Source organism: Diadema antillarum, unplaced genomic scaffold (assembly GCF_040938485.1).
Source record: "Diadema antillarum isolate AM-2024a unplaced genomic scaffold, OU_Dant_1.0 seq00000923_RagTag, whole genome shotgun sequence".
In the NCBI taxonomy this organism is placed as follows: domain Eukaryota; kingdom Metazoa; phylum Echinodermata; class Echinoidea; order Diadematoida; family Diadematidae; genus Diadema; species Diadema antillarum.
In genome coordinates this window covers 612,667-756,845 of record NW_027271774.1, presented here as the reverse complement: position 1 = coordinate 756,845, position 144,179 = coordinate 612,667, and the positions used below count along the sequence as shown (strand labels likewise).

Below are 144,179 nucleotides of genomic sequence, written 5' to 3'. Positions count from 1 at the left end.
ATAGATCTAGAGAGGTGCAGTTGACAGCATCCAGAGGAAGGCTGTTCCACAATCGGATGGCATCTGGGAAGAATGATGATTGGTAACATAATGTTCTTGTGTGAGGGACAACAAGTTTCAGGGTATGTCCACGATGCAAGTACGGAGATGGTGCAAGAACTGCATAAGACCGTGGAATGTCCACTAGGGAGTTCATGAACCTGTACATCATTACTGCCTTCAGCTTGACTCTGCGTTCTTGGAGTGTTTGCCAATGCAGCTGGTGAATCATTGGCGTAACACTTCTTGTCCATCGATAGTCGCTAAGGACAAAACGTGCGAAACGTCGCTGGACTTTCTCTAGTTTGGTGATGTTCTCCTGTGTAGAGGGGTCCCAGACAGTAGGCCTACAGGCATATTCCAGGATAGGACGCAACAGAGTTGTGTAACACAGGATTTTTGCTTTCCTTGGGCAGGCGTTGATGTTCCTTCTGAGGAAAGCTGATATTGAGTTGGCTTTCTTGCATAAGGTATCAACATAATGGTTCCTGCTGAGGTTTTTGGTTAGATGGACTCCAAGGTACTTTGCAGTATCTCCCCTCAAAAGTGTCTGCCCATGAAGGCAGTAGGGCTGAGTGATAGGCTTCTGTTTCTTGGTTACAGTGAGAACCTGACACTTTGGGGGATTGAACTTCATAATCCAGTCCTGTCCCCATTGCTGCAAAGCATTTAGGTCTTGCTGCAGTGCAGAAGAATCCTGTTCTGAGGTGATTTTGCGATACAGCATGCAGTCATCCGCGAACAGACGTACTCTCGTATCAGAAGTCAAGTACTCTGGCAAATCATTGATGTAAAGAAGGAACATCAGTGGTCCAAGGACACTGCCTTGTGGCACCCCAGATGTAACGTCAACGATTTTCGAGGATGTCCCCTCAAAGATAACCTGCTGAGTGCGGTCCTGCAGGAAGGCGGCTATCCAGTCTTTCAACAAGCCCCGGATTCCATAAAACTGTAATTTATATAGCAGTCATTGGTGTGGGACTTTGTCAAATGCTTTGGAGAGATCAAGTAGGATGACATCGTGTTGTTCACGAACATCAATTCCTTTGGACAGATCTTGAACAGCAAGGATCAGCTGGATTTCACATGATCGTTTCTTGCGAAAGCCATGTTGTGCATCATGCAGAACATTGTGGCTGTCTAGGTGGTCCATGATGGAGCTGCATATGATGTGTTTCAGTACTTTACAAGAGGTAGATGTTAGGAAAATTTGGTCTGTAGTTACCTAGGTGGTTTCTTTCACCTTTCTTATAGATAGGCCCTATATCATTACAAACCATCTACACTCATCCAAAATAAAGGTAAGTGAATGCTACGTATACAGGAATCGCATAATCATTTTGATTGCCGAGTTTATTCATATTACTTATCAGTTATTACTCGCTCGTTCTCTTCTCCCCATATGCAACTGCCGTATGCGAATGCACGTACGCTAGGCGTACGCATGTCATCTGCTGTAATCACTAAGTAGCCAGCCATGCAACTCTGATATGAGTCGCCAAGTGTCGCATGGTCGAAATCGGTCATTTCGTCGACGAAGTGTTCATTTCATTACGAAATGTCTGTATTTCGTAATTAAATGTTCATTCTTTTACGAATTGAAATATAATACTGAGTTTTGACTTAAAGAGAAGAAGTTAATAACTGGTTTAAAAGTAGAAAGATACCGGTAATTGTTATTTTTGATAAAATTAGTTTTGTAATGTTTTAGAATAAATGTGGTAATTGATTCAATAGAGAATATTGAAATCACAATTGATTAACATTGTATAGAAAGGTTAGACAGTGTTAAATTCCTTGGTATTTATATTGATAAACATTTACAATGGAATACACAAGCAGATTGTGTTATTAGTAAAATTTCGCGGTGTGTCAGTAGGCCCTACAATATGTATATTGCATAAAGTAAAGTATCATTTCCCATTACGTGCTCTTACTATTTTGTATAAATTATTCATATTACCTTGTGTTGTTGTTTGTGGAATTTGCAGTCAGTCTAAACATTGATAAAACTACAAAAGAGAACAGTACGTATTTGCACTGAGTAGTGATAATATTGCTCATACAGCCCCTTTAAACTATGCATTTCATAATTCATTTTTGTATCAATAATTATAGCAATAATGTTTTTTTTTTGTATTTCCAGAATCTGTTACCTCTTGATATTTCCTTTGTTGTTGTTTCTGTTGTTAACAAGAACGTCATCATTGTGCTACAGTAGTTTATTTCATTCTATCATGTTTAAAGTTAATACAACTTTTGCTTAAAAAGACTCATGAGGCAAATCTCTCGTTTGAAGAAGCTACACCTCTGTAGACAATGCCAGTGTATATCTTGGCAATCAAGGACTTAAAAACCAAAGATATAAAACACCTGTTTCTTGACCCTGGCCTTAACTAAGCATCAGTCACCGCCACAGGGGGGGGGGGGGGCACCCGCGAGAGGAGGAGATTGTTTTGGTTTTGACATGGGCTATGTATATAGCTCCATGGTGCGTGTGTGTGTCGACAAACTTCTACAATGCTCTCCTTCTTATTCCTGTATTTTCGTTACTTATGGGTCAAATTTTTTCGTTTAAAATTAAAAACGGATGACTATAGAATTTCTCAATAGAATATAAAATCTACAACTTTAGAAAGAATAGAGAAAATTGAGTGCACTTTGAATGGTCTGCCAAAGGCAGATATCCTTATCATGCTCTTACGTAATATGACAGCTGTTGGCGTCATTAAACCCTGGCTTGGCCTCCAGGTTTGCCACGCCTGAGTAGAAAGTTATTTTGCAGTGGACAAATACATCTACTCCCATTCTCAAATGAGGAATCGTTAGGAGGGTATTGCACCCCATCAGCTTCGTTTGGGGATGGGGTCTCGCTTCAAACGGGGGTTTGACGGCATCTGGATCTGTTCGTTTTCGTCTTCCTGTTGTTTGGAATTCCTTATCTGATGATATACAGTCTCGTATGTTTAAAAAATCTCTTGAAAATATTTTCTTGTTGATTGCTGAACATAATTGGCTTTTCTCTGCACATTTCTATATGATTGTTAAAATTTTATTTTGTTTTTGATGATGATGTTTGAAGTTGAAAAACACTATAAAATGGGCCTCTATTTATAAGCACTCATACATGAAAACCTGAGAGAACTTATTTCTCTATTTCTCTTTTTCACTTCCATGTATTTGTATTGCTTCATATGGCCCTTCATTTTCTAATCACTAATTGTATACAGTCTAATAAGTATTCAAAGATGTCTAAAAATATCTTAGAAAGTAATTTTTTGTTAGATATTGAACATGATTGTTTTTTTTTCTGCACACGTTTAAATGTTTGTTAAATTTTCGTTTTGTTGTTGTTCATATTTACAATTGTAAAACGCTAAATGTGTCTCTAAATGACATTTATACCTGAAAAACACTAAATGTGTCTCTAAATGATATCTAAGCCTGTAAAATACGAAACGTTTCGCTATATATAAGCACTCATATCCCACCTGAAATAACTCATTTCATACAGGGCCTCAACATTGCTTGAGGCTTTTCTCTTCTCTTTGTCATTCGATGTACTGCATTACATGCCAAATATATAAACTCTATACTTATGTTTGCTTGGATTATGTGATCAATTTAATTTTTATTCTTCTTCCTTTCATTTTTGCTTTCTGTCAAATATATATTTTGTAAATACCGTATTTGATATTCCTTTAACGCTATGTGTTTTTATTTCTGACCATAGACCTTAACACCATGGCGACGAATCATCAAATCAGCAGCCAGAATCTGGAGTGTTCTATCTGCCTAACACTTCTCAACCAACCAAAATTACTGGCGTGTTCTCACACCTTCTGCAAAGTCTGCGTAGAACGTATTATGCAAACTCGAATCAACCAGGATACAATTTCATGCCCAGTGTGCAGGGAACGAACTTCCGTTCCGAATGGAGATGTGGATAACTTACGAACAAACGTGCCCCTGAGTTCTCTAGTGGAAGAAGTGAAAACCAACAATCCCACATGCACACATTGTGACACAGACGAAACACCGCCAGCTGTGTCCTATTGCCAGGACTGTGTGGAATATATGTGTTCATCGTGTGATAGGCACCATTCTGGCTGGTTCTCCAAACATGGAGTGGTGGTCATGACTGAGGTTATCTCTGGGAAAGTTCCGCTTAAGAGACAACGAAAGTGTAAGGAACACATTAACGATGTTGAAGACTTTTTCTGTACCGGTTGTCGGGAGTACGTCTGCTTTAAATGTGGGATCATGGAGCACTCCCAAGAAGGACATGACATGGTAAAGGCATCCAAACATGAGGCAGAATTACTAGAAAATATCAAGCACTTACAGAAAAGAGCAAACTCGAAGAAAACAATAGTTGAAGAACACATCGAGTTCATGGAGGCGCAACGCGAGGAAATATAAGATATGATGGAAACGCTCAACGATGACATAGACAAGTCATACGAGGAAAATATGCAACTATTGCCAGAGAGGAGAGAGTCACTTAAATGTAAAGTGCGACTACTGTCTGAAAAGTTCAATAAGGGACTGCATAAGATGGCGGAAAAGAGTCGCCGAAGAATCACACTGATGAGCGCTGCCGAAGAGCTGGTAGCTAATGGTATGAAGGCACCGCATGCACGGCGAGAGAAAGATGCCTTGGATGCACACGACTCGCTGTGCGAGACGTTGGAGACGATTCTGGAATGGGGCGATCCTAGCTACCAATCACCAAGAAGAATCAGACAACGAGCTGAGAAGATTTCATTCCGAAAATTCAAGAAGGTCAAAGAACTTTGTCTTGGAGAATTGGAGGGGTATTTCAAGGAGGAATTAGAAAGTATACTGCACTCTTAAAAACAAAATTTGTACAATGTATTGTATCCAAATGAAGAGGGGGATGGTGTGACCTATCAGATATACCAATTTAATGTGTATATTGTGCAGTTACAGATTCTAGATTATATCTACATGTACAACTCACACTGATCTATTCTATATATGAGTACAATGTTATTGTGTATGCATGTTATCATGATTGTCCAAGCAGGGCCACCATGAACAACAGTGTTTAACTCAGTGAAAGAAACAAGACAAATAAATACTATACCAGTAAATAAACAAACATGCGGGCAGTTATGTATCAGGTCAACTTTGGGGTTATGTTCAAGGGATGGTATAGTATTATTATTAGTGGGTTGGGCCTTTAACTTTCGCAAAGTACCAGGAAATATCAGGAACTGAAAGTTTGTTACATGAAAATCGGTTTTAGAATGGCTGAGGCATCCAAAAACAAATTAAACTTAATAAACGATGGGTCCCATCTTTTATTAGGATTGCTCTGTTTTGCATATTTCAGGCATTTCCAGTCAAAACCAATTTTCATCAAATAAACGTCCAATCCCTCTTATCATTTACTCAACTAGTTGACAAGGGATGTCTCCCAATTAGCACCCGCCTGGAAATTAAAAATGACCAGACTTACAAAGTTGTTGGTTATTATTCATTTAGACATTCGCAATTCATTTTCCAAACATTTTGTTTTACCGACCTTTTACTGAGCAGGTTTGAATATAAGGTATAAATGTCCCTAATGGGAGGTATATATGCACATAATTATTATATAATATATACATATACGGGTAAAATATCAAAAGAAATTATTAGGCCATCTTATCTTCCCCATTTTGTCCTTTTTACCAACTTTAAGGTACATTTTACTGAACATTGTACATAATTACAACGAAATGCATGGCTGTGGTATATCTGACTGTAAATAGGAAATACTTATTATTGTTCTGTTCAAAGACAATCCTCTGCAAGGGCAAAATATGTATCAGGACAGGATCGAAATAAAGAAAGATAAGAATTTTCAATGCATTTTTGAATAGTGTATATGGTTCAACAAAACAAAAGATATTACACACCGAAATTGAGAAATAATATTGAAGGGGTCGGTGCAATATAGTGCTAACCCACACAATAGTCATTTTGAGATAATCGCTGTTGAATCTTTGGAAAGTCCATACATTGTACATTAATAAAACATGAATGCATGCATTTTTTACCATCTTATTGGTTGAATTCAAATATGATATTTTCACGGAGGTTAGAGTGAAGGATAAGGATTATGAAAATGCATGTAACTCAATTTTGACCAAATTTTGTATTAGCACTATATTGCACCGACCCCTTCAATTAAAAAACTAATGTATCAAAGCCATTGTTTCTTTTCAAGTAATTAATGCACTGCTTTGGTCTTCTCGTTTTTGGCAACACATCAGTGTTCGCACAGAAGTGAGTGACGACCACAATGCACAACCCTTCCAACCACTGGCAGAGTTAGGAAGAACGTCAAATCGAAATTGGAACTCAATCAATGTTGCTTTGACAGAATTAAGAATAGAAAAACTCCGAACGTTCAAAGAAGTGAGAAAGTGAAGATGTGTATGCCAACCAAACTTTGGAAAGATGCAAAGGTGATTAAAAAGAGTATCCATTTCCCAGAAGTTATGTGGGGACTTGATATAGAAAACGGTATACAGTTTAGGAGCAGAATGGATTTGACAAATTATAGCCTACTGATCTCAATACACCGAACAACATGTACCAAAATGACAATGCATTGTTTGTGACACAACCTAATGGACGATATGTGCCAGAGAGGTATTTTCACAAGCTGTCACAGTACGGTGCACTCCCGTTATAACGAAGTCTTCGGGACCGGTGGTTTTCTTTCGTTATATCGAAATTTCGTAATAGCCGATCAATAACTACTTAAAGGTTTATGAATTATATTTTTGACCGTTAATTTTACTCCGTTTTAACGAGTATTTCGTCATAAATACGTTCATTATAACGGGGGTTCACTGTAGTAGTGATTTGGATTTAGAAACGACCATGATTTTGCGGGGAGGTTGTTAGACATTACTGCCCGATTGTCAATCCTTTACGTAATATGTCAACATTCAGTTTTGGAGATTATCATAAATCTGACTTGTGAGTGAGGTCTTACTATTCAGTCAGTTGTCAGTATTGTTAGTTCATAACTATCCCTCAAAGCAGAGGTTGGTAAACGTTGCGTAATATTTTTGTCTTTTTTTCTACCTAGTGTCAAACGTCACATTACCCCGTATATTTACGTCTTTCAGACGACAGTTTGTACCACATGAATTTTTATGTCGTAATCATGTCGTAATCAAAACATGACGTCTTGATAAGACATAAATAACATTCTTTTTCTGGTCTTGATTAGACGCAATTGATTGGTTGAAGGTTATGAAAATAACGATATACATTGGTCATAAAAAGACGTCATACGCGATAAAGTTGTCACGTATATAACGTATGATGATTTTACCAGTGATGACTATCTTTTGACGTCTTTACCTGCTATATGGAAACTTACGTAAAAGACACGTCATATTACAGACTTAAAAACATATACATGGAAAAGATGGGACGTAAAGACGTCCATTCTGATCTTAAGTACACATTATTGCTTAGATATTTCATGTAAATCTTAACGTCATATCATGGTTATGACATAAAGAAATATCATTGGTCATAAAAAGGTGTCATGTTGTAACCTTTAGGACGTATGACGATTTTACCAGTTAATGACCGTCATTCGACGTCTTAAAAAAATGTGTGTCTACTTTATGAAAACTGACGTAAAAATTGTTTGATATTATGGACATATAATCGTATATATGAAGAGGACAAAATGATAGGGCGTAAAAATTCGTCTTATTCTGGCCTTAAGTAGGCATAATTGTTATGTAAATTGTAATGTAAATCTTAAGTTAGAATTATTATGGTCATAAGAATAACGAGATTGGTCATGTAAAGACGTCATATAAACGAAAATTGTCATCTGTATGACGTATTACCAGTTGACCAGTTTATGACCAGCTCATCACGTCTTTAAGACGTGAGGCTACTATCAGTGTAAAACTTCAATAGTATCCAGCTTATCCATTTAGTCAATCAAAAAGCCTCATAAACCACATTCGTGAATCATTATTCCAATATCAACTGAAGTCATTGTCAGATTCACTAGAACACAATATTAATCAAGTTAAATCATTGAAATAAGGGTTATTCCATATCTACCATATCAAAACATGGAAATAATTGCATTCCATCTCTGATACATACATACATATGTCATGAAAGACAGAACAGAAACATACAAAGTGAGTTGAAAATATCATAATGCAATTATGTAAATATATTATACGATTTAGCATGTGATAGATTGTGCAGTCAAATACACTAATACAGTGTTTATCATTTATTGTGAAAGTACCTTGTTGCATTCTTGGATGTTGGTGTGGGTTTTCTTTTTTTGTATACTCTATAGGAAAATAACTGACACACGCAACACTTTTTAACTTATCACTTTCGAAATTGGAAGCAAAGGAATTAAGACAAGAAAAAGAACTCGCTTAAATAATAATATCTAAAGAAAGGCAGATGTAACGTATGTGCTGTGTAGTCAGAAACCAAGCCTAGTATACTTGCTCAGGACTGAGACAACCCACTACCATGACATAATATCACCCAATCATAGTATTATACCAGTATCAGCTAAGATGCCGTTTTTCTGAACCTATCATGACTGTAATAGTGCACCCCTGTGAGGAACCAAGAGAACCTCCTGACGAGTGGCACATCAGTATCCAACTTTACTTGCACTTCAGAAACTCATGGGCAAATAAAGATGCACGATGGAAGCTACGGTAGCTCCATGGATGTACTGAATAGTACGTATCTTTGTCATCTTGTCTTCATTAATCATTTATTGCACGACTGTCTGAAACCCATTTAAAACATACCACACAGTAAATAGAATGGAACCTGTCTCAAAGCAAAAGAAACAAATATTAAATCTTTCAAAGGACGATTTATTATACATAACATGTGCAGTGTGATCCGAAGCCAATAAGGCTAACACTTTCCCAGCAACATCGCAACCCATTACCGTCAGAATGATACCAAATTATGATATGCAGTACACCAGTGCCATAGCATAGACGCAGTTGCTCTTCACCTATTGTAAAAAGTTATTTATATTTACTGTTTATGAGTGCGGTGGTTCTGAATTTTACATGAGCGTGCAAGATTAACTGTTCTATTCAACGATGCGAAGCGGAGTTAATGGAACGGTTAAACTTTCACCGAATGTAATAATCATTCGAACCGTGACGGTCGTACGAAGGATAAAACATTGAATATCAAACACACAATATAGGCCTGGTCTATATAGAGCAACATAGATCTTTATAGGAGGACACCTAATATAAATACTAGGCTTAGATCTAAATCTGGATCTAAGCCTTGCTGGCAGCGCAAACGGGTGCGCGTATAAATCAATGCTTTACGACACACAAGTTTAGTGTGTCCTAGGATCTATTACACGGCTGTTAGAAGGAAGACGCATTTTTTGTTTTATTTTCTTTCTTGTGCGCAATTATACGTCATTTATCTATACTTTATCAACTATACATTGACTCCAAACTTAATTTTCCCTTTTTTTTTTCTTTTCGTGAAAACCACCACGGGTTAACAACCTCAAGCCTGCCCTCTATTGCCCAGACATCGTTTCGCTCTCTCATCCAAATATGAACTCTGACTACGTGCATCTGACGTGTCCTATGTAGCAGTTCAGGACTTGACATCATGTAAGCATGTTCAGTTTTGTTCGTTTGTTTGTTTGTTTGTTTGTTTGTTTTTTCAGACCACCTTCCACCTTATTTAAGGATCACCTAGGGAGGGTTTTGCTTTTCTTGATAATTGATTCACTGGTACGTCTGCTGTGAGAATTCCTCACAGGTAACACAATTTATCCACATGTTTCATCTCGTCTCCATGTACCAAAGATTTTTTTTTTTTTTTTGTAACAACAAGCCATGCACTCTGTGTTTGTTTTCTTATAATCAGTGTGTTGACCGGCTTCTTGCCTTCCTCACTTATTTTCCCTCGATGATGTTTCTAGAGCTTCAAGTAAATTTGCTATTTAAAAAAAGAGAAAATGTTATAATCATATCTCAATATTTTGATCTGTCTTCCGACAGAATATGCTTTCATCACTTTGAAGTTGAACCACAGACCGTTGCAGTCTGGTTTCATCAAGCGTTTTCTTAGGTATTAGGGAGCTTTGGATTTTAGACGCGCGGACGTTCAGAGGAAAAAAACATGTTCTGAGCGTACGCAGAAGCGCGCGTCAAGTCAATCTACACGTATTTTAGCTTGCGTCGCCTGAGTTTTTCACTGCGCGTACGGGGCTATTCTTACGTCCGCACAGTTTGCGACGTAGAGCGCTTCTTCATACACTGATCATATGGGGGCGCGATTTTATTTTTCATACGTTGCGTCCCAGCGTAATCTAAAGCTACATTTCCACACGACGCAGGGAGAGGAGAACGTCCAGTGCAAGCGTAGTCTCAAACGTCCGCGCGTCAAAATCTAAAGCTCCCTATTATTGCGAGCAACACAGCGTCAAGTTTGATGATCGACTCGGATTTTTACACATCACTATCCTGAATGTGTAGTCATGGACGCAAACAAAGTGTAGTGCATGTAAAGAAAGAGGTGCCCTTTGCAGTAAGAAGCACATGTGAAAAAAAAATATATTATTCCAGAAAACCGATGTGTATCGCTAGGGATGTGGAAAATGGATGCACCACACAGTGACATATCATCATACTTACCTGTATCCTGTATTGCCTAAATGACTTAACAAAAAAGTGGCAATGATTCCTCAGAATATAAAAAAAAAACAGCAGATAAGACAAGATCTGAGTGAATCATTACATACAAATCATTTGTTGAAGCAGAAATTTTCACTCTGTTGATATGAAAATTAAAATAGGGGGGAAATCGCAGCGCGGATGAATGATATTGCCTTTCCTGTCTTGGAAATCAAGAGAGGGATATCTTTTTTGTCAGAGAACAATATTGGGCCGACAAATTATTTTCAAGAAAATATTCCCTTATTCCCTTCGTGTACACACACACACACACACACACACACACACACACACACACACATACACTCATATACACACTTTACACACACACTGGTTGCCTAAGCACACACAGGCAGTCAGGATATACACGAGACAAACAGAAATTTCTAGGCCATGTGACTGGCATATCTTCGTAAGGGCCTACCTTTCTCACTATAAAACATTTCTCTGTTGCTTCAGTTTCGCTGCGACCAAGGGTCATGCACACAATACTTTATAGTATGCACATTAGCGTGGGTCATTGAGATCCGGTAGGCGAGCGAACCGCGCCCTGCCACTATTCCCACCGAGCGTGTAATCCCCGTGAAGCGGAACACAATGACACGCATATTATTCCCCGGAGCAGAAAGACCACTTCCACTGTTTGTTTGCGCAAGGTGACAAACCAATATTAGGGAAGTGTCTCGTCGCTTTCAGTGAAATGGTAGAAAGGGGAACAATTAAGAGATTGGGTATAGTCCTTGGTCAATGGCACGTCATTTCCACGAGGGTATATGAAAGGGGAAAACCCTTTCTCCCAAATTGTGGTTCTCTTGATGGCAGTAAGTATCATTTCCAGATGAAACAAAAACTTAGGTTTAGTGGTTCAAAATGGTATCAAATTGTGAGTTAAGTATAGAAATAACAGATGTAAAAATGTTGATCAGTAAAATCAATGTTCAGTATTGTTAAATTTACAAAATGTAAGCAATAGTTAAGAAAAACAATTCTAGAATAAACCGTCTATAGTTAAGGTTTAATGGGGAAAAATAGTAATATCTCCCTATATTTTAAGTTTTATGGCAAAATGTTTGTATGGTAGGATGTTTTGTAATACAACTGACCAACAAATAATGCATAAGATGTGATAACTCGAACATCTGTTGTTTTTTTTAATCATTGCTCTAAATGGTAAACAATACCTTTATAACCAGGATATACAGCGAGAGAGAGAGAGAGAGAGAGAGAGAGAGAGAGAGGGAGAGAGAGAGGGGGGGGGGGAGGGAGAGAGAAAGCGAGAGATTGATAATGATGGCAGTTGTGATGATAGTAATAGAAGCTGCAGCAGCAGTAGAAGCAGTAGAAGTAGTAGTAGCAACAGCAGCAGTAGTAGTAGTAGTAGTAGAAGTAGTAGTAAAGTAGTAGTAGTAGTAGTAGAAGTAGTAGTAGTAGAAGTAGTAGTAGTAGAAGTAGTAGTAGTAGTAGTAGTAGTAGTAGTAATAGCAGTACACGTGTAGTAGTAGTAGTAGTGGTAGTAATAGTAGAAGCAGCAGCAGCAGCAGCAGCAGTAGTAGTAGTAGTAATAGTAGTAGCAGCCGCAGTAGTAGAAGTAGCAGAAGTAGAAGTAGTAGTAGTGGCAGCCGCAGTAGTAGTTGTCAGAGCTACCAAGTCTCACGCATTTTGCGTGAGACTCAAGCATTTAGAGTCTGTCTCACGATCTCACGCATGGCACCCATTTTTCTCACGCATAGTGTGAAGTCTGCAATTTGGGCCAAAAATAAGAAGCATAGCTCAAAGGATTAGAGTGATAGTTGCAATTAAAGGTATATTTCCCTTTTGCCTTTCAAAATTAGTAAAAAATAGTCACTTAAGTATGCACCAGATCGCATCATTAAGAGCTAATAATTAAAAAAAAGCTCCCTACCATGGGAGGGGGGACACCCTCCTCGTTCGCGTGCGCATGCGCGCGAGCGCCGAGACGCCGAGTCATAAAAATCTCACTCATAAAAGTTTTTTGAACTTGGCATCTCTGAGTTGTAGCAGCAGTAAGATAAAAAATCTGTAGCGTCTATTATTAAATGCTTCTAAGAGAAGGAGAAATGAGTGGGAGAATCTATTTTCTAAGTTTACTGTTTCAAGCATGAAATACGGGCCTTGCTACATGACCCATTGTTAATCAATTAGCACAACTCTCTTGAGATTCTAAAGTGTTCTACTATCTGTATCATCACGCTGTAGTACACACTGCATTTCCACAATAGTATGCACATGTATATGGATCATGTATGTAATATAAACCTATATGTTATAATACATTTATATGTGAGTTCGTGGATGTTAGTGTTTGTGCATACTTTCTTTATAAAGAGGTGTACTGTGCAATGCTCATAACTCTCTCCGTGTATTATATGGAAAAGAAGAAGTCAATTATATATATTATAAATATATATATATTTGCAGAAATATGTATGTTTAAAGAGATATCTATCTATTGAACGATTGGGAGATTCATACAATATATACGGAGAGAAAAGGGGGCAATATGGTGACATTCAAACTACATTATTGTCGATTAATGTACCCTCAACCACCAGTTGGGAGTGTAGCCTACAATGCCTACAGTGAATGCGCTACAGCACAATTATAAACGTTTCCTAATATGGGCATATCTGGATAAATTGGTTGAGGGGTCGTGTAATATGGCACACATTATCCCATAATTTGATACCACCTGAATCTTACAATAGTTGTGCATTGCAGCGCATCATGTCGAGCATAATCGGTGAGCGTGCGCGTAGGTTAACGTCATACAACAAAGATGTAGTTTTCTGTCACTGATTCTACTTGAATTGAACGTGAATATGTCTGTGATACATCATCCCACACAGATCAAAGGGCATAATTGTGATCATATATACCATTACGTACATGGGCAAAGGAGATACATTAGACAGCAAATGAGAAGATTCGAAGATTGATCGAGACTTGATATGCCTCCCCCCCCCCCCTTTGCAGGAAATCTATGATGAATTACATATTTGCAGAGTAATTGACTTAGTTCAGGGAAGAAAAACGATGAAAAAAAGTACCAGATTTACTGCGAGATGTGAACACATGGAGTGCATAAAGCCGTATGGATTGAAATTCTATGAAAAGCCCCCAATTCTAATGCGCAGGAGTGGCGTGACATACCCAACTGAAAGAACACGTTTGTTGTTTATCTTTCACGGCAGACAGTATACACCGTACATGAAAAGAGAGGATTCTACTGATGTGAAAATCCCCTCTTTTTGCCTGTTGACTTTGATGAATAATGGAAAGAAGGAAAGGAAGAAAAATACATAGCGCACATCAAGGAAAATATCAAAAGGTGTGTCTGCCAGCATTTACCCTTCTTCAGTTAACTTTTTGCATTGACATTGCTTTTCGAAATCATTATTTGATTTTTTGATTTCACTCAGTCTGCTAAACGCTGTTTTTTTTTTCTTGCTATGCCACGTTTACGTGCACACCACGAATCCAATCTCCCTACTTATCTTGTCCCTCAGCACAAAACGAAACAAAACAAAACAATTAAACAAAAAAGAAAACAGAACAAGAAACTCACAAAGTGATTGTCATCAGATATCGAGTTACAGAATAAAACGAAGTGTGTAGTTTTATATATTCGTTAACCATCTAACAACATTGATTAACAAATAAACAAAACTTTATTTGTTAACCATTCTTAATCCTGTAAAGTTGAATGTATGCCTATGTTATAATTCCTGATTGTTTTGCTGGATAAAAGAATGACAATAAATGAATTGAAATAAAATAGAATATATGTGACCCGCTACAACAAAAAGGTCCTAAAGTCGCGCACGGTCGAAGCCGTGAAAATCGAGTTTGAAGTCAGAGCATTAAAATTGGTCAAAACTTACGATTTTCTGATTTTGACATATTATTGGAGTCTGACATGTCTTCTATCATTTGTCGAAATTTTGACGCAAAATGATGAAAATAAAGACCCAAAAATAGCGTTTTTCTGAGCCATGTTTTTTGGCGTTTCAGCGAAGCAGAAACTGGTTTGAAAATTTGGATTGAGCGCCACAGATAGGCTCCGCCCCTAACACCGACCAGAGTGATCTCATTGGTCAGTTTGCTGCTTGCTGCTAACCGAAGCATGAAGCTCGCACACTGCCCAGTCGACTAGTGCGTGCAGGCGGGGTACTCTATGCTCAGCCGCTTCTCACATCCTGGTCACTGATTGGTCGGTGAGGAGATCGCCGACGCTGTGCTTGAATGAACTTTTCGGGGGTTGCTAGGGCTTACCTTCTATTGTCCGGAGCTGAAAACTGACTTGCGTGTCCCTTGATCGCGATAGCGTCGAAAGGAAAACTTTTAGGGCGTTTTTCTCGAAACAGTAATTTCCCAGACGTCTCGATATGCTCTCTTTTAAACATCGATATCTCCGCAGCCGATTATTTTTATAAATATTGTTATATATCAATTTAAAGCAGAACGATTAGGGAGTTGTGTCATGCACTTTTCAAATAATCGACCTCGCCCGACTTTAGGATCATTTTGTTGTAGCGGGTCACATATGATATCAAACTAAATAGAACGAAATGAAACGAAATGAAATTAGAGGGGATAGATATATAGAATTAATACACGTAAGGAGTTTTTTCTATCAGAAAAAGAACGTGACGGAAGGCAAAGAAATTCAGAAGACAGTGATTCTAATGATTGTGGTGATGATATTGGTGGTGGTGATGATGTTGTTGATGATGATGATGATGATGATGAAGATGAAGATTACGATATGATGGGGATGATGATGATGATGATGGTGATGATAATGGTGATGATGATGATGATGATGACGATATGATGGTGATGATGATGATGATGATGATATTCATGATGATGATGATGATGATGATATTCATGATGATGATGATGATGATTACGATATGATGGGGATGATGATGAAGAAAATGAGAAGAGCAACACGTCTACGCGGAGTGTAATTGGGACAATTAATTGTAATTGGACTGCCTGAAATTGTACAACATCAGGAAGAAGAGGAGACCGTGCCAGGTATCATTTCTGTAATCATTTTGTAATATATAAGAGACCGAGACTAATGACTGACGTTTAATATCCAGCCGCTACTCGATTCTTTGAGAGCTGTGTTCACATGCAATGTATTGACTTTGTATCTTCACCATGGGAAAAGTACTTCTCATGCAACGCTGTTTTGTTGGTGGCGAACGTGTGTTGAACATGTGAGACAGCTTTGTTTACACTCCGCGCAGATATTGTGCAAACTCACTTTGTGTCGATGCTTTGTTAAAGTGAGTTGTGTGTGTGCGTCTGTGTGTATATTATAATTATATGTGTAGCATGTCCGTGAACAGGCATAGAAATGCAAAAGTTTATGTGAACCCATGCCCTGGCTTAAACAATTCATAACAAAGACATACATGTATTCCAGTTGAATCATAGTAGCTTGTGCTCTATACACCCGTGTGTTCCAGTTAGGGCGAAGTTTGTGTGTGGTTTCTGTATGTGTCTCGTCTGTGATGCATTGAATACCCGAAGTTCATGGTTCTATCGTCCGATGCTGTCTGATTGTGTCTTTGAAGTTCATTCAATAGTTGAATGAACATATATCGGCAAAATATAGTATACGAATAATTTATGAGTTGTGAGTGCATAGGGCACGAATATCGCACGAGGCGCGAGATGAGCCACTGGTCTATTCAACAAGGCGCGTAGCGCCGCGTTGAATAGACCAGTGGCGAATCTCGCGCCGAGTGCGGTATTACGTGCCCCAATGATCGAACAAAGTCATAAATTATTCGTTTTATACAACACCTTGTCCACAATCACAATACAAAATTAGTGACCGCCAACTCAGGAAGGCCCAAAAATAAATGTAACAATTAGGCAGAGAATTGTAAACCACCCTGTGTACTGCTTTCAAACACTCGTCATGATTCGACCACACAGTCACAGGAATCACAAACTCCGCAGGGTCTATACCCATTCTACGCTAACGTTAGATCGAGTTAGGCCCGACTGTTAGGCCGATCTGAGATGTCGGTAGATCTAGTAGTAGGTCTAGACTTTGTCTATTTCCGAAAATGATTTTGTATAAAAACACAGAAAAATAATCAAATTACGGCTTCTCAACTTGAAATGAAGTCTTGATTTTGGGATCACTGTGGTCCACGTAGCAGATCAGAGTCAAAAGTAAAAACACAGCAGTAGGTGTAAAGGCCGCGATACATGCAACTAGCTAGGTAAAGTAACTGCGCGTACACGTTAACGTTGCAGTACTCCGCCGCGCCTGGTCTGTGAGCTCTTACCGGCAGCGCAGCGCAGCCGGCCAGCACGTACACTGTATGTAGTTTGCTGGCGCTTTGCTACGGGTGTGAGCCACAGAACTCTGTGAGCGGCCATGCATTAGTAGCCCCCCGCGAAGCCGTGCTATAGTACCTTCGAGCCGTGCAATAGGCCCATGCCAGGGGCCTATTGTATGGCTGTCACTCTCAATGAGTTTGATAGGTATTTTCTATTGAATGTCATGTGACATGTTCTTGGCCAATCAGAATTCGACATCATTCTGAGGTGTTGTCTATTATACAAATGATGCACAGGATAGAGTGCGTTAGTGTAGGCGTATAGTGCACTCGAGGGTATTTACAATTGTGAAACATGCACGAGGCGAAGCCGAGTGCATGTTGCACTACATTGTAAATACCCGAGAGTGAGCTACGCCTCCACTAATGCCACGAAATAATCCTGGGCATCATTTGTTTTATAAAATGGGTCGAAAATTCGAAAACTAATAGCATTTTCAGCGTTTTTCACGTACCTTTGTGGGTCAAGACGTCCGAAGATGTTCGTCCCAAACATTTACGCACGTCGCACTCGGAAATCCCGCACATACAGTATAAGTATGATGGGGGGTTGGGTTTCCGGACACTTAAGTTCCCGCATGAAAACTTACTTATTTTACATAGAATATGCACCCCTTACCTTAAAGACTTGATATAGACTCCTCATATAGGCCTACTAGACAACATACTCTGAAAACGGTGTGAAAATTAACCTGCTAAATCGTTGGATTTGCCCTTCAAAGTGACTCCATGTACGCGTCCGGTCCCACAACGCTTGGTCTACTGGTACTGTACAAAGTGTACGTATATAAGAGTATACGTATGCCACACATGTTATGCACAAGGGAAGAAAGGCCGGCCGGCCGGCAGCCCGAACTAGAAGTTGTTTACAGGATTGACAGCGCGTATGCATGCAATTCAAAGGAGCCGCCGCGCGCACAGACGATCGGCAATAGGATTTAACACGCAGTGCAATGGGACCAGAATAAAGGAAGCACATGTAACTCATTTCAGCGCTTCCTATTGGCTACATTCTTGAACCCATTTTATAACAATGAGTATTGTATCATCCAATGTTTCTTGAATATTGCCAACCTTGTAGACGAATTACGATAATCAGGACAATTTTTAATGACGGTTTTCTACTAATGTCGTTTATCTACCTAGCTCGTTCTAGGTGAAAGCTCATGAAAATCTCGGATTTCAATTACAAAGCCTTGTCGATCATGTTTTTAGAGCACATCACATTGTGTCATTGCTATATGTTAGGGGGCGGGGCGGATTCTCATGTCACTGACGTCACAATGTTTGCAATACCTGGAAGTCACAGTATCGTGTTTTACATGTAGTTGTGAAAACCAAACGAACAAACCAACACTATCTATCTATCTGTCCATCTACCTATCTATCTATTTATCTATTTTAATATCTATTAACAAACGACCTATCTATCTATATCTAAAATGTATTTACCAAATGATCTCTATATATCTATATGTCTGTCTGTCTATCTATCTATCTATCTATTAACAAACGACCTATCTATCTATATCTAAAATGTATTTACCAAATGATCTCTATATATCTATATGTCTGTCTGTCTATCTATCTATCTATCTATCTATCTATCTATCTATCTATCTAACAAACTACCTATCTATCTATATCTAAAATGTATTTACCAATGATCTCTATCTATCTATCTATCTATCTGTCTGTCTATCTATCCATCTATCCATCTATCTATCTATCTATCTACAAACGACCTATCTATCTATATTTATATTTATATATTTATTACAAACTATCTACATCTATCTATCTATCTGTATCTCTCTAATGATATTGCAAAAAGCTCTTCGATGTGTTAATCCGTGAGAATCTGGTGTGAAGTCAATTATTATGGTCACAGTTTCACTCATTTTCACCAAACTCCCGCAGATACCATTGAGTATGTAACAGGGTGTATACAATGCAGACCCCTGCCTAACTTTGTCGTGGAAATTGCCACGTCTCGTATAGCGAAGGGGTTAAGCCTCATAACTCTATGGTTAATGCCTAATACCCGTGCCGTGAGTAAACTCCAGCGCTCAGTTCACATACTCGCAGTCGAATACAAAAGGAGTTCACCGACTTTTTCATTCTATTGGAGTCATGCCGAACAAAAGGACTACGTATTGCGTAGCGGATCCACCCATGTCCGATTATTTCCCAGTACGCTGCCGAGCAGTGCGCTACATCCCGTCAGCGCGGTCGTGCAGACAGTATAGAAGCATGTATACCGTACACCGTACGCACTCCGTGAGTCGAAGCTTGTTGAGAGCGTTTGACATGCGGCGGCTTCTAGTGTTACTCAGTGGCGAAGTTTCGCATAGACAAGTACGCTTTTCTCTCGTAAGAACTAGAGATGGAAATAACACCTGTTCAAGTTGAGCCATAATGTAACACCTTTCAAAGTGGTAAGTATCCACCTGTTAACACGCAGGATATTGACTTGGGTTCTATATTTGCATTGTTTCTCTAATACATAAGTGAACAAATTGTCATCGGTGTACTTATTCGGTTGTACGTGGCGCGCAGTTTTTACTGTGTAATGAAGTTTATCATTGTTAGACAGCAAACCCCTTTCAGTATCAATTAGGTGGACCTACAATGTATGACAATGCACCCATTTATCGCGTTGCGGGCGAGTTATTTGCAAGCCATATGTTTGTACTATAGTACTAAAATTAAGATATATCAGGGAGTTCCCACCTCCCTGGATATATCAACGACTCTTACTGGAACATATGCAGGCTATCTACCACGATCCTGAATGTAGTTTCCAGAAGTCTACTCACTACAGGTTTGAGTGGAATTCTCTCTCACCCATGCACTTTCAGTCTCACTTCTCGTTGAATTAAGTAGCCTGTAGAGTACCAGCTATTTCCGCCGTGTGCCCGGCAGAAGGGCCTAAGCATAGTGTTAATTTCACCATGCTAGAGTCGTTCTCCCGGGCACATGTCAAGCAAGATGAGAGGTAGCCCGCATAAACAGTGTACTAGTAAGCCTATGCAAAATATTGACTGTTCATGAGGATGGTGGTAGAAATTCTTACTCGATCCTGAGTTTACATACCGACCCTTCTATCACCCCGAGGCATCAGATATGATAACTTATACATGTACATCTCAAAGGCGCGTATTCGGGCATGATGTTGTAGTATTTCATTGTCACATAAACACACGCTTCACTGATGGCCTCGATCCAACTTTTAAATTCTCAAGCACACATATTGTGTGGTTTTGTGGTGTATTATAATTTGTATGTACTGCATATCAAATCAACACAATATACCTGTATATACATGTTTTAATTATGTATCATACAGTGTATATTGTATATCTCATACCTACAAGATAGAAAGATAATTATTATGAACATGATTATAATACAAGTACATGAGAGTGGGGGAGATATTTTATGAATTATATGAGAATGATACAATTATTCAAGTGGTACAGTACATGTACAATGTAGAAGATATGAGCATTTGTTTGATTTGGGTGTGAATTTTCTTCATTTTTTTTTTACAGCTGGTGTATTAGTTGTTCCATTAACGATTGATGCAGCACTTACATTTATACAGTTGTATACCTGAGAGAAAAAAACGTCATTTTACATTCACGTAGACTGTCACACAATGTACAAAATGTAATTTTACGTACAATGTACACGTACCTACATTGTATGATGCACATTATTGCGTAGTAAAAGTTCCATCAACATGTGTGGACATAGAAATAATTATTTCGTAGTGAATAATTCTCCCGTGTTTTCGAGCAAAAGTAACATCAAACCCAACGGCGCGTGTGTATATTAGAGTTCATTTTTGACATTCATCGCCGCACAGCTCTTACTTTCTTAAATTTACAGATCTTTAATTCATTCTCAGTGGATGTTATATAAATGTCAATACCCCAATGCTACTCCTTATACACTGTAGGAACCGTTCGTTGCTGAACATTTTTTCTTCTCATTCTTCCAAATCACTTCCTCGAATTTGATTTTTCTCTTGCTATTGTACACAGAGTGCGATTGTCAGATTGTCACCGATAGAACTGGTTTGTGAAGCTTGTGAAATTTTGAATCGGTTTATTGTCTCTTTTGTTTAATTGTTATTATTATCATTAGTATTGTTCTTGTTATTGTTACTTTTTATGTTATTATTATTGTTATTGCTATATTTACTAGTATTAGCATTACTGTACTAGCATTATCATTACGCTTTAATTATTACTCTCATTTTTCCATCTGTGTTTTTGTTTGTTTTTGTTTAGTTTTATTTCTGCATTTTTCTTCATTTCGATTCAAAATAACATAATGATAATATTAAACATCTTCAATACAAAATTAAATCATCAAAAATATTTTTCAACATTACGGACGAAAGAATATACAGTCGCAAACATAACTTACAAATCTACTATCAACAATGATAAACGACGCCAGATAAAAGGAGACGTTTATAAGGTGAAAAATGCATCCAACAATTTTTATCGTAAGCGTGTGCTTGAAATGATAGTAGAGTGAGGAAGTATTAGTGGAAAAAAAAGATCGAAAAAGAAAGGGAGTGTTAAGCCTGATATTGTGCAAGGTGCATCGTGCTACACGTAAGTGCAGAAGAGCATGGACCTCAAAATAATAGATAACTAGGAATAAAGAAAAACGATTCAGAAATAATTTTTGAGGCATACCGTTTCGTAAAGCCAGCGTAAACTTGCATGGAGTGGCAATTTCGCAAAAGATTTTCTCTTTCAAAATCTACAGCGTAAAATTCAGACGAGACGTATTATTATCTGTTAGCTCTGCACTTGTGTAATAATATCTGACAGAGACGCTGTAATGAGTATTCGGCTAATCTCTCCCATTCAATATGCGGAAAATCTCTCGTAGTGTCTCAATTTTGTACTCTTCGTACCCAAATGTTTTACGTGATTGATTTGCTGGCCTCACAGGAAGTAGCGCTGTGTGAAGTGTTTCTAACTATCCCAAAGATTGTGAAAAGCTAGTGCATAAAGAAATGGCTCTCATTTGTCTATGATATAAATAAATATATATACATAAACACTATGAATAATAATATATCCAAATTGTATAATATATTTGTTAATTGTTTTTCTGATTACTATGTTGAGACCATTCTAAAGTCATATTCTTTCAGATCATAACATGATTGTTTTTTTTTTCCTGTCCTACCTCTCTCTCACCCAATCTACCGATTTATAGACTTATGTCAAGGCCTTCTCGCTGTATTGGGTGAGCGAAGCGAGCCCAGCCGAGCGCGACAGTCCATGCAACTCAGCCCGAGCTCACTTCGTTCGCCCCATTCGCTCACCACGATACAGCGAGAGGGCCTTGGCATAAGGCTAACCGATGTATTGTTCAGGCATGGTCTTGACAATGCCATTGTAGTCAATATGGGACGGAAGGTGTCAACATTGAATGAGACCGTGTAGGTTTGGTGGAGGTCAGGGCCATGTGTGCATGTTCAACACTTTTGAGGCACGTTGGTTCACGCGTGACAAAGAAAGTAAGGGTTCCGAGAGAAGAAATCAAGAAATACAGAAGGAATAAAGAAACAAAATAATAAGTGGCTCATACTATTGCTCCATCTCCATACAGTCGTTTCGAAACATAGTACATGGAGTTTACATCATGAATGCGACACTGTACAAATACACACCCACTATGATGTAACGCGTCATTTTCTCTTTATGTACCCACAGCTCGAATACTCTTCCAGACTTTCGTATAACTAGTAATTCTCAGTGGAGCTGAGTATACAGAGAGGTCATCGAGGCTACTCACGCACTTTGGCTTGCACTCGTCTGTTCATCGTGATTCCCAAGCAGGCTACAAACAGTGCATGTCGTTAAGATCATTGTCCAGTTTTCGAATTGCATCAAACATCTGGAATATGAGACTAGCTGGGGTAATGTTGACATCGAGGTGACGTTGCAGACCCGTCTCTGGTGCAAGGCTGTGAACTTTTGCCGTTGTTTGGGGTCGGAACGCTCTTTTCTTTCTTGGAAAGCAACTGAAAGACAGCGCAGCATCATGATGGACAAACTCAGCATTCACGAAAGATTCAAGTTTGCTCGACAGCCGATCAAGCTCGATCAGATTCCACGCGATCAATTCCCGCTGATCGTGCGAATCGTCGAGTGCACGGTGGAAGGAAGTGGTCTATCTAATAAAGAGGTAAACGCTCTTTAAAGACTGAATACTTTGACGAAAATTTGTTTGTTTGTTTGCTCTTTAAAGACTGAATACTTTGACGAAAATTTGTTTGTATATGTATGTATATAAAGGACTGGATATATTTACCTTCGTTTATTTTGTCTGTGATATTCCAAACCTCAGGTTTACAGGGGTAATTGAGTTTTGAATTATTGTTTGTGGCTACAAGGAAAGCAATGAAATGTTTTTACACAAGCAGCCGCTGGACCAACAGCTGAAAGTGCCGATCGAGTGACTACACAGAGAGCGCTTTATTGTGACCTTATTATTGGTATACAAATACTAAATTTTATACCGTATAAGTATTTGTCTTTAACTCTTTAACCAACTAAAGATAAAAAGAGATCACATTGGAATGCGCCTGAGCACAGGGAAAAACCTGAAGAAACGTTCTAATGAAGTAATTCTACAGTGTTTCATAAAGCTCTTAATAGTGAGAGGATGTATTAAAGTTATCCCAATCCTTTTCTATGTGAGATCACGGGTATATACATGTAGTGTTTGGGGACCCTTTGGAATGACCAAGGAAAAAACATACAGTATATCCAAATATTGATTCAAATCGGCAGGCTGTCCTCATCATGACGATAGTGGGAACTGCATCTAGAAAATGTGACTACGCGTTGATGATGAGTTTCGCAGGTGCCAAAGGTTTCTGATAGACAAATAGGAGTGACGTCATTATTGCCATCCCCAGAAACGCTGTCCATCAAAATTGATAGTCGGCACCACAGTTACAGTGGACTCTTCTTTAACGAAGACCTCGGGACCGTTTTTGTTTTTCTTTCGTTATATCGAAATTTCGTTATAACCGAGCAAATAAACAATAAAGAATATAGAGCGGATAATGCTGCGACCTGCAGTGAATTTCAAATTCGTTGATACCGGAATGTCGTTGTACATAACCGTGTTCGTTATAACGGGAGTGCAATGTATTGGCATCAGTGTCTAATCTTTGATAATCGTTAGTTGAATACCGTCTGCTGTTGTGCAGATCAGAGCAAGTAAACATCCCACTACCTCGTTCACCTACTCCCCCACCTCCTCCTCAGATCCTCCGGCTAAATGGAGACGGCTTCGAGAGACGAGTTCTGGCGGTGGACTCCTCCAAACGAACGTGGAGCTTTCCAGTCCACACCGGCGCCAAGTTTGATATCGTTGGCAAAAAGAATGGTAGGCTTCTTTTTCAATTTTACTCCTTCAGTTTACTAATTTCTGCTTAAAGGACAAGTTCACCTTCATAAACATAAGGATTGAGAGAATGTAGCAATATTAGTAGAACACATCATTGAAAGTTTGAGGAAAATCGGACAATCCGTTCAAAAGTTATGAATTTTTGAAGTTTTTGTGCAGTAACCGCTGGATGAGAAGACTACTGCAGTGTATGAATAACTTAGATGTCACATGCGTACAACAATATAAGGAAAACCTAAAGAGATTTTCACAAAATTTCATCTTTTGAAAAAAGTACACTTTCCCTTGACTCGTTTCCGACATATGTTATGGGTAATATTATTCCCCCTGCCCTATGAAAGATGCAAGTCAAGTGCTCTTTTATTATGCGAAAAAAATGAAAATATGTTAAATTTTCTTTACATTTTCTCTATACTGTTGTACGCATATGACTCATAAGCTATAGTAGTCTCCTCATACAGCTGTTCCAACACAAAAATTTGAAAAATTCATAACTTTTGCATCGATTGTCCAATTTTCCTCAAACTTTCACTGATGCGTTCTAGTAATATTGCAGCATTCTCTCAATCCTTATGTTTATGAAGGTGAACTTGTCCTTTTTAAATGTGATGCTCGAGATGGTGGTATCGGTTTTGGTTTCGAGATTTGCAGTGTGCAATTCCGACTTTGGTCATAGTCTTCAGGCCTTCTATCACAAGGTCGCTTACTTACAAGCACGAATTGCCTTCTTGTTGGCTAGGTACAGCGACGTACAGCTAAATCGCAGTGCAAAATGTAGCGTATTTAAGTTTGTGTTTACATTGTAATATGTCATTATCATGATAATGCTTCATGCGTGTACGTTTACACTGTCTGTGAATGGCTTTGCGTGTACGTTCACACTGTCTGTGAATGGCTTACTTACAATAATTTGATATTCTGCCATTACATCATCTTTAGCTCGTTGCCTGTCTGCAAGATAATGCGATACCATGTAACGACCAGAAAGCATTGTGTTAACCACACAGCCTATCAACATTTTGCCCTGGCATGCCAAACAAATTGGAAACTAGAACCACTAGGAAGTGATAACATGATTAAAAGGAAAGATAGCGCCCCATCCTTTGCCTAAACCCGTAAAAGACTAGTCTCGAGAATACTCGGGCAGGTGTCTATAATAATTATGGGAAACGTGTGATATACAACATGAAGTTTGTACCTCAAAAGACTGTCCCGCCTTGTCAATTCAAGATCATAAAGAATCTCTCCCTACTCTTATTACCTCCGCCAAGGGAGGAGGTTATGTTTTTGTAACCGTCGGTTTGTGTGTTTGTGTGTTTGTTAGTTAGTTAGTTAGTATGTCCGTGTGCAAAATAACTCAAAAAGTGGTTAACGGATTGGGATGAAACTTGCAGGAAAGGTTTAGAATGATACAAGTAACAAATGATTAAATATTGGTAGTGATCCGACAATTTTGGGGGGAATTTATGAAGGATTTTTGATATTTTGGAAGGTAGGGTCAATAAACTTGGGAGTTCAGGCTGCGCGTATTTGAGGTTTGCATGGGCGCACTAAAGTGCGTGCTATACTAGTTTCAACTTGCGATCTCAGAGTGCTTTTCTAGTGTTTTTAATGTAAAGATTTTGATCTGTATTTATATTTTCTCACGTTCGTCTTGTACTTTCGTTTGCGTTTACCGTACTATGCATATAGATGCCCATGGTTCCACTTATATACGGGAGATTATCGAGAATTCAAGCAACAAGAGGCCGAAGAAAATTCGATTCTCGCAGATCGACACTTCGCAGATTCGCGTCGCCGGCCAGGATCCAGACCCGATACCGTCCGATCTGATTCTGAAAATCAAACAAGTCAGCCAGGTCCGATACTTTACCGCAAATCGCCTCGTGGCCGGTAAGTCGGAATCTTCCGTAGACTTTATGGGTAGAGAAGATGAATGATCATGGTTTGGTAGATATATGACATGGTGATGGGGGCGCGGTGGCATAGTGAATAAGATTCCCGACTCCCAATCGGAGGACCCGAGGTCGGACCTCACCCAGTGCTAGAGTCCTTGCATACGATTTTTTTGTTTGTTTGTTTGTTTGTTTTTTACCTGCCATGTCCTGGACCCAGGTGTATAAATGCGTATCCGGCAATTACCCCCTGCTAAATACTGGTTAGTGGTAAGTTGAGAGTAAAGATTAAGGTAAGGATTAAGTTTAGGGTTAGGAGTTTCGGTTAGGGTTAGAATTAGGTTCAGGATTATAGGATTGGGGTCAGGGGAAGGGTCCGGGGTAATTGCCCAGGGGGTAATTGCCCTAGACCCGCTAAAATGGGTACCTGACAAGGCCAGGGTAATAATAATGGGAGGGTCCATTTGTAGAGCAGTGGCGACACTGAAGAGGCTACCCTGGACAAAGACATTTTCATGGTTCATCTTGAGCGGTGGAACACGAACGTCGTATAATTTGTCCAACTTTCTCGTCTCGCTATTACTATCCCAAACAGGCTTGCAAATATCAGCTTGCACAATCTAACCTAACAGTGTTCGAATCTTCTTTTGTTTTTGTCTTTATTTGAAAACTCTGTTAACAGTATAAAAAGAATAACAAAACCCCTGCAATGTGTATTGGGTATATCTGTGTCAGTTTTGATTACTTCAGGAAATAGCATGAAATAAAGCAACTGTAGTTTTCATTCCAATCAACTCCACGTATACACACGAGGAAGTGACTCAATGACTAACTTTAATGAAACTTGCCAACGAAGAGTTCGAGTGCTTGTCTCTGTTGACAAGTTCTGAAACATTGAATGTTGCTGCTATTGAAAAGGACGATTTTGCAAGGAGGATATCGAGTCTTTTTTTTTCTATAACAATGACTTCTTTGATTGGTACTACAGAGTTTTTTTTTGTGTGTTCAGTTAACTTTTCGTTTTGGTCCTTTTTTGTTTTTGTTTTTTCTCTCAGTTCTGTAAAAAGAGAACTTTGAGTGCAGCACACTTTAAAGATTTTTTTTTTTAAGGGAAACATCGCAGCATGTACAACTCGAGTAACACCAAAACAGAAGAATTGGCATGACTGATGAATTAAAAAAAAAAAAAATCATTACATGCATGCATACATGCGGGCGGTGAGCTGGCTCAGTCGGTAGCGCGTCTGCCTCACGATCCTAAGGGCACGGGTTCGAACCCTGCAAAGAGCTTGGGTGTTTAACACGGTGAAGTGGTCCCACATCACATCCAACTGGACCCCATGGAAGACCAGCTAAGTGTAGCTAAATATGGGCTATCCAGCCATCTTCTCAGATGGAAATGAACAAACAAAGAAACAAACAAACAAAAATACCAGATAATATATATATATATATATATATATATATATGATTATCATTATCAATATTAGTATTTTTATTATTACTACTACTACTATTGTCATCATTACTTACAACTTTTTAATAGAATAAAAACTTCATCACGTTTTCAAGTTTTCATAAGTGAGCCACATTCGTGATGATAAATGCAAGGTAGATTAGTGGATGACGTCAAAATCCTCGCTTTTACGCGGACTTTACCTTTGAAAATATCCCCCCCCCCCCCAAAAAAAAAAAAGTTTTTTTTTGTTTGGTCATCAGTTATTATCATGTGCTACATTATAACATTTTTTTTCTCTAAAATGTTATCACTAAGTTGCCACTACTCTGGAATTAAATGCATGTGGAGGAGTTAATGTCTTCTATTTCCACTAATTATTCTATGGAGAGAATTGGGTGATGATTTGTGTACAAGCCCATTTCAAGACTAGGGGAGTCGTAGCCTATCTGAATTCATAATGATGACGTCTTGGTTGCTCTTTAGAGAAATAGTTGCTCTGTGAAAAGCAAGCTAAACATTGATAGTCCATAAGTTCCCCTCTCCATTTTAGACCATGTCAATAAACATTTAACGCCCTGTGTTCTTTTATTCTAATTCTTCTCTTCTTCCTGTCAACTCTCTCACACAAAGTTGATTTTCGGTTTTTACGTTGTTTGTTGAATTTAATTATGGATAAACATTCAATGAGATGATTCAAGTCGGAAAAGCTGATTCGACTGTTCTGTCCTGTCTATCTTCCCCACTGTCCCTATTTGCTCTAGGTGAGATCGATCCAAAAGTTATCATACTGCCTTCCAGCATCGATGTGACGATTACAGTAGCAACCGGATTAATCGGTTCACCCCAGTCTGCGATGACGTCATACATGGATGACTTGACGCAGGGACTGAAGGCTTGGGTGAACTTTGACATGTGTCGCGGAAGCTCAGGTAAATCGAATACCAGAGTGAGAGAGGTACTGTACTTACACAGGGTAGTGTAATTAACCCCTCCCCTCCCCCCCCCCCCCCATTAGACCTGGGTTCCATGACATTTGCTCCTGCGACAATTGCTCCTTGAAATGTATGAACTTTAAGCCGAACATAAATTCTACCCACGAACATACTGTATTATAACCTTACTCCAATCCTAACCCTCACATCACACACAACCTAAAACCTCATCGAAGCCCTAACCCGAAGTTCTTGGGGAAAAAATGAGACCGGTGCAAGTGTCGTAGGAGTAATGGTGGCGTCTAGACCTCACGTTTAGAATGGACGTCTTTTCTAATTGGTTGTCTTCATGTGTTGTTGTTTTGGTCCATGTTCCACAACTGGATTTGCAGGTGCATCATGTAATCTTCCCGCCAAATTTTGTAATGATATCAATGTGAATTTACCGTCTTATGTGGTGATTATCAAAACTCAAATACTATTTCGTAACACGTGTTCGCATTCCTTTTATCTTTCTGTGTACATAATGATTATGGGGATGTGACTTACTATATCGATGTCCGCAAACTAATCCTTTTAGGGGATTATATTATTTAAGAAGCAAAAACCCCATCCGCCCCCCATATATATATATATATATATATATATATATATATAATTGTCTATCACTGATATGATTGTCTGTCATCAATTTAATATTTAGTTTTGCAAAGGAGTTGGTTTTTACTATCGGAGATGATTCTTGAAGATGAAACCAAACAAAGTCATATGATTGGAATAAAACGATAAAATCGAGAAAATTTCCGAGGATTTGTAAATCCGATCATTTACGTTCATTTGAATCATACGAAGTTCATGCATTTCAATCTCATTGAGGATTTAAGACTGATGCATGTGTACTGGCATAACTCTTACTTAGTTCAAACTCATATGTTTATTATAATTCATTGTGCATCCTCATTGGGTATATGCGTATCATTTTTCGTTGTTATATAATATATTTGATGTATTTTCAGTGATAGATATGAAAATAGATTGAAATTTGAAATTGAAATTATTCAAACTTATTAGCATGGACTTGACTTTTTTTTTTCGAGAATTATCTCCGATCGTTAAAAAAGACTCCTATCCCAACCTAAATTTCAAAATGACGACGAAACAAAATGTATCCGAAATGGTTACTGTTCCGTATTGAGAAACGGACTTGCTATACATGGGTACAAGAATATAATTTGAATGAAAAATAAATCCAAATCGCTACATCGTTTCATTTCAGTTTCCTTATTTCATATGTATGGAAACCAATTGTCGTTACAGATATCCTTTTATACGAGGAAGGGTCTAAATCGTCGTTGGGTAGGAAAACACTGCCGTCAAAATCCGCTCCTACCAGACCCACGGGGAAAATCGTTCGCGTCAGCACAGTCTTCCAAGCCCAGCGCGCGCGACGCGAACAGCAGCAGGCGACTATCCGGCGTCCCTCTGATTTCGGCGGGAGTACCACGGCGAACGGGTGTTTAAATGGCAATCAGCCCGTGAAGGGCTCGACCATGGCGTCCATGATGGCTGCTTCCCGGGGCGAGAGTATCCGGCGTAACGACCAGCGAAACCAGAGCACGCTGGAGTGGCTGAAAGTGGCGGAGACCGGCAAAACGAACGCCGTGGTGGCGGGGGATGAGCAGCTCAACGAAGAAGAACAGCGCGCCCTCATGCGGCACCGCATGCGTCTACTGGCAAGCTTGGATGACTACGGGTACGGCGGCGAAGAGAGCAGCACGAATGAAATATCAGACAGTGACGTATCGAGGAATAATAATGAAGAAGGAGAGAGGGAGGGAGTTGTCGCAGCCAATGACGTGGAAAGCGACACCAGTCATGCTTCTGAGAATGCGATCAGCAAGGTCGATGACAATGCCACCGCTTCCACAAAAACTAAAGAGACCAGCGAGCGTGGCATCGCAATACCCATCACCATCGAGGAGACCGATGGAAGTCATTACGTGCGGAGGACAGATGGCCGTACAAGAGGAACGGGAACGCACCCCAGGTATGGCGCCTTCCTGGAGGACTCCTTGTCTACTCTCAGCTGTAGTGATCGCGATGAGCCCCCAGTGCTCGGTCAAAGCCGTCTCGTACCAATCGAGTTCTCCGGCTCGAATTTCGTCTCTGTCACCAAGAAGTGGGGGTATCATGACGACTCGTCGTCGGCGGTTACGACATCCAAGGAGGTGACGAAAAGGAAGTCGGTGCTGCAGTTCTTCACTGCGCAGTCAAGCTAGACGGAAACCTCATCTGTCGGCAAACATCAGTCTAGATATCGTGATTCATTAGGGCATTAACATCGCGCAGTACTGCCATCGTATTATTGCAATTGCAGGATTGTTGCTAAATCAGGAGTGTTTGCTAAATCAGGATTTTTTTGTGTGTGTTAAATCATGGGTCACAACCCCACCTACACAAGCAAGGAGATGCCTGAAGGCTGCATTACGTAGACAGTACAATAATTGTAGCATGCCTTTCGCCCCCTTGTGTTGAATGATAACAAGCGGACTCTTTGAAAAGAGGATGCACTTTGTTCAGAAATATGAGCGCGCATCTAACGGGCATCAATCTAATTTTATAGACCAGAGGCGCTCTACTGTTGTGTGACGTAATGGCAATTATAACTATGTCCTAGGTCATCAGTCTCTTATGCTTATCTTGTGACGCTGAAAAAAATCAAACGTGAAATACAGCAGAAGAACGATAGGTGGAAGGGCATTATGATTTATGACAGTAATAGACAAGATTTTGTAAAATCTTTTCAAAATATTTGCTATGTGTGAGTAGTACAATCATTTTCCGATGTCTTTCTGAACGATACTTCCTGAGTGAGAAATACCTATGATAGTTCTGCACTATTTATTGTGATTGTATCATATGCCAAGTGATTCTGTAGTGAAACATGTTTCTTTCATTCAATGATGGTTTACATTGTCTTATTCCAGTTGACAATCCGTTCTTGATGTTCGAATTGGCCTACAATATTGAAGGTATGTTTTATGGAATGCAATCTTGTAGATATATTTCAAAGGGATGGTACAGTTTGGTTGAGATGGGGCTACAGGTTTCCACCTGTTTTTGGTGAGATGATGAGAAACCTCTTATGAAATGTTAAAGAACATACATTCTAAAAGGAGTTCAAAGTTAATGAATATCCGTTTGAATTGGCTGAGATATCCGAAGTCAAAGAGCTTTTCATTAAAGGCGGGATCCACTTTTTATTATGACCACTTGCTTTACTTTTTTTTAAATATTTCAGCCATTACAAAACCGATTTTCCGGAAATTAACTTTGAATTCATCTTGAAATTGTATGCCATTCAGTATTTCATAAGGGGTTTCTAATCATCTTGCAAAAATTAATATCTTAATCCCCCATCTCAACAGAAACAATACCATCACTTTAAAGAATACAATATTGTAGGTACGTTTTACGGTATAAAATATCCTATTCATGCATGTTTCTCCCGCATTTGTCTATTTTGTCTAAACACTTTAGCTTGACGGCTGGACCGATTTTTCTGTAATATGTTTCTGCCACTATAAGTGGTAACAAAGGGAAGTGGTTTTGCATTTACAATCCAAACATTATTGCGAACAGCTGGCCTGTTTGTGCTTATATATGAAAAGGTAGAGATTATGTTGAAAGCATACGATCATAATAAAAATAATCATAAGAATCTTGCATCTTGTTCTGAAGAGTCTTTGCCTCTAAGTTTTCATGGAAGAGTGCTCTCTCTCTCTCTCTCTCTCTCTCTCTCTCTATATATATATATATATATATATATATATATATATGTATACATATATATAAAGTCACAACAGAGGAATGCAGGGAATGCATTAATAGCCAATCTTGATTTAATGAATAATCCGAATTTTCGAGGAACCTTCCTCTTCTTCAGGGATGACAGTGCGATGACAGGGATTTCTAGTACTGCCAATACGCGGAACAACTACAATGTTTTATACATATATATATATATATATATATATATATATATATATATATATATTCACTATCATCGACCGGAAGGATGACACAGCAAAGCAACCATCATTTTCTTTACAACGATTCTTTCATTATCAGTAATTTCTCACTAAACACAAAACAACTATTGTAAACATGATGATCAAAGTTGTTACTTTACGATGTATAAGTGTGCGTAAGACCACGGAGGTGAGTCAAGTAATACCACTGCATATACGGTATACTTTAGCTAATAAACTTATGATATACATTTGTAGTATCATACATGTGTACCTAGGGGGAAGAAGGAGGGGGGTGGGGGAGAGAGAGACAGCGTACTAGCTAGGAATTCAGAAGCTTATCAAAAATTTCCCTGGTGATCAAATGGTTAGGTAATTGACTTGATGATTAAATGATAAGATGCAAAAAACAAAAACAAAAAACAAACAAACAAACAAACAAACAAAACATCGGGGGAAAAAAAGAAGCAAAACCGAAAGGAATCTAGCCGTTTTTTCTTCCCAAAAAGGATGAGGGAAAAATATAGTTGGGCAATATGAAGCAAGCTACAGGCAAGCAGAATTCAGCTGAATTTCGTGCAGTGAAAGTTTGTTTGTTTGGTGTTTTTTTATTCCTATAAATGAAAGAGCAATTAAATGTTACTCAAAAAAATATGTAAAATAAAAGTAGAGTCAGTGTCACAAATAAAGAAAATTTCCTCCATCAAAAAGTACACGAAAATGAAAGAAGAATTATATATATAAAAAAAGCTTGAGGCCTTGTTTAAGTTCTTTCAGGTGTCAGAAGTGGTTGTAGAGGCATAGGCCTACATCATACAATCTCAAGCACGAACAAAAATGCAAGTACAGATGTACATTGAAAAGTATAACACGCAGACAAAGTAATGTTCATATGTTGATGTCGGAAAAAAAATCCTGACGAGATGTTTGATACATCTTTAAACACAAGAAAGTTAAATGGGGCAGATCTCTTATTTGATTGATTGACTTATTATCATTTTTATTATTTTGCAAAGGCTATGCTAACTTTCAACATAAAATTACTTTTACAAAAATAATTGTAGATTCTATTGCTTATGTCAAGCATCTGAGACACATTATGGGGCAAGAGATTCTGGAAAAGAAAAATCCACTATTCAAACTGGCTGTAAAGAATGGCTCAATTGCATTTCAGACGTAGGTGGAGCTGTTAACATTATACACTTTCATCAAAGCCGGGACGTTTGTGCAGAGAATGACTTAAAATGAAATATATATACAGAGTAATGTAACAGAATCCAATATCAGTGATCCTCTAACAATACATTTCTATCACGGTCATATAGTAATTACGTGGTCTCGAGTAATTTTTCTATGAATAGAATTTCCCGTGTATACACATCTGCGCATTGTACACCTGCGATGCAATATCCACTCAACAACAGAAAGGATGAGAAAAAATAAGTTTAAGTACGATATTCAAATTCACCGGACTCTTGTGAGCAGATCATACGTAATGACCCACACATTTACATAAGAAATAAAGTTATATAGTGTTACGATGTCACTGCTTTACAAGTCCCCTAATGGACAGCACGCAATTCTTTGATAACATCAATTTCAAGAAATTACTTTCAATTAAATCATACCCTTCATCCTTGCCTAAAATCATATCGATTACACTTGACAGGTAGATTGTTTCTATACGGAGAGTTGCACTATATTAGGGATCTACATCGTTACCCCTCGTCTAAGGTACATACTTATACTACAAGTTATTCAACCAAGACACTTTCGTAGAGACAGTAGAAAAAAAAATCACAAGATTCCGAAAATTTTTGTCCGACCTCAATGACCTTATCATCGTTCTACATGAATGACTTCACCCTTTTTTGTTGTTGAATGCAAACTATACCATGCTTTTTTTTCACTACACTTATCTCTTAAAAATGCTTGTAATATTGATAATCATTCACATAATATTTCTATACATTTTTGATATCTGTTTTCAGAGTTGCAACTTACGAGGAATGCGCTGCTTCTAATAGCGAAGTGTACAATACTAAACATTATTACTTCAAGACGTTGAGATCTAACATTGACATTTATTTATCAATTTGATATTCATTACGTATACTTATGCAAACCGACATGTACTTCTTGTAACTCATTATTTACATTATACGTGTACATGTCTGCCTTCTTTCTTTTGCTTATATCGAATTCCCAAGAAAGTAATCGACTTAAATACACACTTAAGTAGAGCGTCCGTAGAGTTCTAGACGAAAGACGGTGTTTGTTTGTGTGTTCCAAGAAATGGGTTCAAGTCGGACGTAACGGCAATACATCGGGTTGGGGAGACGATTAAACAGTACCGTTTGACTGTCCCAGTTGGCTGTAAAAATCTGAAAGAAGGTGACAGAGGGGGAGTTTTTATATATATTTGTCTTTACAATCACTACACATACATATCCACATATATATAATATTTTGTAACTACTTGATCACATAGAAATCCCTTTCAGAGAAAGAGACAGTAACTTATGTATATTGAATACATATTAAATTATATATAAATATATATATATATATATATATATATATATATATCATAAGGGCGCTAAATCCATCATTTTTCAGTGGATTTAACGCCTTTTGGAAGCAAGCTCTTCTATGTGTGTGCGTATGTACTTAGCATCAGATATGTGTGTGCGCACCCATGTGTGTGTGTGTGTGTGTGTGTGTGTGTGTATCGCTGTGTGTAAAGTTCACATTTACGTGTACTTTATCTTTAAATTGAATCAAGTCGGCGTAACGATTTACATTCACAATTAATGAAGGTGATTCCTTCTACACAGTAAAGTGAGCAGTAAAGTAATATGTCATAGTAACACTGTGGGAACAGAACCATTCGGATAGGGATGTCCAGGTTTGTTGTTGTTGTTGTTGTTGTTGTTGTTGTTTTGTTGTTGTTGTATGAAGGGCAGAATAAAAACACCCTTCAAGAAAATAATCATTTTCATCGATATTTTGTGAGCACTGAAGCTTAACGTACTTGCATAATCGAGAGATTGAGTAAAGACTTTTTTATTTTCATTTCTGCTACATTGTTTAATCTGTTAACAGTTTTCCTAGCCAATCACGTGATTTTAGGATTATTATCACTTTTTTTAGCTGCTTGTACATCATAGAATCATCATTTTTCGGAGACTAACATATTTCACACTAGTACAGACTCTTGGAAATGTGCAGCAATAAGTGGACTTCGCAATACTCGGCAAGGTGCCTTGTCTGAAAACGAAACATTGGAGAGTTGAGGAAGTCCGGTGCAGGAGTCCTGGCCCTAATAAAAAGGGCCTTGGCGATGTCCATAAGTTGCCTTCATTCAACAAGTGGTTTCAATTTTCTCCCTTCCGATCCCATAGAGAATGTACCGAGGCGATTAACATGTCGCCATATTTGCCTCAGGTCCGATCAATCCGTATTTCACAAAATCGCCTTCTCCAAGCTCGTCTAGCTTCTTGATGAAATAATCCCTATAGCAGCTGCAACACAGCTAGACTGGGATGAGTTGGTGCAGTGGCAGTATGTGATGGTGCACGTGATTATACCAAAATATGTACAATTCAAAACGTGATGCACTTGCAAGTAGAAGATGCTCTTGAATTACAGCATCATGTCACCGATGGGAGGCTTCATTCTTCCAATAGCTGGAAGGGCAGCCTCCTGGAAAGCAGCAAAGGGTTTTCGCTGTTACTGCTTGAGGTGGTAGACAGTTCCATATACAGATGGCTCGAGGATAAAAAGAAAACTTATAGGGATCTATGGTGGCCACAGGTACTGTAAACTTGAGGCTGTGGTCGTTTCTGCTGATGTATGGGGCTGGTGTTATGAAAGCTGGGAAGGAGATATTTACAAGTTGTTGCCGTATTTTAAAGAACATTGTGGATTGTACAAGGAGGCGACGTGTGTGTGCAAAGGATCCAATCTAAGCTGTCTCACGAGACTCGAAGATGATGTGGTTGTTCGGTAGTCCTGGGTTACAAAACGTGCAGCTGCTCTCTGGATTAGTTTTTCTACACACTGTGATATGTTTAGGGATTCCACGCTTCTGAGCTGCATTCAAGTTTTGGAAGAACCAGTGTTTTGTATGCATTTTCTTTTACCGTCTTTGGACATGGTACAAGAGTTCAGCGCAGCAGGTCAAGCGTCTTGCTGGCATTATTGGCCTTTAGCTGGCAATGTTCATTCCATCGGAGGTCTTTAGTAACTGTAATTCCCAGATATTTGTAGCTGTCAACTCTAGGGATGGATTCATTGCATAGTGTATAGTTGTACAAGTCGGGTCTACGTTTACTTGTAATGGTAAGCACTGCGCATTTCTTCACATTTGAAAGACATTAGCAAGACTTTGGACCAGGTGGATATAAGACCTCAAGATCACGTTCCATAGGGAGATGTTGTCATCTTCTGAGTGGATGTCCCTATAGATAACACTATCATCAGCAAAAAAAAAAAAGGCGCATAGTAGACTGGATGTTATGGTAATGTCATTAATGTAGAGCTGGTCCTATTACGGATCCCTGGGGCACTCATGATGTCACCGGCAGCCATGATGACATGGAGCCGTTGACAATTACTGCATGTTGCCTATCAGATAACAGTGCCATTGTCCAACGGAGTGTATTCCCTGTGATTCCAGTAGAATTAATTTCAGTTTGGTTTCCAACTGGCATTGGAGGACACGATCAAATGCCTCCTGGAAGTCCAGAAAAGCCACACCTCTCTGTCCCCTGCGTTGGAGTGTATGTGCCCAATCGTGTGTTGCTGGGATAAGTTGAGTGTTGGTTGATAGTTTCTGGCGAAATCCATGTTGCTCATTCACGAAGATGTTGTACCTAGAAACATGCTTGGAGATGTGACTAAGCACCACATGCACAATGACCTTGCAACAGATACACACATCATGCATGCACAATTATGTATATCATTATCATTATCATCATCATCATTATCATTATCATAATTATTACTACCAACTTTATGATAGAATATAATCCGTACCATATCTCCACAGGATCCCTGTACGAAAATGAAATTTACTCCATCCGTCCCGTAGGATACTTTGTAGGACATCACCCATGATCCGATGTCAGGTGTACTTCCTTGGGTTGCTATTCCGACGACTTTGAGCTGGGTCAGTAGATCCACCTATGGACAGGATTGACATCATGAGAACGTCGTCAAAGCAAAGCTGGATTTGAAGATTGAACCCTCAAATAGGTGGAGCCTCTCTCCTAGAAAGACCCACATCAGACCCACATCAATGACTTTCATGGATGGGCCAATAAAAAAAAGAACATTTGTTTCAGTGTGTGTGTGTGTGTGTGTGTGTGTGTGTGAGTGTGCGTGTAACCAGAATATGTGCTTCGTTTTTGATGAATAAGTCGTGTTCATACCTGAATCCACTGATATACCCCAGCCTGTCCAAGCACCGCAGTTAATAGCACATCGCTACGGTTCAGTCTCCAGATGGTGCCAGGAAGTTCGCCGGTGGAGCCGGATACATCGAGACTGGAGTCTGGTATTGCACCACTCTCCATGCCCAACGGCACGACGTCGTCAGGAACTCCTAGAGTTAGGCAAAAAAAAAGTCTGTCGTCACACCACGCGATTGTGACACCGAAAACGTGTATAGTGATGGCGTGCAATTTACTTGCGCAGAGCCGAGTTTTCCACCTGAAGGCTTTTTAAGTAATATTGGTATAGAGAAACGGTTCAAAACAAAGTCCACTGGCAAGGTTGTATACGCTTTTGTGTGTTTTTTTTCTTTTTTTTTCACAGTAATATCGCCTCCTTTGCTCTAAGACTGGATCATTCTGTTCATTTCCAACGACTAAACTCACCATACCCTACATGAGTTAGATTATCAAGAAACACAAAGCTCACCTCCAAACTGTAATGAAATCTCTGTTCAGCTTAATGGTAAAGATCAGCTATTATCATAGACTTGAGAATAATGATACGGCGTGGTTTCACATTTTTACCGTTTCGGTAATCATCGTTGTTACAATAGAATTTGGACATTCATTCAAAACACCAATCCTATAAAAAGTAATCCGTTCGTCCATGGATGTTAGGCATTAGTGTACGCGAACACAAATACAAGGAAATGTAATAGGTCTCTTTTAACACGTAATCATGCAAATCCTATCACTGACTGGGTATATGAACAACTTATTCCATTATCTCATGTGATTGGTTTAAGTGAGCGATGAATTAATGTTGGTACATAAGAAAACGGATGGACGGGCTTGCCCCTTATATTCGCCATCCGTTCGTGGATATCGTCGAAAACTGACCTGGGGTTTGTTCGTATACTTCCAGTCGCAAACAAGTATATTGATGGTATGTGAGCGGAGCAACTCTCACCGACTGGCAGTTTTGTGGGCGTGGCAGGGCGTTGTAGACTACCGTGTTGCGATCCACGTTACCCTGGAATATCTGAAGGAGACACGGTCAAATGCTGAGAGGTACGAAAACTTAGAGGTCCTGTTTACCTTTGGGAGCAGTGATTTAAAACAATGTTCAAGATATCACATTTGATGCATATGTGTAGGTCAGTTGTATCACAAAACATCCTACCATTGAAGAATTTTGCAATAGAACCTGTTCAAGATATCACATTTGATGTATATGTGTAGGTCAGTTGTATCACAAAACATCCTACCATTGATGAATTTTGCAATAGAACCTAAAGTGTAAGGAGATATCACTACTTTATTCAATAAATCGCAACTGTAGGCGGTTTAGTCTGAAAACATTTTTATCATAACCATTGTTCATATTTTATGTTTTTAACAACACTTGATATTGATTACACTAATTCATTTTTTTTTTTTACATTGGTTGCCTCTATCCCTAACTCACATTTTGGAGTTATTTTGAAGCATTAATGCTGGGTTTTTATTTCATCTGCAAATGGTAAATTATGCCTTAATTCAAATGAGAAGCTGAGCAACAAAGTGAATTACTAAACCCCAACAAGGCACCTTGCCTAGGACGACGAAGTGACAGTAAATGGTTCAAGTGTAAATTGTTCAGTTTTTGACGCTTTGATAGAGTGAATGAATTGGATGATAGTAAGATATGACGCGACATCTTGAAACATTTTACCAATTATGGCTTTTCTCACAAAGAGTGTCAGGGCCGTCAATGTATATTACTAATCAAGGGACTTTCATTACGACAGAGTGAATTAAATACTAAAGAGGAAACAAATCTTTGAATGGTGCATGTATTTTGCACCTCTTTTTTCCCCCTATGATTATCACAGTCAATTGATAGTATTCAGTAACAAATTGAAGTCCTAGGGTTCTTTCATAATGGGAATCAGCATGTACATGCATTCTTATGTAGAGTATAGAGTTTCCTTCCAAAGTAAGTCAAATATAGCTGTATAGGGTAATCTTTCAAAGTAGTGTTCAAAGTGTACATTTTGAATACTATGCATAACATTGCCATAATTGAAGAATTAAAATATTAGGATGTTATTTGTAGGTTTCTTTCTTTCTTAAAGGACAAGTCCACCTTCATATACACGTGGATTGAGTCAATGCAACAATATTAGTAGAACACATCAGTGAAAGTTTGGGGAAAATCTGACAATCCATTCAAAAGTTAATGAATTTTTAAAATATCTGCGTAATCACTGCTGGAGGCGAAAACTACTACAGTGCATGATGTCACATACGTACAACGATATACGCAAAATAAATAGAATTTCACAAAACTTGACTTTTTGAATGAGGTACACCTTTCTTCGACTTGTTACTGACGTATGTTAGGGGTAATACTATTCCCCCTGACTTCTGAAAGAGAGAAGTCGAGTGTTATTTTGTTATATGAGAAAAGTGAGAATATCTTGAATTTTCCTTATACTTTCGTTTAATATACGCAAACTGTCTCTAATGGACTTGATAATGGGTCTTTCGTATATTCAGATCATTGCAAGTATTTATTTATTATTATATATAGTGATGTATGGCAATTTGTCAATCAGTTACAATGGATAATTCCTTTGTTTATGATCAAGACTTTTGCAGATGTCAATATTTGATGAAAACATGTTTTCATGAAATTAACTGACGTATTCATGATTTTTTTTCTTCTTTATTAATCGAAGACAAATATTTCTGAGCATAAAGTGGTATTGGACCTCAAGACTTTCCTTGTTCAAATTTAATCTTTTTTTCATTTGAATGTGGTGGAAATTAGATTATTACCGTATCATTTCCGGAAGTGTTGCAGATTTCCTCTACGGGGTTGAAGGTCGTTCCGTCGGCACTACACATGACCTTGTAGGAAGTTACCCACTGATCAAGCTCTGATCGACCCTGCGTTGCTATGCCAACGATGCGATGGGAAGACTGCAAATCCACCTTTTGGTACGGATTAATCAAGATTATGAGTGCCTTACCCTTTATGGTCAAAATGGTTTTACTTTATGAACACAGGATTTTTTTTAAAGTTGTAAAGCACGCCCTCCACCTCCCCCCCCCCCCAAAAAAAAAAAAAAAAAAAAAAAAAAACTGAAAAAAAAATCGGGGTCATCCCACGACACCGACACCTACGAGTCATACGGTCCACGAGACCGACATCAAAAGTAGGTCCATGAGTCATACAGCCCATGAGTTATACGGCTCACGAGTCACACAGCCAATGAGTTCGACACTACGCACAAAAGGCTCACGAGACCGATACTGAGCAAAGAAAGCCCACGAGACCGACACTACACAATAAAGGCTTACGAGACCGACACTAGGCAAAAAATGTTCACGAGATCGACACTAGGCAAAGAAGGCTCACGACACCGACAGGATGAACAACGCTATCTGTGGCGCAGCATGATGAACAGCAAGCAGGTGTATACCGGTGTGTGTTTCGCGGAAAGAGAAACGAGGGTGTCTTGATAGTTTCGAAATTATATGTTGAAACATCTCATGCACTTTTACTGAATTTTGTTTATTTTTTTCACAAACGCTCAAACGCGCAAACACAATTGAAAATCAGTTCAGGGGGCGAGGGAGAGCAACATTGATGGGGTAATCCCCTCGCAACTCTCCTTCTCCATCTCTCATATCTTCCTCATGCCATTATCTGGACACCCTATAAAATGTCTTGGTCTACAAAGTGGCGCTGTTCATCCTGTCGTTCCCATGGGCCTTCTTTGCCTAGTGTCGGTTTCGTGAGCCTTTTGAGCGTAGTGTCGGTCTCGTGGGCTTTGTTTGCATGGTGTCGGTCTTGTGAGCCTTTTGTGTGTAGTGTCGAACCCACGGGCTGTATAACTCGTGGGCTTATTTTACTTGATGTCGAACTCGTGGGCTTTATTTATTAAGTGTCGGACACGTGGGCTGTATAACTAGTGGGCTGTATGACTTGTGAGCTGTATGACTCGTGGGCTGTATGACTTTTGAGCTGTATAACTTGTGGGCTGCATGACTCGTGGGTGTCGGTCTCGTGACGTGCACCCAAAAAATCTCCACAAAACGAATTATTATCAAAACAGTACATTTTACATCTCTTCATTGAAATGGACAAAAAAAAAGTAATACCGCATTTTGTTTGTTGTTCATTCTGAGACCTTCCAATCGGTTGCCATCCTTGTTTGGCAAATCAATCCAGTGAATACCTTTATCATCAGTGGGGACATTGCGAAATAGTTTGTGTGGGTGGGAGTATAGTGTTCATGGTTTAACATTTGGGTTAAAGTCACTGCTTACCATTGGAAGCAGTGATTACAAAATGTTCGAGTTACCACTTTTGGTGCATATTTATGTATAGTTGAGTTATGCATAGTTGATCACAAACATACATTTTGTTTTGTCAATACAGCCGCGAATTAAAGGAAATATCACTAATTTTCTCAATAAACCATAACTGTAGATGCTTTATTCCAGAAACAATTTTGATAAAGCTATTGTTTACATAATTTTTTTTCTTCATAAAACAATAGTCAACCTTGATTATACGCATTTAACACTTTGCACATTCGTTATTTCCATTCGTAACTCAGAACTAGAACTATTTTGAAGTCCTAAAGCTTTTTTTTTTCTTTTTTACCTGCACTGGGTAAATAGCGACTTTAAGGGCCAATGTAACCCCTTTAGTTAATAGGTAAAATAGCTTCCGTGTGTTTATTTTTCGGGGTTTTTTTCACTTTTAATTTAGACGTTTAACAGCAATTTAAAAGTAGTTTGCTGTTCAAACGTATGTATAGATAAAGCGTTAGCCGTAGCCCTATGGCTGGGGTCACCCAAATTGATGTCACGCCACTACATTTCTTTTCCTGGCCATCAAAATTTCACGAATTTCCGAACGTTCCACTGGAGAAAAAAAAGAAGCTTTGTATGTAGGTGGATGCTTGTGTGTGTACAATTATGTGTATTTGTGTTTAGATTGATACGTAAGTGCGTAGAGGGAGAGAAAGAGAGAGAGAGAGAGAGAGAGCAGAATGGGGTTTGTGACACAAGAAAAATGAAATGGAACACACAAAATGTGAAAAAAAGGCCTAACCTCCATCTTCCATTTTCTTCATTAAAAAGAAAAATGACAGCATTAAATTCACGTTCTACCTGGAACCACTGGTTGGGTAATCCTCTCTGAGCGGCACACCAGGCTCCCGCTAAATTAATGTCTCCACGAACGTGAGTCAGGTGCAGTCGCCCCCTGCCAGGTCCGTGGGATTCACCATGTCCATACTTCGTGGATGCGCTGAGGCTGATGTCGGGAATGGCGCAGCTCTGGAGGCCGAGAGGTACGGCATCCCTTGGTATGACTACCGGATGGGCGAAAAGGATATAGGGATGAATAAACATACGGGTGATACTGGGGTGACAGAACCTTGCATCTCAAATTTTATTGAAAATCACTTTTACTGGATTAATTGTCAGATAATCACTTGAGTGATGAGACGATCATATTTGTTATATTGCTTTGGCTGTCATTTTTTCTTTTTTTTTTTCTCTCCTGGATATTTATCATTTCTGCAGCAGGTATTATTTCTTGGTGTAGATTAAAAAAAAAAAACATTTCAGTTTATTGCAAACATCAAAACACTGCAATTCTGACAATAACCTTTGATAAGGTTCTCCTGGTATTCATTCCACTAGAAGCTATGCCACGTCTTTTTCAAGTCAATAATGTCCTCCAAAATCATTAAGTGATGCGAACTTTTCATTGTATTTTTTGTTTGGTCGCTAGAAACAGTTATGAGTGGAAGATATATCGACCTCTGTCTATCCTAAATTTTGTTATCTCTGATAAGCCATTTCATTGTACTAAGGTGTTTCGTTAAAAAAAAAAAAATCACTGTCGTATCTGTACAGTCCATTACTGTTGTTAAAATGCATCTAATCATTAGCCTTCGCCAGCACCTTTTATGGCCACAGTTTGTTAATGCGATCATTCACGATCATATCTTTCATCATGAACCATTAGAATATTCAAATTCATGAAATTCTTCCGTCGAAATGTGTTTAATTGCAACTGATTGACCAATTGCCCTACATCGACGTAAATAAGCACTGAATTGATCAGTGTTTTAGCAGTAGCCATGATAAAAAAAAAATCATGGGCGTACATACTCGAGCAGGATTCCAACCTACGACCCTCTGATTGTGTTCATTATCTGTTGTATAAACAAATACTGTTATTTACGTAGAGTAAGAAAGTGTTTTATTGTTATGTTGTTGTTGTTTCATCAGTAACCCTAGTCGGCAAACTCTGTGGCCACAGCTTCATTCTTGTAGTCGATCAAGGATCATACCAGAATCTGTAACGATGGTCGTTGGTATGCAGCCGGTTATTGTTGTTGTCGTTTCCTGTGTGGTAGTTTCCCCTGTAGTGTAAGATACAACAAGAAGAAAGAAACAAAGAGAAAGAAAAGAGAGGCGAATCCCGACCGTCTCCATGACTAATCTATTTCCGAGCAAGCTGCTAAACAAAAAAGAATTTCATGTTAGATTCCGATTTCCGATTTCATTTTATTGTCTATAATTATAGGACATTTTTCAACTTTCTGTTGGCATTTATTACGAATATCCACACACATACACATACATACACACACACACACACACACACTTATCCATCATTTTTTCAATGGATTTAGCGCCTTTTTGAAGCAAGCTCTTCATATACACAACATAATGAAAAATACAGTTTTAGATATACGATTTTACAATCATAATAATTAACTACTCAAAATAAAGTGAACAGATAAATAATTACCAGTTTATTATTTATTACATAATTTATAGTATTTGCAGATCAACAACAGAACAAAAGTGGTAAGAAAACGTTGAGTCCGTACTTTCATTGACCTGTACTAACCTGTACGGAGGTGGGATCTCCTCCCACTCCCATGCCTGTAATATACTCACTAGCATCTGTTTATATTCGTTCAGAATGCTAACAGTATTTTGCACACGAAGAAGGGAATGTGCCACCAAAAGAAACCAAAAAAAAAAAACAAACAACAACAACAAATGTTGCTCACCAAAACGTGGTAGCAACATAGCCGTGAAGACCTACGCCTGCAGTGATTACAAAACAATGATGTGGAAGGAATCCTTCTCCTTGTTACCAAGGATTCTATCTGTAATTTTCAATTCAATTCAATTCAATTCAATTTATTTTCATATTTCTCAATGAAGGAATGTACATCAAATATAACAAAAAACATAGTGAATCATGATATCCAGCTTGGATGTACAGTAAATTAATGTAAGCATGTAAAACATAGCGGTCAATCATCGTACGTTTGGTTCTATGTATAACGCTAAAAGAAATATGATGGAACCTACTTAAAAGCGAGCTTGTTAAGCGTAGGTCCCAAATTCTGAACAGAGTGTAAAGATGAGGAGCACGGATGCAACGTAGGACCAAAATAAAGAAAAACAAAAATGAAAGGCGAAAATATCTGGAACACTAACAGAATCTTCTCAATACAAATAGTGATATACAGACAACTACATTCTGCAGATGTAAGAACAGTTGATTTAACAATGTTGACAATAGTGTAATAATATGATTTGAATAATGGTGAAAAGAGAACAACTCGACATGCGAGTCCTCGGAAGAGATACGGGAAACCTAAAGAGTGAACATACAAGTACTAACATTCAAAGAAGAATTAGAATTACCAGCCAGTATAGCACTGAGGGGAATACAACAAGCCAGCTGTTCACACGTTCCGAAGTCTTAGGGTACGAAAAGGGGTACTGGTGTGAAGGAATTTAAGAGCGCAAACAGAGAGGCTAACTGATTTGAATGACAACAACGAACACAGTAGGAAAAGGCACGTAAACAAGAAAGAAGGAAATTTCAATGGACTTACGCAATGTAATTATTCAATAGATTCTGTCTTAATTTGTATTTGAAGGTCGACAAAGACAAACAACCTGCGAGTTCTATGGGGAGATCGTTCCAGTATTTCGGCCCTGTATACATAATTGTGTTTTTTTTTTTTCGCAAAAATTGTTCGGGTACATGGTAGGTGATAATCGTCACGTTGGCGGGTGGGATAATTATGAATAGAATAATTTCTTTTAAACATATGCAAAAAAAAAATATCAGGAAGATCATTTTTGGATAATTCATACATAATATATTGGAAGTCATTAGCAAAGAAGACCATAGCTTCCACTCATGCGATCTTAAAAAAGTAGGAGTTTGTCACTGTTTGAACATATTATCAGTCTCTATAAACCTTGAAATACACCGCCGCCGAGAGTGCTCCAGTGAAAACAGTAATGCAAGTTAAGTGCCATGGCAGTACGGTAGATGACTATAGGTTTATGTATTAGTTACTGGTAAATGGATGTGTCTTGTTATGCCGCGTAACGTGAGAAAAGCAAAATGACAGCCTATTGTTCACGTTTACGTCATATCCGAACCACTATCTTTTGGGGGCGATGAATAAGTAATAGAATATGACATGTCCCTGAGTTGCAGCTGAAGCGATCTAACATATCTAATCACAATTATGTGGACAGCAAAGATAAAATGTAGAAAGCATATTTGTGGGGGCGCTGTGGCATAGTGGATAAGACTACCAACTCCCGATCGGAGGACTCGAATTCCGCCAGGTGCTTACATCCTTGGACAAGATATTTTTTACCCACTATGTCCCTCTCGACCCAGGTATATGAATGGGTACCTGGCAATGCTAGGGTGATAATAATAGCAGGGCCCTCTGGTAGAACAGTGGCAACACTGGGGAGGCTGCCCTGGGTAAATAAGACCTAATCATTGCATTATCATTATTATTATAATATTGACAAAACAAAAATGTTTTAATGGTATATTTATATACAGTATCTCTCTCTCTCTCTCTCCCTCCCTCTCTCTTTCTCTCTCTCTCTCTCTCTCTCTCTCTCTCTCTCTATATATATATATATATATATATATACACATGTATATATATATATATATATATATATATATATATATATGTATATATAATTTTGTTCCTTTAATACAATCTACCTGGGTCAATGCAACTCGATACTGTTGATATGTGTGGTGCCCATTGTGACATCATCATGGCTAGCTTTGAAGCTGGCGGTACCGAGACCAATTCCTGCTGAACGAAGGACCCGCTACGCCGGTCCCACTTCTTGCCACACGTGATCTTTTCTAGCCCTAGACCGAGTATCATCGGGATTGTAACTATTGGACAAGAAAGAATTATTCCTTTCATCAATGTATTATATACTGGTAATGAATATAATACCAATATTTATCATATCAATCATAATGATGAAAATAATCACACACACACACACACACACACACACACACACAGCCATACATAAAAAAATATGTACATACATGTATACACTCATATGTGTGAGTAGGCCTACATATAGCGTGTGTGTATATACATATATATATATGTATATACATATATATATATATATATATATATATATACATGATAAAGCTAACGTTGATGAATTAATATGTAAGAAAGAACAAGCGCATACAATTTTCAGATTCATTATTACTGTCAAATATGTTTTACGTTTCCTTCAGTTTCACATTAAATAAAAAACAAAACTCTCCACAGGAGAAAATGATCTGTAAACTGTTAACGTGAAAAAAGAAATGTAGCCATATCGAGGATGGAAACTATGAAACATCAACAAACATAATCTGAAATGTCATCGTGGCAGCAAACAATTAGTCTATCGTTTGGACCACCAGAGCCAATTGGTCCATCACAGGCTATGATCACAGTCATGGGCAGGCCCTGCATTGCATATAAAAGAACGGATTTGAAAGAAATCCAAGACGACTTCGTTAAGATACTTACAAATCAGAGTAAGAACCCTGGTCACACCGGATTTTACAGCCATTTTGCCAATCATGTCGTTTACAGGCAAGCTAGAAGGAAAATCAGAAAGTTAAGGTAGAAACCAATCAAAGCCTTAACACATACATGACATATAGTCACTGATAGTATTATATAGTATATAGCCGTTTCAAAGTTGGTGGCACCATCGACCTGTTCTTTTTCTTTAGAGGTTCATTTTAGAATAGCCATCAAAGTAATCGTTATTACTCCCGAGTAGTTCCGCTGGAAAATGAAATCAAATTGACTTGAACTCATGGTCTAAAATATTCCCTTTAAAAGAGCCGTTTCAAAGTTGGTGGCACCATCGACCTGTTCTTTTTCTTTAGAGGTTCATTTTAGAATAGCCATCAAAGTAATCGTTATTACTCCCGAGTAGTTCCGCTGGAAAATGAAATCAAATTGACTTGAACTCATGGTCTAAAATATTCCCTTTAAAAGATCTGCCGGTGAAAGGTAAACAAAGGCTGTCTTGCTCAAATTGTGGGAACAAATGCCATATAAACATATACATACAAATATATATATATATATATATATATATATATATATATATATATATAATTTTTATATGTTAATTACTTTAATGTAATGTTAATTTCTAAATGTTAATTTTAAATGGATAGCATATAAAGCGGACTGTACTTTCACTGATAAGAAAAAAAAAATAAGGAGCGCATAAACAGATTGAGAAGGAGGAGGAAGAGGGGGAGGAGTAGAAAGAAGTCAGGTAAATGGTAAATTGGCACCTCGTCTACAACCACCCTGTCCACTGTCCACCTAGTCTAATGCCATCTCGTCTAAACTCACTTCGTCTACTACCAACTCGTCTACCAACCATTTTGTCTATATGCCAATTAGTCTAATTGTCATTTCGTCTACTAGCCATTTTATCTAATGTCCAATTTGTCTAAGTCACATTTCGTCTAACACCCATTATGTCTATTGACCATTTCGTCTATTAATCATAAGGTCTATGAATAAAATAGTCTACAGCTCATTTTGTCTAATAGCCAATTGGTCTACAACTCATTGTCTAATAGTCAATTAGTCTAATAACCAGTTAGTCTACTCCCAACTGGTCTACTGCCAACTGGTCTACTCCCAATTGGTCTAATCCCAACTGGTCTATACCCAATTGGTCTACTCCCAACTCGTCTACTCCCAATTGGTCTACTCCCAACTCGTCTACACCCAAGTGGTCTACTCCTAACTCGTCTACTCCCAACTAGTCTACACCCAACTGGTCTACACCCAACTCGTCTACTGGTCTACACCCAACTCATCTACTGCCAACTCGTCTACTGCCAACTCGTCTACTGCCAACTAGTCTACTGCCAACTGGTCTACTACTAGTTATAGTTTTTTTTTTTGGTTATTTAAGTCTACTTCATCCAGTTTCTTTTTTCCCAGTGAAATAGGTTGAACACTCTTGGTGCCCCATTTGGTTTAAATTTTTATGTTCTAATTATGACAATTTTTTAGGAAAAAAAGATAATGTCACAGTGTGAAAAACTTGCTGTGTTATTTTTGTGGTGGACGTGTAATTTATATCAGAAGCAATCATGCAGCATTTATATGTCCAAACTTCAACACTCCATCCATTCAACTTTGATACACAATCATAAGTATGGCAAAAATGAAAAGGAACACATTAGAAGTACATTATCAGTATTCTTTACTCTGTCTGCCACGTACTGATGTATGTAAACGGTTAAATGCACAAAAAAAGGTTGAAACGTATACACAAAAATATGATTTGCGATGATGGAAAGAAATTAAATATTGATCTAAAATATGGTAACGTAAGTTTCACTATATACAATTGGTGACACATTTCATTTCATCCCTTCTTGAAAACAAAACATTTATATAAAAAACTTTGACTATTATATAATGAAGGGATCATGTATGTTTACATTAATTAAGTCTTGGGGCAGTGGCTCTTCTCTAAATTTTGGCAAGATACGGAAATTTAGAAAATATTTGACCGGCGACACGTGGCATTTCATTACTACATCGGATGCCTTTCCTGACTTCTCATTTTTTTGGCAGAAGAAGGTCATTGATATGGATTTTATCTTCAAGAGTGAACCTTGTATAATAAATAAAACATCCTAGCGTGATCATTCAATGTCCATAAAGCAAAAACACGGGCGACACATATTTCACCCAATTGCGCCGAGATAGTGGGTTTGACCCAAGTGTGACTGAGGTATAAGGGATCACTTTGGGGTCGTTCTGTCCGAGACTCTGTCCGTCCGTCCGTCTGTCCGTCTGTCTGTTACGCGTTAAAATCTTGAATTTCTAGGTGCCATTAAGTGTTCCAATTTCAATCAAACTTGGATGGAAGATTGGTAATACAGACTTAAAAATTTTGAGGTATGCAATGGTCAACACAAGGTCCAAGGTCACCGGCAGGGGTCAATATCCTTTTTGAGGTCAACGTTAATTTTTTTGAGCAAGTTTCTATTATGGCCCATAACTTTGCATCCATTTACCCAATAATTGGGACTTTTCATGTTTACGTTTAAAGTTGTTATTTATTCAAAAATAAATCAAATGTTACATCACACAACAGTTCAGTTTCTCTCCATTTTGTGTCAATCTTCTTCCTTACAAAGCAGATTTCCAAAACTCCATTCAAACCATACACACTTCATACTTCATGTATAACTCAGCACAAACACACACACACACACACACACACACACACACAAAAGACCTGTTATTTCAAATTATAGTCAACATTCACGAGAACAACAACTAAAAACAATACGAAATTTCCATGACATTCATTTATTCATGTCAAATTCTAAAAGTACATTTAATATCGGTTATTATATGCACAACTATACCACCATACGTCTACGAGTATGTCTGCTAGTAATTATAATCAAGCAATTACAACTCAGCATTCAAATACCGCACCTTGCCATCGTGTGATAACAGTCTTTCGCTAAAGGATATTGGTAAATTGCTAATTTTGTGAATCAGTAGAATGATCTGAACACTGCGTCTTTTGGGCCACACTCTCTCGAAGGTTACCGAAACAAAGAGGTCACCCCGGCCACTTGACAACAACCTACTGCATCTCTCTCACAGTTACTGTAACCACATCCCAGCACTACATACATGTAAACGTAAACACACACACAAACGGAACACAGTACTAGTATACGCGAGCATCCGGTGTCAATCCATCCAACTACACGCCCACATCGCGAGGATCGTTAGTACCTTTACTAGTGTACCAAACCAAGGAGGTACTAGGCAACCTTGCCTAGTACCTCCTTGACCAAACGCAATGAAAATCAAATTACACTCGTACTCGATAATTCCTCATTCGGGATCCCGCCAAGATCGCTGCATGCATGCGCACGGAGGTACGGGTGGACTAGGGTGGTCGGTCGAAATGTAATTCTGTTTCGTATGACTGACAATTCGTTTGTGATGGAGGATTGTAACTGAGCTAGTTTATCATTATTTAGTTATTTTACGGCCAGAATGTAGACTGGATAGTCATGTCTCACCATTGATTAGTATGTCTTTATATTCAGCATGTGCGGAATAATTAACAACTAGAATAGTCTAATATTGATTTTTGTGCTAATCAAGGGCTATTAGTTCATGACAGTGAGACGGACTGGACACTAGACAAAGTGGTATATTCATTATTAGCATGACCAGATGGAAATGATCAGTTTGGGTAAATTGTTGAGAGTAAACTATATCAGTTGGGAGTACACCAATTGGGTATAGACGAGTATAGACCAATTGGGAGTAGACAAGTTGCGAGTAGACCAATTGGGAGTAGACCAATTGGGAGTAGACCAATTGGGAGTAGACCAATTGGGAGTAGACCAGTTGGGAGTAGACCAGTTGGTAGTAGACCAGTTGGGAGTAGACCAAGTGGGAGTAGACCAGATGGGTATAGACCATATTGGGTATGGACAAACTAAGGGTTGGACGATATAACTAGACAAAGTGAATGTAGACTAAATGACTTGTAGACGAGGTGGGAGTAGACTAACTAGTAGTAGACAAAATAGATATTAGACGACATGGCAAATAGACATTGTGAGTGTAGACGATTTGGCTATTAGACCAATTGTTTTGTAGACGAAATGCTCCTTAGACGAGTTGGGTATTAGACAATACGGGTAGTGGGCAAAGTGACTATTAGACAATATGGGTACTGGACAAAACGAGTTGTAGACCAAATGGGTATTAGACGAATCGGTAATAGACGATATGCCAGTAGACCAATTGGAAAATAGACATAGTGGCTGTAGACGAGGTCACTATAAACCAGGTAAATAGAATTGCGTCATGCGACTAAGTAACTGCTATTTATTATAATCATTTTTGATATACCATTTTTATCCAGTTGGGGTAACATTTTCGAAGTGCCATTTCACTTTAAGGGTTATCACAGACCTCTTGAAGAAACCACCCATTTTTGGAAACATGCAATACTATTGCTCAGGTGCCTTCTCTTTTATTCATATTTCTTGTCTTTAAGCAAAAATTCCCCAGTTAGAATAAAAAAAAAGAGAATTTAAGAACAACAAAAAAAAAGAACACTGAAATGAAAGTTAACGAGAATTATAGTTTACCTTCCAGATATTCCGTCACATAAAAGGCGAATGTGATGGCGCCGAATCAACAGTTGGATGGTATCTCCCGGTGGTAAACTGCCATCATACAGGACTGTCCGTCGATGTCACGTTCGAAAGAGCCATGTGAATTAAATGGGAATAGACGGGCTGATCATCGACGTTTAGAATGTCTCAGCTACGTGCTCGCCAACATTCACATTAATATCACTTTTTTTTTGAACGCGTGAAGGTCAGCGACGCGGAGTTAAGGAGCATCAGCAGCATGCATTACTGTAAATATTTTAACATTTTCGGGACAGCGTTCGAATAGATCATGGGTGTCTATCAATCGGGTGCTGTTAGATTGATTTGACGTTAATATTTCAAAGAGCTACGAGATTGTTCATGGTGTTTTGTGTGCCAGATCTGAATAAAAATAAAATAATGAAAATTGCAAAGTTTTACAATGCCACGTTCAACATCATCAAGAGGGGATTGATTAAAGATAGGACACACTTCAGACTTTAAAAAAAAAGTGTAAAAATGACAAGCGATAAAAAATCAATGAAAGGTTTTGTGAAAATTTCCTGAAAGATATTTACTTTGAAGAACCTTCTTTTTGATATCAATATTACATTGTTGCAAAGCTACAAAAAAGATTAGAGCATGATGTATACAAAATGCAATTACCCTTACAAAATAGACAATCAGCACAAGTTCAACAAATTTATTACTCTCACGGCTGTTATACACACTTACAAGTCATGAGGTGACTCATTAAGTTCCAAGTAATCCTGAAAAATGTCTTATGTTATTGTAAAAGTCCAATCGATAAATGATCAAAAAATTTCGGTACGTAAAGATCCACAGGAGGAGCAGACTAAAATCTCATTTAGGAAATATCAAATAAAAAAAAAAATATCCAAATTTCTGAACGAGGTTCTTCCACATGTCTGATCTTGTACTGCCCTCATTGATGTATAGGAGAATAACTGACTGCAGGAATGAAGCAAGGCTGTAACCATCTATCCGCCAAATGTTGATTAACCTTCCACAGTTACCTAATTTCCCAATATACCAGGAAGATATTTAGTTCTCAGGAGAATATATGTATATGATATATATATATATATATATATATATATATATATATATATATATATGAAGAGTTTGTTTGCAAAAACCGATAAGTCCATTTTTGAAGATTTTGAAGTACGGTCTCTGTCATAAAGTACAAAATAATACCTTCTAAATGATATATTGGTCACTACTATGAAGGTATATTTTTGAAGTTATGGTCAAAAGAAGCAAAAATTTTCTTATTATTCTCTTTATTTTTCTTGACCTTTAATCGCAAATATCTCCATTTGATAAATATGGACTTATCGGTTTTTGCAAACAAACTCTTCATATATATATATATATATATATATATACATATATAATATATATTATGTATAAACTAGTAATATATAAATATATCTTATATATCATATGTAAACTAGTAACACACACACACATATATGTATATATATATATATAATATATATATAACATATATATATATATATATATTGAACAAATATACTGTACAATATTGTCAATGGCCTTCTAACTTTTTTTTTTATTTTCCCCCAAATAAACAGTTGCAACTGATTAACTGGCACACTCTTTTGATGACAATAACAATACAGACATTTATAACGCGAAACATATTCATGCATAGGTGCACAAGGTGATCACAATTAATGTGAATTAACAATAGAGCAGAACGAAAGAAAATGTATCATCCTGTCAATACCGACAACTTATTTGAGAAACACATAAATGTTTGGACTCCCTGAACTTTGTCAAGTAAATTTGAGTCAATAAACAAATCAAAATCACTTGACAAATGGCAAGAAGCCCGAAAATTTTTGTGTTCGTCAAATAAACTGTCGGGATCAAGAGCATGACGCATTTCTTGAGTTCAGTCCTATTCTTTATGTGTATACCTACATATACGCAAATTATATATATATATATATATATATATATATATATATATGTATATATATATGCATATATATGAAGAGCTTGCTTCCCAAAAATCCATTGCAAAATGATGGATTTAGCACCTTTGGAAGCAAGCTCTTCATGTGTGTGTGTGTGTGTGTGTGTGTGTGTGTATGTGTGTGTGTATTTGCCTATGTATCTATACAGAGACAGAAATATACTGAACATTATCAATTTTTCTCCATGTTACGATATAATTCTAATACTTGCATGTTTTTGTAGGTGTTGTAAACGAAACTTGTGCAATGGTTAATTGAATATCATTTGATTTGCTTCTATAAGCACTCATTACACCTGAGAGAACAAGGCCTTTTCTTTACTTTCATCTTTCTTTTTCATGTAATATTATGTCAAAGTTACAAAATCTAGACTCATCTGCCTTATCAAAATGATTATGTGCAACTGATTCTACATTTTGATGAGTTTCTTTCCAAAATTCATGCCGTCAATCCCTCGTTTGAGGCGAGTCCCCAACTGGGGCATACCCAAAGTGGGGTGCGTATATTTGTCGTTTGGGAGTTGGGAGTCGAAGGACTTGTCCATTGCAAATAAACTTTCTGCTCAGGCGTGACAAACCTGGAGGCCAAGCCAGGGTTTGATGACTCCAGCAGCTGTCGTATTACGTAAGAGCATGATAAGGATATCTGCCTGTGGCAGACCATTCAAAGTAAACTCAATTTTCTCTATCCTTTCTAAAGTTTTCAATTTTATATTCTATTGAGAAATTCTATGGTCATCCATTTTACATTTCGAACGAAAAAAATTGACCCGTAAATAACGAAAATACAGGAATAAGAAGGAGAGCATTGCCAGTTTGCCGGTGCTGACAATGTGCTATTTGGCAGTGAGTTACAACGGGGAGGTGAGACTACCTCCCTGGTTACAATCAGCCTGCTGACTGGATCATTGAGAAAGAGAGAGAGAGGGAGAGAGAGAGAGAGAGAGAGAGGGGGGGGGGGGGGGAGAGCGAGGGGGAGAGAGGGAGGGAGAGGGGGGGGGGGGGGGAGAGATGGGGGAGGGAGAAGGGGAGAGCAAAATGGAATGACAATAGTTCCGGTCACTACAGTACAGGCATGCTCTGTCTGCATACGCTGAATGTCTACACTCACACACACACACGTACACACACACACGCACCATGGAGCTACATGGCCCATGCCAAAACCAAAACAATCTCCTCTTCTCGCGGTGCCCCCCCCCCCCTCCTGTGGCGCTGTGGCGATGACTGATGCTTAGATTAGGCCAGGGTCAAGAAACAGGTGTTTTATATCTTTGACTTTAAGTCATTGATTGCCAAGATATGCACTGGCATTATTTACTGGGGTGTAGCCTCTTCAAACGAGAGATTTGCGTCATGTGATAAGTCCATTGTTTTATCATTGTTGACTTTTTTGACAGAAATGGGTGTATTCGTTTTTAGTACTCCCATGCGATTATAAACCATTTATACGTTTTACAAATTCTGTAGAGAAAATTGATAAATTAAGTATTGAAAAATAAACTTTGTTCCAACTGGTGCTAAATTAAATTTCTGTTTGCTCTAAAATGTGCTATATCTAGCAGAATCCATTCAGAAAACTGTGTGCATTCTTGTACGCACTTGACCCCAGTGTAAGGTCTGGCTGACTACCTTTCCTGCCTACGTTGATTTCCACGTGCATCACATAGTTCTTGATTATTGGCTGTGATATTTCTTTCTTTAATTTCTGCGCATATGAATAGCTTGGAGAGATGGAGTACACAGAATGGGAATGTACAGAAATAGCAGATCTTCAAAAAAAAAATGACAAAATCACAGAAAGTAGGTGCTGAAACAATATTTACGTGTTGTGCAACATCGTGCTAACTTTTTCGTTCCCACAGGTGCTTAATCTACACAATCAAAAAAGGATCTTCCAAACATCTTTCACCACATATTTTACAACACTGCAATTTATTAGTTATGTGATTACAAACACAAGAAGGTTGAAATTGGCAGATTGACGTTTTCTTGTTTTCTTGCTTTTAAAGCAAAGGTTGCATTAGCTTTAAACATATGAAATTATTGTAACGAGTATGATAATTATAACTGCTGTTGTTCTTGTCAAACATTAAAACAGAAATATTTTCGAGAAACATATTACAAGAAACAAAGGAAACTGTTTTTGCTACGTCATAATATATAGATAGGTCATAAAGATTCAAAACATTTAGCTTTTTAACTAGAGGGCTATATAGCATGGTAATGACTACGGAATCAAATACATTTCATTATCGTATAATAATGTACTTTAATCTGACTAAATTTACCCAAACACCTAAAAGCACGCAATGCTAGATACTATGCTATCTATAACATGACTTACATGCATCTTCAATTGTAAACTTTCATCAATATCAATATATACGAAGTTTAATTTTGTCTAGTCTTTTTCATAGGTATAAATCAATTGCAATTTGAATGCTTTCTGTTTAAACCAGTCACAACATGTACAAGACGTATCAGCTAATTATAAGCTAAGCTAAATTAACAATATAAGCTTTTGACTCATTTGCTGAGTATCTTTAGATGAAACTCAATTTCATTGTTTAGATTTACAGTAGCAAGTTTGGTGAAATATAAACTGATATCATCAGAATATATAGCAATCTAGAGCCTAATATGAATTCACAAGTTCTAGAAGAGTCGGTTATGTCGTGGTATAATATCAAAAAAGTAGGAGTGGACCTATACAAAAGAACCGCGAGGGATACAAGGTATAATGTGATGAGAATCACGTGGATTTCCACGAAAATATTGCACTATTCAAAATGGCGTTAAAAAAAATGGCTCATTCAAATTTCAAACGTACATGGAACCGTTCACATTACATATTCATCAAAGCCAGTGTGTTAATAGTGCACATATTGTTTGATAATTTTTTTTTTCAATTTCAATTTCAATTTCAATTTATTCAATTCAATTCAAATTATAGCATTGAGAGAACTGTTTGGCAAAGCAGGCAGACGGAAACCAAATGCAATCGAAAAAGAAAACGAGAAGAACATTGTAGAATGAAAGGACATGTGGTATGTGTTTGTACAGAATTTTTAGCAATATCAGTTTTCAGATACCAAACAAAACATCCTTTTTGTTATTTCCCACAAATGTGAGATTCCTAAAGGTCATAGCATGACCAAAAGAGAAATTCAAACATTTATTTTGAGATTTCAATTTGACCGAACAGGATGCAAGTAGACATCTTCCAGAAAACAGAGAATTCTATTTCCTTCTGATGTAAAGTTGTCTTTGTAGTTAAACGATATCTATTTTTTTTTTGTTAAGCATTTTTTAAAGATACGGAAAGCTTACAGCAATTCAGAGATCAAAAAGACAGCAAGTGGTAAGTGATTGAAGAAGAATGTTTTGAGCACATAATTATACATATATACAAATTCACAGAAGTAACTTCGAGCAAGTAACAAGTAATATAAGCTATTATGTTTTAGTATTAATCTCCATCACTAACGGATAAACATTGCAATAAATTTTTGAAACACTGGTTAAGTGCATCACCGAGGCAATGCCATGGATGTTAATTTCCGCCAAGAGATGAAATCCATTCCGTTTCTAAAACATATGACATACATTTGCTCAAACAAGCAATCAAGAATTGTGGCTGTCTAATTCTTTGATTCTGCAATGAAAGTCTAGCAGAAAAATAGAGAGAACGCATTTATTTAAAAATTTGAAACTGAAATCCAAAACATATACGAAGCATTCCAGTTAATTGCTTTACATGTGTGATGTAAACATCGTGCCATGGGTCACTGGATCATTTCTCGTTAGAGTCCATTTTTTTAATGTTTCACAGAAAGTGTGACTTTTTAATGGAAATGTTAGAAGATATGTATCCAGTTCATGCGAGGCAAAACTTTCTTACTGTAATGATAACTAATAAAAGTCTCACACGGATGAATGGTATTATGTACCTTTAAAAAGGCATATCAAGACTAGCTTAAAGCTGTTTGAATCCATCATGAAGTATTTATTCGAAGCACTTCTACTTCAAAGAAAAATAGAAGAAAACGAGCTAGATTTTATTTTTGACACTTTGAATTATGATGTAAAAGAAGACAGAAAGGGTGTGAGGGGGAGGAAGGTGTGCACACCGTTCTGTTTCTCTGATTTTGTTCTTTAAAGGGATAGCATAGTTCTGGTTGAGACCTAATTTCAGGTTTCTAACATTTTTTGGTGAGATAATGAGAAACCTCTTATGAAATATGAAAGAGCATGTAATTCTATGAGGAATTCAACGTTTATTTGATGAAAATTGGTTTTGAAATGGCCAAGATATCCAAAAAGAGCGATTCTATTGAAGTGTGGGACCCACACTTTATTACGATCGCTTTGTTTTACTTTGTTTTTGGATGTTTCAGTCATTCCAAACCCAATTGTCATCAAATAAACTTTGAATTTCTCTTAAGAATGGTATGCTCTGCACTATATCATAAGTGTTTTCTTGGTATCTCGCAAAAAAGTTAAAAGCCCAATTCTCATCTCCACCAATACTGTATCATCTCTTTAAACATATGTTTTCAATAACTGTTGCAGTCATCAAAGTTGTTCATATACATTTTAAAATATCATTGATCCCTTATCTCACATTTATGGTCATAAGAATAATTATTATGGACACATGCAAGTTCGTGGTCCAAACAAATGTCAAAAGGAATCCTTGTTATTCATGTTATTTATCAGCGCATTCGCAACGCACACTGCCAGACAATTAGTACGTACTGACAAAAAAAAAAAAGTTCAAGTGCAATATTTACATTTGCAGACTCTGAAGATAAGGCTTATAATCTATATACGACGTTTTCCGCGTTTTTCAGCGAATTCAGTCACAATTACGTAATATGCACATGAGGAATGACATGATAAAGTGATTTCACAGTAACCTCCATATATCATGTATATGCACATAATTATTATACACATCTTCAGTAAACATCAATGTTAAGAAGTTGTTTTCAATTGACATATTTTTTTATATATGTGGCGTAGAATTATATGGTTAAGTTTGACTATTTTCAAACGGTAATCTACATTGTCACCTCGGTCACCTCTAAGTAACATGATTATGAATACTCTGACGTTTTCGCGGATATAACAGTTTTCTGAAAACATTTGAAAAAAAATCGAACTTTCTAAAGTTTCGCCAGACCTCAATAACACTCACCATAAATGTCTTCACTCTGTTTTTCTAAGCCAACTTTATCATGGGTCTTATACGTAACTTCAAGCGCTGGAAATATTCAATTCAATTCAATTCAAACTTTATTTCATTTTTCGAAAAAAACATAAACATTTCACTTTCATTGGTAACAGAGAATAAGGTTACATAATCAAAACAAAGTAAAATTGAAAAGAGAACATAATTGTGGAACCTTGAAGTAACAAATAATGTTGTAATGAAAATTGACTGAAGTGATATAGACGATATAACATTACACAAAATATCGAAAAATGGAGGGACCCACTAAAAAGGCAATGCTTGTAGAATGTGGGCCCCTCAGGTACAGAATGTCAGTAGAAAACGAACTGATGCAAAAAGGGGGAAAAAGATCGGGAATAATGTCAGATTAAAAAAAAGGTCTGGAAGTCCAATAAGAAGACAGAGTAACGGACAGACACACATACACAGGCGAATGAACATTAAACGAGACTGAGACGACAAAACTTATGAAAGGGGACTTCAATACAAGACGGAACGAGACAAGGTTGACATATAGGAAGACAATACAGCGGACAGAAAGGAAAAACAGATCCAGCGATCCTCGACAGAACTATGTCGAAAAAATATTGGGATGCGAGGAAGGGATACATAAATATGGAAAAATAGAGAGACATAGATGCGGAGGTACTACAAGTAGAATTGAATCTACTCAGTAAGAGTCTCAGGACAACAGGGACGAGAGAATATGTGAGAGTATATTATTGGTAATCATAATTCTTCGGAAAAAATTAAAATGAGCCAACAGGCTGATTCACTTCTGTAGGAACATAACATTGCAATAGAAACAACTTTAATCTCCTTTTAAATGAAAATATAGAAGGTGAATTTCTTATGTCATTATTCAGAAAATTCCAATATGTTGGGCCAGTATAAATAAGTGTGTTGGGCCAGTATAAATAAGTGAAAATATCAACGATCCTCCACCATGTCCACTACTATTCATGATTAACAGAAGAGGCTGTATAATTATTATACGGCTTCAAAGATAATTCATTTCGCTTCGCGGTTTTATACAGGAAAAGTTTTCATCTCAAGTCCTAAATTTATTACACATCTATTAATTCACTAACTATAGGATTATTATCATGTATGTTATGCGTTTTAAGTAAGTCTACGTTTACATTGCTGCCTTTTTCCAAATGCTTATACAGGGAAACCTCATGAAATCGACGACCAAAAGTAATGACAATAACCTCATACCAGGTATAGCACTATGCTAGGGTACAACCACAAAGAAATAGTCATAAAGGGTCAGGACCTGCAGAACCACCTTATTATAAAATTGTTTTGTTATTTCCAATCTCTTTTCAGAGAGGTTTTCTGCTTGTATACGTGATCGACCTACACATCTACACTTCCGTACAGTTCCATTCGAAAGACGGTGTTTGCTTGGGGGTTCCAAGAAACAGGTATGATGCGGACGTATCGGCAAAACACTGGGTCAGGGAGACGATTAAACACCACTGTTTGGCTGTCCCAGTTGGCCGTGAAGATCTGAAAGAAGATGGGAGAAGAGGGGTGGACTTACAACATTTCATAAAAGGAGGGAGCAGATCCTAATGAAATGATTGGTTGAAAAGGTACACGTGTACAGGCAGTAGTTTTTCCTATCATTCAATTTTGCTTATAGCTTGTCATTGGCAAAATATGGTGAATTAAAAAAGAAAAACTGTCCACACGATGAGCATTATCAATTTTGTATATTGTTTATTATGACTGGAGTTAATTTACAGATTGAATACACTCAACTATAACACACATAACATGTGTAATGTGGTAATCCTCACCCACCAACACACACACATATATATAAAATAAATATAAATGTAAATATAAATATAAATATAAACATAAACATAAACATAGATATAAGAATATATATATATATATATATATATATATATATATATACATATGTATATATATATATATGTAATATACAATGTACTATATCCCCTCAATTCATCCAGTGTATCGCCATACCCGTCGTGTTTCTTTTTTTTTTTCACTGACATAATTAAGGAATACTGCTATATTCAGAACACTTTGATTTTTCTTTTTGGCATATAATGCATGACTATTCTTTGTCGTGGTTACTACTGTTTGCTCAAAGAATGTTAATGCCGTATTATCTTAGCAACATACTATTTGCTCTTTGTTATGAAAAGTATTTAATTTAGACCAGCAGCATTCAATTCTCATGTTACGGCACTATTTCTTATAAATGTATGTATGTATGTATGTATGTATGTTGTCTGTCAGTTCTATTTTCTCTGTCTTCTCCTTTGTGCTTTGAGTCCCACACACCGGTCTTCCTTTTTGCATGGTCTGTGCCTTCTTATTACGTCTTATCGCTGTCCATTCTACTGGCTCCCTTTTTATGAGTATAATTAGTTTATACCCATAATGGCGAATTTTATGGATTTTCCTCTTTTTTTTTAAAGAAATTGTTTCCAGTTTCAAAAATTAAAAAAAGGTCCTGGTTAAGATGGTATCGGAAACTATTTATTGAAAAATATGATTGATTGTTTTGTAAATCTTTTTGTTTATATAATCAATTTATCGTTATCGTCTAGTGTGGTGCCTTGTATTATGAAGACTGCAAAAGGGTACCAATATATAAAAAGGGAGATAAACGTAATTTATGTGATTTAATACAGGCAGATTTCACTTTTAAGTGGCTGCACTAAAATATTAGAAAGAGTGAATTATGTTCGGACAATAATTTTTTTTTTTATCGTTCTGGTTCTTTGGTTGATTTTCAGTTTGGATTTGGACGTAAATATAATACTTCCCATGCTTTATACTTGCATTTGTAGAAAAGGTAACCAACTCATTAGAAAAAATTCACATTTGATCGGTATATTCCTGGACTTCTCCTAGGCCTTTGACACGATAAATCACGAAATATTACTCTACGAGTTGCAGCCTTCTGGCTGTCGTGGAAAGGCGAAGACCTTGGAGTGGTTCCAGAGTTACCTTACCAACAGGCAACAGTTTGTCTCTATCGATAATAATGCCATGCGCGATATTCATTGTGATGTTTTTCATTTTTCTTTTAACATCCGTTAGTGTGCTTTCTCCCCCCCCCCCACAATTATCATTTCATTTTCGCATATTGTATGTATATATTGTACATAGTTTTCAGGCTGAATTTTCCAGTCTTGTGTATCTGGTGTTTTTTTTTTTTTTTTTTTGTTTTGTTTTGTATCTGTAAATAGGAGTTTCTGCCATTTACAAACTTTGCTTCTCAGCAGGATTTTCTCAGCAGGACTCCTATCTTTTCCACCTCATGTACTAGTATATGTTAACTCTTTTTAGCTATCTGTCATGTTTGTGTAATCATTGATTTCTTGTCTTCACCCAATACCGAGGTATTACAATTTCTGTAATTTGTTTTCTTGGTGGAATTGAACAAATAAATTGAAATGAATTGAATTGAATTGAATTGAATGTTCAGCAAGGTGGTTTTATAAGGTCCCCTTTTGTTTATCATCTTTATATCAATGATTTTCAAAGACCTTCTTCAACGCTCTCTTTTATCTTATTTGCTGATGACTCCAATCTGTTTTATTCCCACAGAGACACCGAAGTTCTTTTATAAACTATCAATGAAGAGTTGAAACATGTTACACGATGGTTACGGGCAAAAATGATCTCTTAATTTGACTAAGTTTATGCTTTTTAGTAAATCACTTGAAACGCTGCCAGACAGCGTTATGCTAAGCACTCCCCTAGAAATGGTGTCATATATTACATTTCTTGGTGTTTATGTTGACAGTAAATCTTACTGGAAACCTCATGTTAATGATTATTGTATGATTATATCTCGGAATGTTGGTATTCTTAAAGTTAAAGCATTTCTTTCCCACCAATACTTTACCTAATATACAGTATATTACGGTCTTATATTTCCATTCCTGAACTATGGTATACTAGGTTGGGGAAATACCCCTTGAACATTTGACAGAAAATTGTATTTGTTGCAAAAAGGATTTGGGAATTGTTGATTCTTACAACCTTGTTGCCACAATGATGAATTGTTTTTGAATAGTAAAATTGTAAAGGTTAAAATATATATTTGTTTTGATAAGGACAATTTATGTTTAATAAAAAAAATAACAGTTGCCTAAATCATTTGATTATGTATTTTACAGAAATGTCAGTTTTCATATGTATCCGACAAAAGAATCCAGTGAGTTTTATCTACCATTACTCTGCACCATCATCGCCCAGAATACTTTTGTTTATACAGGACTAAGCTTTTGGAACCAACTAAGTGATGATTTCAAAGATGCACCAAGTTTTGTTGTATTTAATTTTATTATTTTATTAGTATTTTATTACATAACATTTGAATTACGTATGTTTACATCAAATGCTTTTTTTTAATGTTGATATTACTTTGCTCATGCCAATGGATAGTGTATGGCAATAGACCTGCATGCGCTGAGGAGCCCTGTATTCCTTTCTTCCTTTCTTCCTTCATCCTTTCCCTTCCCTTCCTTCTCCCTCTAACCTTCCTCTCCCATTATCTTTTGTTGTTTGTCCTATACGTCTTGTTTTACCGTGTGCGTGTGTTTGTGTTTTTGTTCCTATAATATATATATATATATATATATATATATATATATATTTATTTATTTTGAGTTTGATTTTCCAAGTGGCCCACATTTCTACAAGCTTGTCTTTTACGTGTGCCTCTATCCATGCTCTTTTCCAATAACAAATTATTGTGAACATTAGTTTCTCATGAATATATGTGTATCTAGTGTTGTTGCGAATACATTGTATTTTATCCCCTTCAGCTTGTATCAATAACAATGTGATATTGAAAGTAAAATCTCAATTGCATTGAATTGAATTGAATTGAATTGGATTGAATTGAATTCTTTCTTGGTAAAAATGAGAGATAAATTTAGCGTCAAAGTTCTGAGTCAATTATTGCTGGTTATTTGTCATTTGATGGAAGATGTCGAGTCGATTCTTACCATGTCTCCACAGGATTCCTGTACGAAATTGAAATATTCTCCATCCGTCTCGTAGGATACTTTGTAGGACATCACCCATGATCCAATGTCAGGCTTACTCCCTGGGTGGCTATTCCGACGACTTCGCGCTGGGTCTGCAGATCCACCTATAGACAGAGGAGAGAGTTGTTAACTAAAAGCAAAGGTGGGCTTAAAATAAAATCCCCAAGTAGGAATAGTGTTTTTCCTAAAGACGCACACCAGTACATACAGCTATGCTTCACTACCCCTCCCCCTCCCTGCATTCAGTGAAATCGCATTATATTTCATTTAGAAAACAGTCTCAATATGGCATCAGCCAATTCATAGACATTAGGGGTGGCCAAAGGGCCCGGGCCCCTGTCTACAAATGGATGGCCACCACTTTATTAGATAATTGTTATATGTTTTGGTGGCCGATTTGCACATTGCCCCTCTTGTTTGTGTTCTCAGACTTCGATTTTAGTATAACGAGTCGCATTTGTACCTGAATCCACTCGCATCCGTTTGGCACCACATCTGCGTAGCTGGGGTTATGGTTGAGGCGCCACAGATCGCCGGAACCTAGGCTGGCGGAGCCAGATACCTCGAAACTGGAGTCTGGTATATCCTCACTCTCCATCCCTAAGGACACGACGTCATTCGGAACTCCTAGAGTTATTAAAGTAAGAAAGACAGCAATCACAAACCAGGTGGTAGCTGTGACACCGGGAATATGAGAGATTAGTTCATTATTTCGAAGGTTATGTAATCAGAAAACAAAACGAAAGAAAATGCGTTTGATTTATTCTAATGTTTCGAATTTCGAGTTCGAACAAAAAAAAAAAAGGTTCGCACTTACGAACCTTAGTTCATTTCCAGACTCATATATAGGAAAATATGATCATATTGTGCATTTTGATTTCACAGAGGATATACTGTATCGAATGATCCACCAAAGTTGTGCAGTGTAACGTATATACATGGAAGAAGGATTAAAAAAGGTCAAGACTGAAATCAAGTCTAAGGCATTTTTTATTATTATTATTTTATCGAAACTCTGGGGATGGAACGTTATGTGTATTCCCAAAAGAGTAAAGTCATCAAATTTTCTTGCCAGCTACATTGCCAAGAGAACACTCTCTTAAGTCGTCAAATATCTGGTGAGCCTTTTTAGTACAGATCGGATATTATCAGTCATAGGACTTGAGACTTTATTCTCCGTGGATTTTCTTCAATTCCGTGTCATTGTTTCGGCCGTCTTTTTTATTTCTTTATTTTCTTTTCTTAAAAAGAATTTGATTATTCATTCATTTCATTTCATTTCATTTCTTTGTCCAGATCAAGTATAAACACATGGCATTGGAAAATTGGTTTTGTCACACACTCATAAATGCATATTGATAACAGATAAACACCAAATTATATTACAGATACCATAAAATGAAAACTAAAAGAGAAATATATATAAAACGAATCAACAACTGCAAGTAAAACACATTTCATTAAAGATACTTTATGCAAACTACATCAATATCATAGTCCATAAATTTTAACACAATGAGCGTCATGTTGCACATAATTGCTATGTAATAACACCCCCCCCCCAAAAAAAAAAAACAAGCAAACAAACAAAACACACAGCTAAAATCTTCTCCCTTACACTGAGAAGCTGCACTGAATAGATGTACACAATCAACAACTACGGAAAAAAAACATTTAACATATATTTACGTATTAATCAAACATATCTTTCTCCGATGTCCTGCGGAGGATCACAGGATATTTGTCATACAAAAAAGAAAGGAAACAAAACACATTTCTATCAATAGTACATTTAAGATACCATAAAAACATTTTTTTTCTTTTTTGGGGGCTTAACCACAGAAGTACAAAATAAACTCTCATCGGGTGATTTCGTAACAAAGTATACGTACAAAACAAGCACTAAAAAAAAAAAATATTATGTCTAAAGATACAAATTACATAATCATTTTCCACTCAGAAAATATTTGTTCCAAATATGATATCACAATTCGTAAGCTCTTCCATGTGTTTGTAATAATGCACCCCCCCCCTTCGCCGCCTACCTTCATACTCAAAACCTGCTACAACCCTCCACTTTAAATGCAAAAGTCAGCGGCTGTTATTGCACATCCTGACTGCGTGTATGGAACAAAGGAGTCTGCATAACGATTTGTACGACATTAGAGACCGTAGTCTTCTGCTTGATCGTAGGAATTCGAAATAATCATATGGTAGGTGATTTTCGTTTAGCATAATACTATCTGCCATACTGACGATCCAATCTGAACATTCCTTTGTAGGGTCGTAACTTTCCCCAGAGATTTTGCAAGCCTGTCTCACTATAGCTTCCATTCTCTTGAAGTCTTTTTTCCTGCAGACCCCGAACCAGATGACACAATTAAACAATACTTTCAACAACTGATTTGTAAAAAGGACTTGGAATAGTTTCTATCAATGTGTCATGATATCAGTTTTCTCAGAAAGTACATAAGAGTCCGGGCTTTTGAGATAGCAGATCTGCACTCTTCAGCCCTAGAAAGCCAGAGGTTTTCTGTCCACTATTGTACCTACGTATTTGTAAATATTTGTTCGTATTTGTAGACTGTCTCAATATCTGTGCCACTAATATTGATGAATTCTGGCTGGGGGGGGGGGGGGGGGGGGGGCATTTTCCTAAAATCAAACACAATCTCTTTGGTTTTGGTGAGATTTAACCGCAGATAAAAGTTCTTCTCACACCAAGAGGTAAAACGTTCAACCTCAGCCCGGTAATTAGATTCATCCTCATCAATAAGTCCTTAAATGACAGTGTCATTTGCATTTTTATTTCAAAATAAATACATTTTCCTTTGCTGATTGACAATCGTTCGTGTACAGAATGAACAGTAACACCGACAAAACACAATCTTCTGGAGCACCAATGTTCAAAAAGACTGGGTCTGGAAAAAAAATTGGACCCTCACAGTTTGAGACCGATTACATGAGAAATGTTTTATCCATAAGATCAAGAATGTGAGTTTGCATACTATTGAACGCCGAGGAAAATTCTACAAAAGCACGTGCACAGCGTCGTGGTTTATCGGTGTGCTGAGCGAGCTCATGTACGAATGTGAGAAGAGCGTCATTTACAGACTTTTTGGGTTAGTATGCAAATTGTATCAAGAAGATGGGACACTGATGGATAAAGGAACTGCATTATCAGTCTCTCGAAGCATTTCATGACTATCGAGGTATCAAGTGCGACCGGTTTGTAGTCGTTAAAGCCCCCTCACACCTGAGCGAATGTAGGGGGACGAAGGGGGACGAATGGGAAAAACGCACGAAATGCGCGCGAATTCAACGATTTCAATAAAATTGCCTTCAAATCATCCGATTATAAACTAGAGTCAAATATGATTAACGAACGGTAAGCGAAGGATAAATATGACATGCGAAGGATAACGATTTTCGGTTCACTTCTTTGAGTAAATTGCGGCCGAAGGCGAGCGAAGGGTTGATATGACCCGATAACACGAACGAACAATGAGCAATGGTTTGATATGGCGTGCGATTGGAAACGAAGAAGAGAGAATATAGATCAGGCGTTCTCGTCCGTGTGTGTGCGCTCCTTGGGGAGTATAAAAGCGACCAGGTCAGTCCAGATTTCAGTGCGGCCAGAGAAATCATCTACGCAACAATTACATCTAAAGGACGTCAAAGATAAACAGTAAAATCAGCCGGAAGATTCCAGTATTTTTGGCACTGTAAACATAAATGTTTTTTTCGCAAAAATTGTGCGAGTACGTGGAAGGTGATAGTCATCACGATGACGAGTTGAGTAGATATGAAGAGGGTTATTTCTTATGAACATAAGTGCAAAAAATGTCAGGAAGCTCATCAATTGAAAATTTATACATAAAAATACCAACATTATAATAAAATAAATCAATCAATCCATTTCAGATATTGCTTCTACAGAAAAGATCATTTGTGTGAAATAAATATCCAATATTATTGATTATCTTTAAAGCACGTTTTTGAAGAAGAAAAAGGGTATCAAGCAAAAACTGAAATGAATTGCCCCAATTGCTATCATTTTAGCAAAAAAAAAAATAGATATTGAAACAGTAACAATGGAGGTGAGGTGATGACAAATCTGACGTACCCCTAAATTGACTCGACCTACCCCCTTTCCCCTATTGTATCATACCTATCACCAACATCGCACCAGATAAATTTGTAGTCACTGTCCACTATAGCCAACAGGATTATATTAAAAAGCCCTTGTAGTTGCAGCATTGCAGCATAGCGAGCCGGAAAGAGGAGGCTTTTTGATGGCCACATGCTTGCCATCAATAGCTCCCACACAGTGGGGAAAATTCCACCGCTTGTAGAATCCACCAGCAAGTTGTCTCCATCCATCAGGGGTTGAACGGGCTGTCATGACTTCATCGGCATACTCGTCACATATATGGCCTGACACACTTCCCTGGCCACTACAGATAGGGCGTTTTCAGGCACCCTCCAGCCATACTGCATGTAGGAGTACTTGGTGCCAGACACAAGATGACGGAGAGTAGCTGCCAACTTGAGACCTTCTTCCAGCGGCTCCCTGTACCAGAAGTACTGCCTCCTGATTCTTCCTCTGACCATCTTCAGGATTTCATCGTAGAGTTCAGGGGGCTTGCAGAGAAATTTCTTGAAAGTCAGAGGGTCTTCTCTTCTGAGCTCAACCAACAGCTGGTCGTAGATTCCAAAAGCCCTTCTTCTGGCACGGTTCAGCCACGTCCTTCTCCAGATACGACGTCGTCTGAAGCCTCGTCTCCATCTGAAGCGGCCTCTGATGAACTGGTGTAGGTTCAGCTGCTGATGTATAATATCATTCTGAGCCATTGCCAGTAAATACTGGACTCTGAAGCGGGCTGCATCTTCCATTTTTCTGAAGAAATTTTGAAACTTTCAGGTGGAATGTTTATAAAAATATATGAGTAGCGTGGTGAGTGGCTGGTCACATAGAGCAGCTCAGCATTCGCCAATTTTTTCGTCAGGTCATGCGCTCGTATTCGTATCACTTCGCAATCCATAGTTTGTCATAGTATCTCTTAGACTTGCTTTCGTGTATGCATCGCCTTTCAAATTTAGTAAAAGTCAGTCTTAGTTTCCCTTCGCATAGAAGATGGCAAGCGAAAATGCGTTTGTCATAGTATCTTCGTTTCTATGCGCAAGTCATATTTAGTCATCGTGTTGCTTCGTTTAGGGTTCTTTCGAGATCGGTCCACCTTGGCAAAAGCGCGATGAGGGACTATGCCAGCGTGACAATAGCACACGAACGATAAACGAACGATTACCGCAGACTAAATAAGAGATGCGAATGACAGACGATTTTTCAATTCGTCGGGAAATTTTAAACATGTTCAAAAATCTCGTGCGAATTTGAATAATCGCAACTGTTAGTTCAGAAGGTGAACGAACCCAAACACGAAGGGTAAAGATGACTTCCTATCAATTACCACTGAAAACGATTTTTCCAAAAATGCCTTTCGCCAGCCATCGCAAGTCATATTTCAGGCAATTCGCTCAGGTGTGAGGCGGCCTTTAAGCTGTGAAGTGCGATTTGTGTTTGGCACCGGAATCACGATCGCTAATTTCCAGCTGGCCGGAGAATTACTTTCATTCAACAGTTCAATGACGTTTGGAAAAGTTCACGGTAGAGAGTTGCAAGCTGTTGGGTGCAGCATTTCAACAGTTAATACCATGTATCCAATCCGGGCCCGTTGCTTTGTTCAGTTTAACCCAAAGAGGTTCTATATGTAATAGAGTAAAGGGCCGTTCACACTGGAGCGGTTTTGCGGCAGCGGCAGCGGCAGCGGCAGCGGCAGCGGCAGCGGCAGCGGCAGCGGCGTGCCGCAAAAATCCCTCGCGTGTTGTTCATATACAACCGTTCACACTGGAGCGGCAGCGGTGACTTTTCAGAGCGGCAACCGCAAGCGGTTTTCTCGAATCGCTCCGCAGAGCGATTTTTCTAGTCTGCCGCTGCGGCGAGGTTGCTATTGACCAATCATAATAGAGTATACTTCGTGACGTTATTATGTGGGTGGGGTCATAAACTTTAGCTTGAAAAATTAAAAAGAGTCTCGCGAAGGTACAACACGTCGATCGAAGAGCGGAACGAAGACGTCCAAAAAAGACAACTTTTGTACAATAAACTCAATTATGTTCACAAAAACACTCCTGAGGAAAATATCGAATTGGAGACCATTGGTGATGAAATCGGGCTAAATGGTAAGTTGCTCGTTTGGTTTTCTCAAGGTTTTGCCATTTGTTTCGACCCTTGACAGCGGTCACTCTCTTGCAGAGGCTACATTGCAGATTGTAACTTTCCACGTATTTTGCCATAGACGCAGACTCGCCAGCGAAAGAAAGCAGTCTATCAATATCACAGTCCCATATACGCCTATCTATGTCTGATATAGTATTCTGCCAACGTGGTACTGAAGCCTTTGAAGTCTAGAGTAGATCTAGAACTAGAGGTCTACTAGGCCCAGCAGTAGGAGCACTCCTACTGTCCGACTAGTCCCACACCTACTAATGACCAGTAATGTATGGGGTCCATAGAATTCTAGATGGGAAGGGCTTCTCATATGATCAATGGACCACAATATGGTCGATTGTATACTACTGGGCACTGGTAGGTAGGCGGAAGGGCCTCATTAAAAAAAAAAAAAAAAACGAAAGAAAGAAAGAAAGAAAGAAAGAAAGGTTAGTACTGGTTACGTAGGCGTATACAACCTATTTATTATATGCTTCTTAGTAGACTAGACACTCTAACGTTAGATATGTTTGATATCATAGAGTATTTTTGAATTATTTCTAATGAAATTAAAATAATGTAGGCGCTGCCTAGGGAAAATTTTGGAATTAAAGGTAGGGGATACCTTTTACAGACCTCCCAAAATGTAGCAAAACACTAAATATGAACCTCAGGGGACTTGCGTAGGCCACTGCTTAGAAATTTGGAAGTCAACAGTTATCTAAAATTTGAATAATTCACAAAACTCAACTACTCAGTAGTTCTGTGTGTCAGCCACACTTAAGCCTTTTTGTTGCAGTCTTCTGTATTTGTTATCTATAAACACAAATCTAAAAGTACAAGAGCTGGTGTAATAACATATAGAGTGTGTTGCAAGAATGTATATAGAAATGAGGCTTGGGTTGATGAACTTTCTTCACAAAATATACATGATGAACACACATGCAGTGCGTGGGTCTGCAAAGCTAGCCTAGTAATGTACTGGAATTTACGGTGAGCCCCGAAAAAAATTCAATTCAAAATCTAACGGTCAAAGAAAATGTACTGAATGTTACCTTCCACTTTCAATACTTTATGGGAGTTTCTAAAATGATACTCTCTTCAACATACCACTGTATTTATACAACTCTTCATTTAAGGCATGCAAATGGGATTCCCTACCTTTAAAGTAATTCATATTTTACATAAGTAAAAATTTGGCATAAATTAATACGGGGAAAAAATGATCAATGATAAACGGCAAATTCAAATAAAAACAACAACAGAAACACCTAGACTGTAGGCCTGATACTCTGATAGTCTCTACTGTTAACGTTAGACATAGTTCTAGACCTAAACGCACGTTAGGCCCTAAAAGGTATGTTCTGGGTATTAACTGATCTGCCTCTTCTAATCTATACAGGCCTAGATCTAGGTCACGTACTACATAGGTGTTTTTGTACTGCCATACCGCCACCGCACTGGTATAAATGCATACACATAACCACAACTTTGTCCATTGGCATTGCATTGGCATGACAAAGACGATCTACTTGGAATTTGCTCGCGTTCAGTCTCGCATCATCAGACAGGCAGTGAAGTAGGACTGATTTGTCTTGTTAGAAAGTGAATCAAATCCTCTCAGGCTGAGTCTGACCAAGTTAAGGGTAATATTAACTGTAACTGTACTGTAGCTGGTAAGCATGTGCATTATCTTGTATTGCCTTTCCAAAGATGCCCACATTTCCCACAATCAATAGACTTGGATGGTTTCTTCAATGTATTGTAAGGGTACACGTACCAGCTATCGGCAGGGTACATCGACACCCTGCGTATCATGGCTGTTTGCGTATAGAACAAAAAGGTACGCGTGGGATTAAGTGCCATTTTATAGCTATGAAAACAGTGACAAAGAAACGAAAATCAAGCCAACAAAACAAACTGAACACGTTTCAATTACACATCCACTCAGTAACAACGCATGACTATGAAATTCACATGTATTACCTATGGAGGGAAGGGGTGCAGATCGTGAGGTACCCTTTTTCAGCCACGCAAAGAAAATGCATCTCACGCACTAAAATTGCATAATTTTACAACGGAGATTCAGATCAACAGAACGGTCACGAGATTTGAAACTGCAGTATTTACAGCTTATTTGAGGAAAAACTTAGGCGAATTTGTTTTATACTTTTGGAATAAACTGCTCTGCAAATTCATAGGGTGCGGATAGGTGGTACCCTCATTCATACAATTTAAATGCCAGTGATGCAGTGGTTAGTTAATTACTGACCCTTGACATATTGTATCAAGGATTGAAGCAGCCACTACTTCTTCTGGGAGGCTGTGCCAGTCCTTTGTGTTCCTCGGTAGGAAAGATGACCCCCTGTATTGTGTTCTGCAGGTAATTCAGTGCATTAATTCATGTTGGTAGCAATACCAAATGTATATTTTCATGAATAGTTTCATTGATAAAAGCACTTGGCATTTTAGTAGCACTTACACTGTACTGCAAAATGAGCAATTTAAGAGCAAAAATCAGATATCAAAAGTTCAGGCAATCAATTCCTGCATTTGGTGTTGGTTATGGGGATGAAGGGCTAAGGCGCTTTTTAAAAGAGACCTGTTTATATTACATTTTCTTTGTGCTGAGTAAAAAGTTCCCCCTATTCATGTAAGGAAATAACGTTATAATGCTTTGTATAACACATCATTAGTATAACACCTCACTTGTATGAATATCATTTACCCTCAGGTAAACAGTGATTGAATCTGCTTCCCTCCTATTCAGCAAATGCGGAAAGACCATGTAAAGGAGGCTGCATCCCTGATCAGGCTTTGATGCAAGCTCACTCATTGACTGGAAAACTGTGAGTTTCAGCTTTCAGGATTTACTGAAAGTGCATTACTCAAAAGATTGACATTCTAGGTACATTTATACCATAACCATTGTTCAAAACTTGACCTTACTCCTGTGGGGGGGGGGGGGGGACAACTTTATTTTGGAAGTGATGGTACATGTATTGCACCGTACCTGATAATTCTAATGACAACACAGGTACATATTTTGTATGTCGATCACCTAGAACTAAAGAGTGAACTTAACTTAAGAGTGAAATTTCTGTGAAGGCACATCTTTTAATCTTTACCCTGCCCCTTCATTTCAAGGAAATGTACATGTATGTAGATTCTTCTCTTTCTTTATAATGTATATGGCATCATCCCATACATTTGACAGGTATCACAGTATGCAGCATGGACCAATCAATCATTTTAATAGTGTATTATAGTGTACCATAGGTGCCTAGGTCTAGTAATTAGCCCTTACCAATTTAATCAGTTTCAGAGGACATGAAAATGCAAGTCAAATGTAACTTTGAATGTAAAATCGTCTGTCACTTTTATTTATTTATTTTTTTTTTTGGGGGGGGGGGTGGTCAAAAAAATTTGACTTTAGACAAAGTTACACTTCTTTGCAAAGATAGTTCTGGTTTGTAATTAAGCTAGACATGGGGAAAAATAAACAAACAAACAAATAACACCATGAAGGCCAGAATTGTGTGAATTGTTCTGTTGTGATCTGTAGCTTTCTTACTGGCCTGTACTACCTCCCCATTCCCTTCTGAAACAATTTTGCCCCCTGTTTCAAGATATCATGTTTGACTCACTCCTGTATGTGCATAGTAGATGTTCAGCTTTAAAGAATGACCTTCTGATCTTGGTCACTCTTGCTCCTAGTTTGCTGGAGTTGCTAGTAAATATATGATACAAAATTACTGGAAATATCATGTATTATTTATAAAGGCATAAGAAAATAGTGCACATCAATATGTCTTCAAAATGTTTACACTGTTTCCATATGCTTGCCTTTTTCATTCTTCCAGAAAGGACTGTTTTAACTGCTCATATGTGGTCGACACAGAACATCCGCAGTCACAGCCCTTCATCCTTCTTATTGGAGAAAGCAAATCATACCCTCTTCAGGTACATGTATCTGCAGTTGTGGAGCACAGGGCACAATCCTCAAGGCATTGTGGGTGCAGCTGATCTTGTCTTCAAGTTGATCTTTGTTCTAAATCGCAACTGCTGGCCACATTGCATGGCAGTGAGACCATTTTAAAAGGGACTCCTGTACAAACAAGGAGGATTTGTAACTTTGGCATCCATCCCTTATTTTCGAAATTTGCCGAGTCAACCATAATGCAACCATTTATTTATCATCTCCACCCTTCCCGTATCAAGTCTGCATAATCAAACAGCATTTGCTTGAGAAGTACAATGTTATAGGGAAATAGGCACTGACCTTTAATTGTGGTTTCCTCATAACAGTGACCATTTTATTTCACAAGCCATTTGCCATATGGATATTGTTGTATTTTGACTATACACCTGTACCATGTATGAATGATAAGGTACATGTATATTGATACTATTAGTGGTCAATGCTTCTTTGAAACATGTATTCACTTTTCAAGGAGTTTAGTTTTACTTATGATAAAGTAGACAAGTATCGAATATGTGAAAAGCTGCTAATTCCATTATTACACACCACGCCCACACATAGTGTGTACAAGTTGACAAGGGATGTATAGAGCACCAAACTGTGACATCGCCATGGAAACTAGTTCTAAATGACCTCACCTGACCCAAATATCTGTCAACGCTATTGTTGCTAACCATGCTTGCACCTGGTTCCAACCCAAGTTACAACAACTCTTGCTTTTTTAGGAGCTGACCTAGAACTTGGCATATGTGGCCACTATTACAGGTAAATGTGGTATGTAATTAATGTGTTGCCATGGTAATGAAAACAAAATCTATAGAAAATTTAACCAAATATTGTGGATCAAACTACTTTCAGTCTTTATAATGTGAATGGTAATTTGAAAACACAAGATATAATTGTCTTCAACTGGCATCCTTCATGAATCACTTGAGTAGTGAAGATGTACCCCAAGCAATTTCATCTATGTTCGTAAGAAGTGATCAAGTTCTTCATGATTATCATACAAGGCAGGCTATTGTGTATCACTTCGCAGTTAGAACTCGACTCAGGAAATGTGATGGCATATACATGTACAGGCCCACAACACAAGAATTCTTTGCATTGCTCCCAGGTAGGCCAGTAGCCATCATACTATTCAAACATATGAAATTCCACCTTTCCACTATGCGCCTACATAGTACCTGTCACATGTGTGTATTTGACTTTGGAGTATGCATGGATGCAATATTGTATTATGCTGCATGGCAATGAGTAAAATAATTAGCAGTAGAGCAAGCACTTTATAGTGTACGTACCTGAAGCATGCTACTACAGATTTTTGAAAGCTTCGAGTTTATCTTGAAACCCAAATCTATAAATGTTGACATGGCATCGAATATTATTTTCATTACATGAATAATCTGGAACACTCAGTTTGTACTTTCCTTGCATTAAATTAGTATTTGATGTCAGATAACTCATAACGGGTCATTGCACTATATGCGTAATATGTTGCTATTCTGTTTGCTACTTTATTTTGTTATCTGACTAGCTAAATTGAGCCATGTAAGCATCTAGGTGCCTATTTTTTTGTATTCCTTTGCTTATCCTGATTTTCTTATGTTTGTGTTTGTAACTTCAATACATGTCCATATCATTGTAAATCTCAAGCCTCATCCACCCCTATGTATCCGCTCTTTCTTGCTCACTTCATTTGATGAACTCTGTTCTGCTCTTTCCTCTCAATACTATTCTCTCCTATATTTTCCCTGTCCTACATGTATATACGCGTATCCGAGCAATTGTCCCAGAGGGCAATTACCCCCTGGCTAAATACTGGTTAGTGGTAAGGTAAGAGTAAGGATTAGAGTTAGGATTAGGTTCAGGATTAGGATTAGGATTAGGGCCAGGGGAAGGGTCCGGGGTAATTGCCCAGGGGGTAATTGCCCTAGACCCATGTACATGTAATACAAGTACTTTTTGTATCTTATTAATTAGAAAGATTGGTCCTTATGAGGTTGGAAAGATGAAATGTAAACGACTGATTTGTTTTATGTTGTAAAGTATGCATTTCTGCTAGGAATTTGCACTAAATTAATTCTTTTTTTTTCAGATGTAGGAGATGAGAATAATATGCTTGTAGAAAATTGGTCCAAGATACAAATTACATTGGTGTTAATTATCATACATGTACTTCAATCATTCATAAAATCCAGTACCATACTACCATTACTGTATTGTTTTGACAACTCATGTGTATCCATTCAGATTTACAAAGTTGCTCATACAATGTAAGATCTTGTGAATTTTCATTTTATATGTGAATGTGCTATATTACTTCCTTTCGCAAATGTTGACAGTATATGTATACACTGTACTTTATTTCTGCAACAGACTGCCATATTAGATCACATCAAATGAGACTGTATGTTGCAATGTTACAATTGTCCTGAATTAGTGTCTCAAGTGCTAAATTTGACATGTGTGGTTTGTATTAGTGTATGTACATTGTTTGATGTGTATTTCGAGTGATGTTTGTCATTTACCGACATAAGTTGGTTAAAATTCCCGTTAACTATTGTTTTCATTCGGTGGTTAAATTAATTGAAGAAAAGATTTAGTGCAATTCCACAAAACTTGCTTAAGATAAACCTGACCTCAGTTGGCTTTTGGTAATCACTTTACCCAACAGTTGTGTGTTTCACTTGGAAATCGACTGTCTGTTTAAGTGTTAACATGGTATCCAGATTTCTGAAAGCGTAGATTTGATGGTGTAATACAGATGTATGAATTTGAAATCCAAACTGAGATTGTGTGTGTGTGTGTGTGTGTGTGTGTAGTTTTCGTTCTTGTTTGTTTGTTTGCTTGTTTGTTTTTCTAAGAGGATGCAAAACTGCCATTAAATTCTTCCCCATGCATAATATGAAATACATGTTGTGGAGAGTGAAAATGCTACTCTTGTTTTTCCATAGCTGGGAGTACAGTATGTTGGCGAGTTTATTATGGGCTGTGTGTGGATTACATTATACTCTACATACGTAGATCTAGTAGGTTGGAGTAGGAGAGTGAATGGTAGGCATATTACCTAAAACATCCCCTCACCTTTGTAACTACACTTCCAGAAAGAGCATGAACTGTGACAGATATCAAATCAAACATTAACATTTCATCCGTATAGAGTTCATCGGTAATAATGATGATAATAATACAATATACATTTAATGTGCCAATCCCACATGACTAACGTGCTCAAGGCGCAGTAGGAAAAGTGAGTTATGAAGTACAAAAATCATTACACAAACATGCACATGAAAATGAATGACACAATCATGATGATTAATATATATATATATATATATATATATATATATATATATATATATATCATAATACCGGTATACTGTACTATTCTATGGTAAAAGATTGGAATGACAAGTAAAGAAGTATGTTGCTGGTTTTTTTTTTTTTTTTTTTTTTTAAGAGCTCATCTTTCATACAGTTGACTACTTTGCCGACACCAGAAAAAAAAATACTAGTCATTTTCTCATTAACACGAAACAAGATAAGATATCATTACTTTGGATGCTGATTAATTTTGTTAAAAAAAAGAGGAAAATGTGACATTCGCAGATCATATTTGAGATATTGAGGTGTTGGATGTACACATTTTAATGTACCACCTTCTCAGTATATATGGCAGTGGTCCGATGTAATAATTTCTGCATGCATACCAATATCAGTAACACAAGGAATATTTTGCAGTTTCATCGAACAGTCTGTGTTGAAAGTTTTTTTTTTTTTTTTTTTGTGCAAAAAGTTGAAAAGCTGAGATTCCAGTACTGATTGTCCAATAGTCTTCTTGCATGTTACGCATCTTTGATTTCCTTGTTTCGTTTTGGAAAAGTGATTTTGAAAATTCTCAGATCCATGGGGAATGTATTCACGGTATACATGTGCATAATAATTATGTAATTGTTACAAGTAAACTGCAGGTGCCCAAGGGCAACAATCTAATTTGCATATTACGCGCGGCAAACCGCTCCAGTGTGCACAGCGTGCCGCTGCGGCAGAGTTTAGCGGCAAACCGCCGCCGCTGCCGCTGCCGCAAAACCGCTCCAATGCGAACGGCCCTTAAGCGCTCACCATTCAGTGCGTACAAATGAAAACGGGGCCAATTGCACAATTGCGCGCGCGCACGAAAGAGGTCAACTACTAAAAGCCTGAACGTGGACGTGCCTATAGTAATACACGTAAAGTACAGCTTCGAAGATGGGGTTGGGTTGGAAAAAATTATTCTAATTTTAAGGAAAATCAATATTTGTCCATATGCCTCCGGATTTTATAAGAGAGATACATTCTCAACACAGTATACGTGTTTTGATGAAAAAGGTACTTGCTCTAATGTGACAAATATGTGCCTTAACATGAAGCCAAAATTGCCAAACAGGCATTCATGCATTCATACTACATAATCAAGATTGCAGAAAGGTACAGTGTATACTCTTTGGTATGGGAGTACTGATTTCACACGATATATGTCACTTTACAGTGGCGTATCTAGGGAAAACGGCGCCCGGGGCAAGCGCGAAAATTGCGCCCCTAATTTCTGAAAAAGTGTTCAACCCCAACCCCATCCCTAGGGACTTTTAAAAAAAAGTCCACATGATATGCTTTTTCAAGCACTTAAAAGGAGTCTTTTGAGGGTGATTTAAATGTGATACATTTTGATAAATTTTGGCAAGCGAGCGCAGCGAGCGAGCCGAAAATGTTTGTCTTTCAGCTTACAAAACATGGAATTCTTGTCATTTTTGGCTATCAAATCTTCGAATTACAGTTCTAATGAAGATATAGTGACGGCCTTGTGTAGATAACGATTTATACCAACAGTGTTCAACCCCAACCCCATCCCGGTAGGGACTTTAAAAAAGTCCACATGATATGCCTTTTCAAGCATTAAAAGGGGTCTTTTCAAGTGAGGGTGATTAATGTAATAAATTTTGACCAATTTTGGCCAGCGAGCCGAAAATGTTTGTATCGTCGGGTGCCCGTGCATTGGCCGCTAACGCAATACAATTTGTATTGCGTTAGCGGCCAATGCACGGGCACCCGACGGTATTTCAGCTTACAATACATGGAATACTTGTCACTTTTGGCTATTAAATCTCCGAATTACAATTCTAATCAATATATAGTGACGGCCTTATAACGATTTATACCAACAGTGTTCAATCCCAATCCCGTCCTGGTAGGGACTTTAAAAAAAGTCCGCATGATATGCTTTTTCAAGCACTTAAAATAGGTCTTTTGAGGGTGATTTAAATGTAATAAACTTTGATAAATTTTGGCGAGCGAGCGCAGCGAGCGAGCCGAAAATTTTTGTATTTCAGCTTACAAAACATGGAATTCTTGTCATTTTTGGTTATTAAGTCTTCGAATTACAATTCTAATCAAGATATAGTGACGGCCTTATAGATAACGATTTATACCAACAGTGTTCAACCCCAATCCCATCCCGGTAGGGACTTTAAAAAAAAAGTCCACATGACTTGCTTTTTCAAGCACTTAAAAGGGGTCTTTTGAGGGTGATTTAAATGTAATGAATTTTGATGAACGAAAATGTTTGTATTTCAGCTTACAAAACAATTCTTGTCATTTTTAAGTTATTAAATCTTACAATTCTAATCAAGATATAGTGACGGCCTTATAGATAACGATTTATACCAACAAACTGAGGACTTTAAAAAATACTCTAAATTAGTACAAGCGAGTGAGCCAAAAATTGCATATTTCCGCGTCATCATTACGTTTTGTTCTTATCTTTTTTTACTTTTTTTCAATTCAATTCAAACTTTATTTCATTTTTCGAAAAGAACATAAACATTTCACTTTCTTTGGTAACAGAGAATAAGTTTACATATAATCAAAACAAAGTAAACTGAGAAAACATAATTGTGGAACCTTGGGGTAACAAATAATGTTGTAATGAAAATTGACTGAAGTGATATAGACGATATAACATTACACAAAATATCGAAAAATGGAAGGACCCACCAAAAAGGCAAAGCTTGTAGAATGCGGGCCCCTCAGGTACAGAATGTCAATAAAAAATGAACTGATGCAAAAAGGGGAAAAAAGATTGGGAATAAAGTCAGATTAAAAAAAAAGTCTGGAAGCCCAATAAGAAGACAGAGTAACAGACAGACACACATACACAGGCGAATGAACATTAAACGAGACTGGGACGACAAAACTTATAAAGGGGGACTTAAATATAAGACAGAACGAGACAAGACTGACATAATAGGAAGACAATACAACGGACAGAAAGGCAAAACAGATCCAGCGATCCTTGACAGAACTATATCGAAAAAATAATGGGATGCGTGGAAAGGATACGGAAATATGGAAAAATAGAGAGAAATAGATGCGGAAGTAATACAAGTAGAATCGAATCTATCCTGTAAGTGTCTCAGGACAACAGGGACGAGAAAATATGTGACAGTATATTATTGGTAATCAAAAGAAAAGAAATTAAAATTAGCCAACAGGCTGATTCAATTCTGTAGGAACATAACATTGCAATAAAGAAGACTTTAATCTCCTTTTAAATGAAAATGTAGAGGATGCATTGTTCATGTCATTATTCAGAAAATTCCAATAAGTTGGGCCAGTATAAATAAGTGTGTTCTTAGCAAGAATTGTTCGTAAAAGAGGTAAGTGAAATTCATTGGAACGTGGATTGGGATAGTCATGGAATAATTGATTTCTTTGAAACATAGTATCGAAAATGGAGGGGAGGGAGTTGTTGCTGTACGTAAACATGAATTGCCCCAAATTGAATAAATACAAATCTTTAATTTCTAGCAGCTTATTAGCGGCAAATAACATATTTGAGTGGGAGGGTATGAAAGGATAACTGATGACACGGAGAGCTTTCTTTTGAAGAAGGAACACTCTATCCAGTAGGTTCTGGTGAGTGTTGCCCCAAACTAAAACACCATAATTAAGATAAGGCAATATCAATGACGAATATAACATAAGTAATGATTTTTGTGGGATATACAATTTCATTCTATTTATAACACCTATATTACGTGAGATTGTGTTGGATATAATAATCAATATGTAACTTCCAGGAAAGTTTGTCGTCAACAATAATTCCAAGGAATTAAAAATGTGTAACTCGTTCTGAATGAAAATCATTCAAAACTATAGCTGTACTCAAAGTGCCAACAGTATTACTAAATACTGTCAGGCGCCATGAGCGCCTGACTTGGCGCCTGACTTGGCGGATACCGGCGCTATACAAGACTTCATCATCACATATTTGAGAAATTTTGATAATTTTTTAATATTTCAGCTTACATAACACGGAATTCATGTTTTGTTTTTATCTTGTTTGATTTGGTTTTCACACGCCCCCCCCCCCCCCATTCTCCCTCCCCCCGTCCGGGCGAGGTTCTTTTTCTCTCTCTTCTTCTTCTTCTTTTTCTTTTCTTCTTCGTCGTTTTTTTTTTTTCGTTTTTTTTTTTTCGTTTTTGGCGCCCCCAAGGAGTGGCGCCCGGGGCACGTGCCCCCCTTGCGCCCCCCCCCCCCCCATACGCCACTGGTCACTTAGAAACATCAGACGCACATACAACACACACTCCCACACACATTCAACACACACTCCCACACACACCCACATACACACAACAAACACACACACACACACAACACACACACAAACACTTTTTTTGTTTTTCAATTTCAACACACACAATGCATGTCTTGAGTCCAGACCATGTGTGTGTTGTATGTGTGTCTGATGCGTCTAAGTGACATATATTATGTGAAATCAGTACTCCCATACCAAAGAGTATACAATGTACCTTTTCAGCAATCTATTATATAGTATGAATGCATGAATGCCTGTTTGGCAATTTTGGCTTCATGTTAAGGCACATATTTGACACATTAGAGCAAGTCCTTTTTTCATCAAAACACGTATACTGCGTTGAGAATGTATCTCTTTTATAAAATCCGGAGGCATATGGACAAATATTGATTTTCCTTAAAATTAGAATGATTTTTCCAACCCAACCCCATCTTCGAAGCTGTAATTTACGTGTATTACTATAGGCACTTCCGGGTTCAGGCTTCTGGTAGTCGACTTCTTTGCTAATGGCGGCGGGTCGTTCAATTGGCCCCGCTTCTATATGCGAGCGCGCGCTCTATTACATATAGAACCTCTTTGGTTTAACCCTTTTGAAATGCGTTATTTTGAAACTTCCATATTATCATGATACTTTCACGTCGTTAGGCATTAGTGTACACGAACATAGTCATTGAAACACTAACACATAACTAACATAGCTACATCCATGCAAACATGCCATGTAGAAAGTCATGGTGAGGTTTCAAGAAAGTGTGTATGTGCGCGCGCACATAATTTAGTGTCCGTTTGTGCGTGTGTGTGTGTGTGTATGTATGATGGAAGAAGGTGTTTATTATGTCAGCTTTTTGCGTATGTGTTTTTTTAGCTGCGCGTGGGTAGGGCTACCTAGTAAAGCCCTGGTCACAACTCGTCGTGCGTGCTTTTCGTCCGTACGTTCTTGGCGGAGGCCACGGCATTCATGTTTTTTCTAAAAACGTGGGGAGGAAGTGACTAGCGCAGGGAGGAAGTACGTCAACGCACGACACTAGCACGGTTGCGCAGGGTGTAAGTACGTGGCCCGCACGCCACGCCTGGCCATGAGGGGTTACGTGCATCGTACGTTGTGCACGTGGTAAGTGAGTTGTACGTGCTTACAACTTACAATCTGCGTGCGATTGCCACGTTCTCTTGCGGAGGCTGTAATTACACGTGCAGCTCACGTACGGTATCCCTACTCTGTCGCATGTTGTAAGTGCGTGCAAGTGCGATGATTTTTCCCCGTCAGATGCTAGGGGTAGGCCTAATTATAGGACCATGTACCTTCCGAGGTTCTTCAGATGTATAATCATACGTCTTCTCCATACGTGTAAATGGTAGTTTAACCTTCTGTGTGTCATATCCATTTCATGTCTATAGGTTTTTATATTTTGTTGAAAGATAATGAGATTGAAATAAATGAACTAAATGAAATATGTGAAATGTGTGCATATTTGACTCACTGACAGAGAAAGGGTTAATAGGCTATATCAGGTATAGGACATAGGTTACATCACGTATAAAATGGCATTGAATACCTGATGTAGGCTGATAGGCTACTGTCAATATCAGGTATACAATGACGTTATGTAACATTATTTTGGTTGAAACATCCTAACACATTGGCACTGGAGGTGAGATGCATATGATTTGCTGTTATGAAGTCTACCATCTTTATACCCAGTTTCAGAGGTGGTGGCATTTCAGCCATGGAGGCATTTTTTAGCTAGATTTATCAGCATAGATTTATCAGCATATTACTAGAACAATGGATGTAGGCCTATGGTTTTGCAGTTTTATCTGAGTCTGATGGTGTCACGTTTGCAATTAAGGCCCTATATAAGGTAATACTGTCATAGAAATTTCTTCCTTGCTTAATTTCAAAATATACACATTCTCAATTTCAGAGAATGTTACTGACTTTATCACTGTTCTGCATACACAATGATGGTCAATGCCTTTTAACCACGCTTGTGCAGCTCTTAAATGTAACAACTTGTCAAAACTCCAAAAACCTGGTCACTTCATGTACTGACCACTCAGAGCTCAAGATTTCTATATGCTTTGCTTCTTCAAGCAGTTTTTGACTGTGTCTTATGTGCCGTAAAATATGATGCAAGTGTATGATATATATATATATATATAATAACTTCGAAAGAGTTTTGGAAGCTCTTTCTAGTGATATACAATTATTTTTCTGTGTATGAGATTTTTTCGATCCCATAATCCTTACAGGGCATTTCTGCCCGGTAGGTGAAATAGAACAGTATGAATATATAATTGCCAACATCAGGACATCTTGGAGACAAAATGATGATACTCTTCCGTCGGCTCGACTCGTCTACATTGCAGAAATCACTGCGCACAACTTGCGTTTTAAGTGCGGAGCAGGTGCTTATTCGGCAAGTTCGGTATGCGTGCTCTATTGAACAGTTGAACTCAGGGAAGTGTCGAATACTAGTAAGCACGGGCTGCGCACTTATTACGTGCTCAACACGTACGTGCTACATACGCCGTCCGTCGAGCAAGTGACGGTGGGAAAATTTTAAAAGACGCACGGAGTAAGTGGGTTGTACGCACGTTCGCTGTAGAGGGCACGTACGTTGCCCGCACTTAGGGTGAATCCATAGACCGAACGCAGCGAAAGTTCCTCGTGTCCTAAAAGTGCTACGGCGTGTCTGCGTGCTCCAAAATCCGTACGGAGGAGGTACTTACTACGTACGGATCCCCAAATTTTGCCCACGTTTTTGCAAGTAGACAGCACGTACTTGCAAGTACGGCGAGTTGTGACCACGGCTTAAGCTGTTGCTGGCATAAACGTTGATATTGATTTTATCAGCAGCTTTGACTTTGATGAATTTGTTTGGCGGATTTCTCGTAGTGGTGCTTGCGTGCGGGCGGATGCTGCTTTTCTGCGTACGGTCCATTATGTCTTATTTATCAACATTGGGAAGTCGTTTCATCAGGAAAAAATGTGGTATCGGTTCGGGCGTGTGTGTGTATGTGGGGAGGGGGTTGCATTTCGTTATTGCATGAATATCGCTGCACAATGATAGCGTAACCACAGTTTGTCTATTCCATGACTGTAAGTAATGTTTTCTTACTCTGTTTAACTTATCGATCTAGATAGTATTCTATATGTGGTATAATTATGTTATGTAGTCTTTACATTTATGATGTTTATCCATTATTATACTCCAAACACACACACACACACACACACACACGCACACACATACGCATAACTTACCAGTCATACCCATCCCACCAAAGCTTAACACCGGAGGAACCAACCCCCGAGCCCGGGGCGACAATCCTTGACGGGGCGACAATCCGTGTCGCAACAAATTTTTTGCCATCACGGATTGTCGCCTTCGAGGTCAAAAACTGGGAACTGCACAAGCGTCACGGATTGTCGCCAGGCGACAATCCGTGACGGGGGCGACATACGTACATGACCACGTGCATTCCAAAGAGATTATACCACAAGAGGGCGTAGTCCAGTAGGGGGGCAGCCCACAGAAATATATAGGTAGCCGGGTTCACATGTACAAATTAGCGGGATGACGATCGCGATGCTCATCCCGAGTTTTTTTGCGAGCGTCCACACGTACCAAATTAGCGGGATAGCGATCGCGATCGGTATCCCGCTAATTTGGCGAGCGTCCATACGTACCGAATTATCCCGCTAATTGCCGATAGAGATAGAGATAACAGCAAAGCCTGCAAGCTGGGTCACGCAGCGCCCTTCTCTATAGCCGGGTTCACACGTACAAATTAGCGGGATGACGATCGCGATGCTCATCCCGAGTTTTTTTGCGAGCGTCCACACGTACCAAATTAGCGGGATAGCGATCGCGATCGGTATCCCGCTAATTTGGCGAGCGTCCACACGTACCAAATTATCCCGCTAATTGCCGATAGAGATAACAGCAAAGCCTGCAAACTGGGTCACACAGCGCCCTTCTCTATCACTGCCTGCGCGCACTTATACCTTTGTCCATTGTCTTTTACGCGTCAGTGGTGTGGTTCGCGCGCTGTTGTTGTTGTGCTCCACAGAGGTGAAGGACCTCTTCGCAGAGGCCTCGCTGTTGTGATGTGCGCATAGCATGATGGGATATAAAAACTCGAGATTCTAATCCCGACCGTTCACACGTACCAGCGCGCGGCCAATTATCCCGCTAATTGACGAACCAGCGCAAGATTTCTTGGGATTAGCATCGCGATGCTTATCCCGCTAATTTTCGGGTTTTTTCTGTCCACACGTGCAAAAAACTCGGGATGACGATCGCGATGCAAATCTCGAGATTTGTATCCCGCTAATTGGTGTACGTGTGAACCCGGCTTATCACTGCCTGCGCGCACTTACCTTTGTCCATTGTCTTTTACGCGTCAGTGGTGGTTCGCGCGCTGTTGTTATTGTGCTCCAAAGAGGTGAAGGACCTCTTCGCAGAGGCCTCGCTGTTGTGATGTGCGCATTGCATGATGGGATGTAAAAACTCGAGATTCTAATCCCGACCGTTCACACGTACCAGCGCGGGGCCAATTATCCCGCTAATTGATGAACCAGCGCAAGATTTCTTGGGATTAGCATCGCGATGCTTATCCCGCTAATTTTCGGTTTTTTTCTGTCCACACGTGCAAAAAACTCGGGATGACGATCGCGATGCAAATCTCGAGATATGTATCCCGCTAATTGGTGTACGTGTGAACCCGGCTATTGGGAAATCGGGCGACTTTCAGCACACAATGCTACATTATATAAATAGTGCATGCTCTATGATGCACTATACTGGATTAGAGAACGACAAATACTAAATTATCCCGAGTGCTGTTTTGTTTCACCGAGGCCGCAGGCCGAGGTGAATAGAACTGCACGAGGGATAATTTAGTATTTGGAGTTCTATAGTCCAGTACTGGTGCATCAATAGAACATGCACTAATTATTATAGTAAATAGGTCCCTCGATCTACATGTATTTCCGTAGGTCTAGGCCCTAATTTAGATCTAACAAGACTCACCGTACTGCCGGCACTGCACTTGTTACACGCAGAGTTAAACAACCGCAACCTACCGTACGTAGTTTACGTGCAAACTGTACACAGCGTGCGACGCTAGCTAGTACAGCCGTGTATGCGTATTGCACATCACAGAGCAGACTCGGTTATAAACTCCTACATTCTGCGTCCAGGCGGCTGTACGCGCGCATGACGTTGAAATGCTTGGCCTTGTCTTACTACGTCCATCGGCCGCCTAGCTCCCTAGGCCTTGCGCGAATCTCTCTTCGTACATAAAGCGTAGGCACGCACTGTAAGCGTTCGGTATAGTGGCACGGTCGTGCCACTATACCGGAATTTTTGCACAATCACGTGATACTATCCAACCAATCACAACCCAAATTTCACTCTACCTATTTACTATTATTATAATATGTACGTAGGGGTGGGAATTACTGATATCTCTATGGAAGAGCAAGATCAGTGGTGGAAATGAGCCGCATACTTGGCGGAGGTCTGCGCTCTCAGAGTGCTTTTCTAGTTGTATACACTGTACAATTTCATATGAGCGATGAAATGTTGCTACAACACGAAGCGGAAGGCGTGCTCTAACATACTCGTGGAAATCGTTGAAAACTGACCTGGGGTTTGCTCGTATACTTCCAGTCGCAGACACATTAGCCTATAATACGTGAGCGGCGCAACTCTCACCGACTGGCAGTTTTGTGGGCGTGGCAGGGCGTTGTAGACTACCGTGTTGCGATCCATGTTACCCTGGAATGTCTGAACGAGACATAATGGTTTTTGTTTATAGCTGCTAATACTTCCGGAAGCTTCAACGACTAGGCTACAAAGTGACTTGCTAAAATTGAAGAAAGCGTCTTGCCTAGGTCGACAAAGGTGGCTGTCGGGATTTTGGTGTGTACTTGTTCATTTAAAAAAAAAAAATGTTTTGATAGGATGTACAATGAATTTACAATAGTAAGATTTAATGCGACAAATTGAAAATAGATTAGTTAGCACACCTCAACAACTTAGTTATTATGGTATTTTCTTACAAGGAATGAAAAGGCAGTAGATGTTTGGTTCCATATCAATACACGTTTTGATAGAAAATACAACAGGGAAAAATATAAAAAATTAAAGAAAAATTAAAGGTGTTTTGAATTATTTTCGTATTTCACATTTTCCGCAACAAATTGCCTATCTCCGCTTATTTCATTATGCGGTATAGCTTGTACATACATTCATACAAATGTGACATATAATATTAAACTATTCACATGCATATCATTTTGTCTTTTTTTGGGGGGGGGGGGGAGGCGGGGGGAGGGGGGAGGCGGGGGGAGGGGGGAGTTTGTTTTCACCTGTGTATGGGTTCAGCCCATATCAAAACTCGGCTAGTATCTTTTGGGCCTCCTTGCAAAATTATTGTTCATGAAATTATTGTTTCACATTTCATTTTTTTTATACCGAACATTCCCATCACTGATTAAAAAAAAATGATGGGATGATTACTTCAATAAGCATATTTTACAAATGTAAGAATGCTATTGTTTCTATTCTCTCTCAACATTCTCTCTTATAGATTTCTGTCCTGCTATTTTTCAGTTACTTATATGTTATATTTAGGGTGTATGTATACACCCATAAATTAATGAAGTTGTTATTTTCTCAAGCTATCATGAAACTTATGGAAATTGAATGAGGTCATTATGCGATGACCTCATGATTCCCCTATTGATCTCTGCACCTGTCTTCTCATATTTTCTCTTTTTTCGGTTTTGATGAAATAATACTGGATGTCCGGTAGGGGAACAGGTGATCCCTTGGCAACATTAACAAGAAAAAAAAAAAACCTCAATGTCTTATTATGTTTAGTCATTAACTAATAAAACATTTATTAGATGTTGGCATCATGACCTTATCTTATTCATGCTATAAGCATAGAACTTCGACTGATATCAACGTTTTCAAGAAGAAAAAGGTCGAAGTATTTCTCATATTATATAATTTTAATGGAACGTCTGCCGTTATGTTTAAATGATACTACATTCACCCAAAATAATTTGAACGAGAAGTGATATTTCAATACGCCATAGGGAGGGAGTCTTCTATAATGTTTAAAATCTCACTTTATCAAAGGTACTCTGTACACTGATCATACTGTCGATGGATGCTGAATTTGTAAGCAGGAGTGAAGTTCAAACACTTTAAAAATGTGTTACTTTTCAATTTTTTTTTTCAATTGTCTGTGAGCCTCATAAACATGTCATTCTGATGTATCTGCCTTCAATGAATCCAGAAATTTATTCATAAATTTGACTGAAGGTATATTAAGCTTATCCCTAGAGTCAAAACTTCATTAACTTGAAAAAAAAAAATCTCTATGATGTCGAGTCCACAACCATTTGCTTTGAAAGTGGACATATGTAAATTTGTTAATTGATTGGGGTTTTGATGCAACATTAATGAATTTTAGTTTATTTCAATATGAAATTGGAAATTAAGTAACTATTTCTGTTAATGTCATTTTAAGACTCATGATGATAAGACTGTAGATGACCGTACTTACTGAAGACATCTGAAACTTTAATGTACAAATAATGAATTTTTATGAGTGCAATGGATAGAATGCTTATTTCATGAGGTTAAAGATGACATAATCCATTCAACGAGGTGCAGTCGAGTTGAATGGATGTATGATTTCATCTCTCACGGAATGAAATATTCTGTCCATTGCACGAAAGAAAAAAATTACAGTTGATGCTTGTTGAATATAACACCTAGAAATATATCCTTGTCATGTAATGTTTTATTCATTTAGAAACAAGAGAGAATGTGCGAGATATGAGATTGAGAGAGTGCTCTGAATGCTATCCGCTATGATAGCGCGCTGAACGCTACGTAGTGTGCCAGGCTCTCGGTGTGCGTGCAATGGAGCAAATCGTATTATTGATCCAAAATTGCACAATAAATGGAGCCACAATTGCGCGAATGATGACGTGATAATAAAATGGGACAAAATGATCAAATGTCCAAGATCTATTTAGGTGTTATAATACTTGATATTTTTGCTGGAATTTACGGATGTATTCATGAAGTTTTGCACTATACACTCGTTTTTAAGTGAAAAATTATAAGCATAAAAGGCATTGCGTCCCGTTTTATTTGTAAATTAATGTGATGAAAAAAAAAGAAACAAACAAACAATTGGTACCGTATAATTTCCCGAAACGTCGCAGATTCCATGCACGGGATCAAAGGTTGTTCCGTTGCCACTGCACATGACCTTATAGGAAGTCACCCAATGATTCTGATGTGATCGACCCTGCGTTGCTATGCCAACGATGCGATGACGAGACTGAAAATCCACCTTTGGGTAACAATTAACGAAGATCATCGCCTTACACTTCATGACCATAATGCTCTTTAAACTGCTTTAGGAACACACAAATAATTCTTAAATCATTTTGACATTCTAATATTTCTGAGAAAAAAAAAAACATATTCCCTCAAGAAGAAAAAAAAAATCCCCGAAATCAATCAATATCAAAGGAATACATTTTTCCACCTGTCCATAAACGGACTATTCAACAAAAAATCTAGAAACCGAGTTTTGCTTGTAGTTAACTCTGCAAACTTCATCGATATTGCTATCAAGTTTTATTGTTATGTAAAGCCCCTTAACATTCTTACAGCAGAATATTTGACAAGTCATTACATGGCCATGGGCGTAAATCCCGGAGGGGGGGGGGGGATGGGGGGATATACCCCCCCCCCCCCCCTGAAATGGATGAGGGGGGGGGGATGGCCTGTACAATCATCCCCCTAAAATTTGAGACAAAAATGGAGGAAACAGAAATGTGATTGTATCAATTTTGGCATATTATTGCATGACGTTCATACGCCCGCCTTCAGACAGGTAACAGAGCTGAACAGTATTCTATCTTGTAGGATAATGTATACATAATTTTCTCAAGCGCTCGCTCGCTTCGCTCGCTCGTGAAGAAAGTAATGTCGACATAAGGTATGGTCCAGACGTTGACAACGTCAAATAGCATAGGCTTACATGTAAACATGATATGAAGCGAGCAACTCGGGACCATCTGCAAATTATGTACGAAAACAAATAAACAATAACAAAAACTATACCGCCATAAGTGAACCCCCTCCATTTCCTGAATCATTCCTGAAACGATGATGACTCTGATACATCTATGGGCATACCCAGGGATGATCAGGGGCGTCGAATCTATCTGGGGGGGGGGGGGGGGCAAAGGGGCATTTGCCCCGTCCCTACGGAAATGTTGGGGGCAGACAAATCATTTGTCCCTCAAGCAATTCCCGAGATGAGGGCAAATGTCGAACTTTCTTTATGGACAATTGTACAACTACCGCCAAATTATGCACCGGATCGCTGAATTGCAATAAAAATATGCAAAAGCTCCGCTAATGGGTCCCTTTTGATATACTTTGTACACTTTTTGAGATTGACCTTTTTTTTCCTTATATTTATCCAAGAATGTGCAGCAGATCTTTCACTTACAAAAGCTCCCTCATATGCAGAGGCGTTGATGGAGGGGGATGGTTCCCCCATAAAAGTATTGGGGACAAACAGATCATTTTGCTCCTCGTAACTCCCGAGATGTGGAAATGTTCTTACTTTTTTGATAGAAAACTGTCTAAATATTTCACCCAAAGATGGCTGAATTTCAATTCTAAAAATACAAAATCTCCCTCGCGTAAGAGGGGGATAGGCCTAATCCCTCCCATACCCTCCCCGTTCAGTCATTTCTACTTAATACACTTTAGATTGACAGATTTCAAAATGTTTCATTTAAAGTGCGCACCAGGTCTGTTACTTCAGTTTAAAGAAATGCAAATGTTCCTTGGGAGGGGGGGGGGAGGAGATATCTAGATACTTTCAATTAACGGAGGGTTTCCCCCCCCCCCCCTAAAAAAATTAGTATACACTTCTGGGATTGAAATTTCCCCAGATTACATCATAAATGGGTGATTTCAAGTTCGGTGCTAGTGCTAGTGCTAGTGCTATCTCAGCACTAGCACCGGCGATAAAACCGAACTTGAAATCACGTCGGTGTTGGGAGTTGACCTCAAAATTATGACGTATTTCCGGTTGCTGGTGCTGGGCTCGGTGTTGAATGTCGTCTGCTGAACCGAGCTCCGCCGATCGTGTTAGCGATTTACGTGCTTTTTCGCCATTGACTAACACTAGCCCCTAGGGATTAACATTTTCGTCATTTCAAGTTCGGTGCTGGTGTTAGCGTTGCCGTGCGAGACTCATATTCACGTCCATAATATAGATGCACGTTTTACGTGCAAAGTCTATGCTCATGCAGTGGTCGCCCACGTAACGTACACGAACACTCTCGACATGGCTTCATAAATCTGATCCTGGGAGCAAAATTAAGATAGTTGTATTTTGGGGAGTGGATAAAATTTGTGGCATTTTAATATTTCTTCCCCACTATGTCCCTAAAACTAAGCAATTTTGACTACATCTTTTAATCTTTGACTGTAATCACGCGCAATTACTTTTTTCGTCGCGCAATTCCCGTGGAGCTCGCGGTGCTGTGATTCCAACACCTAGTGCTGGTGATCGATAATTTTGATCGGTATCGCCTCGTTAATCCGACCGTCGGTGTTGGAGCTCGATTTAACGCTGTTATTCGGGGGCTAGCACTAGCACTAGCACTAGCACCGAACTTGAAATCACCCAATGTGTTTACGAGATACTTTCATCTGAATTCTAAAAATGCAAAAGCACTCTAGTATACATGCAGGGGCGTGCAGTGGCGTAACTACGGGGGGGGGGGGGGGGGCATGCGCCCCCCCCCCCCCATCCGCTGGTTTAAAAAAAAAAAGAACCAAAATGGTAATTCAAGGGTTTAGTAAAGGGTTTAGTAATTAAAGAGGTATATACTGTGAAACATTGTTCAATAAGCCCGGAGCCGACAAAAGATTGTGATTCAGCGTGATTCCTGGTTGCCATTCGGAATATAAGCAGGATGTGCGCAGTGTACTCAGAACATCCGAACGGCATAAAAGAGTCGCTGCAATGTTGCGCAATGTGATGTAGAATGTACACCTTTGTACCTTACGCTTCGTTATATCAAAGCTAGATCATTGATTTTGCAGTGTTGCTTTACATACTTGTCTATATTAAAATGCCTTGCATTGTCAATAATAAGACTTGACCTAACTATATCAAACACAAAAACACACAAACACAAACGACAAGGGGATCCTCTAAAGTGCAGATTTTGGACATCCTTTCCCCGCTTGGTCACTTCGACGCCATTTATGTTTAAAGCAGGTTAATAACACAAAGTTTTTAGGGCTTTGGATTGACCAAGAATTATCCTGGAAAACTCATGTTAATTTTGTAAGTAAAATTTTGTCTAGAAATATTGGAATTTTGAATGAGCTCAAACATTTCTTTCCTGTTCATATTTTGCAGAGTATATATTCTTGTTTAATATCTCCACACTTTAATTATGGAATTTTGGCGTGGGGAAATGCAATTCACTCATTACTAGATTCCCTTCTCCGTATTCAAAAGCGTGCAATAAGAATCATAAACCACGCCGGATATTTTGCCCATACCAATTGTTTTTTCCATCAAAACAGAATTCTGAAAATTTCAGACCTATTTTATTTTATTACAATCTCGGAATTTTCATGTATAAACTAACAACTAATGAATTACCATCTGTTTTTATCCACATGTTCAAAAGGAATCGTTCTATCCACTGTTATCCCACTCGCCAGAGTGACGCCTATCACCTTCCCCGTACTCGCACTATTTTTGCAAAGAAAACAATTATATTTACTGGACCCAGATATTGGAATGATCTCCCTCTAGATATCACTTCTTCCTTATCTTTATTCACCTTCAAACGCAAATTAAAACAGTTATTACTTAGTGGATACACACTACCAAGCTTTAAGCAACCTTTTTATGCTCCCAGTCTTTTGTCCTTGTCCGCAGCACCAAGTTATTTAAGTTATTTCATGGTACCGATACATCTTTTAATAATATAGCATTTTTGTTATTCAAACACTGCGAGATTTGTATGCAGTCTGGTTTGTGCGATATCTATGTGGTTCATTAGTTTATTACTCATCGAGTTTTTGTACTGGTGTAATTTTAGTTGGTCAAGACAAACATATCCGTTCTCCGTGTAAAATAATCTATACGCCTATGAACTCGGGAACCTAAAGTTTTACAAGCTTTAAAGCTTTTATGTAGGCCCCATCATATTTCTTATACTTACTAGTGACATTTCCACACGATATGACCTTGTACATTTGTGTCAAGAATATTTTCTTTTTCTTTTTCTTCTGCAATCAAAAGACATGATTGTAGATATTTTGTATTCTTGTTTTGTTGTCAATAATTTTGTAATGTCATCATTGAGAAAATGGAAATATGAAATAAATTTGAACTGAACTGAACTGAACTGAACTTCGCTGGTCATACCTCCCCCAATCATGAACATAAACCGACACCCTTGACTACCAGTGGCAGATCTAGGGGAGGGGGGGGGGGGGGGGGGGGGAGCGCACCGGGCTCACCCTAATTTCCAAAGCGAAAAAATGTAGCTACAAACGGTAGTTTTAGGACTGTAAAATTTTCAAGCTAGCTCGCTCTCCTGATGTTGCTGCCAATAATTGCCAGCAGTGTCCGGTGCCCGGTGCGCCCCCATCCCTTACTTTCCAAAGCGAAAAAAGTATAGCTACAAACGGCAGTTTTTGGACTGTAAAATATCAAAATTTTCAAGCTCGCTCTCTCCGCTCGCTCGCATTTAATCGTCATGTCTTTCTCCTGATGTTGCTGCCAGTAATTGCCAGCAGTTGCGCCGGTGCGCCCCCACCCCCCCCCTTAATTTCCTAAGCGAAAATATAAAGCTACAAACAGGCGTTTTTGGACAGTACAATGTCCAAATTTTGAAGCTCGCTTGCTTCGTTCGCTCGCATTTAATCGTCATGCCATTCTCCTGATGTTGCTGCCGGGTAATTGCCAGCAGTTGCGCCCGGTGCGCCCCCCCCCCCCTCATTTTCAAAGCGAAAAAATATAGCTACAAACGGCAGTTTTTGAACTGTAAAATGTATAAAATTTTCGCTTCGCTCGCTCGCTTTTAATCGTTATGTCATTCTCCTGATGTTGCTGCTAATAATTGCCAGCAGTTGCGCCGGGTGCGCCCCCACCCCCTTAATTTTCTAAGTCTTTCTCCTGATGTTGCAGCCAGTAATTGCCAGCAGTTGCGCCGGTGCGCCCCCCACCCCCCTTAATTTCCTAAGCGAAAATATATAGCTACAAACGGCCGTTTTTGGACAGTACAATGTCCAAATTTTGAAGCTCGCTTGCTTCGCTCGCTCGCATTTAATCGTCATGCCATTCTCCTGATGTTGCTGCCCGGGTAATTGCCAGCAGTTGCGCCCGGTGCGTCCCCCCCCCCTTATTTTCAAAGCGAAAAAATATAGCTACAAACGGCAGTTTTTGAACTGTAAAATGTACAAAATTTTCAAGCTCGCTCGCTTCGCTCGCTCGCATTTAATCGTTATGTCATTCTCCTGATGTTGCTGCTAATAATTGCCAGCAGTTGCGCCGGGTGCGCCCCCACCCCCTTAATTTTCTAAGTCTTTCTCCTGATGTTGCAGCCAGTAATTGCCAGCAGTTGCGCCGGTGCGCCCCCACCCCCCTTAATTTCCTAAGCGAAAATATATAGCTACAAACGGCCGTTTTTGGACAGTACAATGTCCAAATTTTGAAGCTCGCTTGCTTCGCTCGCTCGCATTTAATCGTCATGCCATTCTCCTGATGTTGCTGCCGGGTAATTGCCAGCAGTTGCGCCCGGTGCGTCCCCCCCCCTTATTTTCAAAGCGAATAAATATAGCTACAAACGGCAGTTTTTGAACTGTAAAATGCACAAAATTTTCAAGCTCGCTCGCTTCGCTCGCTCGCATTTAATGGTTATGTCATTCTCCTGATGTTGCTGCTAGTAATTGCCAGCAGTTGCGCCGGGTGCGCCCCCACCCCCTTAATTTCCTAAGCGAAAAAAATATAGCTACAAACGGTGGTTTTGGGACTGTACAATGTCCAAGTTTTCAAACCTCGCTTGCTTCGCTCGCTCGCATTTAATCGTCATGCCATTCTCCTGATATTGCTGCCGGGTAATTGCCAGCAGTTGCGGCCGGTGCGCCTTCCCCCCCCCCCTTAATTTCAAAGCGAAAACAATATAGCTACAAACGGCAGTTTTTGGACTGTAAAATGTCAAAATTTTCAAGCTCGCTGGCTTCGCTCGCTCGCATTTAATCGTCATGCCATTCTCCTGATATTGCTGCCGGGTAATTGCCAGCAGTTGCGCCCGGTGCGCCTCCCCCCCCCCCTTATTTTCAAAGCGAAAAAAATATAGCTACAAACGGCAGTTTTTAAACTGTAAAATGTACAAAATTTTCAAGCTCGCTCGCTTCGCTCGCTCGCATTTAATCGTTATGTCATTCTCCTGATGTTGCTGCTAATAATTGCCAGCAGTAGCGCCGGGTGCGCCCCCACCCCCTTAATTTTCCAAGTCTTTCTCCTGATGTTGCAGCCAGTAATTGCCAGCAGTTGCGCCGGTGCGCCCCCACCCCCCTTAATTTCCTAAGCGAAAATATATAGCTACAAACGGCCGTTTTTGGACAGTACAATGTCCAAATTTTGAAGCTCGCTTGCTTCGCTCGCTCGCATTTAATCGTCATGCCATTCTCCTGATGTTGCTGCCGGGTAATTGCCAGCAGTTGCGCCCGGTGCGTCCCCCCCCCCCCCTTATTTTCAAAGCGAATAAATATAGCTACAAACGGCAGTTTTTGAACTGTAAAATGTACAAAATTTTCAAGCTCGCTCGCATTTAATCGTTATGTCATTCTCCTGATGTTGCTGCTAGTAATTGCCAGCAGTTGCGCCGGGTGCGCCCCCACCCCCTTAATTTCCTAAGCGAAAAAATATAGCTACAAACGGCGGTTTTGGGACTGTACAATGTCCAAATTTTCAACCTCGCTTGCTTCGCTCGCTCGCATTTAATCGTCATGCCATTCTCCTGATGTTGCTGCCGGTAATTGCCAGCAGTTGCGCCCGGTGCGCCTTCCCCCCTTATTTTCAAAGCGAAAAAATATAGCTACAAACGGCAGTTTTTGAACTGTAAAATGTACAACATTTTCAAGTTCGCTCGCTTCGCTCGCTCGCATTTAATCGTTATGTCATTCTCCTGATGTTGCTGCTAGTAATTGCCAGCAGTTGCGCCGGGTGCGCCCCCACCCCCTTAATTTCCTAAGCGAAAAAATATAGCTACAAACGGCGGTTTTGGGACTGTACAATGTCCAAAATTTCAACCTCGCTTGCTTCGCTCGCTCGCATTTAATCGTCATGCCATTCTCCTGATGTTGCTGCCGGGTAATTGCCAGCAGTTGCGCCCGGTGCGCCCCCCCCCCCCTTATTTTCAAAGCGAATAAATATAGCTACAAACGGCAGTTTTTGAACTGTAAAATGTACAAAATGTTCAAGCTCGGTCGCATTTAATCGTTATGTCATTCTCCTGATGTTGCTGCTAGTAATTGCCAGCAGTTGCGCCGGGTGCGCCCCCACCCCCTTAATTTCCTAAGCGAAAAAATATAGCTACAAACGGCGGTTTTGGGACTGTACAATGTCCGAATTTTCAGCCTCGCTTGCTTCGCTCGCTCGCATTTAATCGTCATGCCATTCTCCTGATGTTGCTGCCGGGTAATTGCCAGCAGTTGCGGCCGGTGCGCCTTCCCCCCCCCCCCCCTTAATTTTCAAAGCGGAAACAATATAGCTACAAACGGCAGTTTTTGGACTGTAAAATGTCAAAATTTTCAAGCTCGCTGGCTTCGCTCGCTCGCATTTAATCGTTATGTCATTCTCCTGATGTTGCTACCAGTATTATTGCCAGCAGTTGCGCCCCCTTCCCTCCCACTTTGCATGGAAAAGATATGGGACATTTGATCCCTGTAAAGTGTATATGTGTGAGTGTGCCCCCCCCCCCCCCCCAAGGGCTGCGCCGGTCCGGTTATGGACTTGTAATCGTGGTGATGGTGACTATATCGCCGATCATCCCCCCCCCCCACTCCTCAGTACGGATTTACGCAGTTGGTACTGGCTATGTATTAACAGTCATTACAAGACGTAAACTTCCTCAAAATCGCATGATTATGACAGCATTCAAAACATCTCGGTGTTAAATAGCCAACATGTTCCCAACTCATCACCTATACAGCCAAACTTGAATGGTAACTAGAAATGTCGCTATGGCAACTGGTATGCCTCCGCCATAATGCATGGTTCTAATAATAGGTCTATAGTCCAATGTCTTGACAATGTGTGATGACAGTTTCACATAATTAGCAAAATATTAATATGCAGGTTTGTCACAAATGTGTTGAATGTTCACTTTTTTAACTAGGTTTAACTGGATGAATATATAGCTATTATTATTGTTTAAGCGTGCAGGTATTTGGGGATTTGGGGATTTTTACTTGACTTTTGTCCCTCTGTTAAGTTTTGATAAGCATTGAGTAGTTTTCAAGGTATGGTGAAAAAGTGTAATTTCAGAATTAAATAGCACAATTTTAGCATATTAACATGGCTTTTAACCCTTGACCTTGACCCTAAATTCCCAAGAGAATCACTGTCAGGTAGAACATGCATAGATATATACTAAGTTTCATGATGATACCTCGAGTCATTTTCGAGATATGGAGGAAGAAGTGCAATTTAGAACTTTCACTCGACCTTTGACTTGTTGAGATTTGACCTTATGGCAAGAAATTTCCCAGAAAATCTCTACCGTGTAATACATGCATAAATATATTCAGTTTCAAGAAAAATCCTTCAGGCATTGCATAAATGTGAGGGAAAGAGTGAAATTTTGAGGTGACCTTGACTTTTGATCCCCTTGACCTTTGGCCCACGACCTCAAATTTGCTACATAATCAATGTCGGTCAGTACATGCATATGTATTATGTTTCATGAAGATACCTTGAACCATTTGCGAGATATCGAGAGCATTTTTAAACATTTTCACTTGACCTTTGACCTTTGACCTAAGACCTCATGACCTGAAACTGTCTGTGGAGAATCTTTATTGAGTGGTACACGTAGACACCAAGGTTCAAGAAAAAATACCTTCATGCATAGCATTGAAATGGGGGAAATAGTGAAATTTTGAGCATTTGACCATGACCTTTTGACCATTGACCTTAAGCATGTGCACCCAAAAGTATGTTTGTTTACTTGTTGCGTTGTTTTTATTTCTGCATTTTTAACGTTTCAATTAAAAAAAAAACGTCATGAACAATATTTCTAAACATTTTCAATACAAAATAACATCTTCAATATTATTTTTCAACATTACGGACGAAAGAATATACAGTGCAAACATAACTTACAAATTAATTATCACCGATGATAAACGACGCCAGATAAAAGGGAATGTTTATGAGTTGGGAAAATGCATCAGACCACATATCGTAAGCATGTGCTTGAATTGATAATGGCCTGAGGATGTGGTAGTGGAAAAAAGAATCGAAATATAAGGGTCACTTAAATCCTTACTTTCATAATGAAGTAATTTCGGAACACTGGTAACTTTAGAACCAAGATTTTTCACAATATGTCACAAAAATGTATCATTCTTTTTTAACTCTATATTTTGAGAATAATGCATATTACGAGATAAACGTATCAATGTTGTCAACTTATTTCTATACTTGTTTATATTTTACATGATTGTCATTGGATGGCACACTAAAAAAACTGCTAATAAAGTTGATTTCTTTGATATACCAATAGAAGTCATAATTTCCTTTGCAATCCAGGAATATTCTTAAATCTGTTTTCGGGGCTTCTGAGGGCCCAAAGAAATATTTTTTTTTTCATAATGAACGAAAAGTATACGTATAAATCGATTATATGCCTCATTCACATCATTTGCTTGACCTTCGCTCACTTACATATACACATGCCAAGTTTCATTAGGATTCCTCAAACGGTTGATTAGTTATACGCTGTCCACAAAATTGATTACGGAGGACGGACGGAAGGACGGACGGAAGGACAAGCGGAAGGACGGATGGGACGGACAACCCAAAACCTAATGCCTCCGGCGACACTCCGTGGCGGAGGCATGAAAATCTTGGGTAGAACCCTTTGGAAGTAAAAGATGATTTCATATTGATTTTTGTTTCATCTCACCCCCTCTTTTTAAGAGCCAGAAGTGTTTGTTCAGATGCTGCCCTGGAATACTTTAATAGTATACATGTAATAATACATAGATTTTGACCATACGAGCATTGGGGATCAAGAGTGCATATGACGAACACTGTATATTATAGGGCTTCATAGCTCAGCAGAGCACCGATCTGGCAATCTGGAGGTAGCGGGTTCGAATTCCGATGGAATCCCTTTTTCTTGGGTCAAAGTTGTCACGTATGAATCATTCGTTTCTAGTCAGTTCCTTTTGTTTTCTTTCATCATGGATTATGATATATAAATATAGATATCATAACATTTATAAATATACACATCTATATATTTTAAAGCGACCCTAGGGGGAATATTCGTCTCAAAGCAGGGTATCTTAAGGGGAATCCCTTCCAAAGGGAAATTTTTTGAATCTCCTTAAGGTTTGACAATGTTTTTCAAAGCCTTATCATTGCTCTAGGGCCTCAGGACTACTCCATAGTAGGGCACAGATAGCATAGTGTGCATAAATTGGGGACTGGACCATCAATATAATTTAGGGGACATTGGCAGGGATGCAAAAATTGGTGTATGTATGGGATATGCATAGAAAACGGGTCACTACTGGGTGAATTTACGTGTATCTGCTTTTTCTAAAAAAAAGAGCTGTATTTTCCCAACGAATTTTATGTTATAGGTGCAAATTATTGGAATTCTTTGAATCATGACATAAAAAACGCCCCATTCATAATCATATTCTTTCAAGAGGAGACTGAAGTCCTTTCTATTGCAATCGTATGACTCTAAAGTACTAAACTAGCCATTTGGTGTTCCTTCTCACATACTGACTTAATCACTTTTTCTCCTTTTTGAAGAATTAATTGTATTTTTTTGGATGTTTGTTGTCATCTATGCTATTGCCCAAAGCGTCTTCTAAGAGTTGAATTTCCGTCTGTTACTCCTGTTCATACGTCCCACTATTTCCTTTTTTTTCTCTCTTTTCAGGCGTTACAATATCACTTTCTTTTTCTCCACAACTATCATCTGTTTCTCTTGACATACTTCTGCCGAAGATCGCTATCTCCGTTGTGCGTTTTTGTTCGTTATTTTGTCTTCTGTTTGTAAGTCTTGTCCATTCCATTTTGTCCCGTACAACCTTTTCTTCAGTAGTTGTTTTGTCTAGTCTTGTTTCATCTTTATGGCGTCTATGAAAGTAAGTGTATTTATCTGTGAATCTAATTCTCAGTGGGCTCCCAGACTTCTTCCTCTTCTTCTTTTTTTTGTTTTGTATTTATGATGCTTCAATTAATCTTCCCATCGATGTTCTATTCCAGAGGGGCCCACATTCGACAAGCTCTGTCTTTTATTGGGTCTCTCCATTTTTCGTAATTTAAGCAAGGTTTTACATGTATTTCATATCGACCACTTCTGTTTCTTTTTTACTACAATGTATAATTACTGTAAGGTCCTCAATTATTGTAAAGTCTTTTTATTACACAATGTTCTGTTTACCTTATTCTCTGTTATCAAAGGAAGTTTGTTTGTTTGTTTGTTTGTTTGTTTGTTCATTTCCATCTGAGAAGATGGCTGGATAGCCCATATTCAGCTTCGTTAAGCTGGTCTTCCATTGGGTCCAGAATTGAAACATATATGTTTTGTCGAAAAATAAAATAAACTTTGAATTGAATTGAATTGAAATTGAATTGAATTTAAGGAATTGTGGCACCAATCTGAAGATATAGTCAGTTTATACAAGAACGCAATAAAACTCGGATTATTTCAGTGTAAAATCAGTGTTTTGCGGCAGAAACCCAGGACAAAAATGGTAGCGCAAGCAGTGAAATATACCATTACAATGGCAACGCATTCGAAACATGGTGCCCTGCTTCCCTTACATGAGCATTGCTACAAAACATGAGGAAGTAGTCTGATCCAGATATTTTGTCCTGATTTATTTTCACGATATTTGGTTACCATAGCAACGCCGTTTCCAACACATTAAAAAAAAAGTTTTCACCATCACACCAATTTGAGTGTACCAATGTTTGAGAGCGTTTTGCTTGAAAAAATGAGGAATACCACAATAATTCCCTATTTATTTCCCTAATATCCCGTTTACATATTACCATAATGTGTTGCTATTGTAACGAGCCAACCTCGTTACGAATAGTCAGATAGTTTTTAATCGAAGTTTGCGATATTCACTGTTGATTCCTGACTTGACTACTTGACCTAGAGGTCTATAGAGGTTTAACGTAGCTGAAATTGTTTTGCTTGGATATGTGTTATAAGTGTAGAAACGGTTAATGCACATTGCATTCAGCAACTTCATACATTCTTTAAGGCATTGAAGAATGTAGGGAATACCTGTTTGTTATGAACTTACGGCCAGGAATATATTGGTAATTGAAGAATTTAGTATGTGTAGCGAATATTTGAGTGGTAACTTACTCCTTGATGACAGAAATATGAAGGAATATGGAGTTTGAAGACGATGTTAAGTCCTTTACGAAGGATCCAAAACAGTGCCGATAATAGATGCGCGTACCGCGTAGTGTTCATTCAGGGTTGTAAACCTTCCCTCGTTCGTTATTATCGATACTTTGGCCATTTATTTTAATTCATATCCAAAATTCCCTAAATTCACCATATCTGAGAAAAATAAGGTGCAATTACTGATACATGAACTAGCGTTTGGTGATAGAAGTGAATTTTATTATTCTTCGAAAGCTAACTCGCAAAGTGATGCAAGTTTGAATGCGAGCTTTGGCTTCGCATCGCTGTGATGACGTAGCCACGTCAGCGTGTGATTTGGATCCTCCGTGTGTAAAATTTACTGCTATTTTGTCGATTCTGGTCAATATTAGAGAAATTTGGTTTATCTTATGTATCTGGTCATTTGGTAAATAACTCACAGTTTACTGTAACACGGATCCTATACTATGGAAAGTGATATTTGTCAAGATAATAAGATATTTGCGACGTCAAACTAGCACAAAATCTACGGAGTGTAGAAGTTCAGCGCTTAGCGCTCACCATAGCTTCCTCCGCGTAGTGTCTCCCGCGACGTCCGCATTAAGAGTATATAAGCAGGAGAAATTTTTAGATCTTGAGGAGACTCCCGGAGTCCTGCTCCAGGTAACGAGCTACTCTCTGCTCACTCCTCAACACACTACTTTCTTTCTCCCTCCCCCCTCCCCTTATGTAGAGGAGACTCTTGGAGTTCTACTCCAAGTATCGAGCATCTGCTCACTCCTCTACATCTCAACTACACCCCCCCCCCTTATGTCCCCATGTAAAATTTCAACTTATATTTTGGGATATTTCGGCAAATTCAAAAAGAGTTAGAGACATGCTTTGTATTAGTTTCATGAGATGTCATGATAGGGATTCTGGCGAGTCAGAAACTAAGGGGAAATAGAAGAACTTATTCACACGTACAATCAAACGAAGTGTATGGATGGTTCGGTATTAGAATTTACGAATTGGCTTAGGCATGCATTAATAAATGAGTATGTAACAGTGGCGATTTTGAAATGTTGTAAATGAAAGATTACACTTTGATTTTTGTTTTTGTTGAACTTGAAATCTGAGTACTACAACCTTGTGTCTTTCTTTGTTTCTGTGTACAACTCACTTGACTTAGTTTCTATTTTCACACACCACACAACCCATACACATCTACTACTACTACACATCTACTACATACAAACACTACACACACACACACACACACATACACACTACACATATATTCCTCTCCTTGAATATTCCATCTTCCCTCCACGGTCATATACTTTGACCAAAGGACTCATCCCCACCGAGACTATTAGTTTCCGAAGGGTCGATTTGCTCTGTATATGTTTTTACCGCTCGGACATTTGGGCTTAACATCTCGCCCACGGAGTTGATCAATCTTTCTGGAAAACACACAACATCTACACTAATAACTCTCGGTCATTATATTCTGTGGCAATGGCGACAGTGCGCCCTCGACGACGAAGATCAAACAACAAACAACTTAGAAGGGCGATACACACAAAAACAACGACCTTAAAAAGCCTTCCAAGCCCGCCACACTATTATGCCAACTCAGTTTCCAACACATTTGAAAAATGTCTTGCAAATCTTTAACCCGACACTAATATTTGTGTGCTAAGCTTCGTAAGCCTTTTGCTTGAAAAAAAGAGGAACTTTTTCGATCCCTAGTATTTTCCCGATTAATCGTCGTAATATGCTGTTACCATGGCAACACAGTTTTTGAGCCATGAAAGAAGGTGACTTGCACATTTACCAAAGGCCAATGCGTGCGCCAAATTTCATGATCATTGCTCGAAAAATGCGGAAGCATACTTCGACTACCAAAAGCTATTGCGTGATTTATGGCCATGATATGCCGTCACCATGGCAACGCAGTTTTCAATACATTCGAAAAAAATAGAATGTCTTCCACAGCTCTATCTAAAAACCAATGTGTGTGTGCTAAACTTCATGAGCATTGCTAAAAACTTGAGAAGACTTGCAACGCACCGATTTTATACCGCGAGCGGTGGACATTTCGGCTTTTGCAACAAAACGAGAAGCGGACTTACCGGTTTTTGCCGGAAAACACATTGAAAGAACAAATTTTAAATTTTCCTCTTTGTGCAGATTTCTAAAAATTAAACCTTCTATTACGTAGGTAACCGACATTCATATCTCTACATCATTCTCGTTCTACGCCAACAGAGAGTAACGAAAAATCGTGATTTAAAAGAATTGAACAAAATTGACTTGGTTTTGGCGAATAAACCATATATGTATATGAAGAGCTTGCTTCAAAAAGGCGCTCAATCCATCAGTCCATAAAATCTTTTAGTTTGGGCAATATTTTCTGGTATCTCCCTCAAGGCCTTATTTACCCCCGCCAAGGGATAAGTTATGTTTTCGTTACCGTTGGTTTGTTTGTTCGTTCGTTTGTTTGTCTTCTTCTGATTAAGTCTGCCTCCTTCAAAAGGCTGAAGATTCTTGCAGACTGTGCTATTTACATTATAATACAGTTTATTTACAGATATTTACAAGCACATGGAAAATTTGAAGAAAATAACTAGCCACTGTGATCAACCGTTAGTCGGTTTCGGAATGATCCCACAGATGGCGCTGAAACAATTCCAATTCCTTACAGTTCTTGGAAAGAACGAACGGCGATGCGATTCAGTTCTCGAGTATAGTACCTGATAGGAATGTGGTAGCTAGGCTCTTGTCAACTGAGTAACCTGTTTGATATTGAAGTCCTGTGCTGAAAGAGGAGTAATATTAGTGTGTATTTTTTACATCATAATTAGCCTGTCATTTTCTCTGCGCTGTTCCAGTGTGGTCCAATCAAGTTCTTGCAGCATTTTGGTGACACTTGAGGTGTTTATTTATTTATTCAGTTTTCTTTTAGCAGGGTAGCCCTCTCAGCTCGCTCGGAACTGCTCTGCCAAGGGGCCCTGCATCACGGACAAAATACAATTTGAGTAAAAAACACAAAGTTACAAACACGATGTTATGGTAGTGATTTAAAGTGAACCTCGCAGCTCTTCTCTGGACCATTTCCACTTTGTGGATTAGGTTCTTAGAAGATGGGTCCCAAACTGTGGAAGCATACTCAACAATTGGTCGAACCAACGTTTTGTAAGCTGTGGCTTTAACATCATAGGATTTTATGCGAAGATTGCGTCTTAAAAATGCAAGGACGTTATTGGCTTTATTGACAGTATTGTTGATGTGTTGGGTCCACTTCAAATCAGAAGTGATGGTTACACCCAAGTACTTCACGGATTCAACAGATTCAAGAGGGGCGTTATTTAGATGATACACGTGTTGCACCTTTCTTCTTTTCCTGGATGTTGTCAAAACCTTACACTTATCTGTGTTCAAAACCATCATCCATTTTTTCCCCAATCACCAATTTTGTTTAGGTCCTCTTGAAGATTTTGCGTATGATGTTGATTGTCTATGTAGGAAATTGCATCATCGGCAAAAAGGCGAACCTTTGACGCTAGACCATCAGGCAAGTCATTAATGTAAAGCAGAAAGAGGTAAGGCCCAAGAACCGACCCTTGAGGCACTCCAAATCCTACCGCTATTGGAGAAGATTTGATACCATCCAAAACGACCCTCTGACTTCTTCCATTGAGAAAACTTTGAATCCATTTCAGATTTTTCTCCCTGATGCCGTAGTAGTCCAGTTTACGTAAAAGCCGCTCATGTCCAACCATGTCAAAAGCTTTTGAGAAATCCATGATTATAACATCCGTTTGACGCCCTTCATCCAAGTTCCTGTGTAGACCGCTTGTAAAACCTAATAATTGTTGTTCACATGACATGTTCTTACGGAAGCCATATTGCAGGGGAAAGATAATGTTATTTTCGTCGTGATTTTGCTGGCTAAAACGTGTTCCATTAGTTTTCAACAAATACATGTCAGCGAAATGGGGCGGTAGTTTACAGGTCAGTAGATCGATTACCTTTCATTGTAGACCGGTACAACATTTGCTTCTCGCCAATCATTTGGTATTTCACTTAATTCATATGACAACCGGAATATATTACAAAGAATTGGAGCCAGAGTTTTTGCCAGCTGCTTCAAGACTCGTGGAGTTGTACCATCCGGTCCAGGGGCCTTGTATATCTTCAAACCACAAAGCAACTTCTCTACACCCTTTGATGTAAACACAATGTCCTCCATTTCTTCAAAGTCTGATGTTTCCGGTAGTAAGTCATTCGGTATGAGTGCTTCCTTGGTGAAAACACTTTTGAACTTTTGATTCAGCGCTTCAGCTTTTGCCATCGGATCATGATCGTAATACCATCACTTTTCAGTTCTCTTATTCCTGTATTATCAGTCCTGGGCCCCGTTGCTAGAAACTCAAATTGCGTTTAAAAGCAAAGTTTCTAGCAACAGGGCCCAGTTGTGTTTAATGAAGCCCCAAAATCTCTTCATACTCTCAAATTTTGTGGTATCTGCATCGACAGAAAAAAAGCGATTCCACATAATTCTAATAAGCCCTCCTTGGCTCTTGTTGCAGTGTTTTCTTAGTTGCTTTCAACTCTTTCTCCAATTGAAAAGGGACTACCCCGTGGTTTCTTAATTTCATGGTCCGACCTAGTTCAACCTTTCTCTCCTTTTGATCAACCTTTTAATTTTGTTTGTAATCCATGGTATGCCATTCTTTTTGGATGTCATCTTCTGTGGAACAAATTCTGCCATTCCCTCCTCTATTCCATTCTTGAACATAACCCAAGCCTCATTCACTGAACAGAAGTCAAGCTTATCTTCAAATTCCTTGCCTACACCTTGCATGAAGTCAGCAAATTTCTCCCAATCCGCTTCGCTGTAGATGTTGATTTTCCTTCTTAGTAGCTTCTGGCGAGTTGGACAACCAGCAATCGTGAGAAGTTGGCAATCATGATCTGAAATGACTGGTACAACTGAGACATCAGTGACTAACGTTGGATTATTTACTAGAAACAGATCAAAGACGTTTTCTTTCCAAGTTGTTTCTGTAACTACCTGCGTTAACCCATGGTCATCAAACATAGAACCATAAGCATGATGAAGCGCTGGGTGATGACATGCTTTCACCTGTCTGCATGGTTTCCCAATCCCATCCAGGTACATTAAAATCACCTCCTATGGCTACCGTATGATCGCATCGTTGAAGCTCTGCAAGACTCTCCTCGTCATTTTCATGAGGCCTGTAGTACGCATCTATATGAAGAGTCCTAGATCCCGCCATATTTAATTTACACCAGAGAATTTCACGATCTGTTTTAAGTTCGATTTCTCTTGTAGCTAGAAGTTCCCTCTTTGTAGCAATAAACACTCCACCATGTGGGTCATTAGGTCCATCTCTTCGCTGATCAGTTGGGAATACCTCATTATTGTTGATTGATGACGATAGCCATGATTCAGTACCAATGACAACTTCTGGATCATGTATTTGCGTCAGAAGATGGAAAGACTGGTTTTTTTTGGCGCGAATACTTTGACAGTCGACATCGAGGATCTTAATGGATCTGAAATTAGACTTCTTAGGTCTTACATCATCTTTTCTACTGGGTGAAGACATATGAAGTGGTGAACCAATATCACTCTGTGTGAATGACGTATTACTGACGTCAACTGCATTTCTTCCTCCTCTTCTTAGCCCGAGTCGAGAGCATCAAAAATGTTATCGTTAGACGAAAACCCCAAAATATCGTTACAAATGCCTGACGTCATACTCATTCCAATGTTATTTATTCCGCACTTATTACAAATCCATATAACAGAGCTATTCCCTAAATCTATATATTCTTGAGAGTTTAGATTAATACAATGCGGATGAAACCATAACTGACAATTTCCCTCACACTGGATACCTCCTGTTTTCCCTGTAACTCCTTTTCCACATACGCCAAATACATCTTTAACTTTTCCCATAACTGCTAGTCTAGATATGAATAGGCCTATAAAATTCTACATGAAGAGAATATGGAAATCTTACTTGATGCATCCTGGCTTGACATTGTGATACAATGTTGATATAAATCCACAAACCAAAGACCCTCGATATACAACCGATGAAATCCACTCGTTGTTTCCTTCCTTCAACTCTGGTGACGTCATAATTGAGGATCGCGTTGATATCCACAACTCCAATGATGTCACAATGAGCGTGCGTCACAGGCTAAGTGCGTAGTTGTAAAAATGCGCAAAAAGTTGGATGCGTTTCCAGGGAGTCATAGAGCGCACACGCCTGTTACCAAGACTTCAGTATCTGGTATCTGGTATCTGGTGGGTGAAGACGTATGTGTTTGTTGCTCTTGAGTTTGGCTCCCTTTAACCGTTTATTCACGTTTCTACTGGAAAATTTTCGTATTGGCTGAACGCTTGCACATAGGTGGACCTGTCTGTGATAATATCTTTTTACATCATATCACCATTTTGCATTTTTCGTCGATTTTTCGCCGTTTCTGGATATATTTTCATCATATAAAACTTCTTCGAGCTTCATCATCACTATCCTAGCAAGGGATCATCTGCGCATCTTATTGTTATCTCAACAGCGCCTGTCTCTTGGAAACTCGCGCTTGCATCATCACTTCCTCTTCCAAGTTGAAAGTTGAAAGTTGAAAGTTGAAAGTTTATTTACTCACAACCCAAACTCTGGGTATCGGAGTCCAATGAAAAACATATAGCACATTATAATATCAATAAATAATAATTGCAAATAACTCTGAAAAGTGTACAAAACAACTATAACAAACAAAATAAGAATGAAATGCGATTGATGAAAAGAAAAAAAAAATGTACAGAAATATACAATATATACACGATATATAGTGAAAAAAAAAACAAAGAAAGGGAAATATGACGAGAGAGAGAGAGAGAGAGAGGAGAGAGAAAGAAGGGATATATGGAGGTGAAGAGGGAGAGTGAGAAGGACACAAGACTGGTGAATTAACAAAGGATATACGAGTGACTTTTGGTTCAGGAAAAAAAGAAAAAAAACAGAAACAGAAAAAAAAAGAAAACACACAAAGACATATGGAAATGAATTCATACGCTAAGTGAACAAGAAGGAAGGAAATATGGACGAGAAGAAGAAGAAGTAGAGAGGGGAAGAAAAAAGGAGGAGAGAATGAAAAGACAAATAAGTTACAAATCAATTGTAAAGAAGGCACAGCCTGTAAAAAAGGCAGGTAGTATTTGCAAAAAGGATAAAAAATACTAATAATCTAAACATGTGTCATTATATAATTACAAAACTTGGATAAATTGGAAAGGACTGTTTTCTTTTGACAATTAAATAATTGATCCATCTTCATAGTGTTGGGGTATTTCCAGTAATATTTTTTTAAGTATTTCTTTCGTTGTTCATTAAAGAGTCTACACTGAAAAAGGTAGTGAAAGTCATCACCAATTTTCTCTTCATTACAATGGGTACAAAATCTTTCGTTTCTTGGAATCTGATTGTATCTTCCAGAAACAATTGGCAGTTTATGATTAGCGCAACGGAATTTACATAAAATTTTTGCCTGTGAATCATTAAGGTGTCGAAAATACTTCTCAAAATGAAGATCCTGCTTAAAGATTCGATAATTTAAACATTGATGGTACAACTGAGACATCAGTGACTAACGTTGGATTATTTACTAGAAACAGATCAAAGACGTTTTCTTTCCAAGTTGTTTCTGTAACTACCAATGTCAAATGTCAAAATTAAAAAGTGCATCTTTTTATTGTCCTCCCTGCGCTTGTCTCCCGCATCTGTCATAACACCATTCTCTTTCTCCTGAGCACTTACCCCTCGCGCGCACCCCATCGCGTCTTGTCATCAGTGCATCAGCTCTAGTGCGCAGCCGTTTCTTGATTGTGATGTCATGGCAAGTGGAAGTCGCTTCACAGTTCTAGATGATGAGGTGACGGCGAAGCTGCAGCCTGACGTCGACGTGGATCTGAAACTGGAGAAAGCTGTTACTTATGCAGTGGCCACAGCGACAGGAGTGCCCCCTGAGGTGAAGAGCAAACCCTCAACCAGTCCTCCCGATAAGGATGCTACGAGAGATCTGGTGGCGGAAGTGGTTGGAAAGGTTCTGGCAACCCTTCAGCCCGTCATAGTACAGGCAGTAACAGCAGCTGTATCAACGGCGATGACATCATTGATGGACCAGCTGGTGGAGAAGATCGACCATCGAGGAGGAGAGAGAGCAGATCTTGGTCAGATGAAGCGAACCATTCAGATCAACCATTTTGAGAATGAAAGGTTGGAGCAGAACACCAGAAAAGAAAATGTCAAAATTTACGGCGTGAAGGAAGCGGAGGATGAGGATACGACCAAGGTCGTCGTTGAGTTGGCCAAGGAGATCGGCGTCAACCTGTCCACTTCTGATCTGAGTATTTGTCATCGCCTCGGGAACGGCCAGAAGGGAAAGCGCACTATCATCGCGCGCTTTGCAAGGAGAGAGGCCAAGGCCTCTCTGATGAAGAGCAAGAAAATCTTGAGGGAAAAGGCGTCTCACAAGGAGGTCTATATCAACGATGACCTGACGAGAATGCGCAGCAAGGTGGTGCAAGAGATGAAGAAGGACACTGGAATTCTGAAAGTATGGACAATTGATGGGAAAATCCACTTCATCTCTAAGAGGGACGAGAAGACTGTAAAGGTAATTGACTCTCTTGATAAGGTCATGACGCAACTTGGGTGGGGTGAGCGCAAAATGAGAGAGCTTGGTATTTACCTTGAGCTATAGGAACTCGAGGCACGTGCCTGCGAAGTTCAAGGACATCTTGCGTTACAGGACCATAATTATTGCAATTTGTCTACAATCAATCTTAGAATATTAGGCCTGAACTTATGCGGTCTCAAGAAAAAGTGTGATTACGGAATTTTTACAGAATACATCAAGAATTTTGATATAGTGTGTTTATCCGAATCTAAAACTGACTCCATTGATCCGGTTTACTTCCCTGACTTTCATTGTATAACTGCAAAGAAAAAGAATTTGAAAAGTTCCCATGCTCTTGGTGGTGTTCATGGTCTCGCAATAATCATTTCAGATAAGTATAAAAGTAATTATGAGATATTGGATGAAACATATTCAGATTCAGTTTTATGGATAAAACTTGTTTTACCTGGTTTTTCAGCTCTAATAGGGGCAGTTTATGTTCCGCATGAAGGTTCAAAATATTTTGATAGTGATGTATTTGATACCATTTTAAATGATTGCATCAATATCCAAGCCAAGTACATTCCTTTGCTGTTGGTTGGTGATTTTATTTCTAGGACGGCTTGTCTCCAAGATTTTGTTACTATTGAAGATGAAATTCAAAATGAAACTGGTTTGCATTTTATGAATGATTCGATTTTTAATGCAAGAAATGAGCTTGAGTCTCTTGGTATTTGCACCGACAGATACAATATGGATCACATAACCAATAACAATGGATTTAATTGATAGAACTGTGTAAATGTTTAGATATACATATTGTTCACGGTAGAGTTGGTGATGATAAAGGTAAAGGTAGCGTTACATGTGCAGATGTTAGCACCATTGACTACGCAATAGCCTCATCTGAACTATTTATGAACCTCAGTAATTTTTATGTGAATATGTTTGATGAACTCTTGTCCGACAAACATTGCCCGATCGTCTTAAGTATACATGCAAAAACGTCATCAACTGTTCCTTGTTTGAAAAGTGTTGACAAAACGGCCAATAGTTCCGAAAAGGATGATAACAATTATAACACAAAAATGAGAAGGATTAAATGGAATAACGATAGGAATTTTGAGTTTGTAAATGGTCTGAACGCTTCTGCTTTATCCGAATTAGATTCCTTTATCGAGTCCATAAATGTTGATAATGTTGGTCAAGAGGACATCGACAAAGCGATCAATCTATTGCAAGAAGTGTATGTTAATGCGGCTTCTTCATCTGGAATGCTGCACGAGATGAAGAGTAAATCGCGTATTAGCAAAACGACTCTTTCTAGTTCACAGCCATGGTTTGATAAAGAGTGCAAAGAATATAGGAAAAAATTCATGCAAATTAAAAACAAATGTCGAGAAAACAGATCAGATTATATGGATGAAAAGAGAACAATTGGCAAGAGTTATAAAAACTTTGTACGATCAAAGAGAAGAAAATACTTTGCTGACTTACATACTAACATAAGGAGTTTGAAAAGTAAAAATCCCAAAGATTACTGGAATATTATAAGTAGAAACAAAAAAGGAACTACAGCGCCTTCGAACATTTCACTAGAAGATTTCTTTGAACACTTTAAAAGCTTAAACAATCAAGCTTCGAATACTGACGTCGTAGAAGTTGATTATGGCATTGGCATGAATTATGAATTGAATCGAAGAATTGATGAGTTCGAAGTGATACAGCAGCTTAAACGTCTTAAAAATGACAAGGCTCCTGGGGATGATATGATTCTAAACGAATCGTTAAAGAATAGTTCTAAATCTCTTTTGAAACTTGTTACCAAACTGTTTAATGTAGTGCTTGACACAGGTATAATAACCTCAAGCTGGGTGGTAGGCTTGATTAAACCTTTATTCAAAGGTAAAGGCTCACCTGATGCTGCTGATAACTACAGGGGTATCACCCTCTTAAGTTGTGTTGGTAACCTATTCACTGCTATTCTACATGAACGCATTACTATGTTCATTGACTCTTATGATCTACTTGGTGAAGTTCAAGCCGGTTTCCGGACAGGTTATTCTACGATGGATCATATTTTTTCATTGCACGCAATTGTTGATTGGCATTTGCAAAAAAAAGAAAAAATTGTATTGTGCTTTTGTGGATTATAAAAAAGCTTTTGATTTAGTTGATCGAAGTTCGCTTTGGATTAGATTGTTGAAGGACGGGATTAATGGAAAATTATTGCGTGTAATAGTCAAAATATACGACAACGCTAAATCTTGTATTTCATATGGTGGTAAGAAATCCGATTTTTTTCAGAGTAACGTAGGAGTAAGGCAAGGTGAAAATTTGTCTCCAATGTTATTTGCACTGTATCTGAATGATTTTGAATCTTTTTTACAAGAGAGATACAATGGTCTGAGCTCTCTATCTACATCAATTCACGATTGCTTTTATGAGAATGAAATGGATGTTTATATAAATTGATTCACTCTTTTGTACGCTGACGATACTATTGTACTTGCTGAAAGTGCGAATGATTTACAAAATGCTCTTAACGCTCTTTCTGATAATTGCCAATTGTGGCATCTTACTGTTAATACCACAAAGACGAAGGTTGTTATTTTTTCTAGAGGAAAAGTTAGAAATATTCCAAAGTTTTATTTTGCCAATGAACTTTTAAGTGTAATTGATGAGTATATGTATTTAGGAACAATTTTTAACTATAACAATAGCTTCAAAAAAGCTATAAATAAACAAGTAACTCAAGCACAAAGAGCTATGTACTCAATGAAGAGCAAAATTGCATCCCTTTGTCTATTTAATCAATTGATATTACCAATTCTGTTATATGGATGTGAGGTTTGGGGTTTTGAAAATGTAATTCAAATTGAAACGTTTTATTTGAAGTTCTGTAAAGAATTGCTTGGTCTGAACAAGAGAACTCCCAATTGCATGACTTACGGTGAACTTGGGCACTACAAATTAGAAAAAATTGTCACTAGTCGAATGCTAAATGGGAAATCAGCTAAATTATCAAGCATCATTTATAGCTTTGAATTTTTCTCCTTTTTGAAGGGGAAAAATCAGATGGGTTGGATTTTCAAAGTAAAGAATACTCTTGATAGCTTAGGCCTTTCTGACGTGTGGAAGAGTCAAGCAAGTAATCTATTTTTATCTTCATGCAAAAGAATAATAGATACAAAAATTAAAGATATGAGTCAACAGGAGTGGCACAGTGATGTTGAGTTAAACAATCAATGCACTGTTTATAGAATTTTTAAGCAGCAATTATGCTTTGAAAAGTATCTGATTCGTCTTAATGAAAATGATAGGAAATCTTTAACACGTTTTCGTTGCCTTAATCATAAGCTTCCAATAGTGTCTGGGCGTTACAAAGACATTCCAAGAATTGAACGTTTGTGTACCTATTGTTCTAAAAATGATATTGGTGATGAATTTCATTATTTGTTTGTATGTCCCTTCTTTATGTCAGAACGTAAAAGATTTCTCGAAAAGTATTATAGGAAGTATCCTAACACATTCAAATATGATCAATTGTTTAATTCCACTAAGAAAAAGACTTTGTCAAACATTTCGAGGTTTTGTAAGGTAATAATGTCCTTTTTTAGTTAGTTACTGCACTTTATTATTTTGTTGGATTTAGTTTATTTTATATACCCTTTGCGTGATTATTTGCATCAGGCAGTGCCTGCATTGTGCGTAATTCATGTGATAGATTTACATTTGTATAGTATATTATTTATAACATACTTTTATGCAAATTTTATTTGAAAAGTATGTTGTTATCTTGTATATATTTGTATTATATTTGCATATAATTATGTCCATTCTTGTTTGAAATTTTCGATTTTGTGTATTTTCAATCGACATTGTGCTCCCATACCCCATGAGGGTCGTTGAGTAATAAATCAAACTTCAAACTTCAAACTTCAAAAGTGGTAAACAACGCTGTGATGACTAGAAATCCTGTCAAATATTCCAAACTTAAAGGCGTGAATGGTCCCGGTATTTTAGTCAAATGCGTACGCGGGCGCAAGGCGCAAATTTCTTACGCTATCGACTCCTCTTTTGCGCTTATAAGCGTATACGCTGTGGCCCACTTCCCCGATAGTCCGAAGAAAGGGGGGCGTATAACCGGGCGCACCTGACTGCTAGCATACTGGCAGCAACATCAGGAGAATGGCATGACGATTAAATGCGAGCGACCGAAGCGAGCGAGCTTGAAAATTTTGACATTTCAATTCAATTCAATTCAATAGTTTATTTATTGAATTTATTAATTTTATACACTCCCCAAACTGTCGTTTGTAGCTATATTTTTTTCGCTTAGGGAATTAAGGGGGGGGGGGGCGCACCGGGCGCAACTGCTGGTGATTACTGGCAGCAACATCAGGAGAATGGCATAATGTTTAAATGCGAGCAAGCGAAGCGAGCGAGCTTGAAAATTTTGACATTTTACAGTCCCAAAACTGCCGTTTGTAGCTACATTTTTTCAATTAGAAATTAAGGGGGGCGCACCGGGCGCAACTGCTGGCATACTGGCAGCAACATCAGGAGAATGGCATAACGATTAAATGCGAGCGAGCGAAGCGAGCGAGCTTGAAAATTTTGACATTTTACAGTACAAAAACTGCCGTTTGTAGCTATATTTTTTTCGCTTTGGAAATTAAGGGGGGGCAGTGTGCCCCCTGGATCCGCCACTGTGGTAGTCAAGGATGTCGCTTTATGTTCATGATTGGGGGGGGGGGGGGGGTCCCGTAATGCTATTCATATTAAGCTTACAAATCAAAATAAATTATTTGGTTTTTATGGACGTAATAACAGTGCCCTCAATTGCATTATGATTATAGTAAGGAGAGAAATTTGTTCAGCCAAATGCAAAAATTGTTTGCCAGTGTTTGAACAAATCATGTCAGCGATAAAAAGTTATTATGATATGGAAAAGTATATATGTAAAACAAATCTGAAAGAAAAGAAATTTATGAAAAAGTGGTTACATTTTATTAAATGTTTCTGATTGTGTTTTTTTTTTTAATGAAATGATTTGTCAGGTAATTTTCTGACACTTTGAAAAGAATTTGCAATTTATAATTGTTTTTTGTAAATGTTTGCTGTTCTTATTGTATTTAGAATGGCCAAGAATATCATGTGTTAAATCTGCATGTACATACATATCTCTTTTTGTATATATTTGTGTGTATGATATTATTTAATAAAGGAACCCTGTGGAAGGGGAAAAAATAAAAAAAAATGATAGGGGGAGGTATGACCAAGCGTCGAAGTGACCAAGCGGGGGAAAGAAGTCCAAAATATGCACTTTAGAGCATCCCCTTGTGTATGTGTGTGTGTGTGTGTGTTTTATGTACATGGAAAAATTAGGAAATAACCCAGTTCGAGTCTTATTATTGGCAATGCAAGGCATTTTAATATAGACTAGTATGTAAAGCAACACTGCAAAATCAATGGTCTAGCTGTGATATAACGAAGCGTAAGGTACAAAGGTGTACATTCTCCATCATATTGCGCTACATTGCAGTGACTCTTTTTGCCGTTCGGATGTTCTGAGTACACTGCGCACATCCTGCTTCTATTCAGAATGCCAACCAGGAATCACGCTGAATCACTATCTTTTGTCGGCTCCGGGCTTTTTAAACAATGTTTCACACTACATACCTCCTTAGTCATGATTAAAAGAAGTCTTTAAAAATATCTTACTTCTTGATCACCCTTTCATGTCGATTTCAAAAGCAGTTTACCCACCCTTGAATTACCTTTTTGGTGTTTTTTTTTTACCAGCGGATTGGGGGGGGGGGGGGGGCACGTGCCCCCCATGCTCACCCGTAGTTACGCCACTGCTCTAGTATATAATCATATCATAACAACGAAGATAGTTGAAAAAATCATACTACTGTGTAATGTCATATCTGTACAATGTTAATGAAAATGCTGAGAAAATGATGTAGGCCTACTTGTAAAGAAATGTCATACAGAGAATAAATCAAATCAAAACATATATGTGTGTGTGTTTGTGTGTGTGTGTGTGTGTGTGTGTGTGTGAGTGTGTGTGTGCGCGTGTGTATGTATGCGCACATACATAGAAAGAAAGATATATAAACGTATGAGTATAGGTAGTTGAAGGGAAAAGACCAGACAGGATATGATGCACGATAGAAAATAGAAAGTAAAAGGAAACATAAAGACAGACGAATATATGAAAAAGCGAACAAAACTTTGACCGCTGTCTACCGATCTCTTCCCTTCTCAAAGATATGAAAAAAGTGAAAGTCATGTTCTACCTGGATCCAGTCGGTGGAAAAAGGTCTGTTAGCAGCTGCACACCACGCTCCATGTAATGGGCCTTCACGATTCAGATGTAGTCGCCCCCTTTGGGGTCCATAGGCTTTTGTCTTGCCTGAGCTGATGCTTGATGCGCTGAGACTGGAGTCGGGAATGTCGAAACTCTGGAGGCCGAGTGGTACGGCGTCCCCTGGTATGCCTGCCGGATGGAGGAAAAGGACATAAAGTATGACTTCGTACCACTTTTTCGAGTGGTGAGTAGTGAGGTTTTGGGCACGTATATTGTGATATAAACTTGCAAACGTTTCTTTTTAGCACAGCTGTCAATATCGTGTCATTCTCATCATTCTGATGATAATTTCTGATGGCATTCTTCTGAAGTAAGTAAGGCTATTCTATGTCTATTTGAATACAGTGGTGTGTTCCAAAACAAAACTAATGGGTGCATTTCTTTATTTTATTTTTTTTTTGGTGGGGGGGGGGGAGGGGGTCGCTAGACGCAGTCATGAATAGGAGATTTACTGACTTCTGTCTAACCATAACTTTTAGTTATCCCTGAAAATAAGGTGTTATGTTGTCTCCGTTTCTTAAAAGAATAAGACTCTCCAACTGTAACATCTTTAAAATGAATACTAGCGTTATTAGTGTTCTGATCAACAGCCTTCCATAGGGATCTTTAGGGACAGAATTTTGCTCTTGTTATCATTAAATGGCCACACCAGAATCAGGGGTTGTTGGAATATCATCGGTTGTTGGTGAGACTTCCGTCGTTTTGTCATCTGTGCTCGGAGCATCTGCAGAGGTTGTTGGGATACCGTCGGTTGATGGTGAGACTTCCGTTGTCTTTTCAGCTGTGTTCGGCGCATCTTCTCAGATGGCAAATGAAACAAACAATCAAACAAACATTACAGATAAATGAGTACTTGTGAACGGCAGAAGTAAAAAGAAAAAGCAAAACAAAACAAACATTTCTATCATTTTCCATCGACAAACATAGTGAAAGAGGTGATTAGATTGGAAAGTGACAAAAGGCAACCACTCTACAGACGGACAAAATAAATTTAATGATAATTGAGATATCTATCACACGAGCATAGATGTACACACACAAACACACACAGACACACACACAAACACACACACACACACACACAAAACCCAAAAAGTAGGCAAAAATGAACATTTACTTTTCTCCATAGTTGAATAGAGTAAGCTCTAAGAAGCTTTAATGATAATAACTCGGAGGACCCGAATTCGAATCCCGCCCAGTGCATGTACAGTGTACGTCCTTGGACAAGATGTTTTTACCCACTATGCCCCTCTCGACCCAGGTGCTTAAATGGTCATCTGGCAACACTGGGGTAATATAGGTTTTCCCGGTCAATGTCATTCTTTTGTCATTCAAGTTCATTAATGTTCATTCAAATTCGCACAGCGCACGTACGCGAAAATATTCGGGCATTCAAATTCAGAATCCGAGTGATCAATTTCATTTATAAGAGAATTCTTTTTCGTTTTCGTCAAATCAAATTCCCGCTTGGGCGTTCAATTTCCAAATGCGAGCGTTGAATTTCCTACTCGTGCTTTCAAGTTCACGCGATAGTCATGTGATAGTCCCTGATGAGCTTGTTTGGAGCGTTCAATGTCATTTTCAGGCGATCAAGTTCCCACTTCGTGCAATCAATTTAACGAGGAAAATGGAGTAGACTTTTTTGAAAAGGGGCAAACACAACCAATGAAGGCTTGCAGACAGTATAATTATGATTGTTTAAAGGTTCTACATTGTTCTCTGTCCTTGTATTCCTCGTTTTTTTTATTTCAATGAACTTTAAATTGCAAGGTCCAATCACAGTGCATCCAGACAACACAACGACAATTTAATCATATTTCGTGATGATACTGCATGCTGACAGCGCCCCAACACCAACCACATAATGACAATGCATCAGACAAACTGACACACAATGATCTCACATAGTCCCGCAAATGTAAACCAATAAGACAGCAAAACACAACAAACAAGACGCATACAATGTTTATGTATCAGTTTCAATGTAATCGAAATTGTTTGTTTTTATCCCCGAAAGTGCTGACCAACCTTCCGTATCATGCTCGTCTGTAGGCCTATACAGTGCCTAATGTTTGTTTGTTTGTTTAATTTTCCATCTAAGAAGATGGCTGGATAGCCCATATTCAGCTGCAATAGCTCGTCTTTCATATGGGGTCCAAGCATGGATGTAAGGTGGGACCACTTCCCCGGGTTAAACACCCTGCTCTTTGCGATGAATAAATTACGTGGGATCTTTTACGTGCATGAGTTGTGACTCTCTCACACATGGGACCTCCATTTTACGTCCAATCCGAGGGACATGTGCCTGTATATTCCCCGAGTTCAAAATTTTCAATGAACAGATGGACCTCTGCTGCAAAATAAATAATCTTCATCATAAATCCCAATATATACAAAGCTAAATAAAAAAAACACACACGTACACGGCCCCAAACTAACTAAATTCAGGACTTCTTTTAAATTGAATGCACTTATTTGGAACATCGTTGCCTATTCACGAATTCTAATGACGACGAAATTCCGAGCTTGACATGAATTTGAAAGCTCATTGCTGAAATGCGTGCTCCTCTCTTAAATTTGAATGCTCCGATAGTGAATTCGAATGACACTGAAGAGGCACCCTGGATAAGACACTATTATTATCGTTATTATCATTATCATTATTATTATTACAACTTGTTAAAATTGGCCCATCAAGACCAGAAAAAAGTCATTGAAGTGAAAGAGAATGAGGACGTACAACTTCGTTGAAACTGGAGAAAATTGGGTTAAGGTCACTCAGGCGTGAAAGGGCAGCGCCTGTACGAACAAAAAAATATCTCACGTTTGGTTTTGTTTTAGACAATAAATTCTAACATCAGATAGGGGGATTACTCTCCGGGATAAGACAAACTTTAAAAAATTTGTTCGATCAACACAAATAAGTATTGTCATTGATTGTAGTCCATTATGGACTAGTAATAATCGTAATCTGAGACTATTAGTGGGCTTTGAGCCGGGCAGTGTCATAGTATAGTATTCACAAACTCAAGCACCTGTCAAGATAAGACAATGTTCAGCTATGTTCCTCGTTCTTGTTAGAATTTTGTGACATAGTGGTCAATGCACAAACATGGCTGTCAACTTGCATGCCATAGAAGAAAGATCTGACCATGCAAAAATGTTACAGTTCCCGCTCCCTCACACATATCTTTTAAGTTTTCCCCCATCTCCCCCCCCCCCCCCTTCGAATCGTGAAATTAGATCGACGCCCCTGAAAGTAAGTGTTGAATCTTAATTCTTTCCGGGAAAGCGTTTCATGCAATCAAACTCGTTATACTTTATATGCATCACGTTTTGCTTTTCTGAAACTCTAAATGTAAATGTTGTGCTATAAAATCAAATGGTTGTTTGTTTGTTTTTTTGTTTGTTTTTTGTTTTTGGATCAGTTGTCTCCCTCTGTTAACATGTGTTCAGAAGAAGATCGAAACTACTAATCTTTTTTTTCTTTTTTTTCTTTTTTTACAAATATGCCGGCTAAAAAAAACAGGAACCAAGGTTGGAATCGAGTCTGTCATCTACTGCTTTTCGGGTACCGACGCTACCATCAGGCTATCCCTGGTTGCCGGTAGAGACACGATGAACGTGGAACAAAATTACTCAGGCTCCAAAGTTGAGACTTTGTAATGTATTTTCTTTCGTGGAATATTCCGAAAAATGTCAATCCCCAAAGGGCACAAAATCTATGGAGATTGAGCTAGGGAAGGATTGGAGAGAGATGGGTATTCCTCTACAGTTATGAGCTTTGTTTTTCGAAAACGTAACGTCAAAAGTCTGAAAAATTCACTTACAGTCACCAATTGCGCGTGCAAATGAACATTTGGTATTGCACCACTGTTCATTGTTCTAACCAAGTCATGCATGAACGATGAATATTAAGTTGTTCGTCAATTGAAAGAAGAAAAGTTTATCTTTCTATTGATGTATATCTCATAAAGAATTTATGCATTTCTCTGTAGGCCTATATGCAACCAATTAGTGAAATATTTCGCAAGCTTAGTTATCATTGTTAGGCGGATGATATACAACTTTATTTGTCTTTTAAACCCACTGGCCCGTATTTTACTGTAGACCAAGGTTTAAACCCATTTTAGACTCACCTATGGTTTAGCTAGACCCGATGTTTAATTCTAGCGAGGTTTAGTGAAGTCTATTTCGGGTTTAGATTAAACCCGAAATAGTCTTGGGTCAAGCCACCATGGTGCCCTCAGTGGAAGAAGAAACTCTCCCTCTCTGAGTACTTTTCGTTCCACAAATCCACTTAAATTCATTATTGGCAGTGTATCAGGCACATGGGTATGACTTTCTTGGACTGTGAATAGTTTTTACGGGTGTACTGTCGAATAAGGGCATGCTGTATTTTTGCTTGCGACGACTCGTAAAGCACTGTACCTCCCCTTGTTTGTGTACGTGTGCGGCGCACATCACAGGATACATGGTAAGTGTAGCGCTATTTATTCCTGGCTAGCTAGCTAGGCTTTGAATGCTCAGTCGCCGCCAGTAGAGCCATCGCGCCGCGCCGGCCGGCGGCACGGTTGCTGTGTGCGCTGGATTGGACATGGCTGTTTATGTCGATCGAATCGTGAATTCGGAATGGATAGGCGATTGATCAAACCTGGACCTTGATTGAGGTAGGAAATTGAATAAAAGCTTTTCTCTAAAGGCGTGCACTTAAGCATTGTCAGTTAATAAAAATGGAAACCATTCTAAAAATAAATTTAGAAATAGGCCTAACAAGTTAGGGCCTATATCAACCCTGTCTCGATGCGAAGTAGATTTTACCTACCACACAACATAACTTTATGATCTAACGTTAGTCCGGTCCTAACGTTACAATTGTAGTCTAGCTATTCGAATACTAGGTCTCAGAGGTAATACTAGGTTCTCTAGTCTATGCCTAGATCGACCTCAGGCTCTACTCTCCAGACCCCCTATTACCCTTTAAACGTTACAGAGTTTTTGGTCTAGTCTTCAGGTTATTTTCATCGTAAGGTCTAGACGAACGCTATATTAGTACAGGCAATACTACTAGGTAGTAGTATTTCTAGATATCGAATCTCTTCTAAGCGAAGAGTAGGGCTTGTCTAGCTTGCAGATACTCTTTGCTTCTAACGTTAGAAGATCTTAGAAGTGCACAAGTACACGTGAGGTGTAGGCGTATCTCGTGTGTACACGCGTGTGGCCGGCAAGCTAGCTGCTGTATCCAGCCAGCCACTCGTTTTGTGCCATTGGCATTGATCTGTGTGCTGGTACCCTTACCAGTCATCGTTAGACTCTCGAAATAAACCTCCTCCTGGGTAGGTTTAATTTAAACCCAATTTAGACCACAGCTGGACTTAGTAGAATACAAATTAAACCTGGGTTTAAACCTAGATCTAAACTGGTGGTTTAAACCCAGGTTTAAACCCCAAAAACCCACTTTAGACCCACGCGTGGGTTTAAACTCGGGTCTAAGTTTTTAGCAGAATACGGGCCACTGTGTCTTCATTGTCATCCGCGATTGCAAAACTCAAAGCATGTTTGCAAGACCTGAAAATCTGGCTTACATCCAATGGCCTTAAACTAAATGATGATAAATCTGAGTTTCTGTTATTGGGCTCAAAGCATATGTTAAGCAAAGCTGATTATCAATCATGTCATGTCAACATCGGTAGCACTTGCATTACTCCGTCGAAAACAGCCCGTAATTTAGGTTTCATATTTGATCAGGAAATGTCATTTCGAAGTCATGTAACTCATATTCAGCGGAATGTTCGATATCAGTTACGTAATTTAAGTTTCATAAGGAAATATTTGTCTAAATCTGCAGCTGAGATGCTTATTCATGCTTTGATTTCTTCTCAGTTGGATTTTTCGAATTCATTGTTGCGTAATCTTCCCAAATAAGATGTCACAAAACTTCAGCGGTTGCAAAATTCTGCTGCCCGATTGTTAACTTTTACTAATATAAGTTTGATTCCATATCACCAGTTCTCCGTTCCTTACATTGGTTACCTGTCGAAAAAAAGGATTATTTTCAAGATTCTGTTATTAGTACATCATTCAGTTCATTCTTTTTTTCAATTCAATTTTTACCCACGCCGATGAAAATCGGCAGGGGGTTATGTAAAGGGTTCCGTATGTTTGTTTGTTACCCACGCCGATGAAAATCGGCAGGGGGTTATGTAAAGGGTTCCGTATGTTTGTTTGTGTGTTTGTTTGTTTGTTTGTTTGTTTGTTTGTTTGTTTTTTTGTTTGTTTGTTTGTTTGTTTGTTTGTGTACAAGATAACAAGAGAACGGGTAAACGGATTTGCACGAAATGTTCAGGGAATGTTTGGATAATGACAGGAAAGAATCGATTAGATTTTGGTGATAATCGGTTGACCCTTGCAAATTCTGTGTGACCTTGAAGTTTTGACCCCATGGTATAGTGACCATTCCGAAAATTTCCCGTTTCTCACTTTGCGATTTTCCGCTACCATACGAAGACATAAACTCCCCAACGATCCGACTTCGCTGCTCAAATGTTCGTAAGAATTCCGAAATTTACGTTTAGGCCTATTTGAGGGACTATGTCCTTCTAGATTTATGAAAGTTCGTTCTCCGTCATCACAAACTGGCCCGTATTTTGATGATTTTTCAAATTAACATTGATTGTTTTTTTCGTTGGAGGAGCATTTTGCTCGGTCGCAGTCACACTGCACGATATGCGTGCTCAATGTCAATGCGTGTGCAAGGCCGCTGAAAATGCATCGCGCTCTACACTGTTGGTGCAAAATTGCACCGGGGACGTTGCGGCGCTCGTTGGTGGCCGAATACTGGTGCAGTAGACATTTGCATTCAACCCTTGCATTGAATAATTCCCGTAGACACTAATCATAGGGGTAATTGCCTAGGGGGTACGTAAATTTTGTTTTTCTTTTTTGCTTTTGTGGATACCATCAAAGATCGTACACTCATACGACCTTTGATATTTGATGATTTTTCAAATTAACATTGATTGTTTTTTCGTTGGAGGAGCATTTTGCTCGGTCGCAGTCACACTGCACGATATGCGTGCTCAATGTCAATGCGTGTGCAAGGCCGCTGAAAATGCATCGCGCTCTACACTGTTGGTGCAAAATTGCACCGGGGACGTTGCGGCGCTCGTTGGTGGCCGAATACTGGTGCAGTAGACATTTGCATTCAACCCTTGCATTGAATAATTCCCGTAGACACTAATCATAGGGGTAATTGCCTAAGGGGTACGTAAATTTTGTTTTTCTTTTTTGCTTTTGTGGATACCATCAAAGATCGTACACTCATACGACCTTTGATATCATCACACTCTCGGCTTGCTATAATCAAAATATCCCGCAAGAAAACGGCGTATTTCTCGATTTTTAGCGCTTTTTCCGCGACCCGTCGCGTAGACAATACTCTTAAAACTGGACTTAATTCGCGCGCGCTTGGAAAAGTTCCGATTCTGCACTTTTGACGGTGGAATTTGGGATTTTCGATGGATTTTTGGAGGAGACTTAAGGACTTTCCTGTACGTGAATGAGTGTTAATACCGTATGTGTAATTATGTGATTTGCGTGTGACATGACTGTAGAACCAAAGATCGTACACTTCAGTGTACGATCTTTGGTAGAACTCACTGGCTGGTGATAAAGCACACTGGCAATTAAGTGGCCGAATTCTGGTAGATGACCGAATGCACATTATGTTTACCCCGACTTTGTACTTAGGCGTGGGTCTGCCGCCTTTGACGGCCCCTCTCTAGTTTGTTTGTTTGTTTGTTTTTTGTTTGTTTTTTTGTTTGTTTGTTTGTTTGTTTGTGTACAAGATAACAAGAGAACGGGTAAACGGATTTGCACGAAATGTTCAGGGAATGTTTGGATAATGACAGGAAAGAATCGATTAGATTTTGGTGATAATCGGTTGACCCTTGCAAATTCTGTGTGACCTTGAAGTTTTGACCCCATGGTATAGTGACCATTCCGAAAATTTCCCGTTTCTCACTTTGCGATTTTCCGCTACCATACGAAGACATAAACTCCCCAACGATCCGACTTCGCTGCTCAAATGTTCGTAAGAATTCCGAAATTTACGTTTAGGCCTATTTGAGGGACTATGTCCTTCTAGATTTATGAAAGTTCGTTCTCCGTCATCACAAACTGGCCCGTATTTTGATGATTTTTCAAATTAACATTGATTGTTTTTTTCGTTGGAGGAGCATTTTGCTCGGTCGCAGTCACACTGCACGATATGCGTGCTCAATGTCAATGCGTGTGCAAGGCCGCTGAAAATGCATCGCGCTCTACACTGTTGGTGCAAAATTGCACCGGGGACGTTGCGGCGCTCGTTGGTGGCCGAATACTGGTGCAGTAGACATTTGCATTCAACCCTTGCATTGAATAATTCCCGTAGACACTAATCATAGGGGTAATTGCCTAGGGGGTGCGTAAATTTTGTTTTTCTTTTTTGCTTTTGTGGATACCATCAAAGATCGTACACTCATACGACCTTTGATATTTGATGATTTTTCAAATTAACATTGATTGTTTTTTTCGTTGGAGGAGCATTTTGCTCGGTCGCAGTCACACTGCACGATATGCGTGCTCAATGTCAATGCGTGTGCAAGGCCGCTGAAAATGCATCGCGCTCTACACTGTTGGTGCAAAATTGCACCGGGGACGTTGCGGCGCTCGTTGGTGGCCGAATACTGGTGCAGTAGACATTTGCATTCAACCCTTGCATTGAATAATTCCCGTAGACACTAATCATAGGGGTAATTGCCTAAGGGGTACGTAAATTTTGTTTTTCTTTTTTGCTTTTGTGGATACCATCAAAGATCGTACACTCATACGACCTTTGATATCATCACACTCTCGGCTTGCTATAATCAAAATATCCCGCAAGAAAACGGCGTATTTCTCGATTTTTAGCGCTTTTTCCGCGACCCGTCGCGTAGACAATACTCTTAAAACTGGACTTAATTCGCGCGCGCTTGGAAAAGTTCCGATTCTGCACTTTTGACGGTGGAATTTGGGATTTTCGATGGATTTTTGGAGGAGACTTAAGGACTTTCCTGTACGTGAATGAGTGTTAATACCGTATGTGTAATTATGTGATTTGCGTGTGACATGACTGTAGAACCAAAGATCGTACACTTCAGTGTACGATCTTTGGTAGAACTCACTGGCTGGTGATAAAGCACACTGGCAATTAAGTGGCCGAATTCTGGTAGATGACCGAATGCACATTATGTTTACCCCGACTTTGTACTTAGGCGTGGGTCTGCCGCCTTTGACGGCCCCTCTCTAGTTTTCAAATCAATTCATTCTGTTCAAAAATACAATCCGACACGAAGGCTACGTTCATCATCAGATACATTCTTACCCCAAACACCCAGAGTAAAACATGGATATCATTGTGATCGTGCTTTTTCCGTTATGGGACCAAAATTGTGGAATCAGTTACCTCTTCAGTTAAGGGAACTGTCATCTACAGAGTCATTCAAATCCAAACTTAAAACTTATCTGTTACTTTTATACTGAGGACTGTAATTGCTGTATGTAACTAATGTAAGATCAATATTGTATCTTAAATTGGTATATGTTGTATTCTTTATTTGGTACATATTTGTTTTTGTTTACCATTTTCTTCTTTGTTGAAATGTTTGAATATGTATGCATGTAAATATATGATATCTTTTCATTTTTGAAGCGCCATGAGCACTGAAAAGTGGACCTGTGCGCTATACAAATAGCCACTATTATCATTATTGTTATTATTATTATTATTATTATTATACATGATTTCGAATGTTAAAAAAATTGCATGGAAACCCGGTTTCGTTTTTTCTATGACACACATATACATATATGATATATATAGTGGCTCTGATGCTGATATATACATATATATATATATATATATATAATATGATATATACAGGGTGGCCCCAAAAGAACGGAACGCCTAAGATCTTTTATTTCAGCAACATCGTTGCAAATATGTCATCATGTTGCATACTATTAGAAAGACCATTCTTTTTCCAAAAGAATTACACCAAATTCTTTAATTTTGGTTCATGCATCATGGTTTTAGGACCCTTTTTGTCACCCCTTGCAATTTTCAAAATGTGATCATTTTGCACTCTCAGAGATACAGAAACCAGTGAGAATTCGGCTTACCGTAGAACCAGTAGCGTTCGCAACATGCGGAATGTTGGGCGGACAGTGTTATTGTCGTCAGGTCGTCTCATTCACAATGGCAACGGACAATGATAGCCACATTCCACACATTGTGAGCGTTACAGCTTCTATGACAAGCCGAATTCTCGCTGATTTCGGTGTCTCTGAGAGTGCAAAATGATCACAGTTTGAAAATTGCAAGGGTTGACAAAAAAGGTCCTAAAACCATGATGCATGAACCAAACTTTTGAGAATTTGGTGCTATTGTTTTGGAAAAAGAATGGCCTTTCCAATAGTATGCAAAATAATGACATATTTGCAACAATATTGCTGAAATTAAAAATCTCAGGTGTTCCGTTCTTTTTGGGCCACCCTGTATAGTGGCTCTGATGCTGATATAATATATATATATATATATATATATATATAATACATTCACAACAGTAGTTCGATATGAAAACCCCGTGAGAGACGTAGTTTTGACGAATTTTCGCCCATAGGGCTTTGTCATGTCAATAACAGATTTTATACAACGTCCAAGTAGATCCTTGTAATTTGATTGGAGGATTGTTGGTGACGTGATATTCAATAAGTACTCCATTCAACGTGGTTCTATTTTTGCGTGCAACTTGGTTCTATTTTTTCGTTCTATTCCACTGTTCGAGAAATTGTACGGTACTGCGTGCAGCTAGCACAGTGTACGTGTGCGGTACATGCATGCGCGTACGTAGGCCTACGTAGTGCTAGTGTACGTGTATGAGCGCTAGTGTAGCTGTGACCTGTATCCATACTGATTGCACAAGCCAGAAAGAGAATCGCAGTGGATCCACATGTAAGTATGGCTATATTTTTCATACATATATCGACTTCTAGGCCTACTTAGACCAAAAAGGTCTACTTGGACGTTGTATAAATCAAATAGTGTATGGCCTTTACTCGTGCAATGGAACGAGATTTCGCACTCGGTGAAAGATGAGGCGCACTATTCAACTCGGCTTCGCCTCGTTGAATAGAGCGCCTCTATCTTTCACCTCGTGCGAAATCTCGTACCATTGCACTCGTGACTATTCACTATTTGTATATTATTTTGATGCAGATATAGTTCAAAATAAAAGATGCGTCGTCAGAGGAAGCGCGTCCGTAACAAAATGCGCATTTACTCAAATAGCGCACAAGGGCGCACATACACAAGTAACGCTAAGGTAGGACGTCACAAACAAAAGTAGGTAGGTAAGGTCACAAAGAACAATGAGAAAACACGTCACAAAGCAAGGAGGTAGAAGATTGCAGATGAGGGAGAGAGAGAGAGGGGGGGGGGAGGAAACGAAGATAAAAAAGAAGGAAGGGTTATTCCCCAACGGGGTAAGAACGGAAAGAAACATTCAGTCCATTGGGTTGAAGGCAGCCAAAGCGATGGATTAGTTGTTCATCTCGTAGTTTGCGGACTTCGTCTGTGCCATCATGACAGGTCGTCATTTCACCGATCTTCAGGTGATTGACGGTGTGCCCGGGGAGGTTGAAGTGCTGGGCCACTGGAAGTCCTGGTGTATTGAGCCTTACCGATCGGAGGTGTTCGGTTGCGCGATCTGCTAGTCTCCGTTTCGTCTCTCCTATGTAGATCGTGTGGCAGGCTGTACATGTGATCGCGTAGATCACATTCTCGGCAGTACAGGAGAACCGATCGCGAACAACCCAGGTGTATTTAGGACCTTTGATGTGTGCTGCTCCATCCACATGGCTGCAGTGAATCTGATCAAGCTGACCGTGGAATAAATGACTAGGCGGATCTTGCCCAAAAGAACAGTGAATCTGATCAAGCTGACCGTGGAATAAATGACTCGGCGGATACTCAACAACCATCACGTCCTTCGTTTGAATCTCTGCAACCGAAGCGTTCTACTTGGACTCCATCAGAAGGTGAGAACCCCCAGGTGTATTTAGGACCTTTGATGTGTGCTGCTCCATCCACATGGCTGCAGTGAATCTGATCAAGCTGACCGTGGAATTAATGACTAGGCGGATCTTGCCCAAAAGAACAGTGAATCTGATCAAGCTGACCGTGGAATAAATGACTCGGCGGATCTTACCCAACAACCATCACGTCCTTCGTTTGAATCTCTGCAACCGAAGCGTTCTACTTGGACTCCATCAGAAGGTGAGAACCCCAATCTTGATCGCTTTATCAGTAAATGTAAGATGGACGTCAACAACTCACTCAGCCTGTACACAGTCTCGATATAACATCACTGAGAAAGAAGAAAAAGCGCTTAAGTCCCTGAGGAAGAACACCAACTACATAAAACCGGCTGACAAAGGAGGAGCCGTCGTCGTATGGCGACGCGACTTATACCTCGCCGAGGCTGAGCGTTAACTGAACAATCCAACTTTCTATGAAAAGGTAGACAGCGATCCAACAAGCGATCATCACCAGATCGTTAAAGACACAGTTACGGATCTTATCAGGAGTAACGCTGTCCAAAAATCGGCATCGAGCCTTTGTCAAAAGTCCCCTCGCGTTTCAACCTTCTACCTTCTTCCTAAAATCCACAAAGAGGGCAACCCCGGCAAACCAATAGTTTCTACCATAGGATGCTCGACGGAGCTGATAAGTCAGTACCTAGATGGCATACTCTCCCTTCTTGTTGCACAGCTGGATACATACGTGCAGGACTCTTCGGACGCCATCCGTATCTTTGAAACTCTGAAGCTCTCAGCACAAGGCCCCCAACATCTGTTTCCCATGGATGTTTCTTCTCTCTACACTAATATCCCTCAGGACGAGGGCCTACGGGCAATAGAGCATTTCTTGCAGAAGTTCCCGTCTCCTGACCGGCCAGATGACACCACCATCCTACGCCTTGCGGAGCTAGTGCTGGAACTTTCCACCTTTTAGTTCAGTCCATCAGAAGAAGGGAGTTGCCATGGGAACTAAAATGGACCCTTCGTACGCCTGCCTTTTCGTAGACTTCATCGAGGAAATTATAAGGAGTTTCCATGGCCCCCAACCGCTTCAACTGAATGAGCTGATCAACCACTTCAACAACTTCCATAACTCACTGAGATTCACACATGAAATTTCCGCAGACTCGATTGCATGCCTGGACATTAAACTCAGCCTAGAAGGAGATCGGATAAAGACAAGCGTACACTACAAGCCTACTGATGCGCATTGCTATCTGAACTACTCATCATCTCACCCACCCAGCTTCAAACGCTCAATACCGTTCTCCCAACTCACTAGACTCCGCCGTCTCTGCAGTGATGATGAAGACTTGCAACAGAAATCGCATGAGATGGCCGGTTTCCTTGAACGGCGTGGCTACCCTAAAAAGGTTGTCAAGAAGGCGACAAGAAAAGTTTATAGCTTGAGCTGGCAAGAAGCCCTGGAGCCCAGGAGACAACGTAACAGCGACAGAGTACCACTAGTGCTGACATAATATCACCCATCAACGGAAAAGCTCGTTTCCACCATTATGGACAACATAAACATCTTACAAGAGGATGCCTCCACCAAAGAAATCTTCAAAGATCCTCCTCTCGTAGCATACAAGAAGGACCGGAGTCTGCGGGATCTGTTGGTCCTCACGGGGTTGAAGGTCCAGGTACAGTCTGAAACAGATTTGGGATGCGGTACCCAAAAACGTGGAAGAAGGTGCAACACATGCAGCCATGTGGATGGAGCAGCACACATCAAAGGTCCTAAATACACCTGGGTTGTTCGCGATCGGTTCTCCTGTACTGTCGAGAATGTGATCTCAGCGATCACATGTACAGCATGCCACAAGATCTACATAGGAGAGACGAAAATAATGGAGACTAGCAGAGATTCCACGAAACTGATTCATGCATTCATATTCAAATCACTTCAAACTAAATTGTACACTATTCAGCTATAACTTATATCAATGAATGTTTTACCTGATGTATAGTTTTTGAGCTATCAAGCATCAAAAATAGGAAATGTTTTTTTTTTGTAACACCTAGTAGTTATTCACCATATACATAAAACTGACAAAAACTTGAACACAAACAACTCTACCAAAAAATGGGTAGTAGAAAAACTGCTTTTCCTATTCAATTTATGATCCCAAATTCAAGAAAAATGTAGAAGAATAATATCTCTTTCACAAGATATTGAAAGCTCAAAACTGACTTGGTTGACCCGTTTTACCTTTCTTGAGTCCCTACGTAAAATCATGGGGTGCGACCATTTTTGTGTGTTTTGTGATGCACGGTCACAAATACTATGTGTTACAAAAAACATTTCCCGCTTTTAATCCTTAAAAGTTCAAAAACTGTATATTAGATAACACTGGCATTGATATGAACAATAGCTGAATAGTGTACAATTTAGTTGGAGGCAATTTTGAAATGACAGCATAATTCTTTTTCATTAGATTAAACATTATTTTTTCAGTTAGGTTTCGGATTTTGCTTCATTTTCAACCCTCTGAATAACACTTTAACTTTTGCACAGAAGCCAATTGGTGTGTATCGGAGTGTGTAGTTGACACTCAAACAATGGTCCTGGACAAAGACCAGGATTTGAATTCTCTATAATTTATTCATGAGAAATTCCACTATCACAGCTAGTCTTTATTCATTCTGAAATGTGGTGTATGCAAGCACATGGAAAATGTGCTTACTTTGTTCATGTGCATGTATTCACCCTTTGCTAGGAATTCAGACTAAGGGCCTAAATCAAACACTTTTCTTTAAAAAGGACTCATGATGACAATATCCACATCTTATGTACCCTGTATCCCGACTTGCTTGAGTGAAGCTACCATTGGCTTTCCTAACCAATACGAAATCATTACTTAACCAACTGAGCGGAATAGTCAGAGTGATGAGGACTAAATCAACAATGTCACAGAAGATGATGATGACGTTGTTGATGTTATTGATGATGGAGATGCTGATTGTAATTTTGATGATGATGTCAGGATAGTGATTATGATAGTGTTGTTGATTTTAGTGATGAAGATGGTGCTAGTGATGATCACAATAATGAAGAATAGAATTATGAGCTGAAAAAGCGACGGTAAACCCTATTGAGAAGCATTCAACTGTTCAATATTTTACATGGAAGAGATTGCTGCTATGTCAGTTGGGCACGTCTGTTTTGTAATAATTCTGATAGGGTGATGAATGTGTATTAGGTTCTGGCAAATACTCTACCTTACTAAGGCATGGATGGCTACCGAATCACAACGTTGAATTTATTTTAAGTTGTTGCTATATCAGGCAAGGTTTCTTGTAGGCAAATGAAAACTTTAAGCGTAACGACTGATGAACGAAAGGTATGAACTGGACAAGAGCGGCGGCTGTCTTTTCTAAATGTCTAAATGTTTTCATCTTCGTTTCTGTCACCTATAATAATGACTCTTAAACAATACAAGAACTTCTTGAATGGAAACATAGAATTGTGTGAAATAGAAAAAAAAAACTTCCTTGAGTAGAAATTTATAGCTTAAGTAGATTAGGCCCTTTAAATAGAAATAATGGTTATATATATACGTACATGTTTTATGCTTATCTATGACCTATGATACCGCCGTTTATACATTTGATAAATGATTACCGTTTAATTGTACTTAGGAAAAAGGAAAATGAAGGCTGGATAGGAGAAATGTCGCGAAGTGATCTTACAGTCCTACCTGTTGTTTTGATTGGTCCGATCGGGATACAAGCCATATGCCTCTGTATGCCCTGGATGTGCGCTGGTGGAGTGATCTCTTGTGGGAATGTTTCTATTAGCGTCCCGTTCGGTCCAGTGATAGGGCGGCAGAGTTTACTTGCGTCTTGCATGTAGGTCTTCGTAGTAACTTTCAAAGACCCGTTGACAGTAAGTGCAGCGCTGCAAATCTTGACTGTTGCACGTACAGGTATATTGATATTTTGGTAACATTGAATTAAGGTGAACGAATAAGAAATAGATTGTGAGTCTAAGGGGGTGTTGCAAGAAAGTCGAGTTGCGATTAATTGCAAATATCTACTGCAACGTTGCAATAGATAGATCTATTGCAACTGGCAATCAATCGCGAGTTGCAGTTGCAAGAAGGGAGCTGGCAATTAATTGCAAGATGAAATTAATTGCCAGCTCCTTTGCTGTATTTTGTATATATAAAAGTGACTGGCAAGACAAGCCTAGCCAATTTGCCATTTTTCAATGCATTTTGCATGCATAACATAGGTACTCCTATAGCTCAATGTGTTGTGTCTCTCCTGCGGTGAGGTTTGTCATGCAATCGTTTGGGAATCAAAACAGGGTAATCAAAAAAAAAATGTCGATTTTGATCCAATTATTTACTCATTGTGTATTGTATCTAAAAGAGCTAGTTCCTTAGACTTACCTCTTAAAAGGATTTTCATGAAAAATGGGAAAATGTGTTTCCTATAACTAACAGAGTTGTGGCCGTCGCGAACACTCAGTGGGCACACAGAACATCAATCATAGTCCCACACCTAGCTTTTTGTGTTAGGATTTTTTTTCTTGCACTGGCAAGCTCCTTTTTTTTTTCTTTTTTTTTTTTTTGCCTGCTGCCAGGACTCTATGTCTATAGGCCAGCTCAATAAAAAAAATGATGTCAACTAGACTTTCTGGAAGTAATTGTATGAAAGTGTGAAAAGGATTTGAAAATAAAGTTCATTATCGACTGATTATCCAAATCCGCTACTTTCAAGCAGGATTAGGAGCTTATGTGTGTGTGTGTGGGGGGGGGGGGGTGTCATGCATCGGCGCATTGACCATTGCCCCATGCAGCATACTGAGTACTTACCGGTTTTGAGCCAGGCATGAGATTATGCCGCACGGGCGAACATTATAAACATAGGTCCTATATGTTAATATGTTACCTTATACAACAGTTCTACTTGTGCAGGTCTTAAAGAAAGTTCAGAGTTGACCCAAGGGTACGTGCTCCACGATTTCACTATTTTCAGTTATTTTTAGTCAATCGGTTAGAACTAATCAACCGTACCAGCGGCCCCAACATCGACGTGTCGTTAAATGCTGGTGTGCAGGGCCCCGGGGTTAGTTTAAAACCTTTTTTTTTTTTAGCAGGGAGGTGGAATAGACCTTGTTCTTTTAGGTTCTGTTCTGGAATTTGGAAGGATCAATTGAAATCTTGCAATTTAGTGTTGACTTGCTGCATCAATTAAAAGCTACGAGTTAAAATGAACAAGGGCCAAGTGCATCTGTTTGGGTAACTATACACAGCCCATGGCCCAGTCGCTGTACTTCGCACCGCATCTGGTCGGGCTACTGTTGGGGTGTGGGGGGGGGGGGATTGAACCATATCTATAGCAAGTATAGCTACAAGTAATTAATCACAGTTGTAATGATAGTATCGTAAAGTGTATCAACCAGTGCCAGTAAAACTGAAAGTTTTCTAATACAGTGTGTAAATATAGGTCTATTGTCACCAAGGCTGAAATTTCAGACAAGAAGCGTACGGATAAGATGAGCAAACTGACTGTAGGATATCTAAGCAAAAATATTTGAGTATATGAATATAAGAACGACCCAAGTCCATGGAAGACCATTTCGAGTAAACTAAAAAAAAACTTCATATCTTTTTTATTTCTCCAATAATATTCTATTTAACTGTGATGGGAAGAAAACATTGTATATACAAATGAGAACATATATTATTATGTCAAATAACATTTACGAAGAAAGTAACATCGACATACACTGTAAGGTATGGCTCAGACGTTGACAACGTCAAATAGTATAGGCCTACATGTAAACATGCTATGACGCGAGTAACTGGGGACCATCTACAAAATATGTACGAAAACAAGCAAACAAACAATAACAAAAACTATACCGCCAAAATTGAACACCCTCCATTTCCTGAATCATTCCTGAAAAAAACGACAGTGAGCGATGACTCAGTCAGGATACATCTATGGGCATACCCAGGGAAAGTCAGGGGCGTCGAATCTATCTCGGGGGAGGGGGGGGGGGGGGAGGGCAAAGGGGCATTTGCCCAGCCCCTACGGAAGTGTTTAGGCAGACAAATCATTTATCCCCGAGCAATTCCAAATAAAAAAATATATATATTGCCAGAACTATGCACCAGATCGTTGAATTGCAGTCATAAACATGCAAAAGCTCCGCTATACTGGATCCCTTTCGAAAGACTTTGTACACTTTTGAGATTGACGTATATTTCCCTAATTTATCAAAGAGTGTGCAGCAGATCTTTCACTTAACAAAAGCTCCCTCATATGCAGAGGCGTCGATGGGGGGGGGGGATGGTTCCCCCATAAAAGTGGGACAAACAAAAGCGAAAAATATAGCTACAAACGGCAGTTTTTGGAGTGTAAATGTCAAAATTTAAAAGCTCGCTCTCTCCGCTCGCACGCATTTAATCGCTATGCCATTCTCCTGATGTTGCTGCCAGTGATTGACAGCAGTTGCGCCCGGTGCGCCCCCAAAGCGAAAAATGCAGCTACAAACGGCAGTTTTGGGGCTGTAGAATGTCAAAATTTTGAAACTCGCTCGCTTCGCTCGCTCGCATTTAATCGCTATGCCCTTCTCCTGATGTTGCATGCTGCCAGTAATTGCCAGCAGTTGTGCCTGGTGCGCCCCCCCCCCTAATTTCCAAAGCGAAAAATAAAGCTTCAAACGACAGTTTGGGGACTGTAAAATGTCAAAATTTTCAAGCTCACTCGCTTCGCTCGCACGCACTTAATCGTTATGCCATTCTCCTGATGTTGCTGCCAGTAACTGACAGCAGTTGCGCCCGGTGCGCCCCCCTTAACTTCCAAAGCGAAGAATATAGCTACAAAATAAACGGCAGTTTCTGGACTGTAAAATGTCAAAATTTTCTGTGCAAAAAGATTTCACCGTGGGAGGGGGAAACCCAGGTACCATGCCCTCCCCCCCCCCCCCCCGCTTGCTTCGCTCCCTCGCATAACCGCTCCCCCTAAGATCAAATCCTGTCTACGCCGGTGTTAGGCCCCACTATTTAGTGGGCCTTCACAGTGATGTCGCACAGGCGGAGCAAGAGCTAAAATACCATGATTTATTCATTCAATAATATATTGTGAACATTTCATTTTCTTATTGTGTTTTTTTTTAAAGAAAAAAAAAACACATAAATTTCACAAAAAGTGTGCACCAGCCAGGGGGCCATTTCATGAAGCATTTTGTCCGACAAAGTTGTCGGACAAATTTGCTCTTAGTCAATCAGATGCAAGGATTTCGATAGCTTGTAACAGTTTGTCAGAAAAATATCCGACCAAAACGCTTCATGAAATGCCCCCCAGATCGCTGAGGGATACCCCCCCCCCCCCCCACACACACATACACCCTCCCCCCCCCCCGTTCGGTCGCTCCGCTCCCTCTCACAGATATTTCACACAAAAAAATGTCTTCATACTTTTAATGTCTGATTTTCCGCCGAAAGTCATCTGACAACCAAAAAAAAAAAAAAGCAACAAGAACAAAAAGTCTTCATATTTTTGCTGCCACTTTCCTCCCACTTTATATTTCATGCAAAAGAGTGGGAAATCCGATCCTTGTAAAGTGTGTGGGGGGGGGGCACCAAGCTTCTCCCCTCCCCCCCCCCCTTGTAATCGTGGTGATGGTGACTATCGCCGATCATCCCCCACCCCCCCCCCCCCACTCCTCAGTACGGATTTACGCCGTTGGGTATTATGTACACTTACCAATTTGATACCAGAATTTGCATAGTAGGGCCTACTCTACTACTTACAAGGTGTGTGCCACCCTATAGTGTAGTTGTATGTAACCCCATAGGTCTACCCAAGTCACGGTGAACTGCGGATTTGGGAGATGAGGAAAACATAGTTGAGAGTGCTTGCAATAGGCAGGACACATGAGAGCCTATAATGGATATGTGGTGTGCAATGTATATGCAGCACTAATAATATTGTACATGTCTGCATATGAATATGAGTTGGGGCTGATGGATTGATGTTCAGTCAACAGTCAACCGTGCCTAGGTCGATTTTATTTGGACTAAAGAAATAGATTCTGCTTCAAGAAAATTAGTCATATGAGGATTAATATTAAAAGAATATAAAGAAAAGAGGATGTGAAAAGACCGTAGACTTTGGTGATTATTGACTTGAATATGCAAGGTGAATGACTGTATAGAGGAATAATTTGTTACAGAAGGGAGGATATAGAAGCAGTTCAAAGAGCGTTCCAACATTATTCTAATATTGAGAAAAAAGTGCCTGCTTCTAAGCATCAATGTCCATTTCGTTCCTACACTGTTTGGTTGTAATTTTGCAAATTCTCATTGCTCTTTTGTACTTCTGCATGATGAGACAATTTTATCTGTTTTATCAACAGGCAAAGGAGGAAAATGGAGGAGAAAAAGCATGTTTCTTCATGGCCGAGACTCATACCAGCATGAGAATTCCCGCCAGTGCACACAGAAATGTGTAGAACTTTTCAGTTTGAAATGTGTATGGATTGATTTGTTTGAACCTGTCAGTATTGTTTTAGGATAAATTCTGATGTGATGTCTCATTTGAGGATACTTGTACAGTGACTTCATCCTACTGAACAAGAAAATGTACAGCATGGCATAGTAATGAGTAAAGAAGACTTCGCGGCAGTTCATACAATATTATAAGCAAAAATGATGCAATGAAATTTACATAACACAAATTTACCTATAATGAAAGGAATTTTTTGTACTGCAATGGCTTATATTATGTTTAATAAAGAGTTTAGACATTCAAATCTCTTCATCAAGCCCCCAGAAAACTGAAAATGCTCTACATGTCCTGACAGTATTATTCAGGCCTTCATGATTTAGGTACATTGTATCATTTTGGCGCATGAAGTTGCATGTAATACTCTTCATGATTTAGGTACATTGTATCATTTTGGCGCATGAAGTTGCATGTAATACTCTTCAGTATTTTACTGATTGTTTTGTGAAATTTCCCTCATTTCCAAATTCGAGTGTTGGCACCATCATACCTTTACACAAGACACCTTTTGGATGTCCACAAAATGACTTATGAGTGCAATGTTGCCATTTCTATTTCCCATTTCTTATTTCTTCAATATTTCTTGTATTATGTTTAGGTATAACTTCTGTGAATCAAGGGGAATGGCAGCTGAGGGCAGACAGGCCAAACTGTCTGTCAGGCCAGACGGTATACACTGCAAAGGATGAACAGCTTGCACGCAGCTGTCAACAACATTGAGGAAATGTGCAACCAAAACAAGGCAGTGATTTTTTAAACACATTTCATCAGGCTGAGGCCATCACTCTTAGAAAACAGGGGACACACGAAGCAAGCAGTGTTTCAGAGCTACATCAAGTGCATGGGCAGTAATAATTTTGGCTGCATCACATGCATCCAAGTGTGCTAGTTACAATAAAAGCACGATATGCTTTTCAAAGATATTGAAGAGTCCTCTGGATATTTCGCCCAATTCCACGATAAAGTGGACATGACCATCAAATTTTCAAAATAGTCAAATCTCATTGATTTTGGTATCAAATGAAAGCTTAAGGACTGAATTTTTCATATTTGACCATCTTGTTAAAAAATTACATCATTAACTTTGCTAAATACTTGCATAAAATCAGCATAATTACATTTGACATAAATATCTGAAAAATATAATGAAGTAGCATGAGAAAATGAAAAAGGAGGTAAAAACTTTACCTTTGTTTTCAGAGTTTAAGGGTTGAACTTCATTACCAAATCATCAAAGTGCAAGATTTTCTATGCGTTCAGCTTCAGCGAACATCGCAAATAAGATCATCAATAATGTCACGGTGTTACGGTAAAAAACTGATGTTTTTAGAATTGTTTAAAAATTACAAACACAAAAGAAATTATTTTGACGGTTTAAATCATGACCACATGTAGCTACCATATACAAATACTAAGATGATGGTAACTCATTTTGTTAATGAATTAAAGCTGATTAAAATGTATCACGGTGTTACAGTAACACACCAGTAACTGTAACACCGTGACTATAACACCGTGACTTGCATTGCAATAACACAGGACACATACCGGATTACACATGATAATTAACTGTTGAAGTGACCATCTGATTTCTCTGACACATTTTATACTCAAAAGATAGAGTTTTTCAAAGATTGTTCATAACAGATGGGTCAAGCAATATCCACAAAGATTATCAATTGTACTTGTTGCCAGCATCATGCAATTCTAACCCTTTCTGTGCCACAAATCTTGAACTGTGTTTACAATGCTGTGGGGTTTGATATGCCAATCAACACTCAGAGCACATGGTGGGTTAAAATGGAAGCAATCCACTCACAGTGTGCCACCTACCAGATTCACAACTATTCAGAGCAAACATTTCTGAAGGTTTTGATTTTAATTTCGGTAAAGGCAACAGTTTCAGTTTAGTTAATACCATTTGTTTAATATTTTTATCATAATTGACCATTTTATCACATGGTTTGACTCTTCTTTTGTAGACTCAAATGTGTTCCTAACATGATAAACAGTCTGAAGTCTTGCTGCAGCTTCCATGGTATCCTAAAGAATTACTTAGGGCATACTCAAGCTAGATCGATGTGTCCACCAAAAGTTAATCTCACTGGAATACTACTTTCCTGTACATGGTGCTGTGCGCAATCTTACAAGTTTCACCATTAAAAGAGCCGCACTCACTAGGATTTATGTGTATGAATGAGAATTTGCATTGTAATCATTTTTATGTACATGTTCATTTTCCAGTAGATCTTTGAAAAAGAATAGTAATTATGGTACATTTTGTACCACACAAATTGCTTGAATAATTCTTTTTATTGCTACTGAAATTGCTAAGTGTGTTCACCTTGCTTTGTGACCAAAGGTATTAAAATCAAAGTTTCAAATTTGTATGTCATCTTTAAATACACAAATTGGACTTTTAAAGAGTAGTTGTAAATCCGAAAAGTTCACTCAGAAATATTTAACAAGCTTTCAATGATGATAGAGTGAATTATGTCTCAAAACATAAAGTATTTTACTGAAAGAGCAGTGCTCCTGACTGTAACGTGTACAAACGTATATGACATGTCACGGCGTTACAGTGCAAAGTTTTTCTTTACTTTGTTGTTTTTGTTAATCTGATATGATTTCAATAATTTCTTGTTTTATCCGGAAGTGTTATACTGTGATGTCAAACATTCATCATGAATTATCATTTCATTCTACCTAATAGAGAAACACTATGAGCTGAAAGTAAGACAACAGGATTCTCCATAGGTTTTCTACACACATTTCAGAGGTCACGGCGTTACAGTCACGGTGTTACGGTGCACTTATTTAAAATCTATGTCATAGTTTTCCTGTCAATTGATTCTTTAATCAAAATTTACTTCATTATTATCAATGAGTCTCTAGTACATCCAGTGAACAGATCCACTTATCAAAATGTTCATTAACTTCACAGAGTTTGGTCAGAAAACAAAGTGCACAAAAACCCATGTCCATTTTGCGTCAAGGTGTTACAGTGGTAATTAATCATGCATAACTCATTTACCACAGCAGTTTTTCTTCCTTTCTTTTGTTTTCAAAATTGCTTATGACGATATGCATAGATACACAATGAATTTTTTTTTTCTCAAGTGTTACATTTTGATTATTATTTACATTTGATGAGTGAAATTATACTCAAAAGTGTCAAGTTGTTATCGTGGAATTGCCCCCCCCCCCTGATAAAAGTCATTTATTCTGCGATGTTTAGCACTGATAATGAGACACATCATTATCATTTCACTGAACCAGTGTTCAAGAGGTTACGTGTATCATCCAAATCCCTCCACGAAGAGATCGGCAGATAACATATTGCAAAGACCTGTTTTGTTCTTTTCCATGGGAAGAAATGTTCAGTCCATGATGCTGTTGTTGTTTTAAAGAAAGAAGATAATTATGTCCATGATGCGAGTATGTGTATAATTATGCAGGGAGACTCACCTCCCTGGTATATGTATGTCCACTATAAAACACCACAGTTTGAGTTTCTCGAGAGCTGTAGGACAATTATAACTTAAATATATATAGCAATCTGGTCATGTGCATCATGTCTTAGGACATGTTTTACTATATTTTTTTTTTCTTACCCCGGTCCATCATACACTGTAAATACAGCTACAACTGTGTTCATAATCTCCAAGGTAACAGTTCACTGGTCCTTGTTTTGTTATTCAAACAACAAAATAATTATGGTTTGTTACTCTGAAGGCTTGTAAGTCTCAGCTATATTTCATTTCAGGCTATCAATTAGGAATATTCAAAATAGCAAACAGTTGTAATAAAGGACATCATCTAGCTCAAACCTGCCAAGGTATTATTGTGAGACATGTCATGTTTCTTGGTGGTAAAAAAGTTCTTTAACTTAACTAAGTACAGGTTGAAATTATGATCTTGATCTTGTTTGTTGTGTAAGCACCACCGGGGGGGCAGATGAACCTGTGCTGTGGCAAGATGGCACTGAATTTGATTTCTCAGCAATTAAACCACTTATTTGTATCGCATTCATGGGTCCTGGGATGGTTCCCATAGGAAGGTTAGGAAGTAGTTACGAGATACAGTGTATGTAGTACACCATAATTTCCAACAAGCTGCATCTGTTTCACACTAGCACAATAGATCAGATACTGCAGTGGACCAAATTACAGATTAGATTACTAATCAGTTGTACAAAGTAATATAGTGAACACAGTGGCGAATCTTTTTTGGTTAATATGTTGTTTCCCGATTGACATTGTGATATTGTAGCATAATTGAACACATTTCTAGGGCATTTGCATACATTTTGGGCCAAAAATTAACAGTTTTGCATGTCGGAACTATTTTTCGCTGTAACATTTGGTTACCATAAACTTAATAAAGACATGTTTGTATGAGTAGATCACAGCACAAGCATACAAATGCAGATAATATGTGACCGTGCATCACAAAACGAACAAAAAG

General features: G+C 38.7%; 4 protein-coding genes across 4 annotated transcripts; 2 read left to right on the top strand and 2 right to left on the bottom strand.

Annotated features, from left to right (window-relative positions):
• The first annotated feature begins 3,783 nt into the window (after positions 1–3,783).
• LOC139741360 (E3 ubiquitin-protein ligase TRIM56-like) lies at positions 3,784–4,461 on the top strand. Its single transcript, XM_071651941.1, has one exon. It carries the CDS (start codon positions 3,784–3,786, stop codon positions 4,459–4,461), a length of 678 nt encoding a protein of 225 aa, XP_071508042.1.
• An 18,666-nt stretch (positions 4,462–23,127) lies between these two features.
• LOC139741358 (uncharacterized) lies at positions 23,128–31,205 on the top strand. The gene is made up of 5 exons (XM_071651939.1): positions 23,128–23,407; positions 24,499–24,619; positions 26,333–26,533; positions 28,756–28,923; positions 30,244–31,205. The coding sequence occupies exons 1-5, from the start codon at positions 23,264–23,266 to the stop codon at positions 31,203–31,205; spliced, it is 1,596 nt and encodes a 531-aa protein (XP_071508040.1). The 5' UTR covers positions 23,128–23,263.
• Positions 31,206–36,602: 5,397 nt separating this feature from the next.
• LOC139741357 (lactadherin-like) lies at positions 36,603–47,658 on the bottom strand. Its single transcript, XM_071651938.1, has 8 exons — positions 47,487–47,658; positions 44,764–44,835; positions 43,571–43,773; positions 41,222–41,377; positions 39,299–39,440; positions 38,396–38,568; positions 38,040–38,147; positions 36,603–36,662 (listed from the first exon to the last, which is right to left on the bottom strand). Exons 1-8 carry the CDS (start codon positions 47,656–47,658, stop codon positions 36,603–36,605), a joined length of 1,086 nt encoding a protein of 361 aa, XP_071508039.1.
• A 13,951-nt stretch (positions 47,659–61,609) lies between these two features.
• LOC139741356 (lactadherin-like) lies at positions 61,610–88,973 on the bottom strand. The gene is made up of 4 exons (XM_071651937.1): positions 88,847–88,973; positions 65,765–65,928; positions 65,358–65,405; positions 61,610–61,762 (listed from the first exon to the last, which is right to left on the bottom strand). Exons 1-4 carry the CDS (start codon positions 88,971–88,973, stop codon positions 61,610–61,612), a joined length of 492 nt encoding a protein of 163 aa, XP_071508038.1.
• Positions 88,974–144,179: the final 55,206 nt, after the last annotated feature.

Excerpts from the sequence above, each read along its gene's own strand:
- LOC139741360 (XM_071651941.1), top strand. The coding sequence starts at position 3,784 with ATGGCGACGAATCATCAAATCAGCAGCCAGAATCTGGAGTGTTCTATC.
- LOC139741358 (XM_071651939.1), top strand. The coding sequence starts at position 23,264 with ATGATGGACAAACTCAGCATTCACGAAAGATTCAAGTTTGCTCGACAG. Across the intron at positions 23,408-24,498 it reads GTGGTCTATCTAATAAAGAG|ATCCTCCGGCTAAATGGAGA; the intron begins GTAAACGCTCTT and ends CCTCCTCCTCAG. Across the intron at positions 28,924-30,243 it reads CATGTGTCGCGGAAGCTCAG|ATATCCTTTTATACGAGGAA; the intron begins GTAAATCGAATA and ends TTGTCGTTACAG.
- LOC139741357 (XM_071651938.1), bottom strand. The coding sequence starts at position 47,658 with ATGATACTCGGTCTAGGGCTAGAAAAGATCACGTGTGGCAAGAAGTGG. Across the intron at positions 43,774-44,763 it reads GACCATCGTTACAGATTCTG|TCATACCAAGGGATGCCGTA; the intron begins GTATGATCCTTG and ends CCCATCCGGTAG. Across the intron at positions 36,663-38,039 it reads TATCCTACGGGACGGATGGA|GAGGCTGCCCTTCCAGCTAT; the intron begins GTAAATTTCATT and ends GCTGCTTTCCAG.
- LOC139741356 (XM_071651937.1), bottom strand. The coding sequence starts at position 88,973 with ATGGATCGCAACACGGTAGTCTACAACGCCCTGCCACGCCCACAAAAC. Across the intron at positions 65,406-65,764 it reads ACGGATGCGAGTGGATTCAG|GTGGATCTGCAGACCCAGCG; the intron begins GTACAAATGCGA and ends CTCTGTCTATAG. Across the intron at positions 61,763-65,357 it reads TCGGAATAGCCACCCAGGGA|ATCTTCACGGCCAACTGGGA; the intron begins GTAAGCCTGACA and ends ATCTTCTTTCAG.